Below are 139,870 nucleotides of genomic sequence, written 5' to 3'. Positions count from 1 at the left end.
GACGAAAACTTGAGTCACCTACATTATGGTGATTTGAGGCTAGGGAATTTGTGATTCATCTAAAATGAGGCAAGTTAGCTAGCAGAAGGTGTTCTTCATCTTTCTTCTCAACCCACTTCCCTCTCCTCCCCCGACCTGCTGTTTCTCCTCTGCCGCTGCTGGGGGAGGGCCTAAGACACCTCCTGGAGGCCAGGGAAATGAAACCAATGCTTAAAATAGGGCTGGATCCCTGCAAGTTCCAGAAGCCTGCTCTTCTACATAGAGGGTTCCAGGTGAGCCAAGACAAATAGACCCTATTTTTTTGTTTGATTGTTTTTATAGAAAAGAAAGTTAAAATATATAGGGTGACATGTTTTGAGATGGTCTCACTGCCAAATTGTCCTGAAACTGTATCCCTAGCTGTCCTGGAAACTCTTGGATTTGTCAGTATCTGCCTTGTGAGTGCTGGGATTAAAGGCGTGACTCACCTGAGGCAAAAACTAGAACTTTGGTTTTTGTCGTTTTGGAAACACTTCAGATAAGGTAAACAAGGCAAGCCTTCCACCTGCCCTTCCCTCAGCCCCACGTCCATTTACCCGTCTTCTTGATTCCTTCTCCAGTCATACAAACTTTTCCTTGCTGTTGGAATGGCTGTGTAGCACTGAGCAACTCCCAGGGTTTGAAGAGAGAAACAGGCAGCAGGGTCACTCCAGAAACTCGTCCAGACATGCTTTGCAAAGGCAGAGAGGAAGTTCACAGTGACCACTCCATGAGAAATAATATTTCTAGAGAACATTCTAGACTAACTTTTTATTGCTAGGGTCCAAATGCTTGCTGTCTTCCACCTTAATTCCTACTTCACAAACAGGCTTTGGTAATTTCCAGACCACTCCAGAAAAGATTCTTGCCTCTTTTGTTTAGTGGGTCTTTTCTGGATATTTCTTTTTCCAGTGTTAAAGATTAAACCCAAGACCTCAAGTTTTCTAGGTATCAGCCTAACTCTGAGTTGCACGCCTAATCCCCTTTAACTTTTTTATAGAGGGTCTCCCTGTACAGTCCTGGCTGGCTCAGGGTAGCACTAACACTAAGAGAAACAGCTGCTTTAGCCAGTCACCTGCAGCTCCCCTCCAAGGAGCCCAGGCCAAAACCAGACGCTCTGAGGCCTGTTTCTGGCAGGCACATGGATGACAGGCATCCCTGTGACCTTGGGCAGGAACCCAATAACTTAGGAGAGGTAATTTCCTAATGTGCAAGAGAGGACAGGAGCCGGGGCGGATGCTGACGCAGCTGCTGTAAACAAAGGGGTGGGGTGAGAACTTGGAGGATTTTAGACTTCCTGGCTGGGGCCTGGAGAAGTTGTGACCCAGAAAGTGACTGAAGCATCAATAATTCAGACATCGGGCCAGAAATCCTCAGAGAACACTGGAGGCCACCCACCCCTCACAGGTTACAAGGGTGTATCAGGCCTCAGCAAAGGAATGGCTGCTTCTCCCTTTCAGTTTAGTCCTGGGAGTCAGAGACCAGCCTGGGCAGGTCCACCCGCATTCTCCCCATCCTGTAATTTTCATCTTCAAGGCACAAGGCAGGCGAGAAAGAGGGGGAACGACTGGGAGCTTGGGAGGAGATTTTGTTTTCTAAAGACTGAATTTGCAGTTCCCATCCACCCACCCACCTTCCCAGGGCTGATTTTTTTTTTTTTTAAGATCTTTGGAACACTGAGAACCTTAAATCTGCTGCACAAACGGGCTACTCCCACTGCAGGAAAAAAACCTACAGAGATGACAAAGCACGTTAGCCTGAGCTCGGTCACGTGAGAGAGAGCATTGTTCCCGGGGTGGGTCGGGGTGGGGGAGGTCAGGACAGCTAACAAATGTATCCTGGAGAAAGGGTAAAGGTCAGTCACTGAGGCCCCTTTCACACGGAGAAGCCTGGTGCAGCGAAACAAGTTCCAGGAATGGAAAGTGTCATTGCAGTTCCCAAGATGAGGTGGAGAAGCCGGGGAGAGAGAGAAGCAGGCTCTGGATGCTCTAGTCTTCTGCCTTCTTTGGCTGTTTAGGAAGGGGCTGAAGGCCCGAAGACAGCTGAGCCGGTTCAAGGTGCATGCTGCTAAGTCTGGGCCTGAGATCCCACAGGAGAGAGGAGGCTGCTCCCAGTACACACCAAATAAATGTTTAAAAGTCAATTTTTAAAAATTAGTGAAGATAGCTGGCTAATGGTAGCAGGCGGATCTCTGAGTGCCAGGCCAACCTGGTCTACAGAGCCAGTCCCAGAACAGCCAGGGCTACATCGAGAAACCCTGTCTCTACAAATGAAAAGGGATAGGAAAGATTCCAAATTAACTAGAAGCCTCTTGGGGGAGGAGAAGGAAGGTGTCTGGAGAAAACCAACTGTGACCCCACCCTGAGTCTCGGAGTCTTTGGCTGTTTAGTAGCTGTGTAATTAGCTGTAAGCTCTTTCTGCAGTCTCTGTAGAGCTTTCTAGAAGGCCTGGCTGTGGAGACAGTGATTGTACCAAGGGATAAGGGAAGAGAACTGACGACAAAAAAAGCAAGATGGATTCTCCAGGGGTGCGGCTCTGGTCCTCTCAGGCTTCGAACCGGAATGGCCCAGACTGGCTCCACACCAGCAGGTCTAGCTTCTGGGGTTCCAGTCTCCCGGTTTGGGGCCACCTGGCCTTGGATGAGAAGTAACTAGGCTTCTCTCCCTGGCTGATAGCTGCCTGGCTCCCCATGGTCCCCTGCCATCCCTGGAACATGACATTTCCCTGCCTGTTTCCCTGCCCTAACCCTGGGAGCCCTTAGACCAGGACACTGATGCCCGATGGTCTGTGCAGTTGTGTCAGAAGTACCTAACACATAGGAGCTCCTGGGCACTGAGGAATGACTCCGTGAATGAGCTGTGTGTGTGCAACACGCAGAAGGTAATTCGGTGGAATGTGTAGAGCTCGGTGGGTAGAACACCTGCCTAGCATGGAGGAAACCCCAGCACCAGATAAACTGGGCATGGCAGCCCAGGCCCATAATCCCAGCACTTGGAAGATGGAACGGAGAGGATCAGGAGTTCAAGACCAGCCTGAGTCAGAGATTCTGTCTCAAACAAACTGGAATGGTAGCTCTTTTGAGATGTATAATACACAGCCAGGGCTTGTTATAGACACCTGTAGTTTCCAGCCATTCCAGAGGCTGAGGCAAGAGGCTCACATGAGCCCAGGAATTTGCGATCAGTCTGGACAACACAGTGAGCCTTCATCTCAGCAAGAATAAAAACGACATATAAATAAATGTAGACGCATCCAGAACAGTAGTTGAAAGAGTGCGTGCTTCCAGAAGTATGCTGTACTTGTAACCCAGTGTGGGAGGTGTCTGTGATGGGACGACAGGCTCCCTGTCCAGAAGTGTCCCACAAAGATGGAAATTAAACCCAGTCATAGTATATATACAATAGAGGGTCTCCAGAGTTCATTGCTGTTGCTGAGTTCAGGGGTGGGATGGGGGTGTTGGGAAGAACCCACTCCACAGGAAGTAGCAGCAGTGACGATGGATATCCCACCAGAACAGGCTGGAATGGGGTTGAGCTGCCCAGTGTCTGAAGCTAACGACTCTTCTTTCCTCTGGGTGCTGGAGTGGGTGAAGCACAGGGTCAGGTTCCACTCCCAGAGTGGCTCAGCCCTTGCTGTCTTTCCACTGACGATGAGGCACCATGGGAGGGAGGCACTAGGCCAGCCCTCACCTATGCTGCGGCCTCTGGGGCCTGCTGAATGGACCTTCTGGAATGGCCTAAAGCAATAACAAGGCTTCTGAAGTGGCTTACTTCCACATTCTTGTGTCCCTGACGTGTTCAGTCACCTGCTTAAGATCTCTGGAGGGTATTTCTGTTGGCCCAGACTGCCCAGCCTCAGCGTGCTGCTCATTAAGTATGCACACCTGACTATGAGCACGTGCACGCGCACACACCCTCTTCCTTCATAGGACTGCATCCCATGCCACAGAAGCCAGTCTGTGGAGGAAGTGTCTGGGATCTTAGCCAGTATGTGTTTTGTTGTTTGTTTGTTTCTCAAGACAGGGTTTCTCTGTGTAGCCCTGGCTGTCCTGGAACTCACTCTGTAGACTAGGCTGGCCTTGAACTCAGAAATCCGCCTGCCTCTGCCTCCCAAGTGCTGGGATTACAGGCGTGCACCACCACTGTCCCGCTACCAGGTGTGTTTAATAAACCGCCAAGTGAGAACCAGTATCACAGAGCGATAGCGATTCTCCTGGATGGATGGATTGATGGATGGATGGATGGATGGATGGATGGATGGATGGATGGACGTAGGGCCCAGCTATTCTGGGCTTGAGGCAAAGTGGATCTGTGAGGTCACAACATATTCCTGCAGGGAAACCATCAGGAGCTGAGTGGAATGACTGCATTATTCGTCTGAAGATTTCCTGCATTGCAACAGAGTTCCATAAGATAATTTGACATTGTTTTCCCTGTCCTGAAATTCTTTGGTTCTAATCCGTTCCCTTCATTCACAGTGGCTATATTTGCCACCCAAAAAGTCACATTTTCAAGTGTGGCTCAGCGGGTAAGGACATTTCCCATGGAGTCCATTGAGCCTAGTTCAGTTCCTCCACGTCTACATTGCAGAAGGAGAGAGGTGATTCCTCCAAGTTGTCATCTGACCTCTACATGGGCTGTGTCTCAAATACAAACAAATGAAAGAGGCAGGACTCACACTGCAGGAGTCAGTGAGGGCACAGAGTGGAGAGCGTCCTGGATGGAACAGAGAGGCTCCATGCCCTCACAGTTTACAGGACGGGCTTGGTAAGGTTTGGGGGTCCAGGTGTTGGGGTGAACAAAGGAAGCCAGAGTGGGCCCTGGAGTGAGGGCTTGAGGCACCTTACTGCACAGAGTAAGGACACTGTTACCTAGACACCAGACCCACCTTCGATCTGGGGAGGCCTGGCTTTAGAACAGCACTGGGAGCACAGGCCAGAAAACAAAATATGGAGGCCTGGACTTAGGAGAGGGGTAGGTTATAGGCCAGAGAAGAAAGAGGGACCAGAGGCAGCTGCCGAGACTCAACAGGACTCATCCGCCAGGAATGCTCCCTGCCCCGCCCCTCCCCCAGCATCCAACTTCAAATAGCAAAGCCCTTCTTGTCACCGGCTGAACTTTACTCCTCCCAAGGACCCTTGACTAGCACCTCCAGGCATCCCCCAGCTCCACCCACAGTGAAGCTGCCTCTACCCAGCACGTACTTCCTGAAATGATTAAGTGTCAGTTAACTTGGCTTCTGGGTTCCCCTAAGGGTCAAAGGTAACTTCTTGGCTTGCTTGCTTGCTTGCTTGCTTTGGGGAGGAAGTTGGACCAGGAAAGCCTCAGGTTCCTGTACAGAAATAAAAGGGAAGTCTGTGCTGAGGGGACCGCAGCTCTCTCTCACGCATGGACAAAGGGTAGGGACCCTCCCCATGGCAAGCCCTTGATTCTGCTTGGAGACTCAGCTGCACTACCCTGAGGCCAGAGCTCATTCCAGCCTAGACTTCTGCCTACTGTGGCAAAGCAGCTGTGTCTTTCTCCAGATGTCACTCTTCCCCTAGCAGCCTCTAGATAGATATACAAATTCCTAAAGAGTGAGCACCAGCAGGATGTCTGGGGCTGGCTCATTCCAGCCCAGCACCTCATGGCCCAGGAAAGCCAGGAACAGCTGCTGGTGGGAGGAAGAGGGAGGGAGGCAGCTGTCCCATCCACCCCAACCCCAACCCACTGAGCCCTTTCAGCTTAAGAACTCTAGACCCAGCAGGGCTGACAACAAGGTGGGGCTGAGAGTTAAACACTGAGAAAGGAAAACCGATGGAAACTTTCAGGGCTGTTTTACTCCAAGCCTTCAGCTGAGGACTGAGTGTCAACAGAGAGCCAGGCCAGAAGGCCCAGGTCACAGAAGTCACTCTTCCTCAATTCCTCCTCCTTCCTTACCCCGTCCTTCAGACAGGGTCAAACCTTCCCTCAGTTTGGGCCTCCTTAGGTCTTCTGTCTCCAGCTCTGACGTCAGAGTGCTGGCTGCTGTAGGACCTGGCCGTCCTGCTTGCCCGACTGTGTGTCTCCCTGGCAGACAGTGGAGTCATCCCCATCAAGGGCATCTTGAGTTATCTTGTGTTTTGTTTCATTTTCATATCACTGCCTGTGGGCTCACTTAACAGTTAAAAATGTTCCCTGTCTTCCTGGAGTCCAGCCTCAGCTTGATGAGGTAATGCTGCACGAGGCTCTTGTGTCATGCACATAATCATCCTTGATGTGGCCTTGACTGGGGCTGGGACTTGCAAAGGTTCCCTTAGGTTCCAGTCAGCTCCCACAGATCTGCTCAGGGCAAGCCAGCACTGTGGTCTGAAGAAGTCTGACAAGAATATATCATTATTCCAGTATGACCAGTTCTATAGGCTGAGTGGCCAGTACGGAGCCCCAGACAGGCCTGGGGACCTGGATGTCCTGGAGCCAGTAGCAGTATCAGCTCTTCCTTCTACTCAGCCCAAAGGTCCCTATCTTCCACACTTGTACTTCGACATTTGTCCACCCCATCCTGGCTGTCACAGAAGGTCCCCAAGAGTCCCCCACACGTGGTTCCAGGCTGGTTCCTCCACGTCCACCCTCTGCTCAGGGAGTTCTGCCCTCAGGGCTCCAGCTCTCTGACTCGGTTTATTCCTCACTGAAAGGGGGTGGAGCTATGAAGCTGTGAGCTGCTTAGTGCAGACCCTGGCTCAAGGGCTGTGCTCCTGAAAGTGGTGACTGCCACTGTCTCCTGCAACCGCCTACCCACCCTCTCCTAGCCCTAAGCAAAGGGGGCACGCTGCTGATTACAGTCTGTGGAATGTAGCCATGGATCACTAATAAATGCTCAAGCCTTCCTAGGTCCCTAGAGCTGGCTGGAGCTGGGCGCGCCTCAAGAAAGGGTTAAACATTTCAAGTTATTTTATCTCTTTCCTGGAACAGGAGGAGGTGGATGAGAGGTGAGAAGAAAATTCAGGCTAGAGGCTGGATGGAATTTTCCTGAGTGCATAAACAGGGTTGCTAAGGGAGGTCACCATGGAAACGGTCACATGGGCCTGATGCCTGGTTATTTCCAGCTTGGTGCAGGGCCGGCACATAGGCTCCTGGCTCTTTCATTGGCCATCCCCACTCTCACCACCCAGAGCTGACACCGAATTGGTCCAGGGCTGGGAGCACTAGAAGCTGTTGTTCTGAGCTGAGGACGGCAGAGACAGGCTGCCAAAGGCAAGGCCATAGCAACCGCTTTCCTTCCGACCCCTGGGGGCCGGCAGTTACCTTCTTTGTACTTGAAGTACTTTTCCCAGCCAGAAGATGCTGGCCAGTCATGGTTTGCCATGACTTTGAAGGCTAACTTTTTTCCTGTTCCACAGTGGGCAAGGAAAGTTCCAGCTTTGATTACCTACCTCAGGGGCTTTGCCATCTTGCTGCCAAAAGCGAGATTCACCCCGAGACTCTCACCCTTTTAGGCCTGCAGGTCTAGCTGAGCCAAGCTTACCACTTCAAGGTTTCCAGTTTATGAGCTATACTCTTGCTCTTCAGTGAACAGCACTGGTGTCAGATTAAGGCAGGATGGCCCTGTGAGGTGGAGAGCGGGCAAAGCTGATGTTGTCAACCAAGGACAGAGCCCCAGGACCTAGGAACCCCTTAGGAGTCTCCTGCTAGCTCCTCACCAAGCGCCCTTGGGACCATTAGCAGCCAACAGACTCCTTGCTCTCCTTGGGAAAAAATACCTCTGTAGATATCTTCCAAGGTCCATTCTGGCTCTGACATTCAATAATCCTGAACTAAGTCTGGGTGTGACAGTGGACATCTTTAGTACTAGCTGCCGAGAGCAGGCAGGAGCGTCAGCAAGAGTTAAAACATGGCCTCTGCCTCAAACAGGAGGTCAGACATGGTGCCGTACACTTTCAATCCAAGCACTCAGGAAACAGAGGCAGGTGGATCTCTGAGTTTAAGATCAGCCTGGTCCAGGCGGGTTTCTGAGTTCGAGGCCAGCCTGATCTACAGAGTGAGTTCCAGGACAGCTAAGGCTACACAGAAAAACCCTGTCTCAAAAAAAAAAAAAAAAAAAAAAAAAAAAAAAGAGAGAGAGAGAGATGAGCCTGGTCTACAGAGCAATCTTCAGGACAGTTAGGGCTACACAGAGAAACCCTGTCTCAAAGAAAAAAGAAAAAAACAAAGCACATGTAGGTCTGCAGCATTAGGTCGGCAGACTGAACAACTGATTAATTTTGTTTGTTTGTCGTTTTTGTTTTCTCAGTGTCTCGGTGCAGCCCTGGCTGTTCTGGAGCTCATTCTGTAGACCAGCTCTGAAGCTGGATTACTGCTGGCTGTGACTCCGGCTGTAGGGGCTGGCACCGAACTTGAGTCCCTTGTAGGAGCAGCACGAGTCCTTAGACACTGAGCCATCTCCGCAGTTCCCAACAATAGTTTTTTTAACATAAATTTTCAAATAGGTAAAACATTTATAGCAAGGTTGTGTCATCAGAATGTGGACAGCATCCGCAGCTCTCTGAGTGACTAATGCCTCTCTGTCTGGGCTCTTGGTACTGGGTGGTTTGATCTTGGAATTTTCCAAGCTAAATAAAATATTTTGCTGATACATGCCCTTTCTGCACCTCAAGCAATTGTAGCAGGAACTTGGATCTAATTCAAGCCACATCCTTTGAAAAATTAATGTCTTCTAAAGGTAGGCATGGCAGCTCATGCCTATAGTCCCAGCACTCAGGAGCTGAGGCAGGAGGATTAGAAGGTTAAGGTCATCCTCAGCTACATAGCCAGTGCTGGGCCAGCCTAGGCTATAGAACACCCTTTTTCAAAGCCAAAAAAGCACCAAAAAAAAAAAAAATCCTTAAAAATATAAATAATAGACCTAGACTGGGAAGTGAGCACACACCTTTAGTGCCAGCACTTGGGAGGCAGATGCAGGTAGATCACAGCGAGTTCCAGGCCAGCTACATGACCTGGTCTACATCATAGTTCCAGAATAGCTAGGGCTGCTATAATGAGACTTTGTCTCAAAACTAAATAAATACAAGTGATAGTCTGGGGTGTGACTCAGGGACACAGTTTACTTTGCACAGGTGAAGCTGTGATCCAGCCCTGTTATTGCAAGCATGATAAAGCAGTTTACTTTTTGTAAACGAAAAGCCAGGACCACATCCCCCTCCTGCTTACATACATACACACACACACACACACACACACACACACACACACCACACACACACACACACACACACACACACACACACACCACACACACACACACACACACACACACCCCACACACACACACCCCACATACACACACACAGGCCCTCTGTGCAGCCTTCCTCTGGTTGTAGCATCATCACTGGACATAGCCAGAGCTGAGAAATGGCCTCAGACAGCAGAGGTGCAGCCAGAGTCATCCCTGCGCTGACTCACCCCCCTGGCTTCCTGCTCAGAGTTGATCTGTTGATGTCAACAAGTCCCAGCACAGAGGCTTCCTTAGGAAAGCTGCTGTCATTGATTGACAGCAGTGACTGACGGCCAGTACCCCTGCTGAAACCCAGAACACAGCAGGCTCCTGTGGCCCTGGGTGGGGGAGTTGTACGTCCGGGCCTGCTTTCACTGCCTGCATGTGTGTGTATGGACATGTGTGTGCAATGCCTAAGACAGAATAAGGCGTGTGATCCCCTGGAACAGGACTTTAGATGTTTGTCAGCCACCATGTGGGTGCTGGCTTCAGAACCCGGGTCCTCCGAGTGAGCCAAGAAGAAGGTGTGGGTATTAAAGACCTTTCTTAGAAGTGATCGGTAAAGGTTGGTGGCAGGAATCAAGGATTTGCCGGGTCTGGACCCACAGGCCATGGAGCAGGGATGAGGGCCTGGAAAAGCATAAACCCTCCCATCACCCGATGTGAGAATAACCCTAAAATAATGCAGAGTACAGTTCAGTCCCAAATCAATCCAAGTTCACTAATGCTTTGGGTTTGCTGAGTCCCAGATTCCTCCGCCCAGCCTTTTGTCCACCAGGCTTCACCCAGCTCAGGTTGACACTGACTGGCTGACAGCTTCACTGCAGCCATTCAAGCTAGGGATGGGGAGGGAGCGATGACCCTGGCTTTTTGGCAACCCTAGTCCAGAAGGGCAGAAGGAGCTAAGCCCTAAACCTTCGTTTCCCAAAATGCTAAAGTAACGCATTGGAGAGGAAGCAGGCAAAAAAGGGTGTTCCCTTCAGTCACGACCAACCGCAGTGCGGAAGACGGGGACTCGAGCGCCCCTGTCGGCCAGCACGGGAAGGGTTCTCAAGGGAGGAGCAAGAGACAACGAATCTAACAAGCTGTAAGCCAAGGAGAGCCACCTGCCTTGCGTGGACAAGAAATAGCTAGGAAGAGCAGGACTCGGTGAGAGAGAGAGAGGGGGGGGGGGAGAGAGGAGAGAGAGAGAGAGAGAGAGAGAGAGAGAGAGAGAGAGAGGGAGGGAGAGGGAGGGAGAGGGAGGGAGAGGGAGGGAGAGGGAGGGAGAGGGAGGGAGAGGGAGGGAGAGAGAGGGAGAGAGAAGGAGAGAGAGGGAGGGAGGGAGGGAGAGAGGGAGGGAGGGAGAGGAGAGAGACTGAGATACCAGTAAGAGGCAAGGACAGCACAAGGGTGTGGGTAGGGCTGGGTGCTGACTGGAGGCACAGCAGAGGCAGAGCAGACACATCTAATTTGTAGTTCACTTGGCACTGTGTCCTATGAATGCAGCGAAACACAACTGTAGATAACACTTTCATGTCACAATGTCAGAAGGTGGTACACAGCTGCCTGAGTCTTGCTCCCAAGCTGAGCCCTGCATCCCATTTCCAAATTTTGGGAAAGCCTGTCCGTCAGCCATTCCTGGCCACCCTGGGTTTGGAGCCTTCTCTGAACCTGAAGTTTTCTCACATGCATGATGGCACCTGATCTGGGGACCCCAGGGTCACCCTTCCTAGAGCCCCTTCTGCCCCAAGGTCTCTCCTCCCCAGCCTAGAACTCTCTGGGCTGCAAGGGTAGAAGTTTGCCTGCTGGTAACAGAACCAAGTGTCGCCTGCTCCACTCCACTGAGACTGGAAGATTGGCCTGTCATCTGCTAGATCTCAACAGGTAGACAGCTATGCCACATATCGGATCTACCTCCTCCTAGGGACTGTCCTATAAACACTCCTCGGGCCACCTGCACAAAGCCAGACACCTCCCCTTCTTGTTCAAGTCCAGGAAGAAGGAATCTGCAGCCGTGACCTGGATCTAATAGACTGGAGTCATATTGAGGATCTAGGCTGACAGGGTAAACAAGTAGCACAAAGAATCCTGGGAAGACCAGGCACCTGGTACACACCTGGAATCCCAGCACTTGGGAGCAGAGGCAAGTGGAGCACGGTAAGTTTGAGGCCAGCAAGGCTTGTAGAGTGAGTTCTAGAACAGCCAGGGCTACGCAGTGAGATAAGACTGTGACCAAGCACAAGAATCCTGTGAGGGTGACACCCTGAGGATGAGGGGTGGGGGTAAGGTGGGGGGAGGACAGGATCCCCTTTCCAGCCCCATTCACTGTGGCTCTGCTCCTGCTGATTGGGCCTTAGTCCTCGGTTCCTTCTCTGGGGAAACCTTCCTCCCAGCTGACACCCTCCTCCCCACGTAACACCCTCCTCCCCACGTAACACCCTCCTCCCCATGTAACACCCTCCTCCCCAGGCAACTCCTTCCTCCCAGCTGACACCCTCCTCCCCACGTAGCATCCTCCTCCCTGGTGACTCCTTCCTCCCAGCTGACACCCTCCTCCCCACGTAACACCCTCCTCCCCAGGTGACTCCTTCCTTCCCAGCTGACACCCACCTCCCCAGATAACACCCTCCTCCCCATGTAACACCCTCCTCCCCAGGTAACTCCCTCCTCCCCAGGTGACTCCTTCTTCCCCAGGTGAAGCCCATTTCCCCAGGTGGTACCCTCCTCCTCAGGTAACAAGCTCCTCCTCCCCAGCCTTGGGCCTCTGAATTCTGTGTCCACTGCTTCCTTGAGCCCCACACTGTCTGCCTCCAAGACGCCTCTGGCAGCCATCTTTGGTCCTGTTCCTTCCATGTCTATGTGTCTTCTGAGTAAACTCGGGATCCCAGGGGCTCCTCAGTCCCCTGAGGACTTGGCTGCTCTCTGGGCTCCACTCTAGCCTAGAGCTGCCTGAGAAGGCCTCAATTGTGGGACTAAGCCTGTCCTAGCAGCCCACACCTCCTTCAGGGTGTGAAGATGGGGTGCCGCCACCCACTCCTCGACATTAGAGAGACCTGTTCGTTCTGCTCTCTGACGGGCCTCCTGAGTGAAAGGCTTGGGATAGTTCCGTGCTCACACTGCTGCCACCAGTGGTTGGGCCGGGCCAGAGTCTGCCCAGCTCTGACCAGGAACTCTCAGAAAGCCTAAGACCTAAAAGGGCAGAAAAACTTTTGAGATTAAGAACTAAAATATGAAAGTAAGGCACTGGGCATGGTGGCTCACGCCCTCCATCCCAGCACTGGAAAGGCAGAAGCAGGCAGAACTCCGTGAGTTCAAGGTCTGTTTGGTCTCCATGGAGAGTTCCAAGACAGCCAGGGCTGTGTAGTGAGATCCGGGGAGGGGGAGTGCTGGGGGGAGGCAATAAGAGAGTGAGTGCCAGCCTCAAGGTTGGTCAAGGGGATGACCTCGCCGCAGTCACCTCGAGGATTCATTCACCACCGAGGAGTTGGGATCACCGCTGCTGGAATAGGAACTTCCCTGACCATCTGCCGAGGTGGACCAAGGCTATGGGATTGTCTTGGGAAACAACAGACATTTTTGTATGTCATTTTTGACTACCTTGTTCTAGCACTTTAACAAAGAATTTAACAATTTATTTTATTTTATTTATGGGTATGCATTTGTGTCTGGGTGTAGATTTGTGCTTGAAAATACAGCACCCTCAGAGACTAGAAGAGGCTGCTTGATCATGTGTGTTTGGTTTTTGGTTTTGGTTTTTTGAGACAGGGTTTCTCTGTGTAGTCCTGGCTGTCCTGGAACTCACTTTGTAGACCAGGCTGGCCTTGAACTCAGAAATCCGCCTGCCTCTGCCTCCCAAGTGCTGGGATCAAAGGCGTGCGCCCCCACTGCCCGGCTACATGTCCTTGTGAACTGCCTGACACAGATGCTGTCCTCTGGAAGAGCGACAGGTTCTCTTGACCACTGGGCCATCCCTCCAGCCTCCAGCGATTTGTGTGTGTGTGTGTGTGTGTGTGTGTGTGTGTGACTCCAAGTACTTGTTGCTCTACTTCTATTTACGTTTGCATCTCCACTGTGCAGGGACTTTGTGATGTGTGGACTAATCTTCAACATATCTGTGTTGAGAGGTTTTGGTGGTGGTGGTGGTGGTGGTAATGGTGTGTGGGTATAGCTAGAATCTTACTATGTAACCCTGGCTGTCCCAGAACTCACTCTGTAGACCAGGCTGGCCTTAAACTCAGAGATATCCACCTGCCTCTGCCTCCCCGTGCTGGGACTGAAGGCCTACGCCACCACGTACAGCTTTGTTTTGTTTTGGAGCAGGGTCAGGATGACTGTGAACTTGGCTGTGTAGCCCAGGAGAACCTTAAACTCCTGCTCTTCAGTTTCATCCTCCTGAGTCCTGGGATAATGGGGATTCAACCCTGAACCTAGCTGAGAGGCATGGGCTTAGCTTGACAATTCTATTAAAACACATTTGGACGCCATCACGTGAGGTCTCAGGCAGGGCCCAGCTACTTTAGTCTCGTTGCCTGGTGTGCCTTGCATGGGCTTTTTCTCAAAAACTCTCCCTCTTCAACCTCCAGGTTCAGTCCTGTGACTCATTATTGTTTTGCTTACTTAAAATTAACTAAGGAGGCCGGGCATGGTGGCGCACAACTGTAATCCCAGCACTTTGGGAGGCAGAGGCAGGCGGATTTCTGAGTTCGAGGCCAGCCTGGTCTACAGAGTGAGTTCCAGGACAGCCAGGGCTACACAGAGAAACCCTGTCTCGACAAAACCAAATCCAAAAAACCAAAAAAAAAAAAAAAAAAAAAAAAAAAAGAATTGACTAAGGAGGAAGCTAGGCATAGTGGTGGGTGCCTGTAATTCCTGCACTTGGTTGGGGGCTAGAGGAGGCAGGGGGATTGCTTTAAATTCTAAGTGAACCTAGGCTTAGAGTTCAAGATAAGATAAAGGTGTGTGCAGCGGACACACCTTTAATCCCAACCACCGGGAGGGCGGCAGAGCCGGCTAGCTTAAAAGCAGCTTCCAGAACATCCGGGAGCACGTGCAAAGAAAGCCTGTCTCAAAGCCCACTAAGAGGATCTCTGTGAGTTTGAGGCCAGCCTGGTCTCCAAAATGAGTTCCAGGATTGTCAGAGATGTTACACAGAGAAACCCTGTCTCAAAAATCAAAAATAAGAAAAGAAAAGGAAGAAATCAAAAAAGAGGGCTGGAGAGTGGGCTCAGCTGGGTAGGGGCTCAGCTGGGGAGTGGGCTCAGCTGGGGAGGGGCTCAGCTGGGGAGTGGTCTCAGCTGGAGAATGGAGTGGGCTCAGCTGGGGAGTGGGCTCAGCTGGGGAGTGGGCTCAGCTGGGTAGGGGCTCAGCTGGGGAGTGGGCTCAGCTGGGGAGTGGGTTCAGCTGGGGAGTGGGCTCAGCTGGGGAGTGGGCTCAGCTGGGGAGGGGCTCAGCAATACTTCAGATACTTGTTACGCTTTCGGAGGAACCAGGTTCAAGTCCCAGCACCCACACGGCAACTCACAGACCTCTGCAGCTCTGTTCCCAGGGCATCTGAAGCCCTTTCTGACCTCACGCACCAGGTATACACGTGGCACACATACTTACGTGCAGGCAAAATTGAATACACAGAAAATAAAGTAAAGCTAACAATAACCAGCATTGTGTTGCATGCCCTTAATTCTAGTACTGGGGAAGCAGTGAGTTTGAGGCCACCATGGTCTACATAGTGAGTTCCAGACCAATCAGAACTACGCTGTGATACCCTGTCTCAGGAAAATAAAGGGGGTGGGGGGCTGAGGTGTAGCTCCGTCGACAGAGTGCTTGCTTAGCACGCATGAAGCCTGGTTTTCATCCCCAGTATCACACGCACCAGGAATGGACACAGACCCAGGTCCCAGCACTCAGGAGAAAGACTAGGAAGAAAGCTTCATGGAAAACTCAAATGGGGTGGGTCAGCAGGATGGCTCAGTGGGTAAAGGCACTTGCTGCCAAGCCTGAGATCCCTGGAATCCACACAGTAGGAGGTGAGAACAGACTCCCTCAAATTCTCCTCTGACCTTTGTTGTGGGTTACCCACCAAGACAGACTGCTCAGATGTCAATTTAAGCCAATGGAAAGTCCAATCGCAGGCTGGCCAATGCCCTGAGTGTCGGGGATCCCAGTGTAGGCCTGTGCCTTTCTTGGGGTGAGCTTCTTAGAGTGTCTGCTTAAATCCAGCACAATTCAAACACCAGGTCAATGCAGATGACACAAATTTATTTTAATCAAGCCGCTCCCGATGGATCAGGGCCACAGAACAGACTTGGGAGCTGAACTGCAGCACAAGCAGCAATATCACAGATGATTTAAGTCTGCCAATCATGAACATCTGTGCGACATTGTTACATTTTCCACCAATCAGGATGGGAGTTGGTTCCTGGGCCTGGGAACATAAACTTGGTTTAACACTGCCGGCAAAATGGAGAAACTGTCCCTGAGATGTGTGGACTCAGACGATTGTCTTTTTATAAATTGTCCCTGAGATAACTGCACTCATGACAACTGTCTCCTTACAGCAGAAGCCGTTCAGCCATTGGGACATCCCCAGCTCCCCTAGGGCCTGGGACCTTGAATTTTGTCCCCCCAGATCATTAAATGGAGTCTGAAAACAAAATGTCAGTATTGAGAACAAGGTTTTTGTTCTGTTAGTTTGTTTTTGCTTGTTCCCAGCAAGCTTTTAAGCACAAAAGCCATGTTCTGGTTTGACAAACTTCAGTTAACAAGAACAGTTACCAAGAGTGGAATCACAGAAGCCAAACAGCAAAATTAGTGCAAGAGATTTTCCCAGAACTATGGACTTTGATGGATTAGGTCTTTGTTTTCATTTTGAAGGGTAGTGTTGTCTATGTGCTAAGTTTTACAGCCTGAGTGGAGTCACTTGTGCTAAGGGCTGGGGTCCTGTTACAGTCTCCACATGAATGCCAGGGAAGCAGACACACACACACAGATTATACAAATATATTAAGCAATAGTCTTTAAATACCCTCTTCTTTGCCACACGTGTAATAAAGCTATGGTTGTTACTGAGACCCACCAGTGACTGGTGTTGAGAAACTGAAGTCAAAATTGAGATTCAAAAGAACCCAGGGACTCCAAGCTGGACAGGAGTCCTGCTCTGGGGTTTTTCTTTCAAGGTAGGTCAGAGTTCAAAGCAGGAGCAGAGAAGATAGTAAACCCACAGGCTGCTTCTCCACTTTCAAGGATGTGCTCAAGGTTAGAAAGTCTCAGTCCCTCAAAAAAAGGAAAAAAAAAAAGAGCCGGGCAGTGGTGGTGCACACCTTTAATCCCAGCACTTGGAAGGGAGAGGCAGGCAGATTTCTGAGATCCAGGCCAGCCTGGTCTGCAGAGTGAGTTCCAGGACGGCCAGGGCTACACAGAGAAACCCTGTCTTGAACCCAAACTACCCCCCAAAAAAGATCTGCGACCTACCTCAAAACATGTTAAACCAATAACATAGCAAAACAAATGACAAAAGAAGCACAGAGTGAGGCTGTCCAGACGGCTTGGTGGGTAAAGGCCTTGTGCCCATGCTTGATGACCTGATTGATTCCCTGCAACCCACAAGAAGGGGAGAACCAACAAGCCATCACCTGACCTCCACAGACTCATCCTGTCTCGCCTGCACAAGTACACACACAGTAAGCTATTTTTGTTTTTTGTTTTGCTTTTTAGATTTGGTTTTTCTGAGACATGGTTTCTCTGTATAGCCCTGGCTGTCCTGGAACTCACTCTGTAGACCAGGCTGGCCTTGAACTCAGAAATACACCTGCTTCTGCCTCCCAAGTGTTGGGATTACAGGCGTGTGCCACTGCCGCCTGGCACAGTAAGTTATTTTTAAACACCAGATATGGTGGTTCCTGCCCTGAGTCTAGCATTCAGGAGGCAGACAAGTGCATCACTGTGAATCCAGGACAGCCGGGTCTCCATGAGTTCTGGGCCAGGCAGAGAGTGAGACCTTGTCCATAACAACAATAGCAAAACAAAACAAACAAACAAACAAAACAAACAAAAAAAAGAAAGAAAGAAAAAATTTAAATAACACTTAAGAAGGCTGGAGAAATAGTTCCAGGGTCAAGAGCCCTGCCAGAGCCTGGAGATAGTGGCTCACACCTTTAATCCCAGCACCTGGGAGGCAGAGGCAGGTGGATCTATGTGTGTTCGAGGCCAGCCTGGTCTACAGAGTGAGTTCCAGGACAGCCAGGGCTACACAGAGAAACCTTATTAAAAAAAAAAAAAAGCGCTGGCTGCTCTTTAGAGGACGGAGGTCGAGTCCTGGCGCCCACAGCGCAGCTCCCAGTTGTCTGTAGCTCCAGGCACGTGGGGCACATACGCTTATACCATCACATGCATAAAAAATAAAAGATGGTTTTAAAATTAAGACTTGCCAGGCGGTGGTGGCGCACACCTTTAATCCCAGCACTTGGGAGGCAGAGGGAGGTGGATCTAAGTTTGATGTCAGCCTGGTCTACAGAGCAAGTTCTAAACCACCCAAAGCTACACAGAGATACCCTGTCTCAAAAAAAAAAAAAAAAGGAAAAAAAAGGGAAAGAAGGAAAAAAGTAATTTTCTATTTTAAATATGGTTGTTATGGGGGAGGGGGGCTTGTCATCCCAGCTACACAAGAAACCCGAGGCTGTGAGGTAGCAGGAGTGGGCTCAAAGCCAGGCAAGCAAGTGGCCCGGCCTCAGGCAGTAAAAGCCGGCTTGAGACTGTAACTTAGTGGCCTAACATGTACAAGGCCCTGGATTGAATTTCCAATACAGCAAAAAATAAATTTAAAAGATGAACAAAATAGGCTTGTATTAAAAACATTGTGACGACTGGTACAATTTATAAGTAATGAAATGGTGTGGGCAGGGCCCGAGCAGCATGTTTTTTGCTGTTACCAGCACGGTTCTGGAACATGCTTTTGAGGGCACAGGGGAGTGCTTCCTTTTCTGAAGTTAAGCACAGCTATAAATACCCAGCTAGAGATGACTGTGGCTCAGGCTCCCAAACCTGCGTCAGGAATTGTCACCCGTGGTGGGTGGCTTCCGACAGCACTGAAGTGCGTGGGACTCTAATGAGGTCCGGAAGGATGAGCCTGTGGGTAATTGGTTAGGATATTTCAGGCAGGGGACTCTGGAGGTAGGACAGTTATTTCTAACTGGCAGGATCTTGACCAGGATTAGACTGGAGGCACACACAGGAGAGACGCCTAAGGCTGGAAGCCAGGGTCAGCGCAGCCTGTGGCTGAAGTTCCAGCAGCAGACAGCCCAGGTGTTATGCGCCTTCCTGGTGGGAACCTCAAAGCTGCCCTTTGTTGCAAGGAAAGGCACAGAGAGCATCCTGGTGGGGTCTCTCCGGAAGACTGGAGCTAGGATCCCACAGGTGCAGGAGGTCAAGACTGGCACTGTGCCCGCTCTGCCTCGGTGACTCCCACCAGGCTAAGGCTGTGCCCGCTGTGCCCCAGAAACCCCCACCACCGCTCAGTGATGCCCTGGTCTCTCTCCCGCTTCATTAATCGACAACTGGATGTCCAGAGCCACAGTTGTGATTCTAGAATTCCTTTGGGAGGCACACTGCCTCCTAAAGAGTCAGTGGAGCTGGGCGGTGGTGAGTTCCAGGACAGCCAGGGCTATACAGAGAAACCCTGTCTCAAAAAAACCAAATCCAAAAAAACAAAAAAAACCCAAAAACAAAACAAACAAACAAACAAACAAAAAGCCAGTCAGTGGGGAGGTGCAGCTGTTGTGGGGTACCTACCAGAAAGTCCTTATTAGCTGGTTGGCAACCACACAGGGTGCTCAGGATCCCAGGGCCAGTGTAGGCCCAAGCCTTTCTTAGGGGAGATTTTCAGCACAACCCCCCCAAGTTTCTGAGTTGACATACTTCAGTTAACAAGATCAGTTACCCAGTTCTGAAGCCAAAAAGCAAGCTTAGGGCATTTAGAGACTTTCCCCAAACTATAGATTTTGATGGATTGGGTCTTTGTTTTCATTTTGGCAGGTGGTGCTGTGTGCTGAGCTGAGTTTTACAGCCTGACTGCAAGTCTGGGGGCCTTGCAGAGGTCTCTCTGTACCCTCTGCAAAGTGAAGCTGGCAGCGCTGCTTGCCGGGAGGGAGATGACTGGGCAAGTTGGGCCTGGCTGAAACTCCTCAGAGAGAAGAGAATTGCCCTGATTCCCATCCCTACCCCTGCTTGAGCCATGTCCTCCGCCTTTCATTCCCTCTCAGAAGACAGTTTGGGGTATAGCTCCACCTGAGACCTCAGAAGCTTCAAGAAGGATAGTTGGGAGGGAGGGCCATCTGTGCCATCTCAGGACCCTGATTGGGAATCCCTGGAATCTACCTAAATTGTTGGCGATGGGCCTACATGTCAGTAATCTTAATGCTGAGGGTGCTGAGGCAGGTGAATCCCAGGGCTTGTTGGCCAGGACCTTAGACAGCTGGTGAGCTCCTACTTAGACGCAGAGAGCCTGTCTCCAGAGTATCATGGACTGTGATAGTAGAAGTGAGCCTCCGGCTCAGGCCTCATGATGCACGTGGTCCCTGAAGGCATCTCAAGGATCCCAAATGCTGCATCCAAACACCAGCAGCATGGAGGGAAAGCCCAGAAAGACAGAGCAGAACAGTCAGCCTAGAAGAACTATGAAGAGAGCTGTGACAACCAAGGAGTCAAAGGACAGAAACCGCAGTTAAGACGCCAGGTGCTGAAGGTCACTGTGAACTCAGCAGGAAATTGGTGATGTGCTGGGGCTTACGAGGGAGAGGAGGGTATTGTAGACTTCAGCCCAGTTCAGCTGTAAGCCACTGTGCGAGCATCCGCGACCTCGGTCTCCACACTGAACTGGAAGAGGTCCAAGCTGCCATGTGGCTCACGGTGGCCTCCTGTTTTTCCGAAAGGACAGAGGGCCTGGCAGAACCCTGGGCAACTGCCAAACTTTCTCCTAGGACGCGCTAAGTCCTTTGGGGAACAGGAAGGAGGGGCCTGGAGCCAGAGCGGGAAGGAAGCAGGGTACTGCGGGGACTCGAACCCCGGCCCGGAGCGTGGGCGTGCCGCCACCAGTGCCTTTTGCTTTTTCCTGCTCTTATTCTCACAGACAAAGGTGAAAAGCAAAACCTGATCGCGGCCATGAGCCGCGGTCAGGAAAAGAAACACCTGCGGCGGCTCCGTGCCCCTCCCAAGCTCACCCCTGCCTTTCCTGACACCCTGCCAAAGGCTCCAGGGGACTTATGTCCCCCTGCCTCCAAGTGCATGGTCCTCACCCTGTATTTGATGTGCATGAAATCAGACCCAAAGAAATGAATCACAAGCCACAGCCTACTTGCTCTGAGACAGGGTCAGGTGCAGTAAGTTCTGTATGAGTAGACACTTCCAGAAAGATCCTAAGCCACCTGAGGGCTGCCTGCGTGGCGGGGAAGAGGGATGATGCTACTCCTGTTTTATACTTTTCCCACAGCTTCCAACTTTATACCAATAACTCACAATTAAACAGGTCTCAGAACTAAGGGGAGCTTTCAACACTTGGGCTAGCTCAACTGCAGCGAGCGGGTTCTCCAGACCTGCTGGGCCCTAGCCACCTGTGTCACACAGACGAGCCCACCTGCCTTCCATTCTCTGAGCATGTGATCACAGCAGGAGTCTTCAGGGCACTGCCTTGGTTTGGAACCGTAAGCCCCCAGAAGCAGTGCCCCTGCCAGCTCTCTCGTTTTGAGCTCTAGCATGCCATCCAGGTTCCAAGGAGGAGAGTCACGAAGGTCCCAGAGCCACAAGGTGTCCAGAGCACCCTATAAACCCTGCAGTCCTTGAGTCACGGGGAGGACTGTGGATCCCCTTCTGTGAGTCTGAAGAGGCTCAGGAATCCATATTCTCCACAAGGTCCTGGTGGGAAACTGAGGGCCTGAGGCCACGCTGAAGAGGGTCCTCTCAACTCACACCCAGAAAGCTGAGCGGTCTGCTCCACTTTATATCCACACCCACACCACAGGTTCACACACACACATGCAAACACACAGTAGGCTCACAGACATACATATATACACAGTAGATTCACTTACACACTGATAAACACGTAATGGGCTCATATGCACACATTTACAAATGGTAGACTCACATGTACATAGGTACTAGGCTCAGATACACACATAGTAGGTTCACATGCACACATTTACAAACACATAATAGACTTATATGTACACACAAACTTAAACCACAGGCTCATATATACACATACAAACACAGTAGGCACACACAGATCACATATACAAACAGTAGGCACACATCACTTATACACATTTACAAACACATAGTAGGCTCATATGTACACATAAACATACTCCACAGGCTCATATGCATATACAAAAACACACAGTAGGCACACACATACACACACACTGAGGTTTGTGGGTGGCCAGGTAGGTAGGCTGCTTCCTGCAGACCCCACCATCTCCATCCCCATCTCCCACGCCCAGCACTCTGGCTGGTACCCCTTTCTCTCCCAGCCTCCCTTCAGCTCCCCACTGGGTGAAGAGCAGACTTACTCACTGCAGCAGCAGAGGGAATAGGTACAGTCATCTAAGTCCCAACATGAAAGGTACTCATAGAGCTTGGGCCTTACAAGCCCTCGGAAGTGGGGGAGTCAGAATACAGCCTGAAAGGTGAGCAAAGGGTTAATTCAACATGGTGGCAACAAGACCTTCAGTTGCAGGAACCCCAAGAGTTGAGTCACACAGGGAGCAAGACCACAAAAGGCAAGGCGTGAAAGGGTTCAAGGAACGATCTCAACCCAAAGGGCGTCACTCCTCTCAGTGTAAGCAAGTAGGCCCCGCCACAACACATGGAAAACCCCGAAGGAACAACCAACAACCAGAGTTGGGGAAAAAAACTGTAATCATGACTCTGTGTGTGTGTGTGTGTGGTGTGTGTGAGTGACATGCATGTAGGCTGTAGTGGATGGGATGGCAACTCAGATGGCATATGCCTGTGCTGTGAGCCCAGTACTTCAGAGGCCAGCACATGAAGATCATGAGTTCAAAGCTGGACTGGGCTACAAAAAAAAACCAAAAAACAAACAAAAAACCCAAAAAACAAAACCTCCCCAAAAACCCCAAACCAAAAAACCAAAAACACAGCCAACAACTAAAATCAATAAAGAGAGGCAGATTTCTGAGTTCGAGGCCAACCTGGTCTACAGAGTGAGTTCCAGGACACTCAGAACCACACACAGTGACACCCTGTCCCCAAAAGAATAAAGGAGCTGCACGTTCTATGTTCTGCAGTGTAGACTCCGTTCCAGCTCCCTCAGAGCTCTCCGCATTACAGTACACACGGACTATGGGAGGGGAGAAACAATGGCCAGGCACTCGGAATCTGTAGGGCCGAGTTAAATCACACAGCAGAACTAAACTACAGCCCAGCAGGGAGAGCAAAGCTACTCATAACTATAGAAGCTTGGGGACCTCAGCCAGCCCTGCTCACCGGCCATCCTCACCACCGAGGCTGGGGCAGCCCCCAGCCCCCCAGCCTCTGAACCCTGGGGTGGTTTCTAGTCTCACTCCTGGCTGTGCTGCATTCTTCGGTAGTCACCTCCTGGCTTGTGCCATCACCTTCTGAGGGCTGTTCCTGTGAAAGCAGGCCACCTTGTATGGTCATGGGTCTGCTGGGTGCAAGGCTGACCAAGGGACAGACGGAATTTGAAACCACGGTCAACAGTTCACTGTCTTCCTTTGCTGGAAACCCCACATTTGCCAAACACTCACTCCTCGGGACTTTCAAGTGGCCTCCTCATAAAAGCTTCACCATCAGCGACCAAGGGCCTTGCCTGTAGCCAAAGGCCAGACCCTGAGCAAGACGCCGCCGCCACCGCCGCCACCTCCTGTTTCTGCTGATAGTGTGTGACCTGGATGGGCAGAAGTAGGGACAGCATAACACAAAATCCGAGGAGACCAGGAAGAACTAACGAAACCCAGGCAGAACTAACTCTCCACATTAGCAGAGGTCTGGGGACAGAGCTGGGCAGAGTCTGCCTTGTGCACACAGGGTTTCATCCCCAGCACCAAAACAAAACAGAACCCAGAGAAAGCTGCTTGCTTCATCTAAAGCTTCTTGTTAAAGGTCAAACTGGATGTCTTCAAAGTCTATTCGAGAGAAAGAAAAACCAGGAATTAAACCAGGGGAAAGGCCATTCTTAATGATGATATCAAATTATTTAAAAAACCAAACAAACCAAAAACCCTCTATGCTAGCATTCATAAAAGGGCGATTTCCTTTGAAAACAAACTTTATACATATGACTTACAGTGAGATAATACTGAGTAGTCCAGTAACCCTAGAACAACAACTTCCAAAGAGTAACTGAGCCTCCAGTGAGTAGCAGCACCACCCGGGTGTCATGGGACACCGCATACTATGTATTCTGCAGAATGAATAGAAGTGTCACAATGGTGTGGGCAGCCTTCCCTGTCCCACACCTTGCCCTCAACCTCATGCTGTGTTCATCTTCACTTCATTGTTGAGGAGATAAATGCCTTAGAGAATTTAAGAAATACAGTGGTGGTAGAGGAGGAGGAAGAAGAGGAGTATTTTATCTGTCAAAAGCACTAACCACTCATCCAGAGGACCCAGGTTCAATTCCCAGCACCTAGATGGCAGCTCACAACCTTCAGGGGATCTGATGCCCTCTTCTGGTCTCCATGGCTACTGTATGCATGCAGTGCACAGAAATACACACACACACACACACCAAAAATAAATCCAAAGAAACGCAGATGGGCCAGTGGCACTCTGTGGACCCAGCTACTTGGAGATTAAGGCAGAAAGAGACCAGCTGGGTAACACAGTAAGATTTTGTCCCTTAAAAAACCAATAAAACTAAAATACTAAAACCATCTGCTCTCAGACCAGACCTCCCAATTGGCTTTAGTAATATCCAGATTTCAATCTTCCCTGGCAGTATCCTGAAGTCCATGTAAGTCTTCAAAGTCTATGTCAGCAAAATAAAACTGAAGGTTAAAGGTGGCACACACACTCCAGCACTGAGGAGGAGGCAGAGGAAGGGCAGTCTTTGAGTCTGAGGCCAGTAGGGACTGAGTAGTAAGGACTTGTCTCAAACAAACAAAACTCTAGGTCTGGGAATGGCTTAGACTTAGCAGTCATAGATGAGCTATCGTTATTAATGATGCTATCAGTGTGATGCTGAGACTGGCCTGGGACACACAGCGCAGGTCCCTGTGTAGCTGTCCCTCTAAGGAGACAGCCCAGTACTTACAATCTTATTTATGCCCCAGCTAAGCAGTTGCTCTAGAGGACAACACATATTTGAAGTACTGGACCTTAACTCAGCATCTTGTCTTCAGGGCCGAGGTGCATGTCTGAATACCGAAGGATGGAAAGTTGCTCTTTGGGGCACTGGTTAAGCTCTGGGGGCTGACATTTGCAGAAAGACAGACCCATCCTACATCCACAACACTCCTGCGTCTCATAATCACTCAAGGCACTCACCCACCCACCTCCCAGAGTGAGCACAGAGTGCCCTGGCCATTGTACAGCATTCTGAGGACTAGCAGTGACCGGCTCAGTTCAGGGATCCAGGGTCTCACATGGAGCCCAGATGGCAGGCGAGAAATTGTCTTTGCGCAACTCCAGAAGTGGGGTCTGAAGAAAGATGAGGGACATACAGGAGCAGCCCAAGTCTTCCAGGGCATCAAGACAGTGTATGATCCTTCCACAACCTAGCTGCTCTCATGACAGCAGGCACAGCAACACAGCAGACAGTTACCACCATTTTCTTAATAACACTGTTCTTTCAAAAAGGAAAAAAAAAAAAACAAGCACAAGAAAGGCTGAATAAATCTAACATCATGGCTTTTAAAAGTTAAGATCTTCTGATCAATGGAGTAAACAAGTGGATGATGTCACAGAACATCCTTGTCATGCTCACAGGAGGCAAGTGTCACCTCACTGCGACCAGTCACGCGGGGGCCGCCTTTCCTTTGCCTAAGACTGTGGTCTCTGTGGACACAGCAGCATGGAACCTGATGCAGCCAGTCGTCAGCTTCCTCTACAGTCAGGTGGCTTTTTAATTCTTGCAGTAGTGGAGAGGAAGCCTTAGGCATGAGCTACATTCGTAGCCTTCAAACTACTTGTAACAAATAGATGAGTCCGGTGACAGGCAGGGCTTAGTAGATAGACACACCTTCAAAGCCTGACTGCCTGTGTTTGATCCCCGGGCCATATGGTGGAGGAAAACTGCTTCCCACAAGTTGTCCTCTGCCCCTACACATGTATACACACAATATATACATTAAGTATGCTAAAAGACACGATCCAAGGACGTGGCTCACTGGCAAAATGTTTGCTTGACATGCCAGAGGCCCTGGTGTCAGCTGGGTGGTGGTGGCACATGACTTTAATCCCAGCACTCAGGAGGCAAGGCAGGAGGATCTCTGAGTTCTTGGCCAGCCTGCTTTACAAAGCAAGTTCTAGAACAGCCAGGGCTGTTGTACAGAGAAAGCCTGTCTTGAAAAAAAGGGGAGGTGTGCCCAACACACACACACACACACACACACACACACACAGACACACACACACATCAGTAAGAACCTACTTGAAAAACAAGGATCAGCAGAGGCAGGGCCTCAAGTTGGAGGTAGTCAACAAGGCAGCTCAGGGCACAAGGGCAGCTCCTCAAATCCAGTTCAACTACTGTACCATCTGGAAGTAGTAGTTCTTCTCTCTATGTACATAACCGATGGAAAACACGTTTGCATAAAGACTTGAACACACATGTTCACAGCAGCATTGTTCACATCAGGCAATAAGCAGCAACACTTCAAACCTCCAATGGAACGGAGAGACAAAATGTTAAAGCAATGCAATGGAGTATTTGTGATTCAGCCACAATGAGGAATACAAATCTCATGCACTGTGACACAGATGAGCCTTGAAGCTCCCGTGCCACGTGAGGTAGGACAGATGCGAAGGGCAGACGCTGCGAAGGACGGATGCTGCCTTACACTTACAAGGGGTACTGAGTACAGCAGGTTCACAGGGTGGCAAGCAGATAGGCCATGGGGATGGGAAGGAAGGACAGATAGGAGGCTGTGAGGACAGAGCCACCATCTGCAGTAATGAATAAGCCAACAGCTCACAATCTCGTATACCAACTACAGAACCGATACCTCAAAGTCACAGATTCTGGAGACATGTTATAAGCCAATTTCCCCAAAATTTAACATTTAGAAAGGAAACTTCATAGTTTCACCATAAGTAAAAAGGAACATTGAAATACATAACTATTTAAACTTAAAAACCCTATAAGCAAAACAACAAAACAAACCTATATAAGCAGATCACTCCAACTCATCCTGTGAGCCAAACAGAACAAGGGCCTCTCAGAGCACCATGAAGTCGGGTTGGCACACAGGTTCCAGGGCAGGGCCATCCTGCTTCATCTGCTGATGGATCCCACGGGTGGACTGTGTGGAACACGGCTACGATCTTCATGGTTTCTTAGTGAATTAAGTATAGTAAATGCTAACAAAACAGGAGAGGCATGGGGGACAGGTGGGTACCATGGGGACATGACCACCAGAGACAACTGTTCCTGACTGGAAAACCTATGTGGACAGGCCTATCCCATGTCAAAGTGCCAAGTACAGTGTGTTATTTCTTCAGCCCTAATTCAAGTCCAAGGTAGATAAAGATTAGCCTTTCTTATACATGGAAGGTCAATGGAGCAAGAGGGTCGTGAAGTAAACAAGAGGCAGTCCAGGGTGGGAGATAGTGTCGTTCTTAGTCGGTATGCTGTTTACCTCCCCAACGGCCTTTGTGGTGAAGCCAGTGTCTACATTTACAACAGAGGATGGGTGGATTTGTCTTTCCATGAGTTACCATCATCAGACACTGTCAGAGAAAACCACAACCAGCCACACACCAAAACATGTCATTTAAAGGAACAAATCTTATGAGTGTACAAAGCCTACATTAAGAAGCCTTGGCTCTGCCCTACTAAAAATGTCTGTTTGCCAAGAGATCCGGGTAGCACTGGGTGTTAGCTGACCTTCATTTGCTGAGGCAGGAGCACTGATAAAGAAAACTCCAAGGTCCCTGTCCTGTGCCTGCTCCCTGGAACCAGGACCCAGGAACCCTGAACACACATGAGCTGAGTCATCAGCTGCCTATGACCAGAATGAGCTGTGACCACACCACTTAACCCTTCAGCAGTCACACTACTGTCTGTGCAGCACGAACTATCTGCGAGATGCGTGCAAGACAGGTATCCGCACCATGATGTATGCAAACGGTATGAAGTTAAAAAGGCACTGGGAAAACCTAAGGGAAGGCAGCGCCAACCAGCTAGGCCAAGGAAATTACTAGGCTAATTCATGATGCTAAGAAAAGCCACCATTTTAAAATAGCCCAAATTAGATTCTTACCTCACGCCAAACACCAAAGTTACTTCTGGAAGCTGAAAGGGTTGACCGTCAAAATGGATCCAAAAGAGCATGTGATGTACACGGTGACAGCAAAGCCCACCAGGACTATTCCACACACTTGCTGAGGTCTTAAAAGACAAACTGCAAACCTATAAAGCATTCTGTAGAACAGATGGGCAGAAGTGTCCACAGAACACTGGGATAGACACGCAGTGGATGGACAAATGTTCCAGGTGTTACAGTTGGTGAGTCCTGGCCCCAACCAAACAGACACCTTTCTTCCCCCCCCCCCCCACCTCTCTCTTAAAACCAGGAAAGAAAGCAAAATCAAAGATGCACCTGCCAGGCTGAGGGAGCTATTCACCAGTCATTTGCTGGCCGGGCATGGCTGAACCTTAACTAGGGAAACACACCTGAGACCAAGAGTATAATGCTTTTCCTAATGGATCCCAACTTGTGGGCCAGGGGTTTGTCTTCTAAGAATTTCCCCTGTCTTTCCCCAGTGGAAAGCCAGAACACATCGAAGCAGGAACAGCACCAGCGAAAGGCCCTGAGTGTCTCTGGGCAGTCACTCTGACCTGACTGGCCATCGTGGGAACTGAAGATGACACTTGGCTCAGCACTCTTGCTTCCAGGCACATAAAGGGCTTGGGGAGCAGGGGTGGGTTACCCTAGGGAACTGACAGGAGACCCTTACCGCGATGGGCAATTAGGAAGGAGACCAAGTCTCTCCTCAACCCTAGCAGCTCAGGAATGAGCCTCTGTCTCCCACTGAACGAGGCGTTCACAGTGTCAACACCAAAGAGCTGGCACTTTGTGGCCAGAGAAGCTCGGCTAGCGTGCAGTCCATTTTGTCCTGTGTCACTCAGTAAATGTGCAACCACATCAGGCTTCCTGACCCCCCTCATCACACCAAAGTCCAGACAGAGCCAAAGGAGAGGGGCAAAGCGCCGGGCCACCACACTGTCCCGAATTACACCAAGCTTCCCGAGCTCATTATCAAATCCAAAGAGCAAGGAAAATGCCAACAAACAAGTACATTTGTATATTTAAAATGCTCAACAGCAAAGTACCATAAATTATAAAAGTTGCGGGGCAGTGGTGGCGCACGCTTTTAATCCCAGCTCTTGGGAGGCTGAGGTAGGTGGATTTCTGATTTCGAGGCCAGCCTGGTCTACAGAGTGAGTTCCAGGACAGCCAGGGCTACACAGAGAAATCCTGTCTCAGAGGAAAAAAAAATATATATATATACACATACACACACACACACATATATATATATATATACATACACACACACACACATATATTATTTCCTCAGAGAGGAACAGAAGTATTTGCAACACAAATGGTTAGTTTCCTTAATATGTAAAGAACACTTTAAATCCGTAAATGTACCAATCACAACTACAATTAAGTACCATTTTGTTCAAAGTTCTAGCAAGCTAGGCAAAAATCTCGGGGCAGTGGTGGCACACACCTGTAATCCCAGCACTTGGAAGGCAGAGGCAGGCGGATTTCTGAGTTCGAGGCCAGCCTGGTCTACAGAGTGAGTTCTAGGACAGCCGGGGCTACACAGAGACCCTGTCCCGGAAAAAAAACCCAAATCCATTAAAAAAGGGGGGGGGGAAGGGTGTTGGTGTCCTTTTGAGACCATGCAGTCACAGAATTCACTATGCAGACCAGGCGGCCCTCAAATTCAGAGAACTGCCTGAATTTGCCCCCAAAGCACTGGAATTGAGGGGACAACACCCTACCGCACTTGGCTCTTGGGTGCAATTTACTAGATTTGCATAAACTCATCAGCATTTTTATCAGAACTGTGTCACAGAGCATGTCAATGACAAAGGCCACCAAACTGAACCCTGACAATGTGACAACAACAAATAACCACATATTATCTAAGTGCTCTGTGGACCACTGAGAGGGCTCAGCATCTACAGGGGCCTGCCACCAAGTTTGACAGCCTGATTCAACTCCTACTGCCCACACTATGGAAGGAGAGAACAGACATCTGCAAGTTGTCCTTTGACCTCCACATGTGCCTCATGGAACTTATAACTGCTCCCCTCCCCCAAGAAAATGTAACTCTTAAAAAAAGTATTCTGTGATAGAAGTAACTGCTTTGGAAGGGACAGGACCTGCAGTGGCAGAGGAAGACACCCAGACAGGGTAGACCCTTGGTCTGGATGTTGGTCAAGGTCCTCTAACTGTACAGACTAACACTAATGATCACATACATTTTTATTTATTTTTTGAGTCAGGGGCTCTCTACATAGCCCTGGCTATCCTGGAACTCACTCCGTAGATCATGCTGGCCATGAACTCAGAGATGTCCCTGCCCCTGCCTCCTGAGTACAGGGATTAAAGACTTGCACCACCGCACCTGACCCGGTCACACACCATCTCAGGGCACTGAGACGGCTCAGCAGGTAAAGGTGCTGGTTGCCAAGCTGCCAACCTCAGCTCAATCCCCAGAGCCGAGTGGTGGGAGGAGATCCAACCCAACAACATTGCCCTCTGGCCGTCACCCTGCGCCAGCATATGCGCACAAGTGTAAGAAATATTTCAGTCGGGTTAGGTTACGTCACTGGTGGAATAAGATACCTTATTCTTGTATAGGAAGAAAAATCAAGACGCCTTGGGACAATTAAATACTCACATGAGTAACCAGGAAACCAGAGAAGAGTCAAGTTAGGACCACCCTCACCATACAGCAAAGCAGGGACTGTCGAGTCCACCCTCACCAGCAAAGAGTCCGCAACACCAGGGAGTTTCTTCCTTTAATGGTTTATTCGGGAAACCTTGAATTAAGCTTATTTCTTTTTGGTTCTCTGCCAGCCTGACCTTATAAAGCCTAGATAGCTTCTGCCCAGGGAGATAGCCAGCCGTTTCCTCATAGGTCAACTAAGCGAGTACTTCATTAGCATGTAAGTGTGATAAGGAATACAGCACACTGCGCATGTATTCAAATGATTTACCACCAGGGAGCTGCATGTGGCCAGCGCCATCTTGTAGCAGAGAAGAACAAAGGGTGGCTCACTACAAGGGACTGCAGCACTCAGACTTAGAACTGATTTAACCCTCACCCACAGAAATAAAAGCATGAGGTTCAAAGAACAGTGTTGAATTAGACCAAACTTCCTAACTCATCATAAAACGAAGAAAAAGTACCAATAAACAAGCACATCTATATGTTTAAAATGCTCAACAGCAAAGTGTCAAAACTGTAAAAGTCAGAGGACCAGAAGCGTTTGCAACACAAATGGTTAGTTTCCTTAAACTGTAAAGAGCACTTTAAATCAATAAACATACCAATCACAACTGCAGTTGAAAATTACTCTTCACTTCTCACATTGACAAATACCCACGTTTAGTTTAGGGTCAAGCATTGGTAAAGTGTGGGGAAAGGCCAATTGGAAGGATCTTATTGGTTAGCTGGTGCATCCTTGTGTCCCCATACTCCCCCATGGGTATACTTGCCTACACACATGAAGACATATGTAAATAGATATTTATACCCCCAGCAGGAGTGGGGAGTCCAAATGTACCTACAGATCCGCATGCACCTGCACCATGCGCTCCGGAAAGCAAGAGGTCAGCTACACATTTGCAGTTTTAACATCAACGAGCATCACTTTAAACATTTTCCGTGTGTAAGGGGCAAACACAGGAGGGACCTCGCTGTGGGGTCACACAGTCAGCAGAGGGGACAGTACACTGGTCACTAGAGTGAATGAAGAGAGAAGCCAGCAGAACCCTGGAGGGCAAGAGGCTGCCACATAGAAGCTGGCCCCACCATCCGGTGTCCAACTCTCTGGGACCCTGAGAGGCAAGGCCAGGCAAGGACAAGACAGAGGGAGTTCACACCTGTTCCCTGGCACTTGGTGGCCTTAGAGGACAGAATAGCCTTAATCTAAAAAGTGGTGTGGGTGCTAAAGGAACAAGCAAGACTGAGCATAGCTTCACAAGTGTCCTAGTCGTCCTCATTAAGGTTTTTTTTTTTTTTTTTATAGCCCAGGCTGCCAAGCAGAGGCCGGGCCTCAAACACCTTGTCCTCCTGCTTCCACTGTCCCAGTGCGGCTGGATAGGTGTGTCTTATCATGCCTGGTTTGACTTCTGCTTTTAACCTGCTTGAGGTAAGACCCAGAAAGATGCCTCAGATTCAAAATTCATTATCATTCTAACACCGCCTGGTAAGTTCTGGTAGGGACGTGCAGTGCAGGCGCTCCCCAGTCCTAACAGAAACCCAGAGCTGGTGGGAGACCAGAAGTTGATTTTGGATGCAGAAACGCTAACCACTGAACAAAACAGAGTCTAAGACTCAAGAGTGGAGGGTCAGAGCATTTGTGAGAGACTGGAGCTGCAGTTGCAGCCCTCGCCTCCTTCAGGCCCGGCTTCATTAGTGTCAAGAGGAGTAAAAACTCAGTGACCAGGGACCACTGCTTGCAATGACCAGAAAATCCTGGAACAGCCTGAAGGTATCAGTAGGAAAAGGGTCAAAATTACTGAGTATACCTGACAAGACAAAATATGGAGTTATAAAAATAGTACACAGTACAGGATTCCATTTAAAAACACATTAGTAATATTAAGTAATTTCATGAAGGGGAGATGTCTTAGAATATAAACCTTGGCACCAGACATGGGAGAGGGACATCAAGATAACATGCTGTGGTTTTTAAGTATTTTACTCCCAAGTTCATGACTAGTGACTTATAAAAGTTACCACAACAATATGATACAGCCCTATCCATTATAACAGCACCTATAACAACAGTACATCATAACAGTATAAAACACATCTGCCTGGGCTTACCTAAATCTGCAGAGTTTTAGACTCCTTGGAAGAGCTACTCTGATGCAAGGACAAGCAAAGGAAAAGATCAGGACAGAGCAACTTATACCTCTGCAAAATCACGTTCTTTTGTCTTAGACCTTGGGATCCCAATGGTAACTAAGCCACGGTTACCAAATGTATACACACAGATAGATGCCAAGAAGCTAATATCCCAGGGAGTCTCCATGGGCCAGTCAGTGTGCACATGCACGTGTGACATGGGACAGTGTGCACGTGCATGTGACAGAGCCAAGAAAGCAACGGCAGAAACATGAAGTTCATATGCAAAAGTACCTCTAAGACACACCAACACGGATTCTTACGCTCACGTCCGCAGGCCTGCCCATCACCGTAGAGGGCAACAGAACACAGTTGTTCTGCTACCCACTCAGACACTGGGGGGCAAGGGATTGCCCAGGAACATGACCTCATGGTACAGCTGTCAACCCCTAACATCAGAGGGGAACACACCTTTCATCACTGGCAGGGTAGCTGAAATTTAACTTAAGGCACAGCCAGGGGGCACAGAAAGGGGCAGCTGTGTACTCACAGAGCCCCCACTAGGTGGAATCCTGTCATCCTGGCGTCTACAGAAGGGATCAGCCTCCTCCATAAAGACAGGAGTAGGAGATGAGCAGGACACAGCTTAGCTGTGATAGCGGTTACCTCTGGGTGCTGAGTGCTCAGTCAGGGTTCTGTCTGAGTTACTCCTCTAATGAGGCTATACAAGAGGTGAACTTGTCACCGGCCTGGGTGTCAAGGAGTTCTGTACACAGCAGCAGATAAATCTCATCCATTTAAAACAAATGTTCCAGAAGATCAGAAGCAATTTAATTCTTCGACAGAGTTACAAACAGCAAAATATCTGCTTTGAAGAATTCATTTTGAGCATGACATTGGCTGACAGGTGGAGTGTGGTATAACCTAGGAGGCAGCAAGCGACTTTTGGTGTGGCCCTGCTTTTCATATTGATAGAAGAGTCAGATATGTTGACAAATTATTAAAAATAAGGAAGCAATGAAAGAACTGTAGTGTGAGTCGGAAACTGAGATTAGTCCAGTTTGCGCATTCAAGATCCAACAAAGACAGGTCAATGTCAGAAGACCTTCCTACCAGATGCTAAACATGACAGTTGTTAAGATCCTTATTTGTAAAAACAAAAACTAGAGTCTGAAATGTCCAATGCTTTAGACACATAAAGAAGACTGGTATTGGGGAAAGACTGGGTATTGCAGAGCAGTAGTTTACCATCATTCCTAGCAGCGGGAGGAATTCTCTTGCACAAGAATATCTATGTCCACAGGGCGAGCCTGGACATGAACAGCTGAAGAAAAATGAGAAACAACTCCAAGCAACTTATCAGCTATGGTCAGACTTAAAGGGTTTAAATCCTTGTACATCACATATATCTTGGTCTTAATGACTGAGAAAATAAGGAGATATATTTGATAGATAGAACTGGTCCAAGATAACCCTCCTAAGTATACAAACACTGAAGGATCCTTGTGGCTAAAGATAGAAAATACAGACAGTAGGTTAAGCCGTGAAACTAGTGAGCAGCCAATAGTTACAGAAATGTAGATTAAGACCAGGCACTTTTAAGGTCTGAGGATGTAACTCAGTGGTAGAGTATTTGCCTAGTATTTTTAAAACAGAACAATAACAAAAAACAAAGAAAACAATACAGACTTTATGATGACAATCTGGCAATGACTTCTTAGATATATGACACACCAAAAGTGCAGGCAGCCAAAGCAAACACACATCAGTAACACCACAGCTTAAAACCTGGGCTGAGAAGATGGCTTTGTGGGTAAAGGCGCTGGTTGCCAAACCTGATGGACAACTGTATTCAGTCTCTCAGATATGCACAGTGGAAGACTGACTCCTGCAAGCTGTCCCGTGGCACAGACACTAGGAGTGGAACCATGCACAAATACACACACAAAATAATACATGTAACTATAAAGAAAAACAGCTCAGCAGGCACCTTTATGGAGTGGGAGAAAATATCTGCCAAATCATAGCTGATCACAGAGTTGATACCAGAATACAGCCAAATCCTGCAGGCCAACAATGGCTAACAAGTCCATAACCTTTCAAACATGCAAAGGACATGGGACGGGAGACCACAGTCACCCTACATCCATCAGTATGGCTGTGCTGTATCCTAAATAACTGAAGATGTTTTCGGAAAGATATCTGCATCCATCCATCCCATAGTAGGGAAGTCACAAGAGCAGCAGGCCCACAGGCAGGGACAATGTGAATATGCTTATCAGCACACAGATGCCCAAAAAGATACAAAATACACATCACTTAACTTGTATGAAAGCAAAGGAAATCACACAGCCAAGATGCAAAACCACAAAATCAATGCTGGATTACAGTGGATACGGCTGCTGGCGGCACAAACCTGAGTTGAGGTTGACCCCTGGGATCTACAAGGTGGGAGGAGAGAATCGACCATCAGTGTTAGGCGTGTGAAAATAACTGAGTGAAAAACACTATGATTCTATATGCAAGTAGTCACTCACGGAAACGGAAGGCAGGAAGAAGGGGCTGGGAAGCTCACATTTTAAGCTACCTAGTGGGTAGTTTCAGGTTTTGCAGTTTCAGGTGCTGCAATTGTCCAACTCCAATCTGCTCAGCACCACTAAACTGTACTTAGAATGGCTAAAGTTTCTGCTGAGTGTATCTGATCACAAAATGTTACAGTAGCAATCAATCAACCAATTAATCAATTAAAATAATCTGTTAATCTGTGAGCAAGTGGTATGTATACACACAGGGAAGTCTGAGTCATAGAATTCTCCATGTATACTGGCCAGCCACACTACTCTGAGGTCTATGCACACACCAGCTTCACAGAGATGTTTACAGAACACTAACTCAGAACAATGCCTTCTGGACAGCATCTGAACAAATATGAACCTAAAGATTTGACTCATTTATTCTAGAAACTGATGTCGGTATCTCCAAGGAGTAACGGCGGTAAAGAAGTTTGAGCAGCAACAAGTCCGTCACTAAACCATCATTTCCCAAGAGGAAGCCAGCAGCTGCAGGCAGGCTGGCCTTGCAGGACAGCGCTGCGGCATGAGCTGGGGCCGGGAGTTCCATCCCGACGGCACCGGCTCCGGAGAGTAATCCTCAACCCCATGTGCAAATAGGATCATTTAAGCAGACAGTAAAAACAGGAGAGCACTTGGTAGGAGGATGCTGTGAATGTCAGGGTACAGTTCTCACCATGCATCATGGAAAACCAGATGTAGTCAGAAGCAGGGCACCACAATCGATCCCACTGCTGTATGACATAGCTGATGCTGAGGAAGAGACGTCTCAGACATAGGCCGGTAACATTTGTAATGGAAAAGCATATTCCCCCATTTGCTTTCCTGCAAAACTTAGTTAAATCCTTTTTTATGTTTGAGAACTCAATAAGAAACCACTGAGGTCTGGGAAGGACAGAGCAGGTGACAGCTGCCCTCAGCAGCCTAGGATGGGTGCGAGGGCTTCCTATCCCTGGAAGGACTCAGGATCCCACCCGGATGTCTCATGTTGGTTTTGTTCTCTTCTTGACAATCCCATCTGCATCCATATTTGGGAAGGACATACAGATATTAACCTGTCAGGAGCACCTACATCACTGGCTTCAGCAGCAGCATCTAAGGCATGGAGACTACCCTGGCTAACGCATCCGCAGCCCCTCAGCAACGGAGACATAAGCTCTCATCAAAGGTCCTTCTGGTGGCTTACCATCCTAAGACAAACTCAATGGCAGGTGTCGGGATTGGAAACGTCAGTTCCCTTTCTGTAGCAGGCCAACGTCTGGATGCCCATGTTTCCAAGTTGGCAGAAATCACAATTACTGTCAGGACACGTTTATCTTTAAGAATGCATGCTGCTTCCTGCCCCATGGCTTCTGTCATACAGGGCCAGCATCAGCACTACTGAATTCCAGCTCTGCTGGAAGCTCAAAGAATGACCCCAGTCCAAGGCTTCTGGTTGAGGGATGGTGACAGTATGACCATCAATACCCCAGGGCAAAGAGCCATATTCACAGGACATACGTGCAGCTCACCTGTGTTCCCAACACTCGCAAGGCTAGGGAGGATTATTATGAACTTCACACCAACCTGGGCTACAGAGTAAGAATGTCTCAAGACAAGAAAATAAACACAAGCCATCAATCTTACAAGACTCCACACAGAGCTCAGCCTTTGGTTTGTTAGCGAGCCATTTCTAACACAGATGGGGATATATTCCTAACCAGCCTGTTGATGTAACACGGAGAACTTTATAAGTATAAAAACCAAAGGGTCTTGATAAGAGGAAAACAGAGGTACAGAAACCAGGTAAGAAGCCAGAACGAAGCCAGGATAAACCAGAGACAAAGTCAGGCAGACAGGCTAGCGGCGCATACCACTGATCCCAGGAATACTTGGGAGGCAGTCTTTAGTGGATCTTTGAATTCTAGGCCACTCTGAGCTACATAATGAGACCTTTTCTCAAAGTACCAAAATAAGTAAAAAGAAAAAAGTGTGGGTGAAGGGAACCCCCCTCATCTGCTTAGTAGCATTTAACTCTTGGAGTCCCAGAAGGCTAGACAGGGCTGCTGGACAAGCCATCCTGGCTTCTCAGTACAAGTGAGAAGTCTGATTGAATGACCAAGAAAAGGAACAATACACACGCAGGAGCTGAGACAGCAGCCGAGCCTTGCAGCTCTCAGAGGAGTAAGACCACTCCTCACCCTCTACTAGGTCTCCAACCTACTCCAGTTCATAACTCATTGCCAAGACAACAGTTCCGTACAAGCCCCAGGCTACCCTCTGCTCTTAGCAAGAGGCTGGTAGAGTTCTAAGCTCAGAATCTGTCCAAGCAGCAACATTTTCCAGCTTTAATGACACCACAGCCAAATTCAGGGCAGCTTGGCTCCCATGATGATCAGCTACACCCCTAGGATGGGTCTCCCTGGATTCTCAGGGCTTCTGACCACAGCCTTCCCATGGTAAAAAAATAAACTTAGTCATATCTGGAAAAACAAAAGAAGCCTGAAGCCAGCTCCTTAGCAGACAGAACTGCACGCCAGACTGAAATCAAGCCCACACCAGCTTCAAGAGTGAAAATATGAAAAGCTCATACCATACTAAGACACTCTCCCCAAACCAAAAAAAAAAACCTTTGGAATTCAACCTGGGAATGTTCTAGTTTATGTTCAGAATACTCCCTTACCTGCAGTGCCATTATCCCATGTGACTCAGTGTCATGTCAGCAGCCATTGCCAGCTCCCAGCAAGCAGCCCCTCCCTCCCAGATAGTTGACCAGCTGCTTAGACCAGTTCTGTCTGGTTGGTTACCTGCTCTAAGGGCATCCTGCCCGCACTGGTGCACTGCTAGGCCTAACTATGAGAAGGCAAAGTGACGGGTTGAGAACGTAACAGCCATGACAATGACAATTCTAAGGAGCTTCAATCTCAAACCTTTATTTTGCTGTAAAGGGGAGAGATAAATGGTTAGTGGGTTTGTACACTTAACACTTCGGCACACAATGGGTGCGGCGGACCTGCAGTTACAGCCATCTTCACATTTCCCCATTCCAACGTGACCAGCACCCTGCTGTTCCAATGAGTGACCAGGCCTGGGTCACACCATTTAAGGCATACTCTCAAAACAATCACATATACAGGGTTTTCACAAATACACAAACAGGGTTTTCAGAGCCAATTTTTACAGAGCGTTATCTAGTATGTTCCCGCCTGCCCAGTTTTTTCACTTTTATTTCCCAAAATGCTTTAACTGACGGTTACAGTTAGTTTCCCCTCTGCTCAGGGATGGTTTTCAAGCACCATTCGAGCCAAACCCACAATGTCTGCCTGTAGCACAGCCTTGGCGGAAGTAGACAGGTGTGGCTTTCTACCACACAGCACAATGATCTCATAGCAAGTGCCAGACTATGTCCCCTAGTCACAATGACTGATTTGAAAGGTTAAATAAGCAAACCCTGTTATCTTCTGGGTAATTCCAGAAACTCAAATTGTTTTGAAGGCATAGTTCATACATTAAATTCCTGTGTTTGTTGTATAAGGTTTGAATCCCATATTCAATTTCTTTAGATGACAGCATTTGACAGAATATTAAGAGACCCAGAAGAGCCAAGTCTAAGAGCCCTTAGTCAGGCCACCTGCAGGCTGGCCTGAGTCAGGGGATTGACACCATCTATTGAGAAACTAATAAAAGCTTTAACATCACCCTTCCCTATTTGTCACCCTTCCCCATTCAACAGTAAAGCAAAACAATTTTGCTTTTCCCCTTGTAGGATTTTGGTATTTTCCAAGCAACTGTCTCAGCATCTCAACATAGTCACCTGCCTTAAGGATTTACCATCAGCCTTTAGGTTTTCAAGTGAGAGTCATTCAGTTCCCAAGCTGTTAGTCCCATCAACCCACATTTCCAAACACATCCCTTCCCGGCACCCCGACTCCTTCAATTCACCAATACACCAGGGCCCAACTGAGCCCTGTTCTTTCCCACAAGTCCCACATCTGGTGCCAAAAGTGTTGTTCCCAAGCATAATTCAGTAACTCAAGTTTCACCTTGGAAGGTGTGTTTTAGAAGACACCTGTCATCCTAGCAGGGCCAAGAACCCAGACCAGCCTGGTATACACAGCCAGGCCCCATGTCTTAAGGTTAATGAACACTGTTGCCACTCAGCGAGATAGCACTTGCCTACCACCCAGTACAAAATCCAAACCCACAAATTCCCAGGGATCACAGCAGGCCCACCTTCCCTTAGTTCAGAAGACATCCCAAAGCCCAACCATGCCATCTACCAACTCCACAGAATTTGTGGCTAACTTGTGCCTTCCCACGCTTTTACAACACAAACCCCACCCATCCAAGACTCTTCCACACCAGTCACTTAAAACCCACCAGCTTTCCCCAACACCCGAAAGTTTTCAGTTATGAATTCCTCTGACCAATGCAGAGGCAGGCAGGCTGCAGACAGGGGAGGAGGGCGAGGTCGGACTCCAGATCTACAAGGCATCTTGCTGTGCTGAAGTTAAAGTGTCCTACACCTTACGCAATCTTCTCGAGGCCAAGTTCATAGCTCAGAATTAGAAAGGTTGGAGGCTTGTTTAGAAGACGCAGCAGCTGAATGCCTCTACCCCCGGGAAAAGGGGCGCCTGCTGGCACTCAAAGCATCCAGGAAAAATGATGCTCCCAGAACATGACTTTCATCTGGAACATTCATAGCCGACGCCCCTCTGGCCGGAAGCACCTGCCCGCCCCCACAAGCTGACTTAAACGATGACCTCCTGCACACAGGGCTTCCCGAGAAAGGCCTGGACCCATGGCAGCGCAGATTCCTAAGCCTCTGTCTGGAATTCACTGTGTAGGCATCAGCTTAGGCCGCTGTTTCCTCCAGGGCGTGCCCTCCCTCCGGCACTGCTACGGCTCACTGGCAGGGGCTCCATTTCTGCTGGTGCCAACTGCTTGTCATGGTGGACACTATAGTAATAAACCACGTCCGTGAAGCATTTGGGTGCCTGGAGCCGCGGCCGTGAGCCCACCCAAGGGTCCACACTCACATCCCACCCTCTGTGAATCAACACCAACCCTCCCCGCCCAGGCAGGGTGACCTCCACCTTTACCAGTAATACCAAAATGCTGTGCCCGAGACTCCAGCAGAATGTGCATCTTCCCCAGGCTTACCAGATGACCCAGAGGCAATGTTTAAAGTAACCCCTTCGCCTCAGGGTGAGGAGAAGAGAAGGGGAGAGGGAGATCACAGAAGAGCACGGGACCTAGGCAAAGTCCAGAGAGGGCACTGCCATCTGAAAAATAAAGTTGTGATCAACACTGCCCCCAAACGCGCGCCTTCAGTCTCCGTGGTCCCCGCCTGGCTGACCTGTCAGTGAAAACAACTCCTTGTCTCTGCAGCTACTCCTCCTCCTGTCACCCCTTGCACCCAGAAATAGGTGCAGACAGGCCACACCCAAGTTACATACCACCCTGGGCCAGAGTTGTCCGCCCAGCGAAGCTAAGTCCACTTTCCATAACATCAGGCCTCATCCCCAGGAGGGTTCACAGCCCCTTATCTGGAAAAAAAGGGTCTGCTGGTGTTGTCAAGTTCGGAGGCGACCTCCACTGTGCACCTAGTCCTGACCCAGTCCTGCCCTGCGACCTCCACTGAGCACCTAGTACTGCCCGGACTTCTGCCCGGCCGCCTGTCTATGGTTTCCCAGGCCTCAAGGGCCCCAGTCCACCTGTCTCCACCAACTGCTGCTCTGCGACTCAAGCTAGGCCACCCGCCCGATGTAGGCCTGTGAAACTTGCTTGTGCCCTCCTGGACGTCAAGTGCCCCCATGCCAGCAGACCGCAGGAAATGCCAGGCCTTGAAGGCTGCTGGCCCTGTGTGGACTGTTAAAGGCGGTTCGGAGTCTGCCTACTACATGACCGCTGTCCCAAAACCTAGTCTCCTTTCTAGTTAGCCCCGCTTCTCCCCGCACCCACATCCTAGTGGCTGCCTCTAAACTTTGCCACCTCTCTCAATCGGAGCCCTGAACTGGCCACTGCCTCCCCACCCCTAGACCCAAGCGCGCGCCCTCCTTGTCACTAACTCCTGCAGGTGGAGGGTACAACCTTTGCTTTTATAGTCTTGTGTCGCGTCACCCGGACATTGCTAAACGGAACGATTCCTCCACAGACACTTAAAAAAAAAAGTTCCTCCCGACCTTGCCAAAGGCGCCCACGAGGGGCGGGTCATGGCCTCCGGCCACGGCCACTCCCTCAGATTGCACAATGATCCTTTTCAGTTCCTTGGTGGTGGGTCACTGGATGAAGGGCATATCTGAAAGATTTTGGGGACATGAATGCCACCAGGGACAAGTCCCCTTTGCTGCTAGGGTGGGCAGACCTGACTGCTTCCAGAAGGGTAGGGTCGGCAGTGGGGGGAGAGGGCCACAAGGTCTGGCAGGGAGGAAGGAAAAGTACACGGGTCGCCTCAGGTCACCACGCCCCATGAGGCCCGAAAGTAGGGCCGGCAGAGCGTCTGGAAAATTCCACTCGGTGGCGGAGGGATCTCTGCGGTGGCGTGTCAGGCGGTGGGGGGGCGGGGCCCGGGCGCGTGACTGTGACTTCTCGGGTGTTGCCGCCGCCTGCTCGGCGGGTGACGTCAGTGCGGGCAGCCGCAGGGTGGGGGTGGGGAAGAACTAGTCCAGCTGCCTGGGTGGAATGCTTAATTGCGTCTCAGGTTAATAAATGAGGTGGTTGCAAGCTAAGGTAAAGCCAGACTTTTGTATGCACGTAAAATGAGTGTTTATGACTGAAGAGTGTCCAGCACAGATAAGCGATTTAAAAAAAAACAAAACAACATTTTGCTTTTGGGTGTGGTATGGTGAGAAAAATGGTATCTTGAAGCTGCATTTCTCTGCGGCAGTGTTTGGTGGAGTCCAAGGAGTGGGTTTAAAGACCACTGAGGGAACCTGGCTGGCTGTGTACTTGCGGTGGGGTCCAGCCCTGGTCCAAAAGCAGAACTTGTGCACAAACAAGGGCTTAGTGAGAGTTTTGAAAAGGGAAGCTGTCACCGCCCTGCCAGCGAGGAGCCGAGACAACCCCATCCCCCACGCGCCATGAAGCATCTTCTCAGCTCTTCTGCCGCCAGCCTCCACACACCGGATACACCCCACACACCCCAAAATAAAAAAACCTACAAGGACAGTTCAAAGTCAGCAGAAAGAGAAAGGCAGCTGGCAGAAGAGATGCCCGGAAGTCTCCTCCCAGGCTCAACGCCCACACTACAAACAAAACCACCCAGTGACAACAGGCTCCCTTAGCAACCCGGAGGAGGAGGGGGCTGTTCTGCCTCTAGCAGATGGGATCTGCAGGCTAGGCAGGGCCTAGCCTGCACCCTCCCCTGTTCCCGGAAAACCGGTGACTCGGTCTCCTGTGACCCGCAGTACAGAGTGATTATGTGGCGAGCACTGGCTTGCTCACTGGTTTTTTTGCCACGCAGATTCCTGCCCCTCACCCTTTCTATCAGCCTTTTATTTATCTTTCTTTTTCTTTTCTTTTTTTTAATTCCAGAAAGGGTCTCATACTGTCCCATACTGGCCTGTACATTTTGGCCATCCTCCTGCCGCAAGCTTTCTAGTGCTGGGATTACATTCACCACTATGTCCGCCTTTGTCCCCTCTGCCTTATCCTGGCGTCAGTTCCAAGTGTGGGTGGTGGGTGGTGGCGACTGCCTGCAAGAACAGGGAGTTGCTTGTCAAAATGTTCTAGAAAGCCAGAAGGCGGCTATGAATCCAAGCCGGAGGGAGGGGCGTCCGGTGGCTTCTCAAGCCCGGACTGTGGAGTCAGTCCTTTCCGACTTGAGGTGCTTGGGCAATTTGTTCAACCATCTTCAGAGCCCACGGTATTTTCTTTACCTCTGGTCTTAAAATTTCTCTTACATATGATTCCCCTGTCCCAGGAACAGCTCTTGAGACACGCTTTTTGAATTAGTAGGAATAGGGCTAATCGGCAGCACAGAGCCTCGGGCTGTGTGAAGCCACCCTACCCGGTCCTGCCCAGTCACCCAAAAATGAAGCATTTGTATGCTCGCAAGTCTGCAGCAGCCCAGTGACTGTCCCCAGCTCTCAGGGGCAATATGGCCGTGTCAGAGGTTCCTGGTCTGCTGGAACCCAGTTTTCCTTGGAAACAATATATTTAAGGGGAGAGGTGAGGAGGCCTAGGAGCCATGGGTGTGCCCACCTTCTGTAGGTGGACGCACCCAGAGCGGTCTTCCTCCACACTGTTGACCTCCACCCCGAGGAAGGTCTGGGGCAGAGCCACAACTTCCCCAATCAAAACAAGGTGTTCTGGAAGATTGCAGTAAACAAGGCTGTGGGTGGGGCTGAAGGGTGACAGCCCCAGCCTTGTTTCTAAGGCTTGCTCCTTCCCAGCCAGCTAAGGGACTCTGGGATGGAGGGGACAGAGAAGAATGGGGTTTTCTTTGTGATATCTGACTGATTCTGGGTGGGGGCCCACTCCCCAAGCTCTTTCTCAAGGACATGCCAGACCCCCACTAGCCTTAAGTCACCTCAGCCTTGTTTCCAAACTCAGGCAGACTCAGGGTCTCCTACAAAAACTCTTGGAATTCGATGCTCCAGCTGTGTCCTACAGGCAGGGCCACGCCACTATTGCCACCACTAGGGAATATTCCGGAACTCCAGCCCCATCCTCCAGAGATCCAGTTTCGAGGTTGTAGGGTTTTTAGTTCCCCGTGCTTCTCCCGGTCCCAGCCCCTCAGCCTGGGCTCCTTCACACTGAGCCCTGACACATGTGGGTCAGGAAACTGCACAGTCACTGTGCCCTGGCAGGAAGCCCTTCCATCCCGATTCACTGCCCTGGCAGGAGCTGGAACAGACAAAGAAGCCCTGCCCCCAAGCTCGCCAGGCTCTTCCGGTGGGAGGGGCACTTCTCCCACCCATCCCCCACCGTTTCACGGATCTGGAAGCATACGTTTTTTTAATGAAAACCCGATCTCACCCAGAGGCTCCCTGTCTCCCTATAATCCTCGGCTCCTGTAGTCCAGGGCCGCAGAGTCACCTCTCAGGTGAGGCCCTAGGCTCTAGCAATAAGTCAGTCTGTCCCTCCCTCCCTCCAGCTTGATCTGTGGGGGCAGGGTTTCTGTCTGTGTGTCCTAGATCTCTGAGCCCACAGCTCTGGCAAGAGGCAGGCTCCAGTGTGGATGCCTGAGTTTATATTCTCTAAAGGTCACTCTGAATCCTGGGAGGCTCTTGGTAAATATTTGTGGACTGACTCAAACAAGGACCTCAGCTTAGCTACAGCGCACGATGTGAGCTCAGGGACCAGGATGGCTGGGGTGACTAGAGGGGGTGGTGCTCTGAGGACGAGGTGCAGGCAGAAGGGATTTGAGGGAGAGGGCGCTGGAGATGGAGGGGTTGTGTTCTGTTGTTCAGGTTTGCAAGGCCAATGAGATCAGCTTTCTTTGCTCTTAATTTCTTGGGTCCCTCCGGCCCAAAAGCAGGAGGGAAGGGGGTGTCCTCAGACAGCAGGACACAAGGGGGTTGTCCTCAGACAGCAGGACGGAAGGGGGTGTCCTCAGACAGCAGGACGAAAGGGGGTGTCCTCAGACAGCAGGACGAAAGGGGGTGTCCTCAGACAGCAGGAGGGAAGGGGGTGTCCTCAGACAGCAGGACGAAAGGGGGTGTCCTCAGACAGCAGGACGAAAGGGGGTGTCCTCAGACAGCAGGAGGGAAGGGGGTGTCCTCAGACAGCAGGACGGAGGGGGGTGTCTTCAGACAGCAGGACGGAAGGGGGTGTCCTCAGACAGCAGGAGGGAAGGGGGTGTCCTCAGACAGCAGGACACAAGGGGGTGTCCTCAGACAGCAGGACGGAAGGGGGTGTCCTCAGACAGCAGGACGGAAGGGGGTGTCCTCAGACAGCAGGAGGGAAGGGGGTGTCCTCAGACAGCAGGACGAAAGGGGGTGTCCTCAGACAGCAGGACGAAAGGGGGTGTCCTCAGACAGCAGGAGGGAAGGGGGTGTCCTCAGACAGCAGGACGGAGGGGGGTGTCTTCAGACAGCAGGACGGAAGGGGGTGTCCTCAGACAGCAGGACGGAAGGGGGTGTCCTCAGACAGCAGGACGAAAGGGGGTGTCCTCAGACAGCAGGAGGGAAGGGGGTGTCCTCAGACAGCAGGACGAAAGGGGGTGTCCTCAGACAGCAGGACGAAAGGGGGTGTCCTCAGACAGCAGGAGGGAAGGGGGTGTCCTCAGACAGCAGGACGGAGGGGGGTGTCTTCAGACAGCAGGACGGAAGGGGGTGTCCTCAGACAGCAGGAGGGAAGGGGGTGTCTTCAGACAGCAGGACACAAGGGGGTGTCCTCAGACAGCAGGACGGAAGGGGGTGTCCTCAGACAGCAGGACGGAAGGGGGTGTCCTCAGACAGCAGGACACAAGGGGGTGTTCTCAGACAGCAGGACACAAGGGGGTGTCCTCAGACATCAGGAGGGTGCTCAGGTGTGGGTTCCTGCCTTTCCTGGGCTTTTGGAGGGGTTTGTGGACTCCATGTCTCAGAAGCCTTCTGCTGGCCTCCTGGGTGTGTGAAAGGGAACTTCAGCTAGGTCTCAGGCCATGACTTGCAGAAAGTAAGGTACGTGGTAACGGCCAGAGCTCCCAGGACTGCGTTTGTCTAGTCTCTGTACTTCCTGAGCCCTTAGCCTGGCCCTGGCTAGGTTCTTGGGTTCCAGGCATTTTTGTCCCTCCCCAAGCTCACCTTGCTGTCACCATCTCCTAGATCAGCCCCTAGCGGGAGGTAGGAACTGGCAGCCCAGCTGACAGGCTTGTCTACCCTGGGTCTTCCGTAATCCCCAGGTCCCCTCTAACAAGGCCCAGCTTTCCTAGACCTTGAGACTAGAGTGTCCTTTCCCAGCTTCCTTCCTGGCAGCCAGTTCCTGTGGGGCCATCTGCTGGCGCCTTGTCACATGTCACACAGGCTTCCAAAAGCCCTTTCGCCTCCTCCTCCGGGACCAGCACTCGGGTCACTCTTCAATGAGCACATCCTCAGCCCAGGACCTGCTTGCCACGACAGGGACCCACACACTGGCCCACTAGGCTGTCGGTGAGCCGTCTACAACCCCGCCCTGGTCTGTGTGCCATCCATGAACAAATCAGAGACCGGGCTTCCGCCAGCGGCACAGTGGACGGCGTTACACCCCCTTGCTGGTCTTGACTTTGTATAGGAGAGCTGTGCTCCTCGGCTGAGGGTGTTAGAGGTCATTGCTCTAACCAGATAAATGCCTGTGGCGGGTGGCCGGAAACACAGAGGCCCTAGAGAGAAACTTTAGTCTTTCTACTGTAAAATGTGTATTCATGTAAAATAATTTAAACTGGGACCAACTTTGGAGGTAGTGGCCCATGCATTTAATTCCAGCACTCAGGAGACAGAGGCAGGCAAATCTCTGTGAGTTTGAGGCCAGCCTGGTCTGCAAAGTTCTAAGACAGCAGGGAGAACCCTGTTGTTGCTGTTGTTTTTAAGGGGAAGGGACAACAGGGTTCTCCAGTACTAGAGTGCTTGCCCAGCAGTCACAAGGCCTAGGTTAAAAGGACAGATGAACTAGGTGAGGGCTCCGTGAGAGGGGAACTCAGTGAGAGGGCTGACAAGGGGGAGGTGTGGAGAGGGAAGTGGGGCTGAGGCAGCAGCTTCTGTGGGGACTGGGTGGGACACATGAGGGGTGATGGTCCTCAAGACCTGCCCTCCTCTGGGTTTCCCCAAGCAGTCCTCCCGGCTTTGAATATTTGGACTGAGTTGACATTTTACTGAAAAACAAACAGGTTCCAGAGCAGAATCCATTTCATGGTCCTGGATCCTGGGGTTCTTGGATGCCTGGAACCCAAGGAGGATGGGGAAGGTCCTGTTGTCAAGAGTGCTTGTTCTTGAGTGGGGGTTCTGTCCCTGGAGGTACATTCTGTTCCCTCTGTTCCGACGCCAGAACTGGGCTGGGCCCAGCCGGAAGTGCTGACTCACGAGGCAGGCAGCCCAACAGAAAGAGAGAGCTCAGCTGCCCCCTGCTGGCCACAGCTGAACCTGCTGTTCTTCTGAGGGCTCCAGGAGAGAGACTCCACCAGTAGGCACCGGACTTGCTGCAGAAAGCTGAACCCCTGAGACCCAGGCACAGCCCTGTACCCCAATTCTGGATGCAGCCAGGTCCCCACCTGTGTTCTCTGATGTGGGGTGGATTTGGACAGGGTGGAAGTGCCAGGGACCCCTGAGGGGCTTCCCAGCCAGGGCAAGGACAGGCAGTAAGGTCCCGAGGCCTACCTTTCCGGGGGCCCAGGCTGCTCCTGTCTGCCAGGCTCCATGCAGGCCAAAGCCAGGCTTCCTCAGGACCTGTTTACCTCGAAACTCTCATCCCGGGATTCAGGAAGCTAACAGAACCATCAGGGTTTAAGACGAGTCTGGCTAACTTAAGGAACGGGAGCTGGAGAGATGGCTCAGTGGTTAAGATCACTCGTCCGGAGATCCTGAGTTCAATCCCCAGCAACCACATGGTGGCTCACAACCATCTGTAATGGAATCCGCCGATTCCCTCTCCTGGTGTGTCTGAAAACAGCGACAGTGTACTCATATACATAAAATAAATAAATCTTAAAAAAAAAAAAAAGGAGGGACAGAGCTGAAGAGATGGACCAGCAGCTAAGCCCACTGGCTGCTCTTACAGAGACCTCCGGCTCAGTTCCCAGCACCTGTACGGCAGGCAGCTCACAACCATTTGTAACTACAGTCGCAGGATCTAGTGTCCCTTGGGCACCAGGCTCACATCAGTAAACACATGCAGGCAGAACAACCACACACATAAATCTAAAATAAAAGTGGGAAGGGGTGGCGGCAGCTCAGTGGCAGAGCCTGTGCCTAGCTTATTAGTTCCTTCTCTTAACTGTGCCACATGCCTGACGGAGCAACTTAAAAATTTATTTTAGTCATTAATTCCAACACTCGGATCTCTTGAGTTCAAAGTTAACCTGGTCCACAGAGCAAGTTCTAAGACAGCCAGAGCTACACAGAGAAGCCTAGTCTTGGAAAACACAAAACCTGGAAGGGTGTGTATGTGTGTCTGTGCGTGTGTGTGTGTCTGTGTGTGTAGAGATGGCTCAGTGGTTACTGGCTGCTCTTGTAGAAATCCTGAGTTCAATTCCCAGCACCCACATGGTGGCTCACAACCATCTGTAACGGGTTCTGACGCCCTCTTCTGGTGTGTGTGAAGACAGAGCACTTATATACATAAAATACATAAATAAATCTGTTTTAAAACCCACACATGGGCTGGAGAGATGGCTCAGTGGTTAAGAGCACTGTCTGCTCTTCCAGAGGTCCTGAGTTCAAGTCCCAGCAACCACATGGTGGCTTACAACCATCCATAATGAGATCTGACGCCCTCTTCTGGTGTGTCTGAAGACAGCTACAGTGTATTTACATATAATAAATAAATAAATCTTTAAAAAAAAAACCCACACATAACAAAAACAAAAAAGGCCAATTTTTGGTTTGGTCTGAATGTATGGTTTGCTATGGGAAAGCTATGGTGGCAGGGGAGAGCTGTGGAGAGCTTTGGGGCCGCCTTGTAGGAATTTGACACTGGGCCAGGACAACAGAGTAGGCTCAAGGCAAATACAGTGAGGAAGGACTGCAGCCCTCAGATCTCCTCCATCTTCATGATAAACCCTAGACACTGTGACCTCGTGACCTTATTGCCTTGATTACTTTATTGCCTTGTTTGTTCCTTGACTACTTTGCTTATGCCTTAGGACTGACTATATTTTTTTCTATGTACCTAGAATTATATGTAAGTAGACTGGAGGAAAATAAACTCTTCAGCCTCAGCACTGGCTGCGGTCATGCTACGGTGTTGTCTAATTGTCTTTTTCTTTTTAATCCTCCTTCCCTCCCTGGAGACCCCGTAGACTGACTGAGCTGGCTTGGTCAGAGCTAATCACACTGTCTAAAGTCATAAAACAGATGAACCAAACCTAGCTTGCTTTTTTCTTTCTATTCACTGGAAACACCTGATACCGCAGCAGTGTACTGAGAGTCAGGCAGGGCCTGGAAACCCCTGAGGCAACTGGTCACCACTGGAGTCACTCCCATGCAGGGTCCTTCCCAAGTCCCATTTGGCTGTCCCAAGGGTGCCTGGAATTATCTGGGGTTCAGACTTTGAAGGAAAGCTGTGGCTAGCTCCCAGCCTCTCACTGTGGTGCCCCTCCTTGGGCCTCTACCTCCACCGCTGTCAAGGCAGAACTGGTGCAGGGCAGGATAGGGTACAATGCTCTTAACCATGCATTAAGTGGGCACAGAGAGATTCAAGGTCCTTGTGGCATGTATTATGTCTGTGTGTGTGTGTGACATATTTTGCTCTTATCTCATCAAACAATCAAAGACCCAGGCAGTACAGAGGGTGAGTGAAATGGTGGGCACAGAGATGCCCTCCAAGGAGACTCAGAACCCTGGGGCCTGTAGTTCTTCCAGGTTACATGGCTAGAGTGGTTAACATTGAGAACTTGTGCAAGTGCGAGAATTAGAATGTCTCCATTTGCTTACATGAGGTGGGAAGACCCACTCTACTCTGAATGTGGACAGCACCGTCCTACGGACTGGGCTCCTGGGGGAATCCAAAGGAGACAGTGGAGCACCAGCGTGCACCTGCCTCCTGGCTGGGTGCTAGGCACTGCATGCTCAGTCTTTCTGCTGAGCTCCCACAGTGGGCGGGACCCCAAACTATGAACCAAACAAGCCCTTCCTTCCTTAACCTGCTTTCTCAGGTATTTTTGTCCCAGCAACAAGATTGTTCAAGTAATCAATAAAATGGCCAAAAGGCCACTAGAGCCACCCAGCTGCTGACTCCAGGGGCAGCACCTTGGATTATTCCCAGTGTCTTGTTTTTTTTTTTTTTTTTTTTTTTTTGAGACAGGGTTTCTCTGTGTAGCCCTGGCCATCCTGGAACTCACTCTGTAGACCAGGCTGGCCTCGAACTCAGAAATCCACCTGCCTCTGCCTCCCAAGTGCTGGGATTACAGGCGTTATGACACCACTGCCCGGCTATCCCCTGTGTCATAACAAGGCCCCAAGGCACAAGGAGAAAGGGACTGACGAATGGCCAGAGTGTGCGATGTGTGGACTCTGCCATCACCAGACCTAAGAATGAAGGGGCCAAGAGACAAGGGCTGTAGTGTCCTCAGAAGCTGGATGTCCTCAGGAGGTGGGCGTCAACCCCTGGTCCACTGGAGCCTCAGCAGCGCTCCCTGCCCACACCTTCCGTTAGCCCCTTGAGACTGTGCCTTCACGCTGCAGTTCTGAGATACTGAAAGGCTGGACTGAGTCATTGTCACAGAGCAACAGGAAACTGACTCTGGTGGCGGGGTGCAGTGGGCTTGCTCAGGAGAAGGGGTGCCAGGCACACTGCCACACTGGCCTAAGGACTGGTGTGGCCCTGCCCGCCCTTCTCCTCACTTCCACAGATGCAGAGGTCTAAAGCACTCAGGATCTTCGAGGCAGGTCAGACAATCGCCTGAAAAAGCGAGAACCAGAGCCCTAAGTCTGTGTGTCATGGCGCCATTAGTGTGTGTCATGTGTGTCGCCATTAGTGACAGCCTCCAGGCAGAGGGCCACACAGAGGACAGGAGACAGGGCATCACTCTAGCTGACAGGCATGACAGGTGGCAGGTCCCAGTTGCAAGATCATAGTGCCTCATGCTGGAGAGATGGCTCAGTTGGTTAAGAGCACTGACTGCTCTTCCAGAGGTCCTGAGTTCAATTCCCAGCAACCACATGGTGGCTCACAACCATCTGTAATGGGAAACGGATACCCTCTTCTGGTGTATCTGAAGACAGGGACAGTATACTCACATACATTAAATAAACACACAAACAAATAAATATTTTAAAAAAGAATCACAGTGCCTCAGGGACACATGGCTCCCCTCCTCTTAAATCTGAAAACATTCAGTGTGGCTGAACCTGCAACCTCTCTGGTCTTTATTTCATAGGGCCAAAGCTCCTAACATCGCTGCCTCCACAGTGTGCTGTGGGGAGTATAGGTCTGGTGTTGTCCCTGTCCTCCAAACAAGGTGTTTCCACAGGATCTGTGGGAATCAGCCCATTAGCCAAGAGGACCTAGAAGCCAAAGGATGGCATTGGATCACGGCGCTCCTCTTAGACACGAGTGAGCCCATGTCTTCCCAGCCCACTGGTTCCTATGGAGACCTTGAGAAGGCTCCCCGGGGGCTCCCAGATGAGATTTTACAGGGGTGAAGTCCTGAGGCTATGCCATGGGGACACAGGACACATGTGGTTGCCATACCCTGGCTATTCCATATTATAATCATTCCAGTGTGTGCTAGGTGATGATTTTATTAAGTCCAATGATAGGAAAGACCGAGAACACTCAAGACATTTATTTAGTAAAACAGTGCTCTGTCCTAGAGGGTTAAGGCACACGTGGTAATTAAACTCAAAGGCTCAAGTGGAAATGCAGAGTTTGTGTACCCACGCACACACATCTGGGCCCCTCACGTAATGATCTGAAGCCATCAACAGCAGTCAAGATGACCGAAAGGTCACCAAGAGTGGGCTGGTAGCTCAGGGAACACACATGACTCCAAAAGGGTTAACTACAAATGGCAGGTGACAGAAACTGCAATGGGTAAGCCAGCCTTTTCTTTCTCCCTGGGCAGGCTGACTGCTTTCAGTTACAGAAATGCAAGCATTTGTGTTTCTGTGTCTTTCTACCCCGAAGACAAAGCTACTATGTCTCTGGGGCCCGGTTGGGACTCCTAGGGAGTACTGAGGGCTTAAGAGCCCGGACAGCACCCCACCTTGGACAGCACCCCACCCTGGACAGCACCCCTCCCTGGCACAGTCAAGGCTGCCAGGGGTGCAGTGCTGGGGAGAGGCCTCCTTCACAACAACCTCAGGAGAGAAGAGGAGGCTTGAACCGCTGTGGCTGGCCTCAGAATCCCTCGGTGCAGTGCAATTCCGAGCTGCCAGGTCCCAGGCTTTATCAGCTCCGAGCAGAGGAGACAAGGCAAATCTAACCCTTGACCCAGAACACAGGAAAACAAGGGAACTGGCTGGTACCGGACAGCCATTCCAGCCCAGAGACATTTAAGGGCTTTTCCTGTATGCAGTGTGGATTCGGTTCCTAGGACAGCCACCATTCAGCACAGAGACATCAGTAAAGGCCAAGGAGAAGGCAGCCATCACTCAGGGCTGGCCTGCAGAGGGCTGCTCCAGTTCCAACATACCCTAGGGGAAAGGCGGCAGCCTGGCGGAGCGGCAAGGCGGAATGTCAGCAGGAGGAATGCAAGAGGTCACCAAGGGCCCAGGACCAAGGCAGACACTGACCTTGCAGGCCCTAAGCTCTGAGTTCAGTCACCTGCCATTAGAACCGCCAGCAGTCCCTCCAGAGAGAAGACGCAGTCCACTTGGGGAAGAGCAGGAGGGGCAGCTAGGTCTCAGTCAGCTACTGGGCCCGGAGCTGAGGGAAGAGGCAGGCTGTACAAAGAGCTGCAGCTCAGCTCTGGCCACGTGGGGCTCAGGGAAGGCTTGGATGCTACTTTTGCACAGTCTGAAACTCCAGCAGACTCTGCACAGCACCCTGGCCAGGCCCACAGCCTGAGACTAGTATGGCTTGGTCCTGCCCAGGACTGTGCTTGGTCGTGTCTAGGGCACCCATATGTCCTCCTGCTGCCAGCTGTGGCCTCCCTCAGCTCTGCTCCAGGCTGTCGTCAGTGGGCTGCACCACAGTGTAGCTTCCCTGGCTGGAGGAGAGCTGTCTGCTGAAGAAGGAAGTGGTTCGCTTTGGTTTCACCCGCTTGATCCCCTTGCCTGTGAGGGTGACAGAGAGGCTGAGAAGGGGCTCCCGGTGGGTGGCCCACACCCCAGGAGCCTGGGCTCCGCTCCTGCTGGGTCAGCTGCTCCTGGAGTCAGCCTGAACTGTGCTTTCCCATCACAGCTGTCGTCCCTGAGCCTGTCCGTCCCTGGCTGTGTCATTAATGGCAGGATAGGGACCCCAATGGTCATCCTCGCCCACCCCATCAGAGGCTGCAGAGGGCTCCAGGCTGACTCTGCCGGGTGATGACCACTAAGACAGGTACAGCCAATGATGGGAAGTCAAACAAAAGGGGGCGTGGCTAGAGGGGGGGTGGATGGACAGTGAGGGACCACCTTGCTCTGCCGGCTCACATCCCCAAACTCAACGCAAGAGGACACACATCCATTTCTAGCAACAGTCTTTTCACAAAATACTCAGGCCAAACAAAGGCTCGACAGCTAGCTACACAGTGGATGGCCAGGTGTTTCTGAGGCAAGAGGATAGTGTCAAGTCCCAGGTCAGCCTGAGCTGCAGTGTAGACTGGGTACTGAACTAGAATAAAAAAGAAGGGAATAAGCCAGGCGGTGGTGGCGCACGCCTGTAATCCCAGCACTCTGGGAGGCAGAGGCAGGCGGATTTCTGACTTCGAGGCCAGCCTGGTCTACAAAGTGAGTTCCAGGACAGCCAGGGCTACACAGAAAAACCCTGTCTCAAAAAAAAAAAAAAAAAAAGGGGAATGTTGAGACTGGAGGATGGCGCAGCTGTTAAGGGCTCTGGCTGCTCTTCCAGAGGTCCTGAGTTCAGTTCCCAGTGCCCACATGGTAGCTCACAACTATCTCTAACTCCAGTTCCAAATTCAAGTTCCAGTTCCCTTCTTGGCCTCCTTAGTCATTAGAAACCTCAGTAGCACACAGGCACACATGCAGACAAACATGTATAAACTTAAAATAACTAAATTTAAATATTAAACCAAAAAAAAAAAAAAAAGAAGACTTTAGCTGGTGTGGTGGCACTTATCTGAGACCTCAGCACTTGAGGTAGAGACAGGAGGATCAGGAGTTCAAAGTCATCATCAGCTACCAAGCTTTAAGTCCAGTCTAGGTCAGAGAAAGAATACCTAGAAAAACAAAATCCGGAGGGGAAGGTGGCGAGTGCCACCACTTTCCGGGCAGAGGCAAGTGGATCTCTTCTAGTTCAAGGCCAGCCTGGTCTACACAGAGAACTTAGAGCTACACAGGGAAAACAGGGAAATCTTGTCTCAAAAAACTTATTGGGGGAAAGGAGTTTGTAAGCCACCAGCAGGTGTGGAGGTCAGAAGACAGCTGTGTGGTGTTTACTTTCCTTCTACCAGTGGCCTGGGGGTGGAGCTCAGGTTCTGGGCCTTGATGGCAAGTCCCCTTCCGTGCTGAGCCATCTCGCCAGTCCCCCACTCACGCTTCTTATCTTGGAATAAGTCCAGGTGTGTAGTGTATACTCGCTGCTACCATCAACACACCGGGCGAGGTAGTCCTCTCCCCTTCCCCCTCATCAGCTTTTGGGAGCTTTCTCGCTATTCTTTAATACATCAACATTCACTGTTCAGATATAAGAGCTATTAGGGGGACCGGAGAGATGGCTCAGTGGGACCGGAGAGATGGCTCAGTGGGTAAGAACACCGACTGCTCTTCTGAAGGTCCTGAGTTCAAATCCAAGCAACCACATGGTGGCTCACAACCATCTGGAATGTGACCTGATGCCCTCTTCTGGTGTGTCTGAAGACAGCTATAGTGTAATCATATATAATAAATAAATAAATAAATCTTTTTTTTTTAAGAAAAAGAGCTATTAGGGACAGAGCTCAACAGCAGAGCACTTGTTTAGAATGGCTGAAGCTCTAGGCTCAATTCCCATCACATTTAAGTTTTTGTTTGGTTTGGTTTGGTTTGGTTTGGTTTTTTGAGACAGGGTCTCTTTGTGTAGCCCTGGCTGTCCTGGAACTCCTGGAACTCTGTAGACCAGGCTGGCCTAGAACTCAGAAATCCACCTGCCAGACTGGAGAGATGGCTCAGTGGTTAAGAGCACTGACTGCTCTTCTAAAGGTCCTGAGTTCAAATCCCAGCAACCACATGGTGGCTCACAACCATCCGTAATGAGATCTGACGCCCTCTTCTGAAGACAGCTATTGTGTACTTACATATAATAATAAATAAACCTTTAAAAAAAAAAGATTTAAAAAAAAGAAAAAGAAAAAGAAATCCGCCTGCCTCTGCCTCTCAGGTGCTGGGATTAAAGGTGTGTGCCACCACCGCCCGGCTCTGTTTTGTTTTCTAAGACAGGCCTCTTGGGCTGCAGGGATGTTTCAGTGGTTAAGAGCACTGACTGCTCTTCCAGGTCCTGAGTTCAATTCCCACCAACCACATGGTGGCTCACAACCATCTGTAATGGGGTCTGATGCCCTCTTCTGGTGTGTCTGAAGACACAGACAGTGTACTCACATATATAAAATAAATCAAAAAAAACAAACAAACAAAAAAAAAAACCCCAAAAAAACAAAAAAAAGACAGGGCCTCTCGGGGCAGTGGTGGCCCACACCTTTAATCCCAGCATTCTGGAGGCAGAGGCAGATGGATCTCTAGGAGTTTGAGGCCAGCCTGGTCTACAGAGCTAGTTCTAAGACAACCAGAGCTACACAAAGAAGATCCTGTCTCTGAACACACCCCCTCCAAAAGAAGTCTTCTTCCTGTTTTCCACATTCTGAGAGATGCTTTAGTCAACAAGTTCGTCATTGTATAAAAAAAAAAATAGTAAATAAAAAAAATAAAATAAAATAAAAGGGACAGACAGGAAATGTCCCCGAGTGCCAAGGCCCCAGCTCTTCTTTCTCCCACCCTCTGGAGTCTCTGTGGCATATGTGTGAATGAGTGTGCTGTGGTATCACCACACACCACCAGTGGCTTACCGTCTTCCACATAGTCAATGGTGGAGAGATGCTGAATCCGGCTACACACCACGCTGCCCTGCCTTCGCAGCTTGGGGCGCTGGGTGGCAGGTGGAGAGGAGCCAGGAGCCTCGTGAGGGCCGGCTGCGCTCTCCTGGGGGAGAGCAGGCTCGGCGGCCTGGCTCAGCTCAATGCAGTACTCAATGAGGCCGCTCATCAGCTCAGCCTGGAGGGGAGAGGGGGGCTGCCGTCAGGCCACAGAGCAGCAACTGTCGAGGCACAACAATGACACACACAGCTCTAAAGCTTTTGCTTCCTGGTGGGGGCAGGTGGCAGAGCAGGGAGGAGAGCTTTCTGGGCTAAGAGGGCAGGGAAGGTGTCCACCTGAGGTGTCTTCAGAGGTGAGGTCTAGAAAGGAAACTTGGGAAGGCTGTGGACTGGGCTGCCGCGGACCGGTGAGCTGTGTGGAATGGAGGGACCTGCCTGTTCTGGCTGCAAGGAGCTTTGGCCTAAAGACGAGGGTGAGGTCACTGGCCAGGGTGGCACGCTCTGAGCAGTTCTTCTAAGCTGTGTGAATGACACATCATGGGGTCTGGAAACACAACAGGCAAGTGACAAAACACCTGGAAGCACAAGTGGCCAAACATCTGGTAGCACAGCTGGGCACCATGACAGCAGCCTAGGGCTCTGCTCAAGTTACAGAGGAGGCATCTTTGTGGAGAAGCATAGTTTCTGGGCACCTACTGTGTGTGTGGCCCTGCAAAGGCGCTGATCTATTAGAGCCCTGTGTGCTTACAGATCAGGAGCCTGGGATGGCATCGCAGACACTGGTCTAGCCCAGCCTGGGGAGGGAAAGGAGCGTAGGCAAGCTCCCACACTTTAGGCCTCAGTCCACATCCTGTCCTGACCTGCCTAAGCAAGAGTGCAGACACGGCCACTCAACACATCCTCTCCTGAGTCACAGGACAGCCACTGCACAGAACCTGGCCAGTGGGGTGGAAGGAAAGTCCCTGACCTGTCCAAGGCAACCAGGAAACACTGAGCACCGCTGAGGGCAGGGGAAGGCCAGAGACACCTGTCTGTTCAACATTGTCCTGACTGCCATCCAACTCACCATTTGCAGACAGCATAACCAGCTATGCAGACACCCGAGAACCTAGGAACCTGCAGAACTGCGGGCTGTGGTGTCCCTGAGGACCGCGTCCATCGCACCTCTTCCCTTCCCCACCCCCGCTTCTTGCCTCTGTTTCCCCAGTGCTGGATGGAGGGTGTGTGGTGCCTGGCTTCAAACTGCATGTTAAGTAGTTCGAATCCCACATAAGAAACACCCAACTAGCCAGGGGGTGGTGGCGCACGCCTGTAATCCTAGCACTCTGGGAGGCAGAGGAAGGTGGATTTCTGAGTTCAAGGCCAGCCTGGTCTACAGAGTGAGTTCCAGGACAGCCAGGGCTATGCAGAGAAACCCGGTCTCCCAAAAAACAAATCCAAAAATCCAAAAAAAAGAAAAAAAAGAAACACCCAACTGGTAAAAGCGTATGTAAAGACGCAAAGACCAAGAACCTCCAAAATCTGACACATTCTTCTCTTTGAATAATTTTTATCTTATATGTATGAGTGTTTCGCTACATGTATGTGTGTGTGTGTCTGGTGAACATGGTGGTCAGAAGAGTGTTCAGTCCCCTCGACTGGAGCTGAAAGCCGTTCTGAGTCACCATGGTGGTGGGGTGTTTGCAAACAGACCCAAGTCCTCTCTCAGTCTTAACCCTCAGCCATTTCTCCAGCCACTTTCTCTTTTTTTGACTTTTTCATTTTTAAAAAACAAATGTGTGTGTGTGTGTGTGTGTGTGTGTGTGTGTACCATAGAGGACACACACCTCCCTGCCCTTCCCTTCCACTGTGGCTGAGACAGCGTATCTTGCTTCCTTAGTTTTGCCAAGGACTCCATGCTAACTGATCCGTGATTTTCTAGGTGTTTCTCTTGTCTGCACCTCCCATCTCACCGTGGGAGGGCGAACTACAGATGCATGTTCCATGTGGCTTTTATGTGGGATCTAGGGATCTAGAATCAGGTCAGTCTTGTGCAGAAAGCACTTTACCCATGAGCCATCATCTCCCTGGCCCGGCTTCTTTCCTTCCCTTCCAGTCTTCCTTTCTTGGGAAGTAGTCTGGCTGTACTGTCAAGGCTGGTCTTGAATTTCTAGATTTATAGGAGCCTCCGCCTGAGTCTATAGTGCACACCACTGTGCCCAGCACCAAGCACTTCATTAGTTAAAGGACAGAGAACCGCTATGGAGCACAGGTACCAATCTACTGCGATTAACTGTGAATGATTCACAGAGACCAATGGCTCAGACCAGTGAGTGAATCCAGAAAGCAACAACAAAAGGCCCACAGGCAGGGGCTGGAGAGATGGTTCAGTGGTTAAGAGCCTTTGCTGCATTTCCAAAGGACCCAAGTTCTGTTCCCAGTACCCACATTAGGTAGGTCACAACTCCCTGTAACTCTAGCTGGCCCCCAAGACCCCCTGCATAGGTATGACATACATATAAAACTTAAAAATGTACAAAAATAAGCCGGGCGATGGTGGCGCACACCTGTAATTCCAGCACTTGGGAGACAGAGGCAGGCGGATTTTTGAGTTCGAGGCCAGCCTGGTCTACAGAGTGAGTTCCAGGACAGCCAGGGCTATACAGAGAAACCCTGTCTTGAAAAACCCAAATCCAAAAAAAAAAAAAAAAAAAAAAACAAACAAACAAACAAAAAAAACCAAAAATCCAAAAAAACAGAAGCCGGGCGGTGGTGGCACACATCTTGAATCCTAGCACTCTGAAGGCAGGCGGCTCTCTCTGAGCTTGAGGCCAGCCTGGTCTACAGAGGGAAACCCTGTCTTGAAAACAACAATAAAATAAAACAAAAAACAACACAAAACAAAAACAGTGCTGGAGATGTGCCTCAACTCACTTGTTTTTTTTTTTTTCAAAACAATTCACAGAATGTTTGCCTAACATGCACAAAGCCCCAGACTCGTTCCTTAGCACGGCACAAACGACGTGGTGGCTCATGCCTGCAACCCTAGCGCTCAAGAGGCAGAGGCAGGACAGTCATCCTCAGCTACACAGCAAGTCTGAGGCTACCCTGGGTTACATGAGACTCTGCCTACATATAGGAGTGTGTGTGTATGTGCGTGTGCGTGTGAGAGAGAGAGAGAGAGAGAGAGAGAGAGAGAGAGAGAGGAAAATTTCATTAGAACTAAAATATCTTGCCAGGTAGTGGCTTATGCCTTTAGTCCCAGGCCTTTAATCCCTTTAATTTGTGAGGCAGAGGCAGGCAACTCTCTGAGTTCGAGGCTAACCTGGTCTATAGATTGAGTTCTAGAATGGCCAGGGCTACAGAGAAATCTTGTCTTTAAAGATTCCAAAAAGGAATTAAACATCTCTTCTAGTAGCACTGTTAAGAAAAGTAAAAGCCAGCCAGCATCAGTGACACAACATTCCTTCAATACAGGCACCTGGGAGGCAAAGGCACGCCCATCTCTGAGTTTGAGGCCAGCTTGGGCTTCGGAGTAAGTTTTAGGACAACCAGAAAAATGCTGTCTCAAAAATGAATAAATCAAATCAAAACAAAACAAGAAAAGAAAGAAAAGGAAAGGCCAGGGTATATACTGAACAGAAATATCTGCTAATAATCTACTGAGAGACCTTGTACATTATGGAAGGCAGAATCAAGCCGCACCATCTGTGATGAAATCAACCCACCACTACCACCACCAACGAAATGGGCAAAGCTGGCCATGGTGTGCTGCCAGTAAAGGTGGGTGGGTCTCTGTGAGGTCTAGGCCATCAGGGTCTGGTTTGGTTCTTGGCCAGCCAGCCAGAGACACAGAAACACACATACACACACAGACACCCAGAGAGAGAGAGAGAGAGAGAGAGAGAGAGAGAGAGAGAGAGAGAGAGAGAGAAGAGAGAAGAGAGAAGAGGGGGGTGGGAGTGATCAGAGCTAACCTGACACATTTGAAGGTCTGTGGGCAGAATTAACCAGTGCAAAGCCGTGTGGCGCTTTGGAAAACAGGCTGGCTGTTTCTAATAAACCAGATCCAATGCTCACCGGACAATCCAGCAATCGAAATATAAATCTAATTAAAGCCCCTGAGTTTTTTAGTATGACTTAAACAAAGAGGGTCAGGAGCATTGACTGCTCTTCCAGGAGACCCAGGGGGGTTCATGTCCCAGAACCCACGTGGCAGCTCACAACTGTCTGTAACTCCAGTTCCATGGGATCCGACTCCCGCACACAGACACACAGACAGGTAAAACACGAATGCACATAACAAATTTTAAAAGGGTCTATGCTGATATAAAACCCCGTGCACAAATGCCCAGTACAGCTTACTGGCACAAGTCAAAGCGGGCACAACGCAGCGCTCTGCCGTGGGTATCCGAGCTCTGCGCTTGACCAGCCGACGAGCATCTGCCTAGCCTGTACGGCCTTGGGTTTGATCCCCAGCATAGAAACAAACAAGTAATACTACAGCAGTAATTGACAGTAAGGTGGAATGAGCAGACACAGAGGGCTAATCTGAGGAGCAGCCCAGTGAAAAGCAGCTGCTCCAGCAGCTGCCACCTAAAAGCTGAACACAACTTGTGTTTCTATCTGGGGTTAGTAGGTCTCCGAGTAGTCAATTTTTTTGAAGACCAGAGGGAGAGGACATATGTTTTCAGAGGAGTCCCTAGAATCTATGTGTTTAAAGAAGGCGGGGGGGGGGGGGAAGTGGGGGAAGGGGGAAGAGCAGTCCCCAGAGAGGCTCAGAGCAGGGTGCAGCTGCGATGTGGCTGCGGTGGCGGAGGCAGACAGGGCCCTCCAGGGCCCCGTCCTTCTGCACCTGCTCCTCAGCTGTCCTCTCCGGGCTTTGCCACAGGGCTGGCACAGCTGCACAGGGCATGGGCAGGCCCTCAAGGGACGCCACCCCTGGTGTGTGACTCCAGATTCTGTAGCACTCACCAGGGTGATGTAGGCAGACACCCTACCCCCAGGCCCCAGGCAGCACTGCAACCTCTTTCCTGGGCACTGGAGGCCTGGAACGGCCTCTCAGACCGAGTGTGTGTGACCCCAGCACTACCTGCTTGGAGTAGATCCTCAGCAGCTTGTTGACAGGCATGCCCTCACTGTCACCATCAAACTCCAGCCACAGGACAGGCTCCTCCTCCTCAGGGGATGTGTGATCCCAGGACAGCTCCTGAAAGCGCAGGCCCAGCAGCACATGCTGGCCAGAGGGAGACAAGAACAGAGCTGAGGCCTCTCTTCCCAGCTTACCCAGGGCATTTTCCTCTCTCCACGCTGACTGTTTTCCTTTTTGAGAGAGGGTCTCCTGGTGCAGCCCTGGCTAGCCTCGGGCTCACAGACATCTGGCTGCCTCTGCCTCCCCCTGCTGGGGACAGAGGATATGGATTGTTCTTGTTTGGTTTGTGGCATTGAGAACCTTATGGGTACAAAGCAGGCATGAACTCTACCACAGACTAGAGCCCCAGACCTCCACGCTAAGTCTGCATTTCTTCCCACATGAGGCTGGGAACCAGACTCTTCAATGTTTCCCCCCGACAGTCAGGCCCCCGATGGTCAGGGACCTGGACATCCACAGGGAGGGCTGGTGTCACCACAGCCTACATGCTGAGCCAGGGAGAGGTAAGACAGCCACTAAAATAAACGTGGGAATGAGCAGTTCTTGGCCAGCCCAGGGAGCTCCTAGCAGGAGTCTCTGTGGAAAACTGCTAGCCAGTCTCCATCTCTGGCCAGGAGGAGCAGCAGGGTTCCTGCAGACACTACCCACTCAGTCAGAATCCCAGCTACAGCCTCTCTGCCCCAGCCAAGGGCATGGCTCAGGGAAACAGACCCAGAACAGGCTCAAAGAAAGTTCTAGAGGGCATGAGCAGACTTCAGGGACATGAGGGAGGCAGAGTCTCCTACAATCTACTCTCAACACTGTTTCTAGGTGCCCACTGACCTAGGGGAACTAGGAAGGCATGGACAAGACCTCCCCCTTCTACCCCACCATGGACAATTCAGCCCCACCCCAAGGAGCTCGATCAAGGTGGTACCTTCTCCCTGTTGTCGATGACATGCACACCTTCTAGACTGATGGCCACCGTCACTGGTTTGCGCCCACCCCGATGTAAGAAGCCCTGGGCTGGCTTGTCAACCTCACCATGGAAGAAGGCGCATCTGGAAAGGGAACTCGTGTCAGCTGCCCCTCCCAGCACCGAGCACAAAGGAGATTCTACTCTGGAGACCCAAGAGCCTTAAGATGTTTGGGTGAAATAGAGAAAAGCCCGCCCTGAGGACTGGGGAGGCAGAGGCAGAAACAGGAAGTATTATGGGTAGCTGGGAGTGGTAAACACCCAATTGGCCATGTATTAGTAGCCTGAGCGGTGGAAGGACCTAGGTAACGGGGCAGGATGGGCACCGTGGGCAGAGGAAAGCAAAACCCAAGAGGAAAGAGCAAGCTGCGTGAGGGCGCTGGGTAGGAGGCAGGGTTGAGCCTGCAGCACTGTCCATGGCTGCCCTTCAGCAGCAGGGACCGCCGGGGCATTCAGGAAGTGACGGCCGCCCAGGACAGTGGCTTCGGGGCTGAGACCGAAGGGGAAAGTGAGGTGGTTTAAGGGTGGCAAGACACTCCGCTGCTGCCCCCCCCCCCACCATACGGAAGGCCATGACTTCACTCATGCCGAGGCTCACCCTTACCTAAGTCACAGCGCAAGTCAAAGCCAGCTCTCTCTGTGCAGGAGGGGACTAGAGGTAAGCATACACCCCTCCTGGGAAATTCTACACCCCTGTTCGGCTCAGGTGAGGGGGAAACTGAAGCTGTCTGTCCCAAGACCTGCCCACTTCTGTCGAATTCTTACTCACTCCTGGAGTACCCAGTAACATGTGCATGCGCCTATGCACATATGCATGCATGCGACCCCCCCCCCCCATGCCATTGCATCCACTATAAAAAACAGCAAGTTCTTTGTCCCTGCTAGGCCCACGCCTCCCGCTCCACTGTCCAGTAAAACTCCAGGAGGGCTAGGTGCACTCGCTGTTCCTCGCCTTCTTCTCCCTCATAGCCTCCTCTCCCACCCCAGCAGGCTGAGGCAACCCACAGCACAGAACTGGGACACAATGAACACGACCTTCAGGACGAAGGACTGGAGCACGGTCTGGATGGCGCAGCCTGGAAGCTGTACGCTCCTCCAGCCCTCCACCCCAGCCCCCTCTTCTCTATTCCTCTTCCTGGCCATTTCATGGGGCTCCAGATTGGAAACAATTCACCAATCATTTTTTTTAGCCCCAGACCAGGAGCCTGCATGCCAGTGTAGGGCTGGCATTCATCTAATGGGCGTCTTTCAGCCGACACGTGCAAGGCCAAGTTCCCACGGTAAGGAACGTGCTCCACTGCAGCCTGCATCCCAGCAACAACAGGCTCGCAGTTTGGAACTTCATCCACGTCTAGGCTGCTGTTCCCCTGCCTCTGCCCTCTGGGCTGCATTTACAGTGGTTCTCTACCTCTGATTGCCCATTCAAAGAAAAGCTTTGTGGGACACTGTGTGGGGTACATCCATCAAGAGAGAACTAGAGAACTATTCTTCACACACCAGGTGTGTGAGCAAGAACCAGGCGGAGAGTGGAAGAGAGGACCGATGAAGGAATCCTAGTCAGAGATGGGGCCACGGCCAAGCCAGCTCTTTAAGAGGACGGTGTCACTGGAGCACAGGTGGGATCCGGGTAGTCTGGAGGACTGAGAGAGGAGGCAGAGCTCCCATGATGCACCACTTACCCATAGAAGGGCAGCTCGTGGCACTTGAGGATGTATGCACGATAGTGGGAGCCCAAGGCGGCTTCATGGTCACTGTTGTCGCCCGTCACTTCCTTTACCTGGCGGTAGGCCCTCAGCAGGCCCTGCTCTCCTGGCCCAGTCTTGGCCCCACGGCCCCGGAAGGCAGCAAAGAGGCCGTGGCCTCGCTTGCAGAGGTGGGCAGGGAGGAAGGAGTCCAACTTCTCTCTGAAGGGGAAGGAAGTGGGTAGTGGTGGCCCTTCTGGGGTGTTGAGGTCTCAGGGTGTGAGTACGATGCTTATAGGGTAGGCAAGGATTAGCAGGTGGCAGGTCTTAGGGACCAGCAAGGTGTGTGTGTGTGTGTGTGTGCGCGCGCGCACCTGGGTGACAGGGGTCCTGAACACAGACTGCAGACAGATTCTCCCTGCTCCCAACCAGCAGTGGCTTGCTTGGCCTGGCTCAGAGCCAGCCCTTGGCAAGGCCCACCACTGAGCTGGGCCAGATGCTCTTCCTCTTAAGAGAAAAATGAGGTTCCCAGAGGAGGCAGAGGTCTCTGAGGGTTCAAGGCCAGCCTGGTCTACAAAGCAAATTCCAGCACAGTCAGGACTTTTACAGAGAAACCCTGTCTAGAAAAAAAAAAAAGAAAGAAACCCAGAGTACACGTGGGGGAGCCGCGGGGAGCAGGCCCAGGTGTGGTCAGATCAGAGCCCTTCTGCAGGACAGGTTCTGAAGCACCGTCTGTCATCGCTATGAGACCAGCAAGGGGCACCTGCCTATCTGCAGAGTAGGGACAGAGATGCCACCTGTTTCTGGTAACAGTTACCCTGACAATAAGACTCAGTAAAGCTCTGTAAGCCTAGGACAGGGGAGGCCACCCTGCACAGAGAGGCTAGGTGGGGGGGCACACCCCTCACAGAGAGGGTAGGGACGGGGGTGGGGGGGCACCCCGCACGGAGAGGAAGGGACAGAGGGGCAGCACCCTGCACAGAGAGGCTAGGTGGGGGGGGGGACACCCTGCACGGAAAAGCTAGTAGGGCACCACTGAAGTTCACTCTGATCCTGCTCTCTCCTACTGCACCACAGACAAAAACCTCCCTCCCTGTCAGCAGTATTTCCACACAGGAAACTCGAGAGAATGCTCCAAGCTGGCAGAGGGCAGCCAGGGCATCACCAAGAGCAATCTTCCCCCAAGAGAGAAGAAGACACATGGTGGACTTATGGTACATGCCAGACTTGCCTACCGTCTGGAAGCATTTTCTGCACTGAGGTTCTCTCCTCTCAGATGATGATAGCTTGTGTCAAGTAGACATAAAAGTAGCCAGCACTGGTGGGGCTGGAGAGACGGCTCAGTGGTTAAGTACACTGGCTGTTCTTCCAAAGGACCCAGGTTCAATTCTCAGCATCCACATGGCAGCTCACAACTGTCTGTAATTCCAGTTCCAGGGGATCTGACACCTTCACACAGACATACGTGCAGGCAGAACACCAATATACATAAAATGTAAAAAAAAAAAAGTAGCTAACATCTAGTATCACGCCATTTTTGAATGGAAAAAGGCCCATTCACTCAGAGAACAGGGAGACTCTTTCTCAGCTAAAACATGACCACCTGGGCTGGAGAGATGGCTCAGCAGTTAAGAGCACTGACTGCTCTTCCAGGGGTCCTGACTTCAATTCCAAGCAACCACATGGTGCCTCACAACCATCTGTAATGAGATTACAACCATCTGCCCTCTTCTGGTGTGTCTGAAGACAGTGACAATGTATTCATATAAATGAAATAAATAAATAAATAAATCTAAAACAACAACAACAAAAGCACCATCACATGGACACTTAAGCACCTGGGCTCCTGCAGGCAGAGGACCAACCACTCCAACAGACACATCTGGAGTCTGGGTTTGAGGCCTCAAAGTCAGCGTCTATATCCAGGCCCTGTCTACAACAGGACCACAAATCCCACGGGCACAGAGAGCCCCCAACACAGCCCTTGGCTTTGGATTACTTTGATAAACCTCCACAGTGTCCCCTTTTCCAGAGAGGATCTCACTAGGGCCAAACCCCAGGCTGCTGGGAGGGGCGGCAGGGGAAGAGAAGGCAAAGGGCAGGAAGGAGGCTGCCAGCCCGAGTCACTGGCTGCGTGAGGGGTCTCTGAGGCTTGGCCGCCCTCCCTTCTCGGGGCAGCTGTGCCCATTTCGCCATCGGTGTCCCACCCCTACCCAAGTCCTGTGTTTTGACAGCAGTTTCCACTTGTCATGGAAAAGCCTGTCTCAACTTTGGGTGTGTGCAGACTCACAATGGTGTCCCCATGACTGACTGAGCCCATCAGTGGCCGAGCCACTGGACTTCCGTCCTCTGGGCAGACCTAGGACTAAGCTGTAAGCCGTGAGAGCGAGCCTGGGGCTCTAGCTTTAAGGTAAGGGGCCTCTCCGCACCAGACAGCTGCTGCAGCCACCCGGCCACAAGGGCTAACATGTCTGAGCTTGTGCTGGCCAACAAGACAAGGGCTGAATGACGAGAAGAACAGGGCCTGGGGCACACCTGAGCTCAGTGCAGGGCACCCTGGCCGTCTGGCCTTGCATGTCACATAAATGAGCAAAGGAACTTCCTGTGCAAATGAGTTAAGCTTGTTAGGCCCAAGAAAAACAGACATGCCCATCTTGAGGTCCAGGATACCATGGCCATGGCCACCAGCCTTAGACAGCTCAGCTGGAAGCTTTCAGGGGATTCTGAATCCACAGCAGACCCTGCCGGGTTCCAGTCATCAGCACCAGGTTTCTGGCCCCATAACCCGCTTTGGTGACTTTCCCACTAGCTGCAGGGTGGGGGAAGCAGGAGCCCAGGTTAACAACAGGTTGCAGTGCAGGTTGACAGTCACCTGAGTCTATCATAAGTGTTGTTTACGACAGGGTTTCAGGTAGTGCAGGCTGGCCTCAAACTCAATCGATTAGTTAAGACTGACCTTGACCTCCTGACACTCCTGCTGCTACTTCCCATTGTGAGTACAAGCCGCCATGCCTGGCTCACAACTATTTAGCCTAGGCTGGCTTGGAGCTCATGGTAATCCTGTCTCAGTGCTGGGATTACAGGTGTGAGTCACATTTGGCTCCCTGGAATTATTTCTAAACCTCAGGGTCACATCAACTTTCTTTTTATCAAGGCAGGGTTTCTCTGTGTAGTCTTGGCTGTTCTGGGACTTACTCTGTAGACCAGCCTGCCCTTGAACTCACAGAGATCCCCCTGCCTCCATCTCCTAACCAAACCTGAGTGCTGGGATTAAGGGTGCGTGCCACCTCTGTCCTCCAACTCTCATCTTTCTAGGCAGGCCAGCAGCAGGCAGCGGGGCTTGGTAAGTACCAGGGGAACAGGATTCTATTCTTGGGGTTTGAGCTGAACTGTTTGTGGAGACTGGGAGGTTGGCACAGCAGTTCCTGCTGTTCCTCCAGACTTCAGCTAGAGGTGGGGCTCCAGCCGAGTGTCTGTGCACCCCCCTTACACATCACTTCATGTGTGTATCAACTGTGATGCGGAACAGGAAGCTCAGAGAAGGGGAGAACTCACTAAGCCATCGGTGAGCATGCGTGCATCAGAGGCCTGACTTCAGGACTGTCCACCGTGCAGGCCCTGGACCACCTGCGGGTAGAATCTTACACAGCAACTTTCCTACTGGGTGCCTGTCTCAGGTCTGTCTCCCTGTCCTTACCTCAGAGCGCAGGCAGCAGGTTGGCCAGGCTGGTAGGGCCCAAGCTGCACCCGGCACACGAGGGCTCCCAGCACCTCACAGTCCTCCAAGTCACAAGGGTAGCGAGCGGTCAGCACGTTGCCCTTGGCTTCCTCATAAAGCAGCCGCAAGACCTCCTCGTCATGGATCTGCAGAGCAGTGGCGTGAAGATGACTCAGAGGAGCTTCAAGCGTGACTGTCGAGGTGTCTGGGGTTAGGGGACTGGGCGCTGGGCAGGCAGGAACTCAGCGGCTACCTGAGCGCGGCCTTACCTGGAGCTCACGGCGCTTTGGGAAAAACACATTCCTTCGGAACTGCAGGGAAGGCTCATCTGGAGAGAGGGGCTAGAGTCATTTTCTGGTCCCCCTGCTTAAGGAGGCCCCATCCTACCCTACCCTGCATGGCACACATCCCAACTTCACTCTCCCCCACAGAGAGAGGCCTCCTGGATGGGGGTTGCGGACAGACAGCACACAGTGCATCTCCAGTCACAGCCCGCCCTCCCCAAGGCTCCCCTCAGACGGCCCTGCCCCACCAACACTGACCCATGGCTACGTCATCATCCGAGGCGTCGGTGAAGCGCAGCAGCAGCTCCGGCCACTGGCGGCCCAGTTTGTAGGGCTGGTGCTTAGGTTTCAACTGTACCTCTGCAGGGCAAGAGAGGAGATGGCCATGACGCTGCTGACCAGGCCAGTGGGGCCTAGGCACCTGTCATAGTGGCCACCAACAGTGAGGGTGGCCACGACCAGCAGTCCCTGAGCATGCCCAGAGCCACTCCAAAGGGTTCAAGTGTCTTCACCCTGGAATAACCTTGACCTCCACTCTACCATGGAGAGAACCAGGCTCTGGGCGGTTAGGTCAACTATCCAAGACATGGCATGTGATTAATTCAACCTGTAGGCCAGGGCCCTATGGCAGGTGATGGGCCACCTGAGAGCTGAGGTGCTGTTGGGCTCACGGAGGGACGAACAGAGATGTGTGGTGAGGATGCTACCAGTGCTTGCCGGTCTTCTGACACAAATCTCCTCCCTCTAGGGGCCCCGCCCTGCTAACGGCAGGGCACTGTCATGTCAGCCAGATCCCACTACAACAACGACGATGACGACGACGACGCTCTGGACGCTCTGGTCGCTCTGGACACTCAGACCTTCCTTCTGGACCCTGAGCTTGACCAGCCAGCAGCCCCAGCCTCCAGGTGGCCTTCTTGCCTCGTCAACTCCATCCAATCTCTGCATCAGCTGCTCCAGTCCTTTCTTGTCATATGTCTGTCCAGTCCTTTCTTGCCATATGTCTGTCCAGTCCTTTCTTGCCATATGTCTGTCCAGTCCTTTCTTGTCATATGTCTGTCCAGTTCTTTCTTGCCATATGTCTGTCCAGTCCTTTCTTGCCATATGTCTGTCCAGTCCTTTCTTGTCATATGTCTGTCCAGTCCTTTCTTGTCATATGTCTGTCCAGTCCTTTCTTGTCATATGTCTGTCCACAGGATCATTTCCTTCGCCTTCCCCACTGCCCCCACCCCCAGGCTCACGACAAGACGGGGCTAAGGGACAACAACATCACTCACTTCACCTCAAGCCCAGAAGGGACGACAGCTTCCCAGGACCACACAGAAATCAGTGGCTACAGGTCCAGAGCTCAAGCTCCCAAGTCTCTGTTCGTCCCTCCGAGCCTTGATCCTGTCAGCGGATCCATGGTCTGATTCCCCGTCTGTCCTAGCACTCACGGTGTGGGACACTGGACCTGCAGACATGCCTGTGTTCCTCCTGCCATCAGGACAGGGCTATCCCAAGACTAGCCTCAGACTTCTGGGTGGGAACTTCTTCCCTAGCCACCGCCAACAAAGTAAGGCTAACAGTGTGTGGAGCCCTTTCCATGCCGGGGACAGTGAGAAGGCCAAACACACCAAACTGAGGAGCATGAAAGGCCCTGCTTCACAGACACTGCCGCTGGGACGGCAGCAAGCCAGGGCTCTGCATAGTCTGCAGGAGTGAATGTGTGTGTGGTGTGTGTGTGTGTGTGTGTGTATGTGGTGTGTGTGGTATGTGTGTGTGTGTGTGTGTGTGTGTTGGGGGGATGTCCCAGGATCTGAAGTAGTCTTTCAGTTCCCACCCCAGCCTGGGAAGAACACGGGTGTTGAGTGTCCTGCAGCCTCAGGCACTCTCCTGGCCTGGCGGGCCACACAGGCAGTGCATTCAGTTCTAGCCACAGCAGGCTGAGGAATGTGAGGGAGTGGGTTGGGGGAAGTGGAGGAGGAGCAGGCTGCCCAGCAGGAGCACTGGGAGCCTCCTGTGGCAGAGCAGTGGCCACCACCCACTAGGGCCTGCTGTCCCCAGCTTTCCACATAGCCAAGGGGCCCATAGCCCTAACCAGAGGTTCAGAGGGCAAAGGAGGGGCTGGGCCAGCAGGAAGAGTGTGGGCGTGAGCCTGGGAACAACAACTGTGCAGGAAGGGAAGGGGGCAGGGGGCAGGGAGGAGCAAAGATGGGGTCTGGAGCTCCTCCCACAGGACAGAGGCAGAAACCTTAGGGGTCTCAAGCAGACACCCTCTCCCCACCTCCCCACCCCTGGGGCCTGACCCAGACTGCCCTGATCAAATTATTGAGACCAAGTGTGCCGTCTTCCTCCTCAGCGAGGGGAACGGTCCCCGAGTGCTGGGTTAAAAGTGTGCATCACCACTGCCCAGCTGTCCTTTTTCAACACTGGGAACTGAACTCTGGGCTTTGTACAGACTAGGCAACTACTAATGGGCTGTATTCTTGATTACTCAAAGGGAATTTTTTAAAGTACACTTCAGTGTATGTTCAATTTTAAAAGTCATTATTATTACCATTATTGCATATGCATGTGTGAACATGAACGTGGAAGTCAAGAGTATTACTTGTAGGAACTGGGTCTTTCCTTCCACCATACGGGTGCCAGGGATCAAACTAGGGTCACCAGGCTTAGGGGCAAGCACTTTTACCCACTGAGCCATCTTGCCGGCCCTTAAAGGACAATCTAAGCTCAAAAAACATTCCCAGTACCAGGACTGATTTATTTCCCCAAATGATAACACTGGGCCTCCTTTTGCCTCTTTTCTTCCATGTCAACAGACTCAGGGACCATAATGAGGGACTTTATTTACTGGCCCGAGAGTCTATAAAACTCTGTCTTTGGGCTACAGAGATGTCTGCTCTTCTAGAGGTCCTGAATTCGGGTCCCAGCAACCACATGGTGGCTCACAACCATTGTAATGGATTCTTCCGGCATGTAGGCATATTTGCAGATAGACCACTCATGTATAAAATAAAAAATAAGATCTTAAAACAAAAACAACCCCTGTCTTCATTCCCATTCCACGGTGCGGCCCAGTCTACAGGGGTCAGAAGCGTGTGGTCAGAGTGCCAGACACCCGGTTGGGTGGAAGGCCCATACAGAAAAGCCGTGTTCCTCTTCTCCCTGCAGCCCCGCACCTAAGCAAAGCAGTCACTGTACAGGACCACGCCCAGAGCTCTAGCTACCCTCTTCCCTCCTGCCGACAGCAGCACACAGTCCTGACACCCACCAGCCCACTGCTCCAGATCTCAGACTTCACACGGTACCATGGACCTCAGCCGAGGGGAAACACTGAAGTTACACTCCGCAGGTGAGGCCCAGATCATAGGCCCTGTAAGCAGGAGACCCTTCTGCTCTTCTGAAGGTCAAGGCTCCAGCAGCAGCATCACACCAGCACAAGAAAGAGGCAGGGACCAAGGATCCCGACACCTCCTTGGGACTCGGGCATGAAAGGTCCCATCTTCCCTGACAGGAAGTGGCCAAAGGTTCTGGTGGCTAAGCCCTCTCTCTGCCCAGCTAGTGTCCTCACCTCCCCGGTACATCCCCTCGCTGCCAGACCTTACCCAGCAGAGGGGACACAAGCCAGAGTGCAAAGGCCTCCAGGGCCACATCTGGGAGCTGCAGGACTTCACGGACTGCACGGTGCAGCTCATGGGCACTGATCGAGGACAGGTTCTCCACGGCCAGGGGTACAACTGTGTCATCAGCCAGGTACACCAGTACATCAGCTGCTGTAATACAGAATGTCGGGCAGGGTCAGCCGAGGTGCGCCACCAGAATAATCAACATTCTCCACTGCCCTTTGCACCTTATCATAACCCAGCCTACACTGACACATCCTCTCAAGACTCCACTAACAGTGATGCTTATGGCTTATGGTGACATACACCTGTAGTCCCAAGACAGGACACAGGAGGCTAAAGCTGGAGGATTTCAAGTTCCAGGCTAGCCTGGGCTACATAGCAAGACCCGGCATTTTAAAAATTAACAAATAAACGTGCTGCCTTTAAGGACTTCTTGAGATCTCAAACCATCCAGAAACCGTGGCCTGGGTACCAGCCCCATTTCACCCCTAATGCTCAAAGTAGGATAAGAAAAACCACCTCTCTTCCTCTGCAACACCAATACTGCTGTTTCCAGTATTTCTCAGGTGGAGAAATAGGACAGGGTGACCCATCCTGAGGTCACAGTTCCCTATCAGGCTGGGAGCAAGGCCAACTAGTGACCTTCTGACTGTCTGGGTCAGACTAAGAGGACAATGAGGATTTCTAAGGCTACCCTGGGTTACAGCAGGTTCCAGGTCTCAGCGTCATTAGAACTTTAAGGCTCAATGCTGTAGCTTTTGCAGATAGCTTTAAGCAGTCCAGGGAAGAATACACAACTCAAATAGTCAAGTGCCCCCTTACAACAAGCTGGATTCCCATTTGAAGCCAGAGCCAAAGGCAGATGCTTGGCAGGTTGGCCAGTAAAGGAGCACTGATTTTGGAGCCCACATCTCAACCTGCAGTCCTTTTCTGCTTCTTGCCTGACTCCACGAGTCTCTGTGTCCTCTGCAAATCTGTTAAAATAGTTAATAATGCTTCTTCAAAACGTCATCATCCATCCAATGAAGCTGGTTAGAGCACATTAAGCACACTGAAGACGTTTTTTAGATTCTGGTCTTTTCTGCTTCAACAGTTACTTGGAGAGACCAGGAGACTGAGGCTCAGATCCACTTTACAGGCAGAAAAACCGGCCCCGGAGGCTCATGTTCATGATCACCCTTGGTCTGCTCCAGTAGTCTGAGACCTAACAACCTCTCTGGGGCCTAATTTCCTCCCAATAAAATGAAGAGGTGGAGAATCCCTGCTTTCAAAGAGCTGTCTGCAAGAAAGAAATGGGACAAAGAAAGTGGTGTCACTTTCCAATCATGTGTCTTCATCTGAAGACAAGGGAGAGAAGGTTCAGGAGGTCCAGGAGTGTGACTCGGTCACTAAGCTAGAGACAGAGCCCAGCTAAGTCCTTTGACTTCTATGAGTCTGCCACATCTAAACAAATCTTATTACTTACTACATGATTAACTTACTTAAAAAGACAAACTGGAGTCACGTCCCTAGGACTGGAACCAAAAAGGATACAGAAGAGATGAAAGAAACCTACCTCGGGCACCCACCGAGGAGACGCTACTTCGGTGGGACCGCTCCGCAGGGCCGGGCTGCCCCGCGTTGCCTTCTGCCCCCTCCATCTGCAATAGGAACGCCAGACAATTAATGGGGGTCTTGAGGAGATGGTCTCCCCAAGCTCTCAACCAAGAAGCAAAGGGGTCCCGGGTTCGGTCTACAATTCTTACTCTATGTACAGGGATCCAATGTGTAGGCTGAAAGTAGAGGGTGACCCTCAGCCGAGTGCAGATCGGGGTGGGCTGAGTCAGGGCAGTGACCGTCAGGTGCAGGGGTCTCAAGTCTCTCGTAAGAAATGGCCAGACAAGTAAGGGCGCGCCCCTGTCCGGGGCGGGGACACGGGCAGGGTGTGGCGACGCTCTCACCTCGCAGGGTCGCAGAGCCCGCCGCCTCACTCCAGAATGCCACCCGACTCAAGCCTCCAGATCTGGCACCACCGCTACGCCCACTGGCGGGGTCTCAGGTCCAGCGGAGGGTCGACTCGAAGGCGTTGCGCCGCGGAAGTTGCCGCGGGAGGAAGCACAAACCCAAAGCCCCGCCTCTCCAACTTAGGGAGCCAATCGGAGGCAGGAGCTTCGGGCGCACGCGTACTCACGCATTTTGGTCTTAGGTCCCTCCTACACACCCCGGTTCCTAGCTTGGTTAGATCGCAGCAAGTCCAAAAACCCGGTCTAGCAACGCCCTTGACATACCGAGTCCTGTGTCATCCGTGCCCTGTCGCCCCCCACCCCACACAGCCACCTACATGGACAGTGTTGCTTCATGCATGAGACCCTTGGTCTGTAATAGGATGTGGAAAAGATTCATGAAAACCAAGGATGAGGGCAAGAGCTGTGACTTGGCTGGACCCCTCTCTGAAATGGAGAGGCGTCCCTGGGACCCGCCTGGCTGGTGGATGGTGGTCAGTCCTCTCAGGCCTGTTCTGAAGGCCCAAAGGGGTACTGGCTGTTGGCCTTGGATAGGAGAAGGGCCCTGGACAAGTCCCTTGCCCTTTAGATCTGTTTTTCACCTGTAACATGAGATTGGACTGAATGACTCTCAGCGAGCCCTTTCACTCTCAACTTATGTATGTACATTGGAAACATAGGACTTCTGTGCTCCAGGGTGCCTGGCTGTCATAGAGACAAGGTCTCCAAGATCCTGAGGTCCCAGACATTGTGGTTCCCCAAATCTTATTAGCAAATTGTTCTGACAAACCATCACGTGTGTGACTAAAGCCTGGAATGTATAGAGAAAAACAAGTCCATGGGCCATACACGTGCCACTCGGACCAGAAATTGTTCCTGGTGGCAGCAGTGGCTTGGGGTCAGGAGCAGGGACGTGAGTTCTCCTTGCTACCTGGCTTCTTTGCTGGAAAGCAGGTGAAAGCCCCTGGCCTGTCTTCAGTATTTGCTTTTGTTTTGCAGCACTTTTCAATTTAATTCATTTAGGGACAAACTTGATGGCAAACAAGCCTTTAATCCCAGCAGAGAGAGACAGAGACAGGCAGATCTCTGATTTCCAGGGCACACAGAGCTATACAGTGAGACCCTGTATGGGGGTGGGGGTGGGGTGGGGTGGGGGGGGTGGGGTGGGGGTGGGTGGAGAACAAGCAAAACTGGAGGCAAATGCTTGTAATCCTAGCACTTGGATAACGGAGGCAGGAGGATCATCACAAGTCAAGGCCGCACTTGGTCACACTGCTAGTCCAAAGTCAGCCTAGGATATGTGACGCTCTGCCTCAAAAACAAAAACCAAAAAAAAAAAAACAAAAAAACCCCAAAAAACAAAACAAACAAAAAGAACAGCAACAACAAATATTACAGAAGGCCACAGTATTGCTATAGGAGATACAAACCACTATAGGCCGAGAGGAGAAAGTCTTCAGTTCCTTCTTATCTACTATGTGCTGGACATGGGCCAATTCCTTTCTTCTGTGTCACAAGTCATCTTATGGGCTCTGTGAATGGAACTAAGAGGATTAGTAGCCACCATTTATGTGTTGGATAATTTAAAAATTCTGTGTGTATGTGTGTGTGTGTGTATGTGTATGTGTGTGTATGTGTGTATATGTGTGTGTATGTGTGTGTATGTGTGTATGTGTGTATATGTGTGTGTATGTGTGTATGTGTGTGTATGTGTATGTGTGTGTATGTGTGTGTGTATGTGTGTATGTGTGTATGTGTGTATGAATGTGTGTATGTGTTTATGTGTGTGTGTGAATGTGTGTATGTGTTTATGTGTGTATGTGTATGTGTGTATGTATGTGTGTGTATGTGTGTATGTGTGTATATGCGTGTATATGTTTGTATGTGTGTGTATGTGTGTGTATGTGTGTATGTGTGTGTATGTGTGTGTATGTGTATGTATGTGTGTGTATGTGTATGTGTGTATGTGTATGTGTGTGTATATGTATGTGTGTGTGTATGTGTGTGTATGTGTGTATGTGTGTATGTGTGTGTGAATGTGTGTATGTGTTTATGTGTGTGTATGTGTGTGTGAATGTGTGTATGTGTTTATGTGTGTGTATGTGTGTATGTATGTGTGTGTATGTGTGTATGTGTGTGTATGTGTGTGTATGTGTGTATATGCGTGTATATGTTTGTATGTGTGTGTATGTGTGTGTATGTGTGTATGTGTGTGTATGTGTATGTATGTGTGTATGTGTGTGTATGTGTGTATGTGTATGTGTGTGTATGTGTATGTGTGTGTATGTGTATGTGTGTATATGTGTGTATATGTTTGTGTGTATGTGTGTATATGTGTGTATGTGTGTGTATGTGTGTATATGTGTGTATGTTTGTGTGTATGTGTGTGTATGTGTGTATATGTGTGTATGTTTGTGTGTATGTGTGTGTATATGTGTATATGTGTGTATGTGTGTGTATGTGTGTATGTGTGTGTATGTGAGTATGTGTGTCTGTGTGTATGTGTGTGTATGTGTGTATGTGTGTATATGTGTGTATATGTTTGTGTGTATGTGTGTGTATGTGTGTATGTGTGTGTATGTGTGTGTATGTGTGTATATGTTTGTGTGTCTGTGTGTGTATGTGTGTCTGTGTGTGTCTGTGTGTGTCTGTGTGTGTATGTGTATATATGTTTGTGTGTCTGTGTGTCTGTGTGTGTATGTGTGTATGTGTGTATGTGTGTGTATGTGTGTGTGCATGTGTATATGTGTGTATGTGTGTGTATGTATGTATGTGTGTATGTGTGTGTATGTATGTGTGTGTATGTATGTGTGCATGTGTGTATGTGTGTGTATGTGTGTATGTGTGTGTATGTGTGTATATGTGTATATGTGTGTATGTGTGTGTATGTGTGTATGTGTGTGTATATGTGTGTGTATGTGTGTATATGTGTGTGTATATGTGTGTGTGTGTGTGTGTGTGTGGTGTGTGTGTGTTAGTTACTCCAGGTTCAACCCAGGGCCTCGTACATGTGAACCGAGCATTCTACTCCTGAAAGAAACAGGTAGGGAAAACACTCATATGCACAAATCTTACAAGATTAAAAGTATATATATTTTTTAATATTAGATTCTACCCATGAGAAGTGATCTTTCTGAGGTCAGTTTACATTGTTTAGCATGATGATCTTCTAGTTCTAGCCAGTTGCTTGCAAATGACACCATTTTATTGTCCTTTCCACCTTAAAACTGCAGTGTGTAGTGTACCTTGCTGTCTTTGTCCAGTCCTCCATTTGACTTTTTCATTCTTCTGGCCACTGATGCTGTTCCTGACCTCTCTATTCCTTCATCCTTTTGTCGTTCGTTAGCATGTGCTATGTCTGCCCTGTGCCGCGTTCTCTGACCCTTTAAATCTGTAAGTGGATCGAGCAACCACTAGGTCCTTGACCACACAGACAACCAGTTAGCTGCTTATAATAGGTCAGCGACAAGAGCAAGGGCGAGGACAAGGGACTTGTCCAGAGCTGGACTTCTGTCCAAGGCCAGAGCCTTCAGAACAGGTCCGGGCTGGGGACAGAGGGAGGGACTGTGACACCATCCACCAACCAGGCGGGTCCCAGGGAAGCCTCTTTATCTCAGAGAGGGGGGCCCAGTCAGGTCACAGCTCTTGCCCTCATCCTTGGTTTTCATGAATCTTTTCCACATCCTATCACATATAAAGGGTTTTATGCATGTAGGTGGCTGTGCAGGGGGAGGGTGAGGGGGGGAATGATCACAATTGTCCCTGAGATGCCTTGTGGAGAGGTCTCACTAAGAAGGGGAGTTTTCAGCCCCAGCTTGAAGGAGGCCGAAGAGCGTTTGTCCAAGAAGAGGAAGCAATGCCGGCGTTAGGGCCTCGAGGTTGAGAAGCCTTCTCGGTGGAGCAGGAAGCAGGACATGAGGTCAGAGGAGAAGGGCGGTACATGAGGGCTCAGACCGAGTGGCCGAGACTCCTCGGCCTCTTCCTTTTTAGTTTTTAAAGAAAGGAAATGTGTTTGTTGCAGTTAAGAGACAGGGAAATCTGAATCTAAGCCCTGGTGTCTGCTGAGGACCTTCTCGCCCCATCACCCAGAGGCAGAGGGGCAGGAGAGCAGGATTTTGGTTTTGATGTAGTGCAGCAGAGGGCCTTTGTGCAGCAGAGGGCCTTTGTGCAGTCAAAAGCCCATTGTTCCTTCCCCCGGGCAAGAAGAGGCTGCGGTTCTGATTCAAGGCTGTAAACAACTCTGGAGAGAGCAGACAAACAGGCTTAAGGGCCTGGTGAGTCACTTCTGGGGGCCGGGGCCTCTCTTTTTTTTGGGTTATTCTTATTCTGACTAGGCTAAGGTGGCTGTTGCAGGCCACTGTAGCCTGGGACTGCCACCTCGTGGTCACGATCTGACTTCACATAGCCTCACGGCTTGTCAGAGTAGGTGGGAATGAATGGGAATTTGCTATGAACTGGGCTCCTCAAGCAGGGCCTAGGTCCTTGCTCGCTAAGCCGGCCTTGGAGAGGCTCACCAAACTAGGACTCAGTTGTCATCCTCTGTAACCCAGCATGGCTGTCACTGTCTAGCCACAGAGCCCAGGCTAGCTGTGGCTGTCAACCTGCCCCTAGAGATTCCCTACTTCTCAGGCCTCTTCCAGTCTCAGGGTCACAGACATTGGCTCACGCTCGCTAATGGTTGCCTGAGGTCTGGGCACCGGGCCACCACTCACCCTCCAGCCAGGGTTAAACATTAGTGGGAGGTTATCGGGCTTGGAAAGGGGGTGGGGATCTCACTTGTAACAGACTCCTGCGGGCCTGCTTGGAGTACCAGTTCCCACCGGAGCCCGTAAAATGCCTGTGGAAGAGTTTGTAGCTGGATGGATCTCTGGTGAGACATTCTTCTTCTTTCTGTCATATATCATCCCCGAGAGTGGGTGGCTTCCCTGGGAGGATGGGTTGTTAAGAAGAGTTGTTCCCTCTGGAGCACCCAGCAGCCAGCTGTCCCCAGAGCCTTCTGGGAATGGCCAAGGAGACAGAGGGGAACGAAGCAAGGAGGAACTGCTCCCATCTGCCAAGGCCATGCTGCCGGAGTGCTGGGGATCTGACAGCCAGGGCACCACCTCACCCAGCCCTTCTCCCAGACCAGCGTGAGGGGCCCAGGACACACTCACCTTTGATCTCTCTGGCTCTCCTTATTTTTACCTTTGGAAATCTGCCCTTCGTGGCAATGGGTGCATTCTTGAGCTTTAAGAAAGAACACTGTGAATCTGCCCCTGGTGAGGGTCACCCCAATCCCCCGAAACAGCATCTTCTGCAGAGAATAAGACAAGCGTGTGGGTGGCTTTCCCCCTGGGTCCAGCAGGACACTGAGAAGGGCTCCCCACTCTGTACTGATAATTGTGACAAGGTAGAAGGCAGGAGGAAGCGGCCAGCAGAGTCTGTTTTCATTCAAGGCCACAGAACTCTGCACGGAAGGCAGAAGTACAGCTGGCACAATTAGGAACAGTAGCCACAGCCGGGCGGTGGTGGCGCACGCCTGTGATCCCAGCACTTTGGAGGCAGAGGCAGGCGGATTTCTGAATTCGATGCCAGACTGGTCTACAGAGTGAGTTCTAGGACAGCCAGGGCTACACAGAGAAACCCTGTCTCCAAAAAACCATAAAAATAAAAATAAAAAAATAAAAAAAGAAAAAAAGAAAGAAAAAGAAAAAAAAGAAAAAAGGAATAGTAGCCACTCCTTCTCAGGCAGTGGTTCTCAACCTTCCTAATTCTGCGGCCCTTTTTGTTTTGTTTTGTTTGTTTGAGAGCTGCGATCCTTTAATATAGTTCCTCGTGTTATGAAGAACCCCAACCATAACATTATTTTGTTGTTACTTTATAACTAATTTTGTTACCGTTGTAAATTGTAACATAAATATCTGATATACAGGATATCTGATATGGACCCCCACTGGGGTCTCCATCCCCAGGCTGAGAACCGCTGGTCTAGAGCCTCATCTCCCTCAGTCAGAGCCAGGGATGGTGTTACACTTACCTACCTGGCTCTTTTCTATTGTGTGTGCAGTCCCAAGTGAGGCCATGAGTGTCCTTCCTGTCCCAGCACCTTTGTGACCCAGGACCAGGTGTGGTAGAGCAGGTGGAATACTGTGGAGTCTCAAGAACATAGGTGGTGGGTGTCTGGCTACGTGCCCTCCTGCTCCAGCCTGCTCCCTTCCTTCCTGTAGCATAGACTTGCTTCCTAAACTTGGCACACAGGCCTCACTCGCGCACCTTCCTTCCACTGCAGGGGCCGTGGGCCTGGTCCTGGGGCACCCATTCGACACTGTAAAGGTGAGTGTAGCAAAGGCACCAGAGGAATAGATGGTCTGGCTGGGACCTGCCTGAGAGACTGGGCCTGGCTCGCTGGGTTGGCTCACTGCTGTGCCTCCAGCGTCTGCTGCGTGGGCAACCTGGCTGCCACTGTGGGAGCAGCCCTGGCTTGCCCGTCTGCCTCACATGCCCAGTACTTTCCACCCAGGTGCGGTTACAGACCCAAAACACATACCAGGGCATCGTGGACTGCGTAGTCAAGACTTACCGCCATGAGTCGGTAGGTAGCCCTCTTCTGTGGGGTAAGAATCATCTGGGGCAGGTGGGGCCTTTCTCCTTTTGCTTGCTGCTTGCTGACAACTTCTAAGTCTTCATCCTTGAGGGTATCCGAGAGTCATTTAGCAGCATCTCAAAAATGGAGTGGAGGTCCTCACAGCCTCCTCCGCCTGCCCTGTCTGCCTGGGACAGGGCTTGGGTAGAGATGCTGTATAGCCTAGAGGCCTGGCCAGAGCTGGGAATGGGACAGAAGCACACCATGACTAACGGTGCTACCGTGTCGCTCTGCAGGTCCTGGGCTTCTTCAAGGGCATGAGCTTCCCCATCGCCAGTGTAGCCCTGGTTAACTCCGTCCTGTTCGGCGTGTACAGCAACACACTGCTGGCGCTGACGGCCACCTCCCATCAGGAGCGACGGGCCCAGCCACCCAGCTACACAAACATCTTCATAGCAGGTTGTACTGGGGGCCTCCTGCAGGTGAGAGGGTCATGCATGGGCACAGTGATGGACCCGAATCCCCCACCCCCAGGGACTCCCAGCCTTGCATAAGAAGGCCGTCCTAAGGGGTGCTTACAGGCATTGCCTTCGTTGGCCTAGTAATGTTGTGCCCGGCCAAGCTGGAGGTGGAAGGTCATGGGCACCAGGGGTTGGGCAGTGGGGCAAAAAGCAGAGAGTTGGGGATCAGTGTGAAGAAGATGCCAGGCAGAAGCAACCGATGCCTGCTCTCAGGATTGTCTACCTTCTGAGGGCTCTACCAGCCCCAGAGTTGTGGGAAGAGTATGCAGCATGGTGACCTTTGACCCTGAGGAACTGTCATACTCAGTAGAGTTGAGTTTTGTTCTGAAGTGATCCTAAAGTGGTCCTAGAGATCATCCCACCTGTTCAACCAGGCCCTTGCCTGTAGTACCGGGCAACCACAATCTCCGAGCCTTGCCTGAGGCCACAGGTCAGAAGCCACGGTTGGCCAATCACTGCGGGAGTCGCTCCCATCATTTATTTCGGTCTTTGTTCTCAGCACCAGAGTGACCAGGTTTCTGTGGGGTGTGGTGAGGACTAGAAGAGCTTCTAGGTTCCAGAAGGGACCTGAGCTAAGGGAGTGTCTCAGCAGAATGGAACAAAGGGACAGGTGCCAGCTCAGCCCTACACCCCAGATGTGCTCCTGGGTGACCCTCTAATGGGTACCTGCCCTGATGCCACTGATACTTCATGGGGCAGAGAGCAAGCTCAGAGGACAAAGTCAGGGTGTGCACAGCAGCGGTTAATGATTACAGAGGCCGTGGAGAGCGAGCGCTGGTTTGTCCTCCCTTCTCCTCTTCCTTCCCTTCTCCTCTTCCTCCCCTCCCTCCTCTTCTATTTTTTAAAAGAGTTATTTACTTATTCTTTTCATTGTATGTGTATGAGTGTTTTGCCTCCATATACACACTTATGTACACCGAGTGCATGCAGTGCCTGCAGAGCTGAAGGGGTTGGATCTCCTGGGACAGAAGTTTCTACAGGTGCTTTGGAGCTGCCGTGTGGGTGCCGAGAACTGAACTGCAGTCCTCTGCATGGGCTTAGGCACTGCACTGTCTCTTCAACCCCCTTTCCTTTAGTCTGTAGTTCTTTATGTAGATCAGGCTAACCTAAAACTTATGGCTGTCCTCTTGCCTTTTCCTCAGACTCTGAGATTAGAGTTCTACGGTACCCAACCGAGCTTTATGTTCCATACTTACTATATATATATTTCTTAAACTCAGGTGCCTGAGAGCCTCCGCCAAGTGGCCTGCCTTAGGCCCAGCGGGGTCTACTTGTCAGTTACCTTCTCACTTCTCTGAAAAGCAGAACCAGAAACTGTTAGGGCCACAAATGGTGCCTGGGTCCAGGAAGCTGCTAAAGCCAGGCTGTCCTGGGATATCCATTGACAGGGCTTTGGAGCCGATTGTGTTTGCTGAAGGGGCAGGAGCTGAAGGCTTCTGTCGGTAAGCTTTGCTTGTGGCCTAGCTGAAGCTGCCTTGGTTAGGGGTTAAGTGACCCTTTAAGCACCATGGTTCCCAACCCATGAGATGCCCCTGCTTCAGCCCTGGAGCTCTAGGTAAGAAGCCCACCCTGAATGTCTCAGCCCAGCCCCGCCGGCAGGCTCTGGGAGAAACATCAGCCCCATCTTCCAAAGGGGCTCCACCCTCTGCTCCTGCAGAAGCACGCAGTGTGGCCTGCCCCTGCTAAAACCCAGCATCAGTCAGCTGCCAGCCCCTCCACTACCAACCAGGCCTAGATCTGAACAAGAGTTCACATGGTTGTAGCCAGACCCAGACACCAAGTGACACCAGTGACATCAGCTTCAGCCAGGACCCTGCCTCTGTCTCCCTAGTGCTGGGGCCACAGTATGTGACACCGCCAGCAGTTTTCTTTGATTTTTAAGAAAAGATTTATCCGGGTTGGTGAGATGACTCAGCGGGTAAGAGCACTGACTGCTCTCCCAAAGATCCTGAGTTCAAATCCCAGCAGCCACATGGTGGCTCACAACCATCCATAATGAGATCTGATGCCCTCTTCTGGAGTGTTTGAAGACAGCTACAGTGTACTTACATATAACAATAAATAAATCTTTTTTAAAAAAGATTTATCTTAATTCTAAAATTAAAGTTAATTTCTGCCTGTGGAAGCCAGAAGAAGGTGTATGACCCCTGCAACTGGAGTTCCAGTTAGTTGTGAGCTATCCCAGACCCAGATCCTTCGGACAATAGTATAACTCTTATCCACTGAGTCATCTCTCCAGCCCTGGTTGTTTTTGCTTTTGTTTTGTAATAAATGTTTTAAAATTAATTATTATTTTACGGTATGGATGTTTAGCCTGCATGCATGCCTGTGCACCATATACATGCCTGGTGCCTACCAGAGTCAGAAGAGGGTGTTGGATCCCCTGCAACTGGAGATGCAGATGGCTCTACAGAGCCACCCTGTGGATGCTGGGAATTGAGTCCTCTGGAGGCGTAGCTAGTGCTCTTGGCTCTTGAGCCCCATCTCTCCAGCCCTGTGACTGGGCTACTGAGGCACTGCCAGTCTGCTGTAGCCCACGCTGGCCTGGAGCTCACTATGCAGCTTTGGTTGGCCTTTGGTTCTTTCTTTGAAGCCTTTAGGGCGAGCCCAGCACACCCAGCCAGGACACCTGTTACAGGCAGGAGCCCAGCACACCCAGCCAGGACACCTGTTACAGGCAGGAGCCCAGCACACCCAGTCAGAACACCTGTTACAGGCAGGAGCCCAGCACACCCAGTCAGGACACCTGTTACAGGCAGGAGCCCAGCACACCCAGTCAGGACACCTGTTACAGGCAGCAGCCCAGCACACCCAGTCAGGACACCTGTTACAGGCAGCAGCCCAGCACACCCAGTCAGGACACCTGTTACAGGCAGCAGCCCAGCACACCCAGTCAGGACACCTGTTACAGGCAGGAGCCCAGCACACCCAGCCAGGACACCTGTTACAGGCAGGAGCCCAGCACACCCAGCCAGGATACCTGTTACAGGCAGCAGCCCAGCACACCCAGTCAGGACACCTGTTACAGGCAGGAGCCCAGCACACCCAGCCAGGACACCTGTTACAGGCAGGAGCCCAGCACACCCAGCCAACTCCTCATTTGAGCTTCAGTAATATCTCTTGCTTTATCTGGAGACAGGGTCTCACTCTGTAGCACTGGCTAGCCCGGAATTTGCTCTGTAGACCAGGCTGGCCTTAAGTTCACAGAGATCTGCCTGCCTCTGCCTTCCTAGTGTTGAGATTAAAGGGACATGCCACTCTGGACAGCTAGCTGCTTGCCATAGTTACATCCCTGACTCAAACCTCCCTGGAATGGTGACCTCTTCTTCCCCACATCCTCTCAGCTCAGTCCAGTGCCACCCCAGATCTGTGTCCTGGCTAAGGGCTCCAGTGCTACCAAATCCCAGCTGTTCCCACCCTCTCACCCCTCTAGGCCCTTTTGGTCAGAGGCAGAGAGGGGTGCCCTGGGCATCAGAGAGGTGCAATGCAGAGGGAGAGCAGAGGTGTAACGCCTGGAGACCCAACTCTAGGACGTCGGGTCTGCTCTGCAGCTTCAGCTGCTGTTTCCTGCTGCTGAACCTGTACTGAGCCCCAGACACTGCAAACATGTCCTCCCTGGAGTCAGGGAGCCCAGGAGCCTCGGCCCACATGCCCTTGAGTGCCCGTGCCTGCTATCTCAGGAGGAGGGACCAGTGCTGAGCCTATCAGGCCTGATAATAAGGGGGGCAGTGTGTTCTCAACTGCACCCAGACAGTTGGCCAAACCCAGCCATGTATGTGGGAGGCTAGGAGTTGATGGCAGGAGCCTCTCTGCACTGTTGTGATTAAAAGCAGACATTTTCCGAGCCTAAGCCCCACCCAGTCCCCTCCATGTCTTTCACCACAGGCCTATTGCCTGGCTCCTTTTGACCTCATCAAAGTCCGTCTACAAAACCAGACAGAGCCAAGGCTGCAGACAGGGAGCTCTGCACCCCGGTACCGGGGACCTGTGCACTGTGCAGCCTCCATCCTGAGAGAAGAAGGACCCCAGGGACTGTTCAGAGGATCCTGGGCCCTGGTGTTGAGAGACACTCCTACGTTGGGAATGTACTTTGTCACCTATGAAGGGCTATGTCGCCAGTACACACCAGAAGGCCAGAATCCCAGTAAGTGGGGTGAGGTGGGGTGGGATGGTGGTACAGCAGAGGCTAGGGAGGGGTCTAAAGGCTGAGGCTGGAAGATACTCTGTTCTTGTCTGACTCAACCCTGGTTCCCTCTATCCCAGGTTCAGCCACAGTTCTGGTGGCAGGGGGCTTTGCAGGCATAGCCTCCTGGATCACAGCCACCCCTTTTGATGTGATCAAGTCCCGGATGCAGATGGATGGGCTGAAGGGGAGAAAGTACAGAGGGATGCTGGACTGTATGGCAAGCAGCTTCCAGCAGGAGGGAATAGGGGTCTTTTTTAAGGGCATGACACTCAACAGTGCCCGTGCCTTTCCTGTCAACGCTGCCACCTTCCTTAGCTATGAGTACCTGCTGCGCTTATGGAGATGAGCCTGGCCAGGCCATACTGGCAACTCCACAGCAGAATCATGGCTGACAGCAGCTTGGAAAACCAAGCTAAAGCATCCAGCTTTCAGGTGCAAAAGCAAGAGGCAACTTGTATCATCCAAAGAGTTAAGGATGATATCCAACATGCAAGAAACCAATGAACCTGGCCCTGTACAGACTCCAAGACACACCTCCCCACCAGCCCCCCTCCCCAGACCACTTCTGTCCTGGAGGCAGGGGTACAAAGTACATAAAAATCATCTAGGCCACCATGCCATAGCCACCCCTATGGGAGCACTGAGACCAGCCGCTGTCCTGCCATCACCCAGCCCTGGAGTTCGAACCACTCCCTGCACAGGAGAATGACTTTGATCTCCTCCGTGTCCAGAATCCTTCAGGGGTTACAATTATCTTCAGGGAAACCCAGGTTCCAGGCTGCTGGCTGTTCTGCCCTACTAGGCGGCCTCCTCTTGGTTACCTTCTGGTGTGGTCCCTCATTCCTGGAGTGCCATGGGTGATAAAAATGTCCTCCAGTGGTCCACTCTCAAGATCCAGGCAGAGCTCTTTATCTAGGGGTCCTTCCAGCCCCATCTGTGCTGACTGTGGGGTACCCAAGCACCCCAGCCCTCCTGCCTACCTCAGTCACACCTCTGTGTGCAGTGCTTCGTGGTTAGATTTTTTGCTCCTGTGAGTTACTAGTCTGTGCGAGTCTTGTGGTCAAGGTTGTACTTCTGTCTCTTGAACAGATACATGCAATAAAGTGTCATTTGATGCAGTACTGATGGTCCCTTCCAGTCTCTGCTCCCACCACACACAGCTCTGAGCCTTCCAACCCCATGTCCTCGTCCTGGCCCCTCTCCAAGTTGTCTTTTTCTTGTTCACATCTTTCCTTACATTTGTCTGATTATCCATCTCAATTGCTAAATTAGATTTTAAAACTGCCTGAGGGGCTGGAGAGATAGCTCAGTGATTAAGATCATTGGCTGCTCTTCCAGAGGACCCAGGTTCAAATCCCAACATCCACAGGATAGCTCACTCATCTGTAACTCTGAGAGAACCCGGTGCCCTCTTTTGGTTTCTGTGGGAATTACATGCACTTGGAGGGGAAAATACCCATATACACAAAATAATAAGGAGAATATTTTGAGGAGAGGTCAAGACAGGGTTTCTCCATGTAGCCCTGGCTGTCCTGGAACCCACTCTGTAGTTTAGGCTGGTCTTGCTAGGCTGATCCACCAGGCCATGCCTCTTTTGTTTGTTTGTTTGCTTGTTTGTTTTGTTTTGTTTTAAGATTTATTTATTTAAACTCAGGACCTCTGGAAGAGCAGTCAGTGCTCTTTTTTTTTTTTTTGATTTGTTTTTTTCAAGACAGGGTTTCTCTGTATAGCCCTGGCTGTCCTGGAACTCACTCTGTAGACCAGGCTGGCCTCGAACTCAGAAATCTGCCTGCCTCTGCCTCTCAGAGTGCTGGGATTACAGGCGTGCGCCACCACCGCCCGGCCAGTCAGTGCTCTTAACTACTGAGCCATCTCTCTATCCCCCAGGCCATGCCTCTTGAGTACTGGGATTAAAGGCATTAGCCCAGCATAAAAATATTAAAAACAAAAACAAACTACAACAATAAACTGGCTAAGAGCTAGGCAATGGTGGCACACACATTTAACCAAGCACCCAGGAGTCATAAGCAGGCAAACATTTAAGTTCAAGGCCAGTCTGGTCTACAGAGTGAGTTCCAAGACAGGACAGTCAGGGCTACACAGAGTAACTCTGTCTCGAAAACCCATAAATGGCTGCTAGCTAGATTGTACAGCTTCACAGCTTCTCGTTACCCTGAGCTCCTGCCCCAGCAGGGGCTGCCCATAGACATTTGCTCTTGATAAATGCCTTAACCTCCTTCTGCTCCTTCTGCTCCTTCTGCTGAGCACATCTGAGTCTCTCCCACAAGGCTCTGCCAGGCTCTTCTCCCTGAGCTTGCACCTACCTTCCTATCTTTTAGTTCTTGGCTCCTTCAAGACATCTTTCTGTTTCCTCCAGCGATGTAAATGGTTCTGAAGCACCTGGAGGGTTTGTTCAAGTAGTTTGCTAAGTCAAACGTCAGGGTTGCCAACTCAGTAGGTTTTGGAGAGTAGGAGGATGTATATTTCCTGAAGTTGCCAGCTGCAGGTGTGGGCCACACACTGAGAAACACTAGACATGTTTTCCACGTCACTCCTCTTCCTTGGTATGAAATTACATGCTCACCTCTGAGTGTCTTTTTTGTGTGATTCTTAGTATATCTGCCTCTCTAAACCATGAACTCTGTCTTTAATCCTTTAAAGAACCTTTAAGCACTTGGGGGGGCAGAGGCAGGAGGATCTATGTGAGTTCCAAGTTAGCCTGACCTACAGAGCAAGTACCAAGACAGCCAAGGCTATGCAGAGAAGCCCTGTCTGAAAAAAGCCAAACCAACCAAACTAAAAGACAAAAAACAAACCAAAAAAACCCCCCAAAAAACCAAAACCCCCAAACCATGAACTCCATGGAGCAGACTTCACTCCTAACTCCTTATCATCAAAACTCGAGCTGCTTAGTGGGTTGTCTGAGAAATAGTTCTGAGAGTCTAGGGATGCAGCTCAGTTGGTAGAGTGCTTGCCATGCAGAAAGTTCTGGATTGGTCCCCTATATCACACACACAGGGCATGATGACAAACACCTATAATTCTAGCACTAGGTAGGTGGAGGCAAAAGATCAGAAGTTCAAGATTTGCTAGATATCAAGTTGAAAGCCAGATTGGGTTACAAGAGACCCTGTCTCAGAAAAATAAACTTTTACAAGCATAATTTTAAGCTTGCTAGCTGAGCAAGACATGAGGAAACTTCTTAAAGTCCAAGAAATAGGGTAATGAGGCAAGGCTGTGTGGTCAGGGCTGCCTCCTGGAGCAAATGCTGACTTCATGAATGGAACACATGGAACCATGCGGAGAGAACCAAGGAGCAGCATACTGAACCTTGAGCTCTTGGGCCTTGGGGAAGCTGAGTCCAAGATCCTCAAGGGACTATACCAGGACAAGGTCAGACTAGAAACCCTCCAGGCCATCAGCAAAAGAAAAAGAAGACTGCTTCTTTCCCATAGGTAATAAGGTAGGTGTGGTTCCCCTAGAGAACCAGGAACGGTATTCCAGCTCCCTGGAGTCTGCTTCTGAGAAGCTAACATTGCATCTTCTTTACGCCCCCTTCTGTTCAGAAGAAGCAATTACACATTTTTTTAGAGGTAAGCCACTGTTCCACAGGTTTAAGTTGGAACGGTGAAGATTTCCCCAATACATATGTAATACCCATGATGAAATGACCAGAGTACCTAAACATATAGGCACCCTTTCTCCTTTCTTTCTGAGACAGAGTGTCACACCACCCAGCTCTGAGCAGACATCTTCCATGACAAAAATACAGAAAGCCAGGAAGAGCTGGACAAGGGGTAGGCCAGGTGCTGTGTACCCTTAATCTCAGTCGGAGGGGAAGGCAGGAGATCTGTGTGAGTTAGAGGCCAGCCTGGTTTACACGGTGAGTCCCCAGCCAGCAGAGGTACATAATGAGACTGTCTCAAAACAAAAAGAACTAAAACCAAGCCACCAACCAAAGAGCTGGGGAAGCCGGTGCACACCTGTAATCCGCCATTCTGGATATTGTAGGCAGACAAAAGTTGAAGGCTAATGTGGGGTAAACACAAAGACGCAGGAATGTTAAGTGACTTTCAGCATTATTAAGAGAAATGAGATGAAAACTGCAATGGTGCATTATGTCACCTGTGACCTCTATTAGAACGACTGTAACACAAAAAGCAAAAGGTAAACCACAGAGAGGGCCCAGTGGTAAGAACTTTGCTGCATAACCCAAATTCCATCCCTGGAACCCACAGAGAAAGCCCGAGGCGGTGGCGCGGATCTGTGAGTCAGCATTCCTACTGTGCGATGGGAAGCTGCCGCTAGAGAGACAGTTCAGTGTTAAGAGCCTTTGTTGCTCTTACAGAGGGCCTGGGTTCAATTTCTAGCGCCAGCGGTGGCTCACAACTATTTATAACACTGGTTCCAGGGACTTCAACATGCATGAATGTGGTACACATATATGCATGCATAACAAAGCCTTCATATACACAAAGTAAAAAAGTCTAAAAAAGTTAATAAAACCTTCCAAATATTAAAAAAAAAAAAAGACAGAAGGCAAAAGCAAAAGGGTTTAGTGGTCCTGGTTTCGTTCCCACCCGAATGAGCGAAGAGCTGGTCTGCACCCCGCTCTCTGGGGCACACCAGCATCCATCCCGAGACAGAGCTCTCCACTCACCGGGGAGAGCACAGGTCAGGTCCGAGTGCCACATGACTGATACACTGGACATAAAACAGACAGGAGCCACAGGGTATCTGCCAATGTAAACAAGTTTCCCGTGTAATGAATGACCTGGTCATAGGTCAAAGTACTAGACCTCAAATGGCTCTCAGTTAAGTGTCTCATTACAGTGTGTGTAATATACCAAACTGCAAACACCTACAGCCAATCACGGCTAACACAGAGTTACTAGCTGTTCAGCTTGCTGGGGGCTCTCAGAACACCTCACCTCCACATCTGCCACACTCGGGGGTGTCCCCTCACCCCAGGTTGGCCCATGCTTGCTATCCTTTGCTTTGCTACCTTTCCACTTTTCTCTCTATTCAGCGCTCTAATATCAAAACTCACCACTGGGTGGTGAGACAGCCAGCTCAGCAGGTAAAAGCACTTGCCACAAAAGGCCTGGAGACCTGAGTGTGATTCCTAGAGCCCACATAGAGGAAAAAGGAGAGAACCAAGTCCACAAAGTTGTTCTCTGACCTCCATACATGCATGGCAGCAAGTGTGCAAGTGTGTTCTTCCTCCACCCTGCATAAACTATAAATAAAAATGAAAAAGAAAAACGAGGTTAGACGCAGTGGCACACGCCTTTAATCCCAGCACTCAGAAGGTAGAAGCAGGTGGCTCTCTGAGAATTTAAGGCCAACCTGCTCTACATAGTGAGACCCTGTCTCAAAACCCAAAACACCACTACCACACAAACAACAGCAAAACCAGCTCAACTCTACTGGATTTCACTAGGCTTTGTGGGGCCAAAGCACTCTGTACAAGCTTTCTGGTCCTGCTAGGCAGAGATGTCATCTTTGCAATCTTGTGATATAAGAGGTGAGATAAAAGGAATATAGTAAAAGGAATAAACAGATGAAAAAGGGTGAACCACTATTCCAGAACTTACTGCCCTGCCCTGCCTCTAGCCACTGTACACACACAGTCTGATGCTGAGGTGATAAGGGGTCGTCCTGAGACCTGTCAAGTTTTCTTCTTGTAAGTATGGTCCCAGAGGAGGGTCTGTGTGTGAAGGATTCTTCCTGATAAAAAGACTTCACCCTTCTCTCATGTAAACCATGCCTTGAGAAGGTGGGGACAACTCAGTTGGCATAGCAGTAACTCTGTATGCTCAAACCCCTGGGTTAAGTTTAATCCACAGCATCACATAAATCAGAGAGTGATGCCAAACCCCTATAATCCTGGCCCTGGGAGGGGAAGGCAAGCCATTAAGATGCTCAAAATCATCTTCAGCCATAGGTCAAGTTCAAGGCCAGCTCAGGCTATACAAGACTACATTCCAAAAAAGAAAAAGAAACTCCACACTCTGACTTTGTGGTTAAAAACTTTATTTCCTGAAGCAGAATTGGTCTTGAATTGGTCAAGGAATGGGGCCACTGTTAGGAACCCGCCTTTCTAGGTTCTACCCTATTTAGACTAACTCTCCACAAAGCTCTAGAAGTTTCACCAGGGCCTAGAAGCTACATAGCCCAGATTCCCACTCTTGAGGCGCCATCGGTAGAAACACTAGGCTTGAACAACTTTTACTCTGCCCTTAGACTCTGCGTTCCAATTTCCTTCCCGTCTACACCCTCCACATACTATTTCCACAGGAAAGAACCAGTCTGCCTCTGGAGAGGCGTTTCCATGGGAAACAGGAGAGGGAGATTACTGGCAGCCATGCCTCCTCATAGACAGCAGAGCTGCTCCACCTCCACCTCACAGTCATAGAATTTCTCAAAGAGTTCTGGAGAGGTGCTGTTGCATTCAAGCCACCTTCTCAAGGTGCACAGTGCCCGCAGGGCATCGGCTTTGGTGGGCAGGGGCTCAAAGCCACCTTCTTCCCTCCCACTGTCTTCAGTTCCGGTCTCCTCTTTGCACACTCTGGGCCCTGGATCCTCATCCTCTAGGTCCACAAAGTGAGAAAACTCCTCTTGGCTCAGCCCACTAGGGACTGGTGACATCTCAGTGTCTTTGTCTAGAGACAGTGGTGTTTTGCCTGGAGCGAGCCCTTCTTGAATGAAGCTGCTCAAAATGAGCTGGCGAGGTACCTTGGCCCAAGCTGCGGCCACCATATGCAGAGCATCCAAAACTGTGATGCTGGCTCTGGCCTCGGCCAGTGAGGTGCCCTCTTTCCCACTCTGCATGGCAGCCAGTTTGCTCAGCAGACGGTGACGGTAATGGGCCTTAAAGGCCAAAACCACAGAGCCAGGCAGGGAAGGAGTGGTGCTTGAGGCAGAGAGAGGCAGGAGTCGCACATGGTGGAGCCCAGGAAAGCTGGCCCATTCCTCTACCACTCCAGAAGCCAGCAGCAAGGCTACCTGTCGGCCCTGCTGTCCCATGTCCTGGTCAAACTGTGCCAGCCACTCTGGCCAGGGAATGGCTAGGTCAGGGTGATAAGAGGCAGGCAGTGCCTCACTGTTGACTCCAAAGAAACATCTTGGGGCAGGCTGGAGCCCACCCACAAAGACCCTCCGCTTTTCTGTGCCTCTGCTGTTGGCACACAGCAGTACTTGCAACCGATCACATTCAAACACTCTGCCAGGCACGGCTCGATACGACAAGGGTACTTCAGCACAGCCAAAAACATCTTCTGGTGAGAAGTCTTTAAGAGAGAGAGGTGGCTGGGCCTGAGATGGCAGAACTGCAGGAGGAGGTTCAGAAGGGAACACAGGGACAAGGACTTGGCGAGCTCCAAAGCCCACATTGTTTCGGCGTTTCCAGCGGACCAGCCAGCCAATGCTGGGCACAAAATCCTGGCCCATGATATCTGCTAGTTCCTTGGCCTTGTGGAGCAACATGGGCCCAGTTACATCCCAGGCCTTGGCTCGGGCAATGTGGTACCAGCAGAGCAGAGCCTCATCGATTCCACTGTATTTGGATTCACGCTTCCGCTTCCGCTCATGGTTGGCTGTGCCGCTGCACCAGTCTGCCAACAGCTTCTCCTTATTCTTACAGATACGTGAGATCTGGGGCTGCGAGACCTGGAAGCGCCGGGCCACCTCTGACTGGGACATCTTGGACTCATCCAAGAGTTCCAGTACCTGGATTTTCTCAGCCAGGGACAGGGCGTGAAGCTTCTTCTTGGTGTTTAGCTCCATGACTCCCTGGGAACCTGCTGGGGGAAGAAAAGTAGGAGAGTGTGCTGAGGGCAAGGAGAGAGAGCAGGCGAGGGCCCCGGAGGACAGAGCAGTTAGCTGGGCTGTAGAAGGCGGGAGGAGACCAGAGCAGCAGAAAGAGCCGCAGGATGGCCGGGCTGCGGAGGAGGGGGAGGGCTAGACGGCCAGAGCAGAGCTGGCAGAGGAGAGAGTCTCTGGTCCGAAGCAGAGGGAGTGTGGGCTGGGGTTTGGTATTGATGGGGTGGAAGGATGAATACAGGCCGAAGGACAGCTGTAAAGGCAACCAGGACACAGCTGTAGAGACAACAAAGGAGCAACGACAGAGAGGCCTGGGGCTGAGCCAGGCAGGTGTAGGGGACATTCAGGGTGCCAGGGAGGAGACCCCAGAGAGATGAGGAGGAGGGCCTAGGTTGAATTGTGATGGTTGAATGACGGCGGGTGGTAGACTACTGAGCGGGCAGAGTTGAGGTGAACAGGTGAGACGGTACAGATGACAAAGCCCGACGGATGGGGTCTGAAGGCGCTGGTCCGATTTCAGTGCTGGCAGGGCAGGTGGTAAGGCTAGTCAATGGTTCAACCTGAAGGTGCCAAGACGACAAAGGGCGACAGGGTGAGGAGGCTGAGGGCAGCAAAAGGGAAGAAGTGTCCTCTGCCCGGTGACAGCCTGGAGGGATATCCGAGACGGGAGCACCGGCCAGGAAGCAGGCAGCTCCAGAGCTGGGCTCTGCGTCCCGGCTCGCTCCGCCTTGACCCCTAGTCAGTCGGCTGGACCCACAGGCGTCGACCCAGCCCGCCCGCCCACCTACCCGGCCACAGGGCCTCCCGCTCCGCACCCACCTCCAGGCGCCGTCCCACGGCTCCAGCCGCTGCCCCAGCCGGGTTCCTGGGCCTCAGCAGAAGCGGAGAGTGCCGGGCGCTGCGACCCCGAGGGCAGAGCGCGCCGAGGGGCTGCTCCCCCGGAGCGGCCCTGCAGCCCCTCCTTAACAAACCTGATTAGCCATCAGCGGCAACTTGTCCCGCCTCCAACTACATCTGATTGGATGCTGTAGAAGTGGCGGTTCGTCAGCCCTCTGGAGGAGGAGCTTCCTGAGCGGAGGGGCGGGAGCCAGACCAAGGGTCTGGCGGGAAGACCCGGCCCTAGAGCCTATCACTTGCTGACCAGCACGCCTTGACGGTGACCCAGGTTACTTCGACTCCATCCGTACCAGGAATCAAACCGGGATACCGGCCCTCTCGGATTTGGTTTGGAAACAAGATGAAAGGATGAAACGAATGTAAGCTTTCAGTCATAAAAACTAGTTACCATGGACAGCGCTGGCCTCTGGTCTTGCCCACCAGCTACAGAGAAAGGACAGGTTTTTACCAGTTTAGGTGGCTCAAGGCAAGATCTAAATTCCTGTTAGTCATTTCCCTCCTTTGTAACATTAGGCTCTGAACTAGGTGTAGATAACTTAGCCCTCCCTGTCCCTTAAACAGCCAGACCCCACTTCTCTGCCTTTTCTATAGGTTTTGAGCCCATCCATGTACCAGTGGACGCTGTCAGTCGCTTCAACGACTGGGAACCTCATCTCCTGCGAACCTCAACTTTTCTCTTAAATCTCTTTTAGTGGTCTCATTTGCACATTTCTCTTTTGTCCCTCAAGACTACTCAGTTGCCAAGGACAACTGCCTGACTCCCTGTACTCCGGGCCTACATAGCAGGACAGACAGTGCATAGTCCCGACACACTCTAAGCTCAGAACCCAGTCCAGACCACTCTGCAGGGGCAACAATGACCTCAGGGTATTCTAGAAAAGTCTGAGGACACTTCAGGTGATATATAAGTATTTAGCTGAATGTTGATACACATATGAATAGTGTGGAAATAAGGGGACATCTTTGTTTGAGGGGTGTTCCCTTCCTTGTTGAGGTTTTTTTTTTTTAAGTAAATTTATTTATTTATTATATGTAAGTACACTGTAGCTGTCTTCAGACACAACAGAAGAGGGCATCAGATCTCATTATGGATGGTTGTGAGCCACCATGTGGTTGCTGGGATTTGAACTTAGGACCTTTGAAAGAACAGTTTGTGCTCTTAACCGCAGAGCCATCTCTCCAGCCCTTGTTGAGGGGTTTTGCAGGTTAGCATCCCACTTGAATGTTAAGCTTGCTGCAGATTCTGTCTCCACCGCCATGTCCCTCTCATGTCCCTCTGGAGTGCTGGAATAACAGACACAACATCCAGCTCCTTATCTGGGATGCAGGTGGTCAGGCTCACATTCAAAGTGTTTGCCATTGGGATGCAATGCCAATAAAGAAATGAATAGGAAAAAAGAAAAGAACAAGAAGGTGCTTTAACTAGCTGAGCCATCTCCCAACTGTTTAGAATCTCAAACGGGGACTGGTGACACAGCTCAGCAGTTTAAACAGGAGACCAGAGCTCAGGAGCTGTAGAGATGGTGAAGAGCCAGTCTGCTTTTGTATTCCCAGCACCTCAAAGCCGTCTTTGTAACTTCAGTTCCAGGCTATCTCGGATACTTGGTACATACATAAGACACATATGCAGGCAAAACACTTCTTAAAACCAAACCAAACAAACAAAAAAACCCAAAACCCACAAACACCAGAGTTTGTGTGGTAGCTGAAGACTGCTTTAATTTCAGCTCCAGGGCATCTGAGCCCTCTCACTGGCCTCTGTGCTAACATGCATATACTTATACCAATACTTTTTCTTAAAACGGGTTCCTGGGGCTGGAGAGATGGCTCAGCAGTTAAGAGCACTGACTGCTCTTCCAGAGGTCCTGAGTTCAATTCCCAGCAACCACATGGTGGCTCGCAAACATCTGAAATGGGATTCAATGCTCTTTTCTGGGTTGTCTGAAGACAGCTACAGTGTACTCATATAAGTAAAATTTAAAAAATAAAAATCAGGGTCTCCTTATTTAGCCTGGCTGTCCTAGAACTTGCTTTGTACTCCAGCCCAGCCTTGATTCCCGAGTGCTGGGACTAAAGGCCTGTGCCACCATGGCCAAGCTCATGTTTTTAAAATGTTAATATATGGGCTGGAGAGATGGTTCAAAGGTTAAGAGCACTGGGTGCTTTTCCAGAGGTCCTAGTAAGTTCCATTCCCAGCAACCACAGAGACTCACAACCATCTATGATGTGATCTAATGCCCTCTTCTGGCATGCAGGTGTACATGCAGACAGAGCACTCATACCAAGTGAGCTATACAAGATCCACTGTATAACATCAGAGTACTAGTCTGGCTGGACATAAACTCACTCGCTGTTTACACGTAACATCTTAGGACTGCTGGAAGGCTACACTCAGCAGTACTGGCTTTGGAACTCTGCTTTGGTTTAGCAATCCTACAGGCAATGAAAAGGAAATCAGATGACAAGATCTGAAGTTACTCCACCTGGCTGTCCTCACCATCTGCCCAAGAGTTCCTCTTGTTCCATGATGACAGCGGCAGGTAGGTTTGCAAATGGGTCAAGATGAGTGGGAGATGACCTGACCAGCCAGAGCCCCCTACCCCCTGGAGCTGGAGTTACAGGGCTGTGAGCCCCGAAGTGAGTGCTGGGAACTGAACTTGGCCCTCTGCAGGAGCAGTGAGCATTCCTCCTCTCTGCCGAGCTCTCTCCTGGCCCAACTCTAACTCCTTTGAGCTTAAGCCACAAACAAGCTCTGGGCCCACTTTAACCAAGGGACATTACAGTGCATACACCTGTCGTACCTCCACCTACACAATCACACCTAGTAAAGTCTCTCCAACCAGTCAAAAGCACGGATATAGAGAGGGTGCTAAAATTGATTTTAACACAATTTTTGTATTAATTAAAATACCTTCATTCTTTATACCACTAAATTGTTAAAATTTTGAATTTATATAACAAAGCTAACAAAATAAGTTTATACCTGCTTTACATGGTAGAGTGTAATAAAAACTTTGCTTTTGGGAGAAAAATCTGTTTCAATTGAAAAAAAAAAAAACAAATAAACTACTGTCCTAAGTAAGTTTGACCTTTCAACAAGGAGTCAGGAGACAAACTGTCCAGCAGAAGGCTCTGTAAAAATGTTTATTTTTACTAATGTTTTGAATACAGGAACTAAATATGTGAGGAGGGGGCCTCTACTTTGCAGAACACCAGTCAGGGCTGCCCACAGCCAGGGGTAGCCCCTCCAGAGTGTCTTGGCATGGACTTAATGTCAGTGCCACTAAGCAGGTAACAGAAAAATCAGGGTGTGAAGACCTTACCAGCTACTAGCTAGCGTGCAAGGAAAGGGACCATCCTGTGTCCTGGGAGTCAGGATACACAGGCAGGAGGCAGAGGCTCCTGATCAGTTAAGGACAGGAGGCTGAATTCCCAGGTCCAGGAAGAACGAAAAGGGGATTTTGGAGGTAGGCTTTTTTATAGAGTTAAAAAACAGGCACATTATCCAACTTCTCCCTGCAGCCCCCAAGCTGCTGGCACAGCCCCCCACACTATCCCTCTCCCTACAAAACCAAAGGGAATAAGGAAGGAGGCAGAAGACGGGAAGTTGTGAGGATGGGAAATGTTTGGGTAACCAGAGCACCTGTGAGCAAGCCAGACAAGCACAGGAAGGACAGGTTTGAAGCTGCTTGTCCCTTTATGGGACAGGGCAGGGCCGGGAGGTGCCCGAGAGCACTCCAGCTCAAGCACAGAACCCCATGTAGCATGACAGGAGAGGGGACTGCTTCGGCAGGAGGCAAAGGGAAGCAGAAGTAGGATATGAAAAGGTCCCGGCAAGTGCCACTCAGCCAGCTCACTCCAGCTGCTTCTAGGAAAGACCCAGCCTGGCTCATGGCTGGGGCAAACCCTGGAAAGGGGAGGCAGGGGCAGGCAAGGCTGGAGATGAAGGAGCTGCTCTCACATCCCTTCCCAGAGGCCCCACTGGAGCCCTGTCATCACCAGGGTCTTGGGCCCAAGGCAGGCAGAGTGAATGCACTTCTTGGAAAACAGAGAGAAGTTGGGCCCACAGGTCAGCCCTGAAGCAGCATGCTGTTCCTTACTCCCTGAGGGCTCGGGGCCAGAGGCAGTCAGAGCTGCCACCTCCCTGTGCTGCTGCCAAAGGCAGGTTGGCAGGACTACGGAGTGAAAGAGAGAGGGGGAATGAAAACCAAGGTAGTGAGGAGAGCAACGGCCTTAGATGCAGGGGAGCTGGGTGGCACATCAGGAGGAGTTCTGGTTCTGGTAGATGGAGGCTTTCTCCTTCAGCAGATCCAGACATAGGTGGCAACTCCAACTTCCTACGGAGAAGCAAAGGCGTCAGGGTGGTTCCACAAGATCCCATTTACTACCTTCCATTCTTTCAGACCTCGCCCCAGGTAGGACAAAGAAAGTTCGGCAGTGGCAACTTCATTGTTCTCCTGAGCTAGGGAACTGCTTGGTCTTCAGAACCATGAAACTGGAACTGGAGAGACGGCTCAGCAGTTAGAGGCTCTGGTACAGTTCCCAGCGCCCACACGGTGGTTCACAGCTACCCACACTCCATTGACAGGGGATCTGATGCTCTCTTATGACCTCCAAGGGCACCAGACACTCAAGCATACACTGACATACAAAATATTCTTGACATACACTAAAAATACACACGAAAACCATTCTCCATGGAGATGGACACACCGAGTGCAAGGACAGTCCCTTAACAATGCCAGACCCTGTCAGTCTTGTCACTTCAGTGGCTCAGGGGCTCAAAGGACAGACTGAGCAGACACAAGTGTTTTTCTTTTTTCTTTTTTTTTTTCTTTTTGGTAACTTACTGCATGCGTGTGAAAGGCAACTTGTGGGAGTCTATTCTGTCTTTTCATCATGTGTTTTGAGGGTTAAACTCTTTTTTTTTTAAAAAGATTTATTTATTTATATATATGAGTACACTGTAGCTGTCTCCAGACACACCAGAAGTGGGTATCAGATCCCATTATAGATGGTTGAGAGCCACCATGTGGTTGCTGGGAATTGAACTCAGGACCTCTGGAAGAGCAATCAGTGCTCTTAACCACTGAGCCATCTATCCAGCCCGAGGGTTAAAATCTTAAACTTATGTTGTCCAGGCGTGGTTGCAAGTGCTTTTCCTGCTGAGCCATCTAGCCAGGCCAGTTACAGGTTTTTAAAATATTTCCAACTTCAGACAAAAAAAGTCATTGTCTCAAAAGTAGAAAAAAGGTCATGAAAAGAGACTCCAGAGAAACTACTATATTTTTCCTCAAGACAGGGTTTCTCTGATTAGCCCTGGCTGTCATGAAACTCACTCTGTAGACCAGGCTGGCCTTGAACTCAGAGAACCACCTGTCTCTGCCTCTCAAGTGCTGGGAATAAATGCATGTGCCACCATGCCTGGCTTAAGAAACTACTTTTAATTTGGTAAGATCCAGAAACCTTACTTCTGTGGAATGCCCTGCAAGTGACCTGGGGGGCCCGCCAGCATCCCTGGGTGTTGAAGCAGAGGGAGAGAAAGGAGTGAGCTTTTATGTCCTGCCCTTATCACCCAAGTCTAACTTCACAGAGAACCAGGAAGAACCAGGGGCAGTGGTGCACATGCCCCTGGTCCCCATGCTTGCAGCTCTTGGGGAACAGAGGTAGATAGATCTTTTTGAGTAATGAGAGCCTGCCTAAAAAACTAAACAAACAAACGACAACAATAAAAAGAAAAAGAAAACTGATAAATAGAAAATAATTGTTCTAGCCAGGCGGGCGGTGGCACACGCTTCTAATCCCAGCACTTGGGAGGCAGAGGCAGGCGGATTTGAGTTCAAGGCCAACCTGGTCTATAGAGTGAGTTCCAGGACAGCCAGGACTATACAGAGAAACACTGTCTCGGGGAAAAAACCCAAAGAAGTTCTGTGCAAGAAAAATAAATGGCTAAAACATCACTGGCATTTATTATAGTTTGATCCATTTTCTTGAGTTATTTCTAGGGGGAGGGGGTTACGAGGTTTCTTTGTGTAGTCCTGGCCGTCAAGGAACTAGCTCTACAGACCAGGCAGACCTTGAACTCCGGCCTGCTTATGTCTTCTGAGTGATTAAAGGCACACTACCACCACTTGGCTAAATTTTTTTTTGTTGTTTTTTGTTTTTTTTGAGACAGGGCTTCTCTGTGTAGCCCTGGCTGTCCTGGAACTCTCTCTGTAGACCAGGCTGGCCTCAAACTCAGAAATCCGCCTGCCTCTGCCTCTCAAGTGCTGGGATTAAAGGCGTGTGCCACCACCACCGCCCAGCTGGCTAAATCTTAATACAGAATTTATAAGCATAATTTTTTGTATGTGGTTTGGACAATACTCCAGGGGAAATATCTTACCTCTCCAAAGACATATGATTGCATCAAGCCTAACCCAGCTGCTCTAGAGACTGAGACAGGAGGACTTTAAGTTCAAGGACTGGCTACCTGGGCTACTGAGCTAGCTCAGGCTACCTTATGGAACTCAAAACAAAAAATTCAAGTGTGGGATGGTGAGATGGCTCAAAGGCTTGATAATCCCCAGAACGCACAGCACAGTGAAAGTAGACTTGACCTCCAAACTTTGCCCTCTGACCTCTACGCAAGTGCTTTGGATCAACTGCAAAGCACTCTGAATAAAAACATTTCACAAGTCAGGGATATAGCTCAGTGGTGGGGCATTTGGCCAGCACGTACAGGGTTCTGGGATCTATCTCTAGTACTACAAAAAGCAAAAGAAAGAAAATAAGCCTTTTGTAGTACTAGAGATAGAAAACATCAAGCCAGGCAATGGTGGTGCACGCCTTTAATCCCAGCACTTGGGAGGCAGAGGCAGGCAGATTTCTGAATTCAACGCCAGCCTGGTCTACAGAGTGAGTTCCAGGACAGCTAGGGCTACACAGAGAAACCCTGTCTCGAAAAAAACAAATCCAAAAAAAAACAAAAACAAAAACAAAAACAAAAGGCGAGCCCAAAAAGTTTGTCTGAATCTACCATACATCATTTTATTATGAAATCTATGCTGCTAGACATAGGAACACTGAAACTCACACAATTACAGACCTAGTAAGTCACAAACCTCAGTATTGATGTTTTACTTGGGTACTGTGGATCTTTCTGGGATACAGTATTTTTAGTAGCTCCAGGCCACTTACCTTCAGGAGGCTCAGACATGGAAGGGGTGAGACAGTACATGTGGTAGCCACGGTCACAGTCATCACAGAAAAGGAGCTGGTCCTGCAGAAGGCAGAGAACACAGGTGTAATGGTTTATATCCCTACTGCTACTTGCAAGAGGGACTAGTAGCAGCTAAGTTCCGTTGTCAGTCTGTCCATCTCAATCCATCAGGGGTCTAACAGATCACAAAGCCTACTTTTTCCCTACAATCTTTTCTCCACAAAGCTGCCAGTTACCTTCTGAAAAGATGAGACAGATCTTATCACCCCCCCCCCTTAAGAAAAAGCCTCAGATAACATCCTCAGGGTCTAAGAATAGGGCAGAGTTTAAGTGTTTAATGTACACCACATCCAGGACTCCTCACTGAGCTCAAAAGGTCCCAAGATCCTGCAAACTAGCGATGTCCCCCTCTCTGGCCCATCTTCCGACACAGGAAGGATCTAGTGGGTATCAATGGCCTCATTACAGCCAGCCTGCCCACCTTAAGGCCTCTCTCTCTGCACTAGCCAAACTTTCTAGGACTGGTTCCTCGTCTTATCCAAACTCCAATACCAACCTCACTTCCTCCAGAAGCAAATACAACTATGAGCTCTACCGGCATCCCTTTAACTCTTTGGTACATCACTAGTTTCATTTTCTTCAAGATGTATCATACAAAATCCTATTCCCCAAGGACACACATTCTACCAAAGCACAAACTTCGTGGTCTTATTTACTGACCCGAGAGCTAAGGACACTGCTGAATGTTGGTGCCCAGAAACAGATTTTTTTAAACAAGTATAAAGTTCCCAGGGGGGCATTGGGGAGGAGCAGGTGCACTCTGACAGAAGGCTTGCTTTGGAGGGGTTAAGGGGAGCACCAGGCAGGCTCAGTGACACGCACATCATTCTCTGACGTGCCACAGAGGTTGCAGCACTTGCACTCGATGCACTGCCAGCGGTAGGTCTTCACGGCCGCCATCATCACCGGGGTGAACTGCAGGCAGGATGGATGTCCTGTGAAGAAGAGGAGTCAAACAGATGACTGGAAACCAGGGTGGGGAGTAGGTAAGGGAGGCTGCCTGACTGTAACAACACTCAAGGAAGCAGGCCAAGAGGTTCCTGGGCACTGAGTACAGCCTGCTCTTTGAGGCTGGAGGTACCTGAGCGGCCACAGTCGGAACAGGACACTAGCTCCTCAGGCTGCCCAGTCTTCTTGTTGATTTTTGAGTCTCCCAGGCAGAAGTCACAGTAGTTGTTAGGCAGGGCCAATCCATCAGGTCCTTTCTTGGCTATAGGGAAAAAGAGAAACCTTCTGATGCCCGAGGGAACTCTGGGATACCCTACATTCTCTCTATGAAGGGTTTCTATGCATAGGCCGCTTCCTCTCCTGCTTGCCTGCCCTGACAGCTCAGCTTACATTTCTGCTCCTCAGACCTCTGGGACACCGGGGTGGGTGGTTGGGAGTCTTCTTTATCCTCTCCTTCCTCTTCAGCCAGGTGGGAATGGGCATAGTGGTAACTGAGGCCAGGTCGGTTCTTGTAACGTTTTCCACAAACTGGGTGGGATAAAGATTGCAGAGAAATATTAGGACACAAAGGTGCTATCCCCACTCTGACAAGCTAGGAAGCTCCAAATGAGGCCCATGGGAGCACCTCTGCCCCCAGCATCTCTCCTCTGGGACAAGCTCGAGTGATGGCCCCTTCCCCTTAGCTTCAAGTTCTAGACCTCGTTAGTTTCTGGGATTCTCTTCCCTCTCTAAGAAACAGCTACCGACATGTTTCTATTCTGGCTTTCAGAAGGACTTAGCCCATGCTGCATCAACTTGCCCCAGAAAGAGAAATAGTCTGGGAGCTCCAGGTCAGAGAAGTTCTACAGTCTCCCTTTATGGCAAAAGGGGAAACACAGCAAGGAGATGTCAGACTCTTTTTCTGCTATGTAAATGTGGCAGGCTCATGCCACCCTGTGTATACCAATCCCAACTGAACAGACAAAGGGCTGAGGTTGGGTCTCTTAGTGAATACCTACTAACTGCCAGCCAGGATAACTTCCCCAAAGAAACTGAAATACATTCATTCCCACACTAGTGCCCTGTCCAGCCCCTGCCAACCATCAAGGAAAGATTACATGGCATTTCATCTTGAGCAATGGCACCAAGAGGGGCAAGGGGGCCAGCAGGAAGGACTGGGAGGGTGGGAGGGGGTGGTGGTATGACAGTGAAGCATGAGCTGACCACCTGCTGTCTGGCTGGGGAACACCAAATGAATCTATCCATAATGGGTTCTGTTAACACTAGGCCAAGTGGCCATAGGAGTAAGTCTGTGGGAGACAGCAATGGAAGGACAGCTGCTAGGACAGAGTGGAGCACACCGGGGTACCACAGCACTGCCCTCGTACCCTTGCAGAGATCCCAAAGCTAGTATCACAGGAAATGAGAAAGGCAGGAGGAACAAAGGAAGAGGGAAGGGACAGGAAAACACAAGTCTGAGAAGTCGAGAGAGCTACCTCTCTGGGGCGCTTTCGAGGTATGCTTTTGTTTGAAACTATCTGAAAGACAGAAAGAAAAGTCATGAGAAGGAGGCCTTGATACATCTGAGACAGGGCAGCAGCAGCAGGAAAGCAGAGCGAGGGAGAGGACCCCAGCAGTGGCACTGCAGGCTGGAGGCACCGAGTAGGGTAAGCCAAGGCAAGGGAAGGAGGACAGACGCTACCCTCAGGGCTGGCCCGTGCCTTGCCTCGATGGGTCAGCAGATCTGGATACTGTCCACTCTGAGGCCAACCCTGCCTGCTTTGAGTTCCCTCATCCTCCCACCCCAGGACCCCCGAAAATCTCTCCCCAGAGCATGCAGGTCCCACCCACTGTGAAGCAAAGGCCAGGCTGGCAGGCAGGACAAGAACCCAGGCTTGTTTTACCATTCAGTGCAAGAACAGGACCCCCTCCTCTCACATCCAGAGCAGGAGCTGGGTCCACGTGAGAACTACCCACCCCTCAGGTGGCACTCACTGTCACAGGCATAGGGCTTATCCCGGTCCTCCAGGATGGAAGCATCCAGTTTCTTCCGGGCACTGCTCACACCCTTACTCTGCCAAGAAAACCAAAAAGATAATGAATGCCCTTACTAGGTGCCTTGGCTGGAAGAGCAAGGTGGAAGGCAAAAAGCCTGGCCCCACAGCCCAGCCTGCTGCCTTCTTTAGGCAGCGCATTAGCTCCCCACCTTGGACTTCCCCTTCCCCCGACGCTTTGGAGTATCTTCTTCATAGTCCTCATCATCAAGGTCATCAAGGAAGTCATCGGGTTCAAGGATCCGCTGAGAGGAGCAGAAGATTTGAATGAGCAGAGATGAAACACATCCCAAAGCACCTTTGTGGTATAGAATTATCCACTTAGAACTACCCGGAAGCTTCTCCAGGGCTTAACCCCACCCGTCACCTTTCTTCACCCTGCAATCCCACTCCTGCTTCCTTGAATGCTTTCTTTCCTCTGTGCCTCTTCAAGTTGCCCCCTTAATCTAAAATGCTCTTCCCCCGTCTCCCAGAGGCCAAACACGGTTTTCATAAAGCTCTCCTAGTACCCCAGGCAGCCACGTCCTGTCCTGCCTGCTCTGCTTCCAACTTTCATGTCCTACTTTAAATGAGTTTTGCAGCTTACTTGACCCTGAGGGACATTTTAACTGCTTTGCTTCTGCCTCTTTGTCCATGAAATGGGACCACAGGACCTACCTCATGGGCTGTACAAGAAGCAGCACAGGGAAAACCCTTAGCACACTGCCTGGCTTATCTGTAGCTCTTCTCATCTTTAAACCTGGCATAACTTCTCAGTTCACAGGGTTGAACCAAGTGTGCCTCACCTACATGCCACTAGGCATCTAAAGTCTCTAACAAAACCTTGTGTGAGAAAGAATGAATGAGTGAGCCTGTACTGGAGAGAGGCGTGGGAAGGCTAGACAGAGCAGGGCTGGTGGCCAGCAGAGCACAGGACGGCAGGGGCACCGCAGCTCTTTTTGTTTTCTGTGCTAGGGCTTCCACATCACCAAGCCTGTGTTCCAGCACGGAACTGCTTCAGGTCTACTAATTCAGGTCCCCACCCACAGAGGAGGCTGACCCTTATTAAAGTCGTCTGGCCACAGGAATGACATACCTTCCGTGTTCGACTATTGGTAACAGGAAACTCGCCTAGGCTGTCGTCATCAACTCGGGGATCTGGGGCGCCCCGTTTCTCCAGGGGATCAGTACGCAACAGAGCCTCTAAACTGCTGCCATCCTGAGAGATAAGCCCCTCTTTCTTCAGAGTCTGGTCAGTGTCTGCAACCAGTCAAGATGAAGTTAACTCAGAAGGGCTGAAGCGGAGTCTATACCGAGTGGGGCCAAGTCACACCCAGCCACTGCTCTTCTCCAGGGACCAAGAGGCATTTGTTCAGGCAGCCCTGGAACACAGCTATAGTGACCTGCTCTCACTAAGACACACAGTCCAGAAGGATAAAAGTACGTATGTGCAGGAGCTAGCGCAGCGCGTGGGTATGTGCAGGAGGTGGTGCAGTGCGTGGGTATGTGCAGGTGCTAGCACAGCGCATGGAGCAGCAGGGGATCGGCAGGCTCTTGCCCTGCAGCCCACCACCCTGCCTAGGCAGTGAGCCCTTACTTGCTTCATTTACTCTTGATTGTTTGGTTTAGTTTGGCGCATGTGTGTGCAGTGTATGTCTATATGGTGTATGAACATATGTGGATACACATTTTGGAGAAGGACACTGGCTGCCCTGCTCTCCACTCTGCCCTAGTGCCTCGGAGTCTCTTGCTCAACCCTGAGTTAGACTGGCAGCTAGAAGCACCAGCTCTGTACTCATATTTTGGGATTACAGGAACATATGAATGCTAGATTAGAATTTAGATCCTTGTGTTCATACAACAAGGACACTTCTCCAGCACATATTATTTTGAGATAATTTCATAGTTTTTGTTTGTTTGCTTTCTGAGGATCTCATGTAGCCCAGGCTGGTTCTCAAATTCCCTATTAGTAGAGAATGACCTTGAATTTCTGATCCTCCTGCCCCAACCTCCTCAATGCTATTATTATATAGGAATATACAACCATGTTCACTTTATGCAAAGCTGGATTTAAACCCAGGGCCCAGTGCATGCTGGTTGAGTACTCTAGGAACCAGCTCCACCCCCAGCCTCTACCTGGTTTAATAGATGGGAAAGAAAGCCTGGGATCCTCAGGGGGGTGGGCGCGACGCTTTTTCCGCCAGCGTCGGGCAGGGTAGGAGTATAACTGTCCAGAGGCCAATCCTGAGGGAGAAAGGAAGAACAATTAAGCCCTAATCCAGCCCTAAAAAATAATAGCAAACATTTTGTGGATGAGAACATTTTGTGGCTGGGCAGTGGTGGCGCACGCCTTTGATCCCAGCACTTGGGAGGCAGAAGCAGGGGAATTTCTGAGTTCAAGGCCAGCCTAGTCTACAGAGTAAATTCCAGGACAGCCAGGGCTACACAGAGAAACCCTGTCTCGGAAAAACAGACAGACAGAACTCTGTTGAGTTCTAGAGCAAGGGAGTGATACAGAACACGTGAGCCTGGGCCGGGCGGGGCTACTTCATGGAAAGAAACACAGATGTCAGCTGAAGTGCGCAGCTGTTCTTAGTCGTTGGAAGATCATAGGCGCTCCAGAGGCTGAAAACAAAGGCCGGCTGCTCCATCCTCCCCAATTCTCACCTACCAGTGTGAACAGTGGAGGAGCCTTCAAACTACTCCACCTCCTAAGGGAGAGCAGATGAACTTCCTTGTGCTCTGTCACCTTTCCTGAAGCCGGCAACCTTACCTGGTCCCCGGTGTCGCTTTTCCATCCAGATATAACAATTGCTCTGGGCTACTCCAGTCTGCGAGTCCAGGAAAGGCAGGCGCACACTGCGCTCAGCACAGAGGCGGGCGTTGTAATTGTGGCACTGCTCCATGGCATCTTTGTAGTACTGCTCCCCAAGGCTGCAGGAGGGAAATGGGTGGGGTTGTGCCATCCTTCCTGTCAACGGCTTCTCTCAAAGGCTCAGGAGGCTAAGAGACCCTTTTCTGTTATTTGCCTCCCATTCTGCCTCAAGGGATGTGAAGACCCTTCACTAAGCTATCACATTAGGAAAAATGAGTGACTATGGGCTGGGCCAGAGCCCCTAAATAATAAATAATCATTGTGACACATGATTTTATCATCAGACATAAGCTTTCTAAAATATTTGTTTGTTCTGAAACAAGGTCTCTTTCATTCTACAGTCCAGGTACTGAACTCATGAAAATCCTCCTGTCTCAGCCTGCCAAGTCAAACTTAAATCTTAATCCACGTAGAGTGAAGACTGGCCAAGAAAACAGCTGTGGTAGAGAGCTTGCTCAGCCCACACAGGCTCTGGATTCAATCTGCCACTCCTGGGGGAGTGAGGGACAAGGAAGAAATGAACTGCTCATTCTGTGGTTCTAGTATGTCCAACTCAGGCTAGTGAATATGTTAGTAAACATCTGAGCTGCAGACATTACTGTAGATACTAACTTCCTCTGACAAACGGGGAAAACAAGATCTAGAGGACTAGTCACAAGATTTTTAGCATACTATTAGTATATCCACCCCTCAAAATGCTATTAGTTATAAAAATGAATCTCTTACTAGGCATATTACCCTGACTTCAAGGCCAGGTGGGCCGCATAGCAAAACTCTGCCTCAAAACCCAAAGTAGGCAGGTTTGGTGGCACACACCTGTCATCCTAGCACATGGGAGGTAAAGGTATTAAGTCATCCTCAGCTAGATAGCAAGTTCAAGGACAGCCTGAACTACATTAAAAAACAAAACAAAAAAAAAAACAAAAAACAACAACAACAACAACAAAAAAAAAACTAAGTCAGGCGGTAGTGGCGCACGCCTGTAATCCCAGCACTCTGGGAGACAGAGGCAGGCGGATTTCTGAGTTCGAAGCCAGCCTGGTTTACAGAGTGAGTTCCAGAACAGCCAGGGCTACACAGAGAAACCCTGTCTCAAAAACAAAACAAAAACAAAAACAACAACAACAACAAAAACCCAAAAAACCCAGCAACAACAAGCTATCATTGAGCTGGGCTTGGTGGTGCACACCTTTAGTGCCAGCACTTGGGAAGCAGAGGCAGGTGAATCTCTGGGTTAGAGACAATCTCATCTACAGATCAAGTTCCAGGACAGCCAACACTACAAAGTGACACTGTCTCAAAAAACCTAAACAAACAAACCAAAAACATAACAAAAAACATTTGTTCTTGAGGAGGATCTGTCTGGATTTGGTTCCCAGAATCCATATAGTGGTTCACAACTAGCCATTAACTCCAGTTACAGGGATCTAATTCTCTCTTCTGACCTCTGTGGGCGCCAGGCACACATGTGCCACATATATATACACGCAAAATAATCATACACATAAAATTTAAAAGCTCTTCAAGTACAATCTGGAGGTAATTAGGGGGAAAAGAAAGGAAAGCACAGTACTGAGAGGTGTCATGAGATATGACCACTCATGTATCTACAAGTTAAGAACTTGCAATGTTCCAGGGAGAGAAATTCCCCAAGTTCCTCAAAGCTTTTACTAAGCACCACCACTAACGGAAAATCTGTTACACTAAAGCCCATCTCAGGCTCTTCCTGTCACACAACTGAGACCCAGAATTTCCAGGTCCTGGAGAAGGCAATCTGAAATCTGAGGGGGATTCCATAAGTACTTTAAGAAACTGGTTTCATGGTTCTAAGCATGTTCAATCTCTCTCTCTCTCTCACACACACACACACACACACACGCGCGCGCGCGCGCGCGCGCGCGTTTTTGATACAGAAGAGTAAGCTGTAAGTCTGAAAGGTCTATTATTTATAATCGATCAATCAATCAATCAATCAATCAATCAATCTTTTTGTTGTTCTGGGACTCATACGCAGAGCCTCCCAAATGCTACATGTATTCTACCACTGAGCTACAGCCCAGCCAAATATTCAACCCTTTTCTTAAGTAGAGGCTTGTAAGCTCATACTGGACTCACTCCCCACACGCAGTCAATGATGACCTTGAATCTCTCATCTTTCTGCCTTTACCTCCCCAACAGGCATGCACTACCACATCCAGTTTTATGTGTTGCTGGCTAATCAAACCAGAGTCTCCTGTATGCTAAGCAAGTACTTGGCCAACTGAACCACATTCCTAGCCTCAAAGAACAAGCACTGAGGGCAAAGGAGATCTCTTTCCCATAGCATCCCCATTACCCATGAAGGTGTCTAGTCACGCCAGAATGGATTTGGGAGTAAAAGACTGGCTTGGCTAGAACCACCACATGGACACAGCCATGTAATTAACCTGTATGAACCTCCATTCCTCTCCTATAGCTTGGGGCAGTTAAACTAGAGGAGCTCCCACCTACCGGGATTCTCTGATGGAGATAACAGGGATAAGGAGACAAGAAAAGCAGGAGGGAATCAGGGCCTGGTGTCTAACACCAACAACTAAAGTTGTTATCAACAGGCCTGAATGCAGAATCTGATGGAGACTTTCACCGAGCAGACAAGAGACCACTGCATAGCTCATCTGTTCCCAGCAAATGAAAAAGACACACAGCACACACAGCAACACCCCCAGTACAGCCTGAGTCGACTCACTGAGCAGTAATAACTGTAATTAAGGTAGGATGTGTTGAGAGCACAGCACAGCAGAGAGCAGGCTCTCACACTGCTCGCCTTTAGGAGGCAGCCATGTCCTTACCACACAGGAAGATTGGATAAACAAGGCTGAGTGCAGCCGCTCCTTTGTTTCTGCTGATGGGAATTGATACTGACACTGAAGTCAAACAGAAGGAAGGACCAGCCCAGTGGTGCTAAAGACTGCAAAGTCAGAGCGCGGAGGCTGAGGGAGGCCTGGAGGGAGGACTGAAATGTCCAGTCGGGCTCCTGCAGGTCAGCTAAGAGTCTAGACGGTGAAGCAAGTGCTCTAGTAGGAAGGATGGCCAGACAAAACTATGTGCGTGCATATGTGTGTGTGTGCGTGCATGCATGTGTGCGTGCAGGAGAGCAAAAGATGAGAGTACAGATAGATTCAAGACTCTGTAGCAAAAAATTCCAAGCTTCTGTTATTCTATGGATAGCCTTATATAACTCATATAAAGTTTAAAATAACTAGTTGGCAACCATGGTTATATTTAGACTAGTATTTACTCTAATAAGACCATTATAAAGACTATTTCAACCATGACACTGTATTTGAGAAAAACAAAAAATTAAGACACAAAGTCTTCTCACATGGCAAAAATGAAAAAGATGAGCGAGTGGTCTTTCCCTCAATAGTGATGCCAGCTGTAGAAGACTTAAGCATACTATAATAAAAAAAAGTATGAGAAAGGTGTCTTTCCAGGGGGAGAATGGTGTGAGAATCAAAGCCTCCTCTGTAAGGAAATGCTCTGTGGGGAACATGTTGGGGTGTGTAGTCTCCTGCACCTACAACTGAGGAAACACAAGTGGTACCTCACTGACACTCAGTGGTTGGCTAACGAGGCAGGGACAGCAAGGCTCTACTTAAATGGGCAACCAACACTTAAAATACTACACTAATGGGTCGGCAACTCCATTTCCTGCCAGACCATCTTTCAACGTGAAGAACTCCATTAACATCTAATTCTGAAAACCTAGGCAAGAATATTCTTCTAGAAAGTAAGATTTCCAGGGTAAAAGCTGTGACTCCTCTTTTCACAGGAAACCTGGGGGGCGGGGGTGGGGGACACAGGACAACTCCCCTTCCAAGGGAATAGGGGAGGTCAACAAAGAGAAAGGCAGGGTAACAAAGACCGAACATCTGTGTTCAGAAGGAGAACTATACAAATGTTACACTAACAGCCTCATTTCTAAATTGAGGGAAATGTCAGTTTATGGAGAGCTGGGGAATCTGGAGTGGGCAGATCACAAGGATAATGGTGCTGGGAGGAGGGGTGGTTGAAAGAGGCTGAAATCAAAAGGGAGTTAAAAAAAAAAAAGCCACAAGAGAAGGCACTTAGCTTAATGGAAGTGGGAACGCATTCTCGAGGAAAAGGGCTCCAGGCAGCAGGGGAGAAGCAACTTAACCTTAAAAAAATTTTTTTAAAAAGGCCTCTTGGGACGCTTGGGGCTCAGCCCACGACAAAGACAGATGAAACTGCTAAAAGTCCTCCAGAATAGTTCCTAAACCTTTACTCTGTCATCTAGAATCCAAAAGCTTTGACTGGACAGCTCAGCACTTCAATTTTTCTACCCTTACATCATACCCAACATGGCCATTAAAGGAAGAGAAGGTCATTCTTAAATCCAACGGGCACCCCCTTCCAAAACTCTCGGATTCTTCAAGAAGGAAGGAAGAGACTCCTCAAAACCCCAAACATCTCTAACTCAGGGGAAGCGGCTACCAGGCCAGCCCCCGTTCCCAGTGTTTCCCAACAACCGTTAACCTGAGCTCGGCTCGACATCTGACCCGCACAATGGCACCTAGGGTACAGAGGACGCCCCCTCGGGGCTCCTGCGGACTAGAAGGCCGTCTGGTTCCGGTCTAGTCCCCCACTCCCCGAAGTTCTTTCCCTTCTGTATCTGCTCTTGGACCAATTCTTCCCAAGAACATGTTTAGTTTCGGGTACCCCGGATTTCCCGGTTAATGTCACCGGGCTGCTAAAGTCTTAGGATCCCGCAGGTACGGCGGAGCCCGTAGCCCCTGGGACGGCGGTGGGCGGGGAGGGGACACCGATCTCCTGGGGCGCCGGCCTCGGCTCGGCGGGACTGACGCGTCTCCAGCGAGGGGCCAGGGACCGTGAGCTCCTCGTTCGCAGCCCGCAGCTCCGCTCGGGGCTCGGCCCGCGAGGAGGACGCCCGTCGGGGGCTCCAGTGTGCCCCCTCCCGGCCTCCACAAGTTTCCAAAAGAAGCCCAGCGCCTTCTCCGGAGTCTCCTGTTGCCCTCCCTACCAGCAGTCGCACAGCAAGGACTTCCCGGGCATGTCCTTCTCTCTATCTTTTCTCTTCCCACACCTCCCTTCCCACGGCCTTTTACAAGATTTCTGGTATAGGAGAGATTAAAACAGAAAAAGAAAGAAAAAAAAAAAAAGAAGACCACTCACAGCTTCACTACATTCTCCACCACAGCCGCCATCTTCCCTGTTCTCTCCCTCAGGCCGGGAGGCCCCGAAACCCGCAACGCGCAGGCGCTAAGCCTTCTCAGGACACTCGGTCCTCGACCCTCTGCGCAGGCGCAGCCAGAGGGTGCGCGCACGCACAGGCCCACGAGAGCGAGCGCTAGAGAACGACCTGTCCTGAAGGAGCATAGGGAACCCAGTGCGCAAGCGCGATCGGGAAAGTTTACATCCCCCTCTGCATCTGATCCTAGAGATCCGTCTTCCCAACGGATTTAGTGGAGCCTCAGAAAGGAGGTCTGCCTTGGTTGGAAAGTGAGAAAGGTAAGTGAAAAGGCCACGCAGATGGGCTAGAAGGAGCAACAGTGTCCTGCCTAACTGACCGTTAGCCACATGGTTGACTCACCAGGAGGGAATGGTGGGTAGGTAGTGATGCTCAGAGAGCTACCCAGTCCTTACGTACCTCTGCTCCCAGACATCAGCCTATTTTAGAGAATGGAAAGTGAACGCCCAAGATGGAATGTTCTTGGGTCTGACTCTCTCATTCGGACAATTCCTGTCAGCAGTAAACCTAGTCCTTGAACTTCACTGGCCTCTTTCTCTCTCTCTCTCTCTCTCTCTCTCTCTCTCTCTCTCTCTCTCTCTCTCTCCATTCCTTTGCTGTATATGTCTCTCTTTGTGCGTGCATGTGCCATAGCATATGTGTAGGAGTCAGAGAGAAACTTGGGGCGGGGGAGTCGGTTCTTTCCTTCCACTTTATGGGTTTGGGGGATGGTAGTCAGGTTGGCAGGCTGGGTGCCATCCCACCGGTCCCTTGATTGCTAAACCCAAGCCGTTCTCCACACTGAAAAGTTTCACTGGAGTAACTATCCCTCTTAGTTCTATACCATTTATTTCTATTTCTGTGTCGTTATGCAAATCCATGAGCAAACATGTTTCCCCTTAAAGAAGAAACCAACAGGACCCCCCCCCAAGCCCATCAGCAGTGCATATCACCCCATTTCTTTTCACTCTTTCAAAGCAGATTTTCACTTGTCTTCTGTACTGCCCTGTTTCCTACGCTCTCTTCTGCTTACTGAGCACTTTTGTTCCCACCAGACCTTTTGAAATAGTTCCTACCAAAGTCACCAAACCTCAGCTTCAGTAGAATTAGAAAATATCTACTCTCTGCCCACTTTGGACCTGATACACACACAAACACACACACACACACACATACACACACATCCATATACACTTATTGTCTTTTTTCTTCAGGAGGTAGGAGGATTGCCACAAGTTCAAGGCCCAGCCAGGCTATACAAGTTCCAAGCCACCAGGGCTACATAGAAAACCTGAAGGACATCCTGGCGGTGGTGGCGCATGCCTGTAATCCCAGCACTCTGGGAGGCAGAGGCAGGCGGATTTCTGAGTTCGAGGCCAGCCTGGTCTACAGAGTGAGTTCCAGGACAGCCAGGGCTATACAGAGAAACCATGTCTCGAAAAAAACCAAATCCAAAAACCAAAAAGAAAAAAGAAAACCTGAAGGACAATAGCAACAAACAACAAAAACCTACACTGACGTGGAAATTTCTGGATTCTTTAACAACTCAGTTGTATCATATGATGTTTTTCTGGAAACTGTCTTGTAAGAGGGCATGTGATATTTTGCTGAAAACATTCTTTCGAGGGTGTGTGATGTTTAGAAAGAATATAAATGGAACCCTGCATACAGTGAGAGGAAGGCCTTGCATTGCCCTGCCATCGCTGCCCTTTACTTCATAGAGAGAAACTCTAAACAACTTCTAGAGTATTCTGGGTAATTCCGGCCGCTGCAGCAGAGCCTTGCAGCTTCTGCAGGATTGTGCCACTGATGCTGACTCATGTTTGCTGTTTGCTATTGAACTGGTCTGAAGGTATCCTGACAATGAAGAGTGAATTGTCCAAAGGAAGTGCTTCTAAACAGGTCCACAACTCCCTTTGCCTATTAACCTTGCTTTTTCCCTACCTCTGGCTGGTGGACTAAAAGGGTTAAGAACCCTAAATAGTCGGCCGAGGTGGCGCACACCTTTCAGGAGGCAGAGGCAGGCGGATTTCTGAGTTCAAAGCCATCCTGGTCTACAGTGTGAGTTCCAGGACAGCCAGGGCTATACAGAGAAACCCTTCCTCAGAAAAAAAAAAAACCCAAAAAACCATAAGTAAAGTCAGGGTTTTTTTTTTTTTGTTGTTTTTGTTTTTTGTTTTTTTGGGTTTTTTTAAGACAGGGTTTCTCTGTGTAGCCCTGGCTGTCCTGGAACTCACTCTGTAGACCAGGCTGGCCTCAAACTCATAAATCCGCCTGCCTCTGCCTTTCAGAGTGCTGGGATTAAAGGTGTGCACCACCACCGCCCAGCTGTAAAGTCAGTTTTGAAAAACCTAAGTTTACACTATACAGAGGCTCAACTGTCTGTAAATTGAACTCCAGGATCCAACCTTCTCTTGGATACCTTGGCTCAATGGGATCCTATCTTAGGGATTCCATTGCTCTGAACAGACCCATAACCAAGGCAACTCTTATAATTACAGTATTTAATTGGGGCCGGCTTACAGTTTCAGCCCTTTAGTCCATTGTCATCATAGCAGGAAGCATGGCAGCACTCAGGTAGACCTGGCTCTGGAGGAGCTGAGAGTTCTACATGTTATTCAGAAGACAAACAGGAAGACTGGCTTCCAGGTAGCTAGGAGGAAGGTCTCTCAAAGCCTACCCCCACAGTAACATACCTCCAACAAGGCCACTCCCTGGGCCATCCATATTCAAACCACCACAGACACCCCCACCCCCATCCTCCACTCCCCCCAAAGCTTACACCTGGCTACCAACCACATGGAGTGCTGGAATGTCACCTGCAGACCCTGGCAGAGCCTGTGAGAGTGCAGGGAGCTAAGGGCTGTCTCACTTTCCTGCAGCCTCAGTGCTGAGGGAGCCTCTCTTCTGGCTGGGTGGGGTGGGGTGGGGTGGGTAAGAGAGGCACCTCTCTTACATCCTTACCCATCCAGCCTCACTCGAGACCTAAGCTGAGACTAGAGGAGCCACTGGAGGATGGCGTTATTGCCTTGGGTTCCCAGATCCCTACACTGCGGTAGCTGGAAATAGAAGGAAGAACCTCCCCTCTTTAACTTGTCTAGGCACCATATCCTTCAAATACCACAATCAAAGGGAAGACCCAGGGTGCACACAAGCATTTATTGAACAGCTGACAATGCCAAGTGTTCCTACAGTAGTACACTGGCTTTTAAAATTTTTGTTTGTTTGTTTTGTTTTGTTTTGTTTTTCGAGACAGGGTTTCTCTGTTGCCCTGGCTGTCCTGGAACTCACTCTGTAGATCAGGCTGGCCTCGAACTCAGAAATCTGCCTGCCTCTACCTCCCAAGTGCTGGGATTTAAAAGTTGTATTTGAGACAGGGTCTATCTACATAGCCCTGGCTGTATCTGAGCTCACTGTGTAGACCAGGTTGGCTTCAAACTCACCAAGATCCTCCTGCTTTTGCCTTTCAAGTACTAGGAGTAAAGGCATGGGTCACCACTGATAGGCATTTACTGCTTTTGTTGTTTTAAAGATTTACTTTGTGTATGTGTGTGTGTGAATGTATTCTGTATGTGTCCTCTGGAGAACAGCAAATGCTCTTTTTCTTTTCAGCAAATACTCTTAACCATTGAGATATATCTCTAGCCCTCAAGTGCAATTTTATTTTTATTTTAAAATTTTATTTTATGCATATGAATGTTTTGTTTGCAGGAATGTCTGTGCATCACTGGTGTGCTTGGTGCTGGTTGGTGGGGAGGTAAGGAGGCCAGAAGAGGGCATCATATGCTTATGAGCTGCCCCGTAAATTGAACTTCTGGTTCCGGAATTGAACCCTGGTCCTCTGGAAAAGGAGCCAATTCTCTTAACCAGTGAGCCATCTCTAGTCCCCTGCAATTTTTTTTTTTTTGTTGTTGTTTTGTTTTTTCAAGACAGGGTTTCTCTGTGTAGCCCTGGTTGTCCTGGAACTCACTCTGTAGACCAGGCTGGCCTCAAACTCAGAAATCCACCTGCCTCTGCCTCCCAAGTGCCAGGATTAAAGGCATGCGCCACCACTGCCTGGCCCCCTGCAATTTTTTTGAAAAGTATATTGACCCATAGTTTGTCCAATTCATGAATGTAGAACCCATAGATACACAGGATACTGCATCTCTCTTTTTTGTCAGAAAACATAAAAGCCTTATTATCACAAATACAGAATTTCTACCCACTCCTGTGTCCATTCCCCTATCAGCTCATCTCAGCCTTTTGCAATATAAACTGTGGTATAGCATTGATTGAAGGGCAAACATGTAGCTCAGTTGGTAGAGTGCCAACCTAGCATACAAGAAGTTCTGAGTTCAATCCTCGGCACCACATAAACTGAACCCAGTCCCTTTGTAAGAGCAGCCAGAATTCGTATCCAGTGGCCCATCCTTCCAGCCCCTCCCTGCCAAACACTTAAATCGATGTCCACAATCGACCACTGAGACTTGGTTTGGGTGGTAGTTAGTCTTGGTGGTCAACTTAATGAGATAAGACTGACCATGGAGACTTGGGAGGTATCTGTGAAAGACTTTCTAGATCTAGTTAATGGCAGCGGAAAGGCCACCCTGACTGTGGGTAGCACCATCTCATGGGCTTCAGTCCCAGACTGAATAAAAGAAAGTAAGGGAGGCGCTGGAGAGATGGCTCAGCGGGTAAGAGCACTGACTGCTCTTCCAAAGGTCATGAGTTCAAATCCCAGCATCCACATGGTGGCTCACAACCATCCATAAAAAGATCTGACTCCCTCTTCTGGCATCTGAAGATAGCTACAGTGTACTTACATATAATAAATAAATAAATATTAAAAAATGGAATGTCTGTGTAATGGAAACACCCACAGTCATCACTTTTGGCTTCCTGACTGTGGACACAAGGTGTGACTGGCTACCTCAAGCTCCTGCTCCCATGACTCCTCAACACAATGGACTGGACTGCACCAGGAATCAGGAAAGGCCTTCTGGAAACTGTTTTCATCAGATATTTGTCACAGCAACAAAGTAACCAGTGCCAATTATTCTACTTTTCACTGTGAGTGCAGACTGAAGTACAACACACACCCCCACACCTCCCCACACACACACACACCCCCACCCCCCCCACCCCCGACCCCAGGGAAGGCTCAACCTCTGCAGAATCTTCTAGGGTGGGCATTTCCATGTGAGCCCACTGTTCATAGAGAATGGCCCACCTTCAGAAGGAAACCCAGGACAAGGGTACAGGATGTTCAGCCACCAGCAGCAGCATGTTTTATTGCAACCAGAATCCCCCGGTCATGTGAGGAAGGGACGGAACAGGACACAAGGCAGGAGATGTCATGCTTTATGGACACCATGCTCCAGACCAGAACACAGAAAGCATACCCATGGTACTGGTCTGGGGGATGGCTGTAGAGGAGGTAGGCTCCATTCTAGCAGTCTTCCCCACAAGGGACCTGAGGGAAAGGGGGCAATTGGCAGTGAGGGTCAAATAACCAAGGAGACTCAGGAGTCCCTAGGGCCACTTCTGCATGGGTCCCATGTGGATGGTGTTAGATGACAACAAAGATATTCTCTGTCCGTTGGGAGAAGGGGAAACCAAGGCTCAAAATGACAGTCACTGGCCAGCACCCATAGGTGTGACCTGGGATCCTGACTCCTAGGTCAGGGCTATTGTCCATAGATGTCTCCAGATATCACCACAGCCTGGGTGACCTGCCTGGTCAGCCAAAGGCTTTATGTAGGGATCTGCACATGGCCTAGGTCCTGATCCATGATCCGGAGGACATCATCCAGGATAGAAGGCCCCAGGTCCACGTGCAGAGACAGCAGGGAGCTGGCATGGGACAGGAAGGGCTCCTCGGCCTCTGGCTCAGGGCTCATCCCGTTGTGGGGTGAGCCAGCCTCTGGAATCCTCCAGACATCCACATTTCCTGCCTCCGGTGGGGAGGATGTTGGAGAAGGCTGTGGTGACTCAAGGTGCAACCGAGGAGGCTTAGGTGGAGCCTGGGCTGTAGGCAGAGTGAGGGCCTGGGGGCCGCCAATTACAGGGAGGGAGATGGCATTTTTGAGCAGAGGCGACAGCCCATCCGGGAGCTCTCGCCCACACACTGTGGTGGTGCGAGTAAACTGGAAGGGGAGGTCGAAGCTGCCATCCTCCTCAGCCTCTTCCACCCCTGTTCCTGGAAGGAGATGGAACTTGCCCTGCAGGAAGGAGATGTCCCCAAACATGTCATCTCCGCCACCGCTGCCAATGTGAATAGTGTGACGGAAGTCCCCAAGTGGTGGGCTGATCATGTCTGAGGACAGCAGGTCCCGAAGCTTCTCTTTCTTGCCTTTGCGGCTGCCACGTTTCAAATAGATGGGGACCTTGGTGGACATGGTGGCTTTAGCGCACAGTCCTGGCTGCTGTCCTCAGTGCCCTCTCAACACCCTCCGCCCAAAACAGGCTCCAGGGGGCCAATGTCCACTCTTGCCAAAAACAAAACAAAAACTACAGAGTGAGATGTCAAAGTTGGCCCAAGGTGTCAAAAAAAAAAAAAAAAAAGATTAAAGGCCAACAAAGCCAGGGTGGTGAATACACCCCACTCTCTTCCCAAATGGATGAAAGTCCTTTCAGAGAACTGGAGGCAGAAGGTGAGGTCTCCTCAGCGGCAGTGGGTTTTGCTCTTGTTCGAAGATTCTTAGTCCAGAGTTGAGACTGAAATGAAGGAATGCATAAGTCAGGAACAGGAAGACAACAGACAAAGCAAGTTGAAGTGAGGTGCATACCAGTAATCCCAGCACTCTGGAGGCACAACAGGAAGATCAGGAGTTCAAGGCTAGCCTAGGCTACATGAGACCCTGCCTCAAAACAATACACAACAAGAAGAGTTGGGGGAGTAGCTCAGTTATAGTGATAGCCTAATGTGCAGGGAGCCCCACCTTAGTCCCGGCATTTCATGCACACGTGCATGGTGGTTTGGCCAGGACTCTCAGCACTTGCAAGGTAGAGGCGAGGAGATCAAGAGCAGCAGGTCATCCTTGACTACACACCAACTTTTGGCTGTGGAGCCACAGGTATACAGGGCTGTCTGAGGGGATGGGGAAAGCTAACAAGTGGGAAAGGGGCAGGTGGGATGGCTCGGTGGGGCACACTCCTACTGGGGAAGCTGCAGAACCACAGTGGGAGGGCAGAGCTCCGGGAGGTGTTCTCGGACCTCCTCACGCAGGCTGTGACGTGCCCACACTCACAAACACACAATAATAATAAAAATAACTTTAAAAAGCCAACTCTCCTATGGGGCTTCGTGGATTACACCTTTAATCCTAGCACAAGGAAGGCAGAGGCAGGTAGACCTCTGACTTTGAGGTCAGTCTGCTCTAAATCATACGACTCTATCTTGAAAAGAAAAAAAATAAAGCCAGGTAGTGGTGGTATAAGCTTTTAATCCCAGCACTCAGGAGGCAGAGCCAGGCTGACCTCTGTGAGTTCGAGGCCAGCCTGGTCTACAGATAGAGTTTCAGGACATTCATGGTTACACAGAGAAACCCTGTCTCAGGAAGAAAAGAAAGGCAGCTCCGATCATTTTTTTATCTCTACTGTCCCTGTATCAACGTTCTCTTTAGGGGATACCTAATAAAAAGTACGTGTCTGCCAGGCAGTGGTGGCACACACGCCTTTAATCCCAGCACTTGGAAGGCAGAGGCAAATCCCAGCACTTGGAAGGCAGAGGCAGGTGGGTTTCTGAGTTTGAGGCCAGCCTGGTCTACAGAGTGAGTTCCAGGACAGCCAGGGCTACACAGAGAAACCCTGTCTTGGAAAACCAAAAAAAAAAAAAAAAAAAAAAAAAAAAAAAAAAAAAAAAAAAAAAGGTCCATAAAGTACTTGTCTTTACAAACCCATGGTGTCTTACAGAATAACGCTAGGCCTCCCAGCCCCTCTTTGCTTTGCTTGGTTTTTAAACAAACATATATGCTGTAGCCCTGGTCGACTTAGAGCTCACTGTGATCTGGAACACAAAGAGATCCACCTGCCTTTGCCTCTCAAACGTTGCAGTTAAAATGTAAGCCACTACGCCCCGCCTCAAGTCTCTTTGGAGGTGAAACTGAGTCTTTGCTCATTGCTCCTGCCTGGATATTCACTCTGATCCCTGACTTCTCACCATTGTTTTAATTCCCTACACAACTGAGGGTGAAGAGTTTGGAACCTGCCCCTCCTGCCCAGGCCTGGTCCAGAGCTGGCAACAGGTACCCAACCCAGTGAATGAATCCCTTCCCAGTCGGAGGTTCCCCTTGCCTCCTCCCTCAGGTCAGGCCCTTAGCAGCGAGGCTGGATCTGATCTGATGGGCTCTGTCTGCCCATCCTCGAGGCCCAGCACTGAGAGAGATGAGGCAGGGTGTTCAGATATTTTTTAGGTGGTTGGCATTCTGCTGAGAGCTTTGAAACATACGATCCCCATTTGAACATTAAAACTCCATGGGCTGCCATGTAGCTCCTGGCGGATTCCAGGCCTAGCTGGAGAAGCATCAGCTACATTTTGGGTTCCCACAAGCAAAATGTGGAAACATGGCCAAAGGGACGCCATTAACTTTTTTAAAGATTTATTTAGCCGGACAGTGGTGGCGCATGCCTTTAATCCCAGCACTTGGGAGGCAGAAGCAGGCAGATTTCTGAGTTCGAGGCCAGCCTGGTCTACAGAGTGAGTTCCAGGACAGCCAGGGCTACACAAAGAAACCCTGTCTCAAAACAAAACAAAACAACAATGGCAACAAAAAGATTTATTTATTTATTATATGTCCTCAGACACTCCAAAAGAAGGAGTCAGATCTCATTACAGATGGTTGTGAGCCACCATGTGGTTGCTGGGATTTGAACTCAGGACCTCTGGAAGAACAGTCAGTGCTCTTAACCTCTGTACCATCTTTCCAGCTCAACTTTTTTTTTTTAAGATTTTATTATTATATCTAAATACATTGTAGCTGTCTTCAGACACAACCAGAAGAGGGTGTCAGATCTCCTTACAGATGGTTGTGAGCCACCATGTGGTTTCTGGGATTTGAATTCAGGACCTTTGGAATAGCAGTCAGCGCTCTTAACCACTGAGCTATCTCTCCAGCCCCGCAACTTTTTTTTTTCAAGGTTTATATGTATGAGTGTTTTGCCTGCAAGTATATAAGTGTACCACATGCATAGCTGGTGCCCACAGGTCAGAAGAAGGCACTGCATGCCCTGGAACTGGAGTTACAGATGGTTGCAAGCTCCATGTGATTTCTGGGAACCCAACCTCTGCAAAAACAACCAGCCCTGAAAGGGCACCATGTATTAAAAGCATTGACTATGGATGCACTGCCATTCACTGCGATCCACTGCCAGGGTCCGGTCTGTCGTCGTTTGTTTTTCTTTTTTGTTTGTTTGTTTGTTTGTTTCAGTTTTCAAGACAGGGTTTCTCTGTGTAGCCCTGGCTGTCCTGGAACTCACTCTGTCGACCAGGTTGGCCTCGAACTGAGATCTGTCTGTCTCTGCCTCCCACGTGCTGGGGTCAAAGGCATGCACAGCTGTCAAAGGCACCACCAGGCTTGAGAAATCTTTTTTAAAAAGAATGTGTGAAAAAATAAATAAATAAATAAATAAATAAATAAATAAATAAATAAAATAAAAAGAATGTGTGATGCTTCACAAATGTGAGTGTCACCCTTGCACAAGGGTTACACTAACCACCTCTGTATGTTGGATTCAGTGTGACACTAACCACCTCTGTATGTTGGATTCAGTGTAGGTGGTGCTACAGTGTGCACTTGTTCAGAGTTTTATATAAATGCAGTTTTCTGGGCTGGAGAGATGGCTCAGCAGTTAAGAGCACTGACTGCTCTTCTGAAGGTCCTAAGTTTAAATCCCAGCAACTACATGGTGGCTCACAACCATCTGTAATGGAATCTGATGCCCTCTTCTGGTGCTGTCTGAAGACAGCTACAGTGTACTTGCATATAATAATAAATAAATCTTTTTTTAAAATGCAGTTTTCTTTTTTGAGATGCTGTCTAAAAACACAAAATAAATACAAGTCTAAAAACAAAAAACAAAAAAATAGTTCTACACCCCAGCCATCAGTTTCTTATAAGCAAGTATTGTTTATGTAGTCAGAAAAACAAAAAGCCAAAGCTATTTTTCAGATGGAAGAAATACACTGTGAATGGGTGTCCCGCTGATTGAACAGGGAGGAGTGGAGCAGGCGCACCCTCCAGTCCCTCGGCAGGGAACACTTGGCGTTTGGAGGGCTTGACCGGTCCCTCAAGCTCATTTATGTCCACACCAGAGTCCTGTACAAAGGCAAACTGTCCAAGCGCACTTTGCAGCTAGGGGCGGGGCCGGAACTGAAGCCAGAGGAGTCCATCCTTCTCCACACCTGAGCCATTTCCTCTGCCAGGCTAGGGTGAGCAGGAGGAGCAGGAAGGAGGCGGCAGGATGCAGGGCAGGGCAGAGTCCTAACTCTCCATCCCAGCACTGGACCTTGCTCAGGAGACCCCGCCCGGAGGTCCGCCCGACATCCCAGGCCAGTCATGCAGAGCTGTGGACACTGGACGCCTCTAACCCCAGAGCACCTGCAGCACCAGAAACAAAGCAACCACTTCCTAGTGGTGGGTTCTACCTAAGTCTAGGGACACTGTCTGATGAAGACACACTCTTTGTGTGTCTTCACACACAAAGTGTTTGAATCCTGTGACCACCACACCAAATGCAAAGCCTGCTGACAATTTCTTTTCTTTCTTTTTTGGTTTTTTGAGACAGGGTTTCTCTGTGTAGCTCTGGCTGTCCTGGAACTCACTCTGTACACCAGGCTGGCCTCGAACTCAGAAGTCTGCCTGCCTCTGCCTCCCAAGTGCTGGGATTAAAGGCATGTGCCACCACCGCCTGGCCTGCTGACAATTTCTAATCTGTTCTATTTGCTGGTGACTTTCCACTGAGGGAGAGTCGCGATGACTGGTGAGATTTGCTGAGATCCTGGGCCAGGTCCTTCGCTACCGTCACTCCATCACACTAGATCGCCAAGACAGCTTGGATGTTTCCACAGCAAACTGGGCATCCCTGACAGCTGTCTCACTCTGAGCCAGATGTTCCCACCCAAATCCAGATGTGAGGAGAACTTAGGCTAAAGGGAAGGGTGGGGCCGGTATCAACCACCCAGGAGAAAGCTGGGAACAACAACCAGCGACTCTAAATAGAAGATCTGGCCACCACAGGACCAGGGGCTCCAGCCTGCCACAGAGTTCCTTACATGTTAACTCTAGAAGGCAGGTTGTGGTGGGTACCGCTACTGTCTTGGAGAGCTGCTGGAGTGGAACCTCAGAGATATTAAGTAACTTTACCAAGGCCATCCAACTAGCAAGGGAAGGCAATGGTACCAAGGCTGGTCCCCGTGGCTCCAAGGCAAGGAACCACACCCGTGGTGCTAGGGATGGGGAGCAGAGAAAAGCTATGAGTCTCCAGCCACCCCCCATACAGCCATATCTCTTGGCTGCCACTTCCCCCAGCTTGCAAGTGTGCAGCACTATAAGGAGCCCTGATTAGGACCAGGCTCCTCGAGGAGCTTCCTCCACCAATGGGATGCAGACATGAAAGCCACCCCAGTTCTGTGGGCTGCCCTGGACAGCAACCCTGGGCCTCACTCAGAGAAAATGACTTCCTAGAGGCAGATCATCTCTGGTCATGGAGAACATTTAGCCCCTGTTCACGCAGGATGTTCATGAAAATTCCCCTCCCGACACAGATACTTCAAAACTAATGCCTCCCCTCACTACACACCACTTATTTTTTATACTTTTATATATTTTTATACTTATTTTTTATATCAGGCTGGCCTCAAACTCACAGAGATCTGCTTTCTTCCACTTCCCACGTGCTGGGACAAAGTGTCCCACCCAGCTAGGCGTGGTGACGAGTGCTTTTGGGAGACAGAGGCAGGCAGAACTCTGTGAGTTTGAGGCCAGCTTGGTTTGCATAGTAAGTTCCCGGAACAGTGAGATCCTGTAAAACATTCAATACTCAAAACATAAAAATAAAAAAGTGTGTGCCGCCATACCCAGCTCTGGGTTTGCCCCCTCTCTAAGGACTTACTGAAAAGGTTTATGGTTTTGGTTTTTCAAGACAGGATTTCTCTGTGTAGCCCTGGTTGTCCTGGAACTCACTCTGTAGAACAGGCAAGTTGAACTTAGAGATCTGTTTACTTATAAAAACTAGAAAGCTGGTGTGTGTGTGTGTGTGTGTGTGTGTGTGTGTGTAGTACGGAATGTGTGTGGAAGTCAGAAGACTACTCGGTGGAGACCATCTTCAGTGTTTCGGGAAAGGAACTTGTCTCCAAGCGGGCTCAACAAGAGACTTCCGCTGAGCCGCCTCGCCAGCCCAAGGGGAGTGGTTTGAAAACTAGATCCACCTGGGACTCTGTGACCTTGAGCAATGAACCTTTCCTTCTGGGACTGAACTCACCTTCTCTATCTTTAAAATAAGCTGACCCACTGCTATTCTGGAAACAAGAGGCTTCTGCACAATAGACGAATCCACAGTCACTATCAGAGGACATATTCAGCAAATATTTGCAAGGCTTTCCTCAAGCACTTCGGATCTCCCAGGAAGAGGTTGCATCAAGAACAAAAATCAAACCCTTCTCGCCTCCCAGGCATAGGTCCCCTCTTGCCAGACCTGACAAGGCCAACTCAGAATCTGGTTCTCCTGCAGAGATCGCTCTGTAGTACGATGTCGCTAGGTGGCGCGCGCGCCCCTGCTATAACCCGGGGTTCTAGGGTCCCACCGAGCATACCCGCTCCAGGCAGACGCCCACCGAGGAACTGCGTGCTCCAGTACCCGAGGTGGATCGCCCATAGGGCCTTTTACTCTGGGTTGCACAATCAGACCACGGTGAGGGTAGAATTGCAATTATCGGGGACCTTGTCCGGGACTCCGATATTTGGGAGGGGCCTTGCCTGAGCTTCTCCGCCTGGGCGAAGTCTTAGTGTCTGCTTGGCGCACAGCCAGACTTCGGACGTGCAGGCCCCCGCCCTCCCAGGAGTCCGGCTGCTCAGCCCTAGCTCCTGTTCCTGTGCCGACCCCTCCAGGTTCCCAGTCAACCGCTACCCAGAGCGGCCCAGATCCATTTCAGTAACACTGCAGCTAAAGATAGGAGGACACCTCACCATCCGCTAAAAATACGGCCTCCAGCCCAGGCCGAAAAGAGGATGTTCCCTAGTCCCGGGTCTCTGGCCAGCATAGAAGTGCAATTAGAAGCTGTGAGACTGACAGCACAGCCCCTTGGGTGCTGCGGGAGGTCTTGGGTAGGGGGCGGGGACCCAGACCCCAGATAATGGACCTGATCTGGGCCAGAACAGAGCACCGCCTGGCTAGCATTCTCCAGGGAGCCCGGGAGGCCTGCAAAACCCTAGTCGGAACTCACCTTGAGGAGCGCGGGCAAAGCTGCAGAGCTGTGCGACTAGGATAGAGGATCAGGGAGGGCCTGGGAACTTACTGTGCAGACCTTGGGCCTAAGCCACGCCCCCAGCACCGGGAGCCAATCTCCGGGCCGCTCTTCTCGAACCCCACCTACACACCCCGCCCACCGCGGCACCGCCCAGGTTCTCCTTTCTACAGAGGCTCAGAGCTGGATTCCAAGAGTCCAGAGCCTCAGCCTCCAGGCGCTGAGGGCGATCACCGAGGGGTAACAAGGGTGGATACACACGAGGACGCCAGCTGTTCGCGTTGGAATAAAAACTTTAGGCTAGAAGCACTGGGCCAACAAAGGCCGGAAGAAAGAATTCTTTAGAAATCTCTGAGCATCCTTGGATGGGTTTCCTTGATGGAAGGACTGGGACCCGGGAGGCGCCTGCACTGTGACTCTACAAGAATGAACGGGGCTTTACAAGCACCTTACAAACTTAAGAGCGTCTTGAAGAGTTTGCCCTAACCTAGGAGAGTGATGAAGGGGGCGAAAAAGATTCAGGGTCGGGAAGCACAGAGAAAAACAGAGACAAAGACACAGCCAGAGCTGGCCTGAGTTTGCTGTCCTGCTAGGTGGTTTCTGAGGTGGGTGGTTTAGGATAGGATCAGAGACAGTTATTGAAGGGCAGGTCCTAAAGTCGATGAGATGAATGGAGGGAAACTATTTATTGTTCGGTTTTGTGAGTAAATTCGTTGAGTGTCTGTTTGTGGTTAGGGGAAGCTGAGGGGTCAGGACTCAAGAAATTCGAGGTTCCAGGCATAGGCTGACGCCTTTCAGGGTGGACAAGTGCTAAGAGGAGTACGGCGAAAGAAGAGGTGGACAATTCTGGGTGGAGAGAAATCAGGATGCTTGGTTTCCAGATAGCAGATGTGAACAGGGGTGTGTGTCTAGGGGGGGGGTGCTGGGGTTGGGGAGTCTGTCAGACAGGCCAGAAAGGAGGGGAGGATGGCAAGGACTGAGTTATGCTTCCCTAAAGAGGACCATGTTCTTTTCTGGGCCAGGGAAGAAGGCTCAGGGAGCTCAGTGAGTTTCCCTGTATGTCAGTCCTTCTGTTTAATCTCCAGTCACACATGTACACACATATACACAAACACACATACATACACACACACATGCACACACACATAATCTTACACTCACACACATGCACAAACTTCTAGATCAAGAGCTCGATGTTTTAACCTCTGGGACCATTTTATTATGTGGAAAGAGGGAATTACCAGGAATTCTAATTGATTGAACTCCTGGGCTCAAGCTCCCCACCGTCCTCAACCTCCCACAGAGCTGGGACTAGAGGGGTGAGCCACATGCCCTGCTCAGCTGACTTTAACAGAGTGTCCTGGGTTAGCATGGGCTTCAGTTCCTAGAGCGCCGTGGAGCACCATAAAGCCAGGGCTCTGTCGGCAGCACTGGACTGAAGAGCCCGTGATGGAGCACGGCTGTAAGACCAGCACTCAAGGTGGAGGCAGGGGGATCAGGAGCTTAAAATTATTCTCCTCAGCTGTATAGTAAATTCAAGCCCCAAAATAAAAGGAGACCATTATGAGTGTAGACTCATCATGTAAGGGTGCTTGCGGCCAAGCCTGGCAACCTCAGTCTGATTTCTGGGGCCTACATGGTGGAAGATGGGGGGAAACCAACTTTTTTTAAAAAAATTATTTGTACTTTTTGTTTGTTTGTTTGTTTTCGAGACAGGTTTTCTCTGTATAGCCCTGGCTGTCCTGAAACTCACTCTGTAGACCAGGCTGGCCTCGAACTCAGAAATCTGCCTGCCTCTGCCTCCCAAGTGCTGGGATTACAGGCGTGTGCCACCACTGCTGCCCAACTAAGTGTTCTTTTTTTCTTTTTTGTTTTTGGGTTTTTTGGGGGAGGGTATTTGTAGTTTTTAAAAAAGATTTATTTATTTTATGTTTATGAGTACACTGTAGCTGTCTTCAGACACACCAGAAGAGATCCCATTACGGATGGTTGTGAACCACCATGTGATTGCTTGGAATTGAACTCAGGGCCTCTGCAAGAGCAGTCAGTGCTCTTAACCACTGAGCCATTTCTCCAGCCCAGGAATCAACTGTTGAACTGTTGTTCTCTGATCTCCATGTGCTCCATGGCACACACACACACACACACACAAACACATACACTCACACACACAAACACATACACACACACACACACTACCTCCACAAAGCTTGGTGTCATTTATTTTTTTGAGGCAGGTCTCTCTACATAGCCTTGGCTAACCTGGAACTCACTATGTAGCCCTGCCTGGCCTTGAACTCACAGGGATTACCCTGTGTGTGTTTTCAGTGTAATTTTTTTTTAAAGAAAGAAAAGGAATAAAGATTGTCCTGAGCCAGGCAGTGGTAGTGGCGCACGCCTGTAATCCCAGCACTCTGGGCGGCAGAGGCAGGCAGATTTCTGAGTTTGAGGCCGGCCTGGTCTACAGAGTAAGTTCCAGGACAGCCAGGGCTATACAGAGAAACCCTGTTTTGAAAAACCAAATCCAAAAGTCCAACAAAAACAAAACAAAACAAAACAAACCCAAACCCAAACCCAAACCCAAACCAAACAAACAAACAAAACCAAGATTGTCCTGAATGGGCCAAACTGAACGAAAGATGTAGCAGAAGCCGCCTGGCGGTGAGCTGTGACCCAATGCTAGAGAGCTGGGGAGGCAGAGGCAGGGCAGCTAACTCAAGTCTGAGGTCAGCCTGGTCCAAGGTGAGTTCCAGGCCAGGCAGGCCTGCAGCATAGTGAGTAGTGGCACATGCCTGTAATCCCAGCACTTGGGAGGCCGAGGCAGGCAGAGAAAGCGGGGAGGGTCACAGTGAAAGGGCTTGGCCCACCTTCTGAGTGCTGGGATTACAGACAGCCATCACCACAGGTGGGTCATTCAGTGCTCAGGACAGAGCCCAGGGCTTCACGCTTGCTCCATAAGCGCCTGATGACCCCACATGGTGGGAGGAGCGAGCCATTCCCACAGGCTTCCCCATAGAACAAGGTGCACTGGCTGGGTCTGTGTGTCAACTTGACACAGGCTGGAGTTATCCCAGAGAAAGGAGCTTCAGTTGGGGAAGTGCTTCTGTGAGATCCAGCTGTGGGGCATTTTCTCAATTAGTGATCAAGGGGGGAGGGCCCCTTGTGGGTGGTGCCAGTCCTGGGCTGGTAGTCTTGGGTTCTTTAAGAGAGCAGGCTGAGCAAGCCAGGGGAAGCAAGCCAGTAAGTAGCATCCCTCCATGGCCTCTGCATCAGCTCCTGCTTCCTGACCTGCTTGAGTTCCAGTCCTGACTTCCTTTGGTGATGAACAGCAATTTGGAACTGTAAGCTGATTAAACCCTTTCCTCCCCAACTTGCTTCTTGGTCATGATGTTTGTACAGGAATAGAAACCCTGACTAGGACATAAGTCAAACTTGTAAAATGTAAGGAAGGAAAGGGCAAGCCAGAAAGATGCCATGGTGCTATTCTTAGAGATGAAAGAAGGGCTGGAGGGCCAAGGACCTCTGGACTTCCAACAGCAGGAGACAGAGACGGACAGATTCTGCCCTGGAGCTTCCAGAGTCAGCAGCCACGCTAACAGCTCCACTTTAGCCTCACTGGCCTTCTGACCTACAGAACATTTCTGTGACTCCTTTGTTGTTGGTGGTGCATATGTGTGCCTCCGTGCGGATGTGTGCAGGCAGAGCTCCTGAAGACCTCATTACAGGTGGTGTGGACCGCAGGGCATTGGGTTCCGGGGACCGTAGGCCGTTCGGAGTGAGCTGCACTTTAAGCCCTGAGCCCTCTCTCCAGCCCAGGTGTACTGTATTAAGCCACCAAGCAAGCTCGTGTCAATTTATTCCAGTATCAATAGTGGAAAATGAAATAAATGAAGAAAGCTGAGAATTTAATCTTTTTATACTGCTTTTTTTTTTTTCTTTAAGTGTCTTACTAATACATAGTAGCCCTGACTGGACTGACTTGAGACTCTACACAGACCAGGCTGGCCTCAAACTCACAGAGGTCCACCTGCCTCCCCCCCCCCCCCCCCCCCCCCGTGCCAGTATTTAATCTCTAGTTGACAGATTTCATGCTCAGTTCCACAGCATGTATCAGTGCTAGTCTGAAGGCTCAGAGAAAAACTAAGGACAGTCCAGGAAAAGGACCTGGGCTACACTGTGGTAGGGGTAAAAGTGTGTCCCTGAAAGAGATATGCTGGGAATTTACTCCCCACAGCAGCCATGTTGGGAGGTGGGGCCTGCCGGGGGCTGTTTAGATCAGAGGGCTCTAAGTCCACAAAACATTTAGTTCCAACTCTGGAAGGGCTGGAGGGTCAAGCCCACTTTCTCTTTCTCCCTCTCCTCCATCTACCCAGTCTCCCTTCTGTCTTCTGCCAGGGGATGAGGCCATATGAGGGCCCTCCCTGGATACCCTGCCAGCTGGTATCCAGATGTTCTCAGACACTCCAGCCTCCGGGACCAGAGCTGGCAACTAAACAGGAAGTTATAGGAGTGGAAGGTTGGGGGGTCTTAAGTGCTTTTCCAAGGCCGAGGGCTGAGCTGGCAGCAAGCAGCCCAGGGCCCTTGGTGGGCAGTCTCTGTATGGGGTAGATGGTGGGGTGGAATTGGAGAGGGTTTGTAGGGAGCTGCAGCGCGCCTGCTCTGGGAATTGTTTTCTGTCGCCCTGGATGGGAAAAGCTTTGGCTCGGAGCTTGGATGGCTCCTCAGCCCTTGATGTTATCCTGAGCAAGACAACGACCTGGCCTGCGCCTGGAAAGTCCTGGCCCTGGGTTCTGCCCTGGGCGAGTGTTTAAGGAGGACCCTTAGCTTTTCCTCCACTTACCGACAGGCTAGAAACAGAGTCTCTGAAGAGAGTCCCAGTGGGCGGGGTTGTGCAGACATACCTGGCATTGCCATTTGGTGTCTCACAGTTAATCATTTATAGAATGGAATTTTTAGTTGGAGCACTGTGGTATGTGCCTTTAATCCCAGCACTCAAAAGGCTGAGACAGGAGGATTGCCATAATTTCTAGACCAACTTGGGCTACATACTGAGTTCCAGGCTAGTTTACAGAGTGACACCTTGTCTCAAACCAGAAGAAAAATAAAATAAGATTTTTCAGTTACAAACCCAGCTTTTTACACAACCCCTCCCCACTCACCGCAGACTACATGTAAAGACCGAGGTGCGTGTGAGCTGGGTAGAGCTGGACTAACTTAGCTCTTTGGGGACAGCTCCCAGCCTAGACCCTGTGTTCAGCTCAGACATCCCAGTTGGGACATCATGTGCCCACTGGGAAGGTTCTGAGGCACCGCTGCGGCTGAGGAGTAGGGCCCAGAAGGCACAGAGAATGGCAATGTAATCCATGATGGATCTTCTACACTTGATCTTAGCCAAAAGGCCGAGAAGCGATTATGATGGATCTTCTAGAAGAGGGAATTTAGTTCACTCTCTGGCCTCAGCCTCCCCGCCCTAGGAAGGCCCACTGGGCTCAGCCCTACAGCTTCCTCCCCCCACGGAGATGACCACACAGACTGACTCAGTCCTTCCTTCCCATCCCTGCCACTTCTTCCTGGAAATTGCCCTCATCCTAGGCCCTGACCTCTGTGGGCCCTGGAGAGTCCGGTCGGAAGTCCCTCCCCCAACGGTTGGCAGAATGAAGAGACTAAGCGGGAGTCCCCCTCCTCTTGGTTGGGCTGGAGCAAGTTCTCCACATCTTAGAAATACAGAGCCCTGAGAGGTAGACACTGGGAAGGGATGATGGAGGTCTCAAGAGGTATGCAAGCGCCCCTTCTGGGCACAGGGCATCTGGTGAAGGAGCTGTGTGCACCCCAGAGAGCCTCTGATGGCCTAGCCCAGCTTGGCCCGCAGCGCCTGTGGCCTGAGCCCACCCCAGGCCCGGCTGGATTTGTTCTTGATTGTTTTGTTTCCTTCCTCCCTGGGATCCCTGCCAAGCCCCGCCTTCCCCTCCTCCCTTTCAGAGAACTTGACATCCAGGGCTGGGGTTCCAGATGAATAGTTACCCATGGGCTTACCCTAGCTGGTGGCCTCGGCCCGGGAGCCCTCCTTGGGAATTGGGTGGTAGGCCCTTCCTGGGGGACTTTCCTTTAGGTTTGAGTTTTGGCCTCTTGCGTAGTACCATGGGGTTTTCCAGAGTGGTGACAGTCCTGTCCTAGAAGGGACGAGCCCAAATGCTTCCTCTTAGAGACTTTTGGGAGTGTCTTGTCCCCATGGCTGCCATTGGTAATAAATGAAAGGGTCATCAGGGGCTGCCTGCAGGACCTCCCAGGCCTAGGGCTTCCTAGGTACCTTGTCATTATTACGGACATCTTTCCAATCGTAGTTTTCACTCTCACCCCCCCTCCCCCAACTGGTGATGTTGCAGGTGTGTGTGGATGTAGATCCTAAAAGGCCTTTTGTGTTTGTTTTTTTTTGAGACAGGGTCACTCTACACAGCCCTGGCTGCCCTGCAACACACTGTATAGACCAAACTGGCTTCTAAATCACAGAGATTTGCCTGCCTCTGAGTACTGATAAGGGCACTGGAGACACTGAGATCTAGAGGACTTGGCGTACAGGGTGTGACCACAGTTGAGACATACAGTAGAGCAAGGCACAGTAAGGGATGGACTGGTTACTTTTGCCAACTTGACACAGCCCAGAATTACCTGAAAGGAGGAATCATCAAATCAGGAATCTCTCAGATCAGACTGGCCCATGACCATGTCATCCAGAGACTGTTGCTCTATTGGCTACAGCACCACCCCTGGGCTGTAGAGAACGCCAGCTGGGTATAGTCCCAACTTTCTGGTCTCCAGTGTGAGTGAGCCACACCCCAGCCTCTAAATGGCGGAGGCTTGGACTTGGCCAGTCTGAGCCATTGTGGTGGTTCAGGGTGGAAAGGGTGAAAGCAAGCAGGAGCTTCAGAACTCCGTGGGACTGTGAGGGTTCCAAAGGCCAAGGCTGGCGATGCTGGGGCTGGCTCTGCGCGGTAAGGGACAGGCCTGCTGAGAAGAAGAGCAGCAGAGAAGAAGCAGAAGGGTCAGGGGTTTAAGGCCAGGCTCAGCCTCGGAGTGAGTTCAAGGTTAGCCTAGACTACTCAAAACCCATCTCAGTCTTACCCTCCCTCCAAATAAAGAATGCAGAGCCAGGAAAATTAATCTATTAAGTTGTTTATGCTCCTGGTCCCAGACATACCCAAAGCATTTTCATTATATTAGCTAACAAATTCCAGTTTTTGCTTAGGGTTTTGTTATGGTTTCTATCACTTGTCACTGAGAAGTAAAGGCCCTTTAATGAGTAACTAAAGATCAGAGATAATCATGATGGTTGCTGAATGCATTGGGAATGCAATAGGTGTCCTACAGGGGCATGCTGCAATTAGAAGAATGTTCTTTCTTTCTTTCTTTCTTTCTTTCTTTCTTTCTTTCTTTCTTTCTTTCTTTCTTTCTTTCTTTCTTTCATTCTTTCTTTCTCCTCCTCCTCCTCCTCCTCCTCCTCCTCCTCCTCCTCCTCCTCCTCCTCCTCCTCCTCCCTTTCCTCCTTTTTGGTTTTTCTAGACAGGGTTTCCATGTGTAGTCTTGGCTGTCCTAGAACTCACTCTATATAGACCAGGATGGCCTCGAACTCACAGAAATCCAACTGCCCCTGCCTCCCAAATGCTGGGATTAAAAGGCATCTGCCACCACCACCAGGCATTCTTTTCGTAATTTAGAGACAGGGTTTCACTATATAGCTCTGCCTGGTCTCAAACTCACTGTGCTGGCTAGTTTTTTGTCAACTTAATACAAGCTAGTTAGCTGAAAGGAAGAAACCTCCACTGGAAAAATGCCTATGTAAGATTCAGCTATAGGGCATTTTCTTTTTTTTTCTTTTCCTTTTTTTTTTTTTTTTTTTTTTTTTGCTTTTATTTTTTTGAGACAGGGTTTCTCTGTGTAGCCCTGGCTGTCCTGGAACTCACTCTGTAGACCAGGCTGGCCTCAAACTCAGAAATCTGCTTGCCTCTGCCTCCCAAGTGCTGGGATTATGGGCGTGCGCCACCATTGCCTGGCTGTATAGGCCATTTTCTTAATTAGTGACTGATGGGGCCTCCATTGTGAAGCCACCCCTGGGCTGGGCTGGGCTGGTGGACCCAGGTTCTATAAGAAAGCAGGCTGAACAAGCCATGGGGAGCAAGCCAGTGAGCAGCTCCCCTTCATGGACTCTGCATCAGCTCCTGCTTCCAGACTCTTGTTCAGTTCTTGTCTTGATTTCCTTCCATGATATCAAAGTATAAGTCAAATAAACCCTTTCCTCTCCAATTTGCTTTTTGGTCATGGAGTTTCATCACCACTGCAACAGAAACCCTAAGTAAGACAGCTGCTCACCATGTAGACTGTTCCCAGCACTCTGGGAGGCAGAAGCAGGCGAATTTCTGAGTTTGAGGCCAGCCTGGTCTACAGAGTGAGTTCCAGAACAGCCAGGGCTATACAGAGAAACCCTGTCTCAAAAAACAAAAACCCAAATCCAAAAAAGAAAACAAAACAAAAAAAAACAACAAAGATTTATTTATCGTTATATGTAAGTACACTGTAGCTGTCTTCAGACACACCAGAAGTGGGCATCAGATTTCATTACGGATGGTTGTGAGCCACCATGTGGTTGCTAGGATTTGAACTCAGGATCTTCAGAAAAGCAGTCTGTGCTCTTAACAGCTGAGCCATCTCTCCAGCCATTTTTAAAAAAGATTTATTTATTTATTTTATGTGTATGAGTACACTGAAGCTGTACAGATGGCTGTGAGCCACCACGTGGTTGCTGGGAACTGAATTTAAGACCTTCGGAAGAGCAGTCAGTGCTCTTTACCGCAGAGCCATCTCTCCAGCCCATAGACTGGCTTTTAATAAGATGCTCACCATGTAGACTAGACTGGCTTTGAACTTGTGTCTAACTCTTCCGACTGTCTCTGGAATGCTGGGATTGCAGCTTGCATTCCCATGCCCAGCTCAGACTCACTTTCTTTCTTTCTTTCTTTCTTTCTTTCTTTCTTTCTTTCTTTCTTTCTTTCTTTCTTTCTTTCTTTCTTTCTTTCTTTTTCCTTTCTTTCTTTCTTTCTTTCTTTTCCCCACAACAAGGTATCTTTTCATGTGGCCCCAAACTCAGTCCTATCAAGAGTCAGTTTCGCCATCACCCCTGACCTCCAGGTACCCAATTCTCCCAGGAATGACAGCATGAGCAGCTTTTACAGACACCCCCAGGGCTGTTAGTAAGCAAGGTCCCTCTCATTTTTTTTTTACCCAAATACTAAATATTTAGACAAGTTGAGCCCCCCAAATCCTGCAGGGACTGACGGCAGTCCCAGGGAAGGCTCCGCTGGGGACAGATGACTCTGACGGGGCTGGGGAAAGCCATCTGTCAGGGCCTCTGCCGTTCCTGTTGGCGATATGTTTGGAGACTGCTTGCTGTGGTTTGGATAAGCACCACCCTGAGTACACGCATGCTGAATTCCGGCCAGGCACGATGGTGTGAGAATGTGATCCGAGCACTCGCGGCAGTGTGTGCCACGCACTCTATCTGAACTGAGACAACAGTGCACACGATTGTCCTTGTCCTCAGAGATCAGAGTGAACAGCATAAGGGACAAGCTATGGGGCACTTCAGAAATAAAGTGGCAAGGACGTTGTGACTATTTTTGTTGTTAATGGATGGGGTATGGGAGGAGGCTGGAGAGGTGGCTCAGTGGCGGGGAGCACCTGCTGCTCTTTAGAGGTCAGTCCTCAGCATCGGCCATCAGGTGGCCCGTAGCTGCCTGTAACTCTAGCTCCCGTGGGTTCTGATACCTCCTAGGGGACCTAGAGCACTCACATGCACTTAGCCCCCCACATACACAAGTTAAAAATAATAAAGATCAACCATTTTTAAAAAGCTGGTGAGAAGGCTCAGCAGGTAAAGGCACTTGCCTAGAAATCATGATGCTCTGACCTCATGATTCAGTCCCCAGAACCAACATGATGGGAGGGAGGGGAGACCCAACTCTCACACGCATGACCCATCCAAATAAATAATAAGTGTTGAAAAAGCCAGGCGGTGGTGGTGCATGCCTGTAATCCCAGCACTTGGGAGGCAGATGCAGGAGGATTTCTGAGTTCGAGGCCAGCCTGGTCTACAGAGTGAGTTCCAGGACAGCCAGGGCTACACAGAGAAACCCTGTCTCGAATGTTGGAAAAAAAAAAAAAAAAGGTCAGTGATGTGGCTCAGTTGGCAAAACGCGTGGCCAGCATGAGCGAGGCTCTGGGTTAAATCGCTGACACTGAATAAACTGGGCATGGTCATATAATCCCAGCACTCAGGAGGTAGGAGGACATTTAGTTTGAACAGGATATGTGGATAACCCCAAACCCAGGGACACATATCCCTAGGGGCAGCTTCTGTTATCAGAAGGGCTCTAGGGAGCCCCAGGAATGACCTTCCTTTCCCTCTCTGCCCGTTTGGTAAGAGTGATTGGAACTGACTAGGTGCAGTAAGTGGGCCGGAGGAGAGCCCTCCGTTCCCGTGCTGTTCCTGCCACGTGGAAAAGCTTCCTTTGAAGAGTCCGAGGGCTAGAGACTGACAGCCCCTGCTGTTGACTTCTCTCCCTCATAGTCGAGCTCCTGTTGTGTGCAGGGACAGCCCCAGAGGCTCTGGGCATGATCAGGAGAGTGGAGTGGCCAGTGGAGACAGGGCTGGCTGTGCTGTCAGAGAGAAGTGTCCAGGACCCAGGGTCAGTGGGGTCATGGGCAGCAGCTGTCCTGGAGACCTCTGAGGGGCCTCTGGGCCAGGGCAGCTGCAGGCCTTCAGCTGTCAGGCAGGCTCTGGGCAGGAAGAGCCTGAGGCTGGAGGAGGGTGGGGCTGGGAATGTGGAGCTGGCTTTGCCTCAGTCTGGTCTGAGGGCAGTCCACTGTACCCTAGGCATTTCCAGGACATTGCTACAGGGAGCAGAAGAGTTGAGGGTGTGTGAGAGGTGGCCAGTTGCCTGAACACAGCTGATGGAGCCCATCCTGGTGTCCGCCATTGGTGTCTGCCCTCTGGGACATCTTTGGAGGTTTCCCAGTCAGAACCAGATTCCCACCAAGCCCACCCACAGCTGACCCTGGCCTGGGACTCTTAGGTTCAAATGTTGTCCAATGCTTTCCTTATGGCTGGATTTATAGTATGACTCCCAACCTCTGCCAGCCTCCCATGTCACTCTTTTCAGGCCCAGGCCCCCCTAGATCAGCTCCTAGCACGCCAATGCCCCTCCCTTCCTGTCCTCTTAAGCACAGAGCTGGGCTGTTCCCAGGACTCAAGTCCTCGCGGTGGGTTGGCTGAGTGCATCGATGTGATGTTGGAAAGATGGGAGGAGGCACACCCATGATTCAGATCCCAGCCCCCAGGCCTCCACTGTGCTGGGGCCTCAACCCCCTTACAGCTTCGTGCATCTAAGCCACACTCACTGGTCCTTACAAGGTCCCTTCTGATTTTGAACTCAATGTGTAGCTGAGGCTGGACCCACCTCTTTTGTTTTTGCTTTGTCTTTTGAGACAGGGTTTCTCTGTGTAGCCCTGGCTGTGCTGGAACTCATTCTGTGGATCAGGCTGACTTTGACCTCACAGAGATCCATCTGCCTCTGCCTCCGGTGCTGGGGTAAAGGGCATGTGCCACTATCGCCTGGGGCCCCAGACTCCTGATCTTCTACCTAGGATGACAGACATAAGCTACCATGGCACTGTGCCTGGCTAGTCCAGCAGTTTAGCTGTTTGTTTGTTTTTCAAAGTTTCTTTCATGGTTTCACAGGGTTTCTCTGTAGAATAGTCCTTCCTGGACTCACCTTGTAGACCACCTGCCTCCGAGTGCTTGGCTTAAAGGCATGCACCACCTCACCCATACCAGTGGTTTATTTATTTATTATGCAGCAGGCCAGAAGAGGGCACAAGATCTAATTAGGTGGTTGTGAGCCACACGATGTGGTTGCTGGGAATTGAACTCAGGACCTCTGGAAGAGCAGCCAGTGCTCTTAACCTCTGAGCCATCTCTCCAGTCCCAGTGGATTAGTTTTAAAACTAAAAAAAAAAAAAATGTTATTAGGGATATATAACAAACTTCCCCTTTGTTTTTTTTGAATAATTTTATTTTTAATTTCATGTGCATTGTGTTTTGCCTGCATGTGTATCTGTATGAGGGTATTGGAACTGGAGTTCTAGACAGTTGTCAACTTCCATGTAGGTGCTGGGAATTGAACCCAGGTCCTCTGGAAGAGAAGGCAATCATCTTAACCACTGGGTCATCTCTCCAGTCACAATCCTGGGGTTTTAAAAGAATGTTTATTTTATTTTGTTTTTTTTGAGACAGGGTTTCTCTGTGTAGCAAGAATGTTTATTTTATGTGTATGTAATGGAGTGTGTATATGCATCATGTGTTGTCCCAGGTTGAGATACAGAGTGAGGCTTTGTCTCAAGAAAACCAAAACAACCAATCAGCCAGCCAGAGAAGAAATAACAAACCAGGAGGCTGGAGGGGTTGCTCAGGGGTCTTGGGGGAAAAAAAATCAAAACAAAAAGCTCAACAAAACAAAACAAAGAGAGAACCGCCCCCCCCCCATTCCTAGTCAAGACCTGTCTGGCAGGTTACAGTCTGGGCTGCAGGGAGGAGTGATGCGCGTGTGCAGAACCGTCAGGTGGGTCAGGCAGGCTCCGGGCCAGCAAAGTGAGGACTCAGCTCACAGGTTGTGAGGGGGCGGGGAGCCCAAGGAACCTGGGGTCCAGGGAAGGAAACCACACCCAGGGTGACTCCAGAAAGCAGGACAGATGGAAGGATCTAAGGACCAGTGTCCTGGCATCCGCCCAGCCCTCCCGCCCCTGGGTGCCCCTCGTGGCTCCAGTTCCCTAGCTCTGCTCCTGGCACTCAGCTGAGTTCCCACGAACCGGAGCTATGAGGGGCTTTTGTTCCCTCAGCAGCTCTGCCCTGCCAGAGAAGGGGCTTGACTCCTAAAGGGCAGCCACGCCCTAAAGGGGAGAGGGTGGCAGTTTCCCTCTGTGAGGGAAATAGGAAGCAGAGGCATTGATTTGCCCTGAGTTCTCGTGTCAAGGGCACACTCAAGACCAGATCTGGGGAAGATGCCACAAAAGGAAGTTGTAAGGCAGATGCGGGCCTGCCAGCCTGTGTCCTCTTTCACCAGTACTTCATTCCGGTTCAGAATTCTATGTCCCCGGGCAGGCGTACAGGGCAGGCGCACAGGGCAGCGGATGCTGCAGGAGCCGGTGGAGGTAGGTGAAGTGAGGACCAGAAAGGCGAGCTGGCAGTCACTGGGCACCAGCTTCCTGGCAAGACCAAAAGGAACCTTCTGGTGCCACGCCCTTAGAGACAGGGTTTCTCTGTGTAGTCCTGGCTGTCCTGGAACTCACTCTGTAGACCAGGCTTGGCCTGGATCTCAGAAATCTGCCTGCCTCTGCCTCCCAGAGTGCTGGGATTAGAGGCGTGCGCCACCAGCGCCCGGCTTTGTTTGGATCTTAAATGCCTGTGGAGCTCTCCCAGGTCATCTCCAGCCCCGTTTGACTTGTATCCAGGCAACAGTCTTGGGCTCCATTCATGCCTAGTGACAGAGTCCTTGCTTTCATGCCTTTCCCCTTGACTCGCTCGCAGCCCCTCCCACTGCCACATCTCCATCTCTTCCTAAGCCTTCCTGTCTTCCCGAGTCTGGTCTCTGTCCACTGTGGGGCAGTGGCAGGACATCACTATTCCCTACAAACCTTCAGAAGCAACGTGACAATCACTAAGTGTCCCCAGAAGAGCCTCATGGAGGCCTGTGATAAGGGCTAAGTGGGAGCGCAGCAGGATGGAGCTGGAGTTTGTTTACCGCAGCCTGGGAGGGGCAGGCTGAGAGCTTGGTTCGTGTGCCATGCAAGCTATTTCTGAGGTTGACAGTCACCCTGTAATGTGGACCATTAAATGTTTCCTGTGTTTAGAAGTCAGAGAACAAGGGTTATTGGCTCAAGTCAAGGCTTGTTTCTAAGTCTTTCCTTGAAGGCACCTTTTTTTTTTCTTTTTGAGACAGGGTCTTTCTACACAGCCCTGGCTGTCTTAGATCTGTGTTAACCAGGCTGGCCTCGAACTCTGAGAGATCCCCTTGCCCCTGTCTCCCTTATGCTGGGATTAAAGAGATACACCACTGTCTTAGTTAGGGTTTCCACTGCTGATGAAACACCATGAGATTTGGCTTGTACTTCCATATCAATGTTCATCATTGGAAGAGTATTGGAGGTTGAACGGGGACTCAAGCAGGACAGGAACCTGGAGGCAGGCGCCGATGCGGAGGCCTCGGAGAGGTGCTGCTTATCGGCTTACTGCCTATGGCTTTCTCATGGACCCAGGACCCCAGCCCAGGGATGGCCCTACCTAAATGGGCTGGGTCATCCCCATCAATCAATAATTAAGAGAAGGCCCTACAGGCTGGCCCGCAGCCACATTTTATGAGGCATCTTCTCAATAGAGGTTCTCTCAGATAACACTAATTTGTGTCAAGCCCACATAAGACCAGCCTCCCAAACAAGAGGTGAAAGTTCTCATGGGAGGCAACCCGTTCCCTGATGCCTCCTCCCCAAGATGAGGAGCACAGGCTGGCTCTGTAAGGTCCCATGGCTGCTGCTCCTTGCACTTCCTAGGGCCTGGCAGCTGGGGTTTTCCCTCTTTGTCTTTGGCATGCAAAACAGGACAGCCTGCTTATATGGGTCAGAAATCCATGCCAACTTAATTCTGCAGTCTATCCCCAGATACCAGAACGTATGGACACGGGGTTGGGGTGCAGTAGGGGGGTCCTAGGAACGCTGACCTTACCTGAGAGCTCAGGGACACAGGCAGGTCCAGTCCCAGCAGAGTCAG

The 139,870-nt window shown here is 50.4% G+C and overlaps 5 protein-coding genes and 1 long non-coding RNA gene across 14 annotated transcripts; 1 reads left to right on the top strand and 5 right to left on the bottom strand.

Moving 5' to 3' along the window:
* Positions 1-37,989: 37,989 nt before the first annotated feature.
* LOC127692083 (uncharacterized) lies at positions 37,990-41,159 on the bottom strand. The gene is made up of 2 exons (XR_007979409.1): positions 40,721-41,159; positions 37,990-40,678 (listed from the first exon to the last, which is right to left on the bottom strand). It is a non-coding gene; the product is annotated as an uncharacterized LOC127692083 (long non-coding RNA).
* Positions 41,160-51,462: 10,303 nt separating this feature from the next.
* On the bottom strand, positions 51,463-73,350 carry Frmd8 (FERM domain containing 8). Of its 3 annotated transcripts, none has more exons than XM_052192013.1 (11): positions 73,182-73,350; positions 72,797-72,881; positions 71,221-71,388; positions 67,889-67,990; positions 67,616-67,674; positions 67,326-67,492; positions 63,626-63,850; positions 61,908-62,031; positions 60,932-61,075; positions 55,834-56,038; positions 51,463-52,909 (listed from the first exon to the last, which is right to left on the bottom strand). In XM_052192013.1, the coding sequence occupies exons 2-11, from the start codon at positions 72,879-72,881 to the stop codon at positions 52,788-52,790; spliced, it is 1,401 nt and encodes a 466-aa protein (XP_052047973.1). In that variant the 5' UTR covers positions 73,182-73,350; the 3' UTR covers positions 51,463-52,787. The 3 variants fall into 3 exon arrangements, with proteins under 3 accessions (XP_052047973.1, XP_052047991.1, XP_052047981.1); XM_052192031.1 differs by having other exon boundaries at positions 71,221-71,385; XM_052192021.1 differs by lacking the exon at positions 73,182-73,350 and adding an exon at positions 72,987-73,175.
* A 3,788-nt stretch (positions 73,351-77,138) lies between these two features.
* Positions 77,139-85,613, top strand: Slc25a45 (solute carrier family 25 member 45). Of its 4 annotated transcripts, none has more exons than XM_052191979.1 (6): positions 77,139-77,497; positions 79,492-79,535; positions 79,723-79,794; positions 80,082-80,267; positions 84,192-84,450; positions 84,570-85,613. In XM_052191979.1, exons 4-6 carry the CDS (start codon positions 80,103-80,105, stop codon positions 84,836-84,838), a joined length of 693 nt encoding a protein of 230 aa, XP_052047939.1. In that variant the 5' UTR covers positions 77,139-77,497; positions 79,492-79,535; positions 79,723-79,794; positions 80,082-80,102; the 3' UTR covers positions 84,839-85,613. The 4 variants fall into 4 exon arrangements, with proteins under 4 accessions (XP_052047939.1, XP_052047930.1, XP_052047948.1 ...); XM_052191970.1 differs by having other exon boundaries at positions 77,139-78,093; XM_052191998.1 differs by lacking the exon at positions 77,139-77,497 and adding an exon at positions 79,342-79,374.
* A 4,898-nt stretch (positions 85,614-90,511) lies between these two features.
* Positions 90,512-96,245, bottom strand: Tigd3 (tigger transposable element derived 3). Of its 3 annotated transcripts, none has more exons than XM_052191923.1 (2): positions 93,136-96,245; positions 90,512-92,876 (listed from the first exon to the last, which is right to left on the bottom strand). In XM_052191923.1, the coding sequence occupies exon 2, from the start codon at positions 92,278-92,280 to the stop codon at positions 90,868-90,870; it is 1,413 nt and encodes a 470-aa protein (XP_052047883.1). In that variant the 5' UTR covers positions 92,281-92,876; positions 93,136-96,245; the 3' UTR covers positions 90,512-90,867. The 3 variants fall into 3 exon arrangements, with proteins under 3 accessions (XP_052047883.1, XP_052047892.1, XP_052047900.1); XM_052191932.1 differs by having other exon boundaries at positions 90,512-92,297; XM_052191940.1 differs by having other exon boundaries at positions 90,512-92,294.
* An 86-nt stretch (positions 96,246-96,331) lies between these two features.
* On the bottom strand, positions 96,332-111,609 carry Dpf2 (double PHD fingers 2). Of its 2 annotated transcripts, XM_052191953.1 has the most exons (12): positions 111,503-111,609; positions 106,208-106,368; positions 105,571-105,678; positions 104,531-104,694; positions 103,608-103,700; positions 103,397-103,475; positions 102,898-102,939; positions 101,813-101,950; positions 101,556-101,684; positions 101,297-101,409; positions 100,393-100,474; positions 96,332-97,550 (listed from the first exon to the last, which is right to left on the bottom strand). In XM_052191953.1, exons 1-12 carry the CDS (start codon positions 111,532-111,534, stop codon positions 97,474-97,476), a joined length of 1,218 nt encoding a protein of 405 aa, XP_052047913.1. In that variant the 5' UTR covers positions 111,535-111,609; the 3' UTR covers positions 96,332-97,473. The 2 variants fall into 2 exon arrangements, with proteins under 2 accessions (XP_052047913.1, XP_052047917.1); XM_052191957.1 differs by lacking the exon at positions 102,898-102,939.
* A 5,188-nt stretch (positions 111,610-116,797) lies between these two features.
* Cdc42ep2 (CDC42 effector protein 2) lies at positions 116,798-125,073 on the bottom strand. Its single transcript, XM_052191911.1, has 2 exons — positions 124,981-125,073; positions 116,798-118,256 (listed from the first exon to the last, which is right to left on the bottom strand). The coding sequence occupies exon 2, from the start codon at positions 117,935-117,937 to the stop codon at positions 117,293-117,295; it is 645 nt and encodes a 214-aa protein (XP_052047871.1). The 5' UTR covers positions 117,938-118,256; positions 124,981-125,073; the 3' UTR covers positions 116,798-117,292.
* Between the last annotated feature and the right edge of the window lie 14,797 nt (positions 125,074-139,870).

This window comes from Apodemus sylvaticus, chromosome 1, assembly GCF_947179515.1.
Source record: "Apodemus sylvaticus chromosome 1, mApoSyl1.1, whole genome shotgun sequence".
Lineage (NCBI taxonomy): Eukaryota > Metazoa > Chordata > Mammalia > Rodentia > Muridae > Apodemus > Apodemus sylvaticus.
Note: the sequence above shows the minus strand (reverse complement) of the source record. Positions and strands in the feature narration are given on the sequence as shown.

Excerpts from the sequence above, each read along its gene's own strand:
- Slc25a45 (XM_052191970.1), top strand. The coding sequence starts at position 78,057 with ATGCCTGTGGAAGAGTTTGTAGCTGGATGGATCTCTG. Across the intron at positions 78,094-79,491 it reads TGTAGCTGGATGGATCTCTG|GGGCCGTGGGCCTGGTCCTG; the intron begins GTGAGACATTCT and ends CTTCCACTGCAG. Across the intron at positions 79,795-80,081 it reads AGACTTACCGCCATGAGTCG|GTCCTGGGCTTCTTCAAGGG; the intron begins GTAGGTAGCCCT and ends GTCGCTCTGCAG.
- Tigd3 (XM_052191923.1), bottom strand. The coding sequence starts at position 92,280 with ATGGAGCTAAACACCAAGAAGAAGCTTCACGCCCTGTCCCTGGCTGAG.
- Frmd8 (XM_052192013.1), bottom strand. The coding sequence starts at position 72,881 with ATGGAGGGGGCAGAAGGCAACGCGGGGCAGCCCGGCCCTGCGGAGCGG. Across the intron at positions 71,389-72,796 it reads CTCCTCGGTGGGTGCCCGAG|CAGCTGATGTACTGGTGTAC; the intron begins GTAGGTTTCTTT and ends TCTGTATTACAG. Across the intron at positions 67,675-67,888 it reads GGATGATGACGTAGCCATGG|ATGAGCCTTCCCTGCAGTTC; the intron begins GTCAGTGTTGGT and ends CCCTCTCTCCAG.
- Dpf2 (XM_052191953.1), bottom strand. The coding sequence starts at position 111,534 with ATGGCGGCTGTGGTGGAGAATGTAGTGAAGCT. Across the intron at positions 106,369-111,502 it reads GTGGAGAATGTAGTGAAGCT|CCTTGGGGAGCAGTACTACA; the intron begins GTGAGTGGTCTT and ends TCCCTCCTGCAG. Across the intron at positions 100,475-101,296 it reads GTGGCACGTCAGAGAATGAT|GACCAGCTCCTTTTCTGTGA; the intron begins GTGCGTGTCACT and ends TGCCTTCTGCAG.
- Cdc42ep2 (XM_052191911.1), bottom strand. The coding sequence starts at position 117,937 with ATGTCCACCAAGGTCCCCATCTATTTGAAACGTGGCAGCCGCAAAGGC.